The 109,201-nt window shown below is 33.2% G+C and overlaps 5 protein-coding genes across 6 annotated transcripts; 1 reads left to right on the top strand and 4 right to left on the bottom strand.

The window, feature by feature from the left end:
• Positions 1 to 12,689: 12,689 nt before the first annotated feature.
• LOC140060201 (5'-3' exoribonuclease 2-like) lies at positions 12,690 to 64,346 on the bottom strand. Of its 2 annotated transcripts, XM_072106312.1 has the most exons (30): positions 64,206 to 64,346; positions 61,014 to 61,141; positions 60,333 to 60,506; positions 59,688 to 59,889; positions 59,279 to 59,351; positions 58,514 to 58,564; positions 58,075 to 58,092; positions 57,761 to 57,850; positions 57,580 to 57,629; positions 57,145 to 57,216; positions 56,775 to 56,908; positions 55,157 to 55,214; positions 54,773 to 54,830; positions 54,521 to 54,615; positions 54,010 to 54,051; positions 53,351 to 53,431; positions 52,459 to 52,589; positions 51,558 to 51,642; positions 50,551 to 50,712; positions 49,370 to 49,532; positions 48,752 to 48,835; positions 48,308 to 48,411; positions 47,668 to 47,747; positions 46,925 to 46,981; positions 46,476 to 46,544; positions 44,285 to 44,419; positions 43,694 to 43,800; positions 24,676 to 24,868; positions 20,861 to 20,969; positions 12,690 to 14,361 (listed from the first exon to the last, which is right to left on the bottom strand). In XM_072106312.1, exons 1-30 carry the CDS (start codon positions 64,278 to 64,280, stop codon positions 14,290 to 14,292), a joined length of 2,952 nt encoding a protein of 983 aa, XP_071962413.1. In that variant the 5' UTR covers positions 64,281 to 64,346; the 3' UTR covers positions 12,690 to 14,289. The 2 variants fall into 2 exon arrangements, with proteins under 2 accessions (XP_071962413.1, XP_071962414.1); XM_072106313.1 differs by lacking the exon at positions 44,285 to 44,419.
• Positions 64,347 to 64,965: 619 nt separating this feature from the next.
• Positions 64,966 to 69,166, bottom strand: LOC140060564 (uncharacterized). Its single transcript, XM_072106833.1, has 3 exons — positions 69,092 to 69,166; positions 67,822 to 67,955; positions 64,966 to 67,470 (listed from the first exon to the last, which is right to left on the bottom strand). Exons 2-3 carry the CDS (start codon positions 67,907 to 67,909, stop codon positions 66,200 to 66,202), a joined length of 1,359 nt encoding a protein of 452 aa, XP_071962934.1. The 5' UTR covers positions 67,910 to 67,955; positions 69,092 to 69,166; the 3' UTR covers positions 64,966 to 66,199.
• Positions 69,167 to 70,105: 939 nt separating this feature from the next.
• LOC140061355 (echinoderm microtubule-associated protein-like 6) lies at positions 70,106 to 103,220 on the top strand. The gene is made up of 35 exons (XM_072107865.1): positions 70,106 to 70,340; positions 70,967 to 71,126; positions 72,976 to 73,074; positions 73,964 to 74,218; positions 74,691 to 74,826; positions 75,305 to 75,506; positions 75,862 to 75,999; positions 77,166 to 77,422; positions 78,001 to 78,213; positions 78,488 to 78,655; positions 79,084 to 79,303; positions 79,675 to 79,861; positions 80,133 to 80,238; positions 80,445 to 80,639; positions 80,963 to 81,165; positions 81,559 to 81,798; positions 81,914 to 82,115; positions 82,916 to 83,008; positions 83,111 to 83,242; positions 83,586 to 83,851; positions 84,153 to 84,354; positions 89,765 to 89,885; positions 90,163 to 90,256; positions 90,516 to 90,645; positions 91,174 to 91,446; positions 91,763 to 91,983; positions 93,960 to 94,117; positions 95,320 to 95,434; positions 95,765 to 95,953; positions 97,469 to 97,641; positions 99,623 to 99,785; positions 100,287 to 100,390; positions 100,502 to 100,655; positions 101,213 to 101,313; positions 101,579 to 103,220. The coding sequence occupies exons 1-35, from the start codon at positions 70,144 to 70,146 to the stop codon at positions 101,601 to 101,603; spliced, it is 5,892 nt and encodes a 1,963-aa protein (XP_071963966.1). The 5' UTR covers positions 70,106 to 70,143; the 3' UTR covers positions 101,604 to 103,220.
• On the bottom strand, positions 85,149 to 88,772 carry LOC140061354 (zinc finger BED domain-containing protein 6-like). The gene is made up of 2 exons (XM_072107864.1): positions 88,528 to 88,772; positions 85,149 to 87,271 (listed from the first exon to the last, which is right to left on the bottom strand). The coding sequence occupies exons 1-2, from the start codon at positions 88,768 to 88,770 to the stop codon at positions 85,220 to 85,222; spliced, it is 2,295 nt and encodes a 764-aa protein (XP_071963965.1). The 5' UTR covers positions 88,771 to 88,772; the 3' UTR covers positions 85,149 to 85,219.
• Positions 103,221 to 103,798: 578 nt separating the features above from the next.
• LOC140060795 (monocarboxylate transporter 12-B-like) lies at positions 103,799 to 107,587 on the bottom strand. Its single transcript, XM_072107144.1, has 4 exons — positions 107,513 to 107,587; positions 106,597 to 106,733; positions 105,583 to 106,189; positions 103,799 to 104,459 (listed from the first exon to the last, which is right to left on the bottom strand). Exons 1-4 carry the CDS (start codon positions 107,583 to 107,585, stop codon positions 104,329 to 104,331), a joined length of 948 nt encoding a protein of 315 aa, XP_071963245.1. The 5' UTR covers positions 107,586 to 107,587; the 3' UTR covers positions 103,799 to 104,328.
• Positions 107,588 to 109,201: the final 1,614 nt, after the last annotated feature.

Below are 109,201 nucleotides of genomic sequence, written 5' to 3'. Positions count from 1 at the left end.
AGAACGAATGAATGAAGGTAATGGTTTGATCTAAAATTAAGAAGAAGAATACGAAGAATAATATCGAAAAACTACTTTCAAGAAAAAGAGAAATTATGACGTTAGAGCAGAAACACTGTCTTACAATAAAGGGAGAAGAACGGGCAAATAAGGTCAAATGACTTCAACGAATTTTAAAACTAAATTGAACAACAATATTGTATAGACTCGTATTGTCTACGTCACTCTACAAACGAATAATAATAATTTTTTAGGAAAAAGGAAAAACAATCTTATATAAGGAATACGTACTATAATCGGTTGTTTCTTAACACTAAAATCATGGATAAATAAGTAATGTATCCATGTAGTAGACCTACAAGTATCATGGTGACTATTCTTCTACATTGATAGATACATGAAAATGAACAAAATTTTAATAATTTTATCTAAACCGTCTCTGAATAGCCAATGTATACAGTATCGCCTACAGCATACTATAGTTTATTCATGGACCTATAAATTAATATATAGCCAGGTATGTGGATTATTTAAACATTTTGGTAGGCCTAAGTATTGTCGATGAAACTAATTAGATTATTAAATGATCAATTAAATGTTGAATTATCAATAGGTCTTCCGTGTTTTTATTTGGAGTAACCAGTTTCTTATTTTAGTAAAAATTTCACTAAACAAAAACTGTACAAACTACGATTCATTGCACTGGACTTTGACTTCAAAACAAACATCATAGTAAAAGTTTCCAATCTGTACTACGATCCTTGGTTAAGACTTAGATTTATAGTGAAATTGTGTTGTGTATTGACAAATACAGTATGTTCTGTTTATTTAATGTCTAAAAACACACGTTAATTATGGTATAAATTTGTATAAAAGGGTAATTATAACAAAAACAATCACAGTTTTCTAAGCAGCGGCTTTAGACCAATTTAAAGTTTAAAACAGGTTAAAAGTGTACAGTATATAATGCAGTATGCGTAGTGTTTATAGGCCTATACGACAAACTGACTAGTTTTGTTTGTCGGTAAACAATCTGTCTATGCTCTCTATTTAGTCAATATTTGATGGATCATCTGCATACGTTATAGAGCTGAGCCATTAAATAAGCCGCAAAGCTATAGTTAATAACAATACAAACATTAAAACTGTCTATAAAATATTTGATATTTGATGCGTGAATCTAAAGCGTTGACTAATGCGCATCGTATTTTTATTTCCACCCTTTTTTGTGATGCGAAAAGATGCGCAACTAATCACAGCTCAGGAATATTTCGATTCGAGCAAATATCTCGTATGGTGGAAAACTGACTTTCTTTTTCCCCTTAGGTATGGTTCCTACTAAAGACGCAAGGCGAGGACGTAAGCGAAACATCCATCGCGTCTGATTGGTAAAAATATTTTTGCGCTTTCTTCCTTGCGCTGCGTCCTCTGTATACAGTAGTGGGAATCAAGCTTTTGTCTCTAGCCGACGCCTGAATGACCACCATGTACCCGATTCTCAATAATGTACCTCTACATACGACAAATATCGTAGGAATACAACCCCTCAGCATCTCATGTGTATCACATGTGATGTCTGTATCATGTAGGGTTAGGTTAAATCTTATGGTATGCGATACTAGGAGACACATCTGAAACACGTGCGATTCTGTAATACCAAATATTCCTATGATACTGGAGAAATCTGGATACAGCACCGTGAATCTGGTCCACCATCAGGTTAAACTAGCATCAGTGTTATAGGTCTCGACGTATAACATGACTGACATATACGGCACGACGAAAATTGGCTAGCCAGGCGCCTCGAGTATTTGAACATTCAACAGATTGAGTACTATGAGCAACAGTCTATATGGATAGTAGTAGGATGAACAATAATGCTTAACCTTATTTAAACACCTTATCAGTTACCCGGTACTTTAAAATCTCATTTAACCTCAATAATTAGGCCTACTTATTAGGTATAATTACAAATTTTAGACTAAAAACTATTTCTTTCACGTTACACAATCTTAAATAAGCTAGGTATATATTGTTATTAACTTATATAATTATGTAGTATTAATTTAATTAATTTAATTTAACTTATATAATTATGTATTGTGGAAAACTGACTTCTTTCTCTAATTATGCTCTTAGACTGTCAGATGTATAAAGTATTTTATTTTCGCAAGATTTATAGAGGGTGCAAATGAAGGAAATGAAAGGAAAGCAATGAAAATTAGAAATAAGGTAAAAAGACCATAAGGAAGACCAAAAGATAACTGTATTGATATGATGGTTTATTGAGTGTAAACCATTATAACTTTAAATATCTTACGTTTCAAGACAGTTTCGGTTTACACTCAATGAACCATCATATCAATATACTGATAGAAACCAGAAGAAAATGTTTTCACTATCAAAAGATAACTGGATAAACCAAATAAACAAGATTAAGAAGAAAATTTGTAGCCTTTAACACAATAACCAACAATTCTACTCAAAAAAGAAAAAATATGGAAACAAATCGTGGAAAGAGGAAAATAGAAGTATATTCAACCTGTTAGTGGCGGTTTCATCACTGTAAATAAGAAAACTAATTTTTGTAAACTTATTCAAATTAATGTAACAAAATATTATGTATCTTTAGGCTATGTTAGCCTAGGTAATGTGTCCTCAAACACAGAAAGTCTATGTATTTTTTTATTGTACTGTTTTATATTCTTTATAATACGCTGTGTGAATAAATAAACTTATTAATGCAATACTGTACTTTGTTGTTATTGATCTTATGTTTTATTGTACTATATAGATAACTTCCATGATATAAAGAAATTGATAAACATTTATTATAATATATCAGCATCCATTCTGTAAATCAACAAATAACACCGTTTATGATTCCTAATTCCATTATAACTTTATCAGAAAGATTCATATAAAAATCTGTTTAAAACCAAATCTAGTCTATATTTGAATTTTTCTCTTTGCTTAAGTTACGTGATTTCATAAAAACATTTAGGCCTGTAATGCTAGTATTCATTGAAGTTCGATAAATTCATTGTTGATATTTTGATAATAATCGAACGATCACAGGATGCATTACTAGCCTAGTTCTTTATCCATGTTATGTCTAACCAAGACAAACAACGCCTCTATGGGCCGATTCCAGTGAGTCTGCAAACAAAAAGCAAAAGACCAGGCCTAGGTGAACAATGAATAGGGAGTATAACTAACGAAGTTGAACCGCCAATGTGCCCTTCTGAAATGTACACTTACTAGAATGTGACGTAGACATGTTTCCATTTCTTTGGATTTTAATTCATCACTACTGATTTTTACCATCAAGTATGGCAGATGAAGGAGTTTTATTTTGGAATTCGATTTCCGTTGATATTTGTAGCGTTAATTTAAAGAAACTTTTTGTTTCCGATTACATATGATTTAATTGTTGTTGTTCTTTATTAGGCCTACTTTATTTCATACGCATCCAGCAGCGAGTAACTCGACAAAAGGGATGGACAAACTATTTTATGATTTATTGTGCTTGTAAACTAAGTCTCATTTGGAGCTTAGTGACTGGAGTAGAAAAGAGTTGTGAAGATTGAACCTTGGGATTGGAAGGCAAACATGTTGACCACCAAGCTACAGCTCCACTACAATCGAGTACAACTTTTTATCAAATTTAATCTGAATTGTAGGCCTACGTAGCTTGATTTCTTATAATTTAAAGTAATCATTATTGATTATTACACTTTTTTTTTATAAGGGGTTAAACTTGACAATCGTTAATCAATATATATATATTTACAATTAAATTGAAATTTACACACTGAGATTCCAATCTTTGATCAAAGTTACCATCATTAATTTGAGGCATTTTACATTAGTTTTCGTCGATTCATCAGGCTAAATACTCCCTGTGAGACACGGGTCTTGGAGTTGCCGAACACCATGCCATAAGCGGGCCTACATCGCTTTACCGCCACCGTGTACAATAATTATCTGACCACAGGCCTGGAGATACCCTTTCAAAATTGATACTGAATTTTACAGGCTTACCATGTTGGTCAATGTATGTTTACTTTCCAAGATACTATATTGTAGTGTTTATTCGAAATCTATTCCGCATTACACGGGAGTGAGTCTACGAAGAGCACTTGATCTTATGATTTCGTTCGAGTGGTATGTAAACTATTAATACCACCTTGTTGTCAAAATGTACCACCCTTCAATATAGTTAACTACAACTATACAATAATATCAGCAATATCTCTATTAACATTTAATTAATGAATGACAAACAAGATATATATACACTGTATATGATAGGCCTGATATAAAGCAAACTTCGATTCTATATATCGAAATTTATTTGTTTGATTTATTCAATTTCGGCACAACAAAATTACATTACGGAAAAATACAAATGCAATACAATGCAAAGTAAACAGTAAGAAGTGAACTAAATCACTGTATGATATGTATTAAATAATTATATAGGCCGCGCGCGCGTATACAGTACAGACGCGGGCACGGTTATTAATATCCATTGGTTTATTTTCAACTTAAGCAACGAAAGCTTTTTATGGCAGGTTCTTATTATTATAAGTAATTGTATTGTAAATAGGTATAGGCCTAAGTAATGCTTGGTTCCCACTAGAGACGCAACATAAGGACGTAAGCGCAACATTAAGTGATTTAACCAATCACAGACAATAGGTTATTCGAACTGTCTGTTGCCATTGGTCAACTTGCTTGCGTTGGAATTGCGTCTACGTCCTTGCGTTGCGTCTGGGAACCAAGTTTAAATACAGTCAAAATGGAAAGGTGCGGAAATAGCTGTATTTGTTATCGTCCGATAGATAAATTTAATAATCTGTCGAAACTATACCAAAGCTTACAATATATTCTTTTTTTTATAAAAGTAAACCGATAAGTGTTAAAAATACATAAAAGCCCGACGGAAAAGGCGTCATTATGACAATTTATATCAGTACTGTGTTTAGGTAAGATAACGTATACAATACAGGCTAGATCTGATTCAACAAATTGTCGAAACTACTGTCGCCTGTATATCACATATCTTGAGAGTTTCATGTTTGTGATTATATAGACTCGGTGATAAGTTTGAACTGTATTCAATTTAAACAACATTATTATGATCTCGATAGCATTTCGCTTCCCCATTTAGAGGTGATTGATCGTCTCTCGATGTCTGAGGGCGTTTAACAAAACTAGCTGATATTCTTGGTGTTACTTATTAATTGTTTCCTTACAGTGGACACAAATATCTTATGAATTGAGGCTCTTAGATGAATATTTATACCCTGGCGGTTAGAACCCTCCTTTGACGGCCTTATTGAGGGGACACTTCCCCGTAAAACGAACGAGGGGTAGGCCTAATATTTGTTATAACACTACGGCCAACCATTATTCAGAGGCAACACTTAGTTGAGTACCAAAGTTGCAGTGTTTCTAATGTATAAATAATATTTGTGTTTGTTTAGTATTGCGTGTGTTTCTCATATGAACGTAGGTCTATTGCCGCGTATTGGACCACAGTGATACGATCAGATGATAATCTTCCAATATTACGCCTAAATAAATATTTTTCAGTGTGAAACGAGGAATTTCGTTCACACTTGTTGCGTCAAATATTGTTTTATTGATTTATAATTAGATAGTTAGCAAATAGAAACATTAATTGAATTACCACTTGGAAAAAGGGGGGAACTTCCCCAATAAAACACTTTTGTACATTTATCTATACATTTATTAATAAAGGCCTGACTTATTTATTTTCATAATTTTTCTAAACTGATATGGTGCACAAAAAAAATAAAATCTAACCAAAATAAGTGGGCCTAAGTGTATGTCATAATTGTTAATTTGCTGTTTTTCCAATTAGGAAAAATGTAACTATTATTGATAATTAATGATTTTTTATAATAAGATTCTTTTTCTTTTTTCTTTTTCTTTTTCTTTTTTTTTTGTATATAGGCCTATGTATATATTATGTAATCATGGTATTCTGAAATAAAAAGGTGAATGAATAATTTAGGCCTTGAACCTTCGATTTTCGACTTGATTTGCTGGGAAAACAACACCATTTCTTCCTTTAAAAATTCAGAACCAGAGCTACGATGCAAACGACGGTTTTTATTACGGTTTAGGCATAAATATATTATTCAGAGGTGGTAAACAGCGAATTGACCGTATAATTTAAAATACACTTTCCTAACAGTACTAAGTAAGATTTTTAGATTTTAAAATTTTCTGTGTTTTTTTTTAAATATTACATCTGGCCGAATGGCCTCAATGGGCTAGGAGAATGATAATGATAAAATTGTTGTGTTTTAACAACTCAGCTAAAATATTTACTAATTCGACGATCAAAATAAATTAATTATCGAGAAAATTACAAAACTAATTGTCATTGAAATTATCTACGCGAAAAATCGAAATGGCTTAACGAAAAGAACTGTCTTTCTCGACGATATAGTAGTCTTCGTCTGAGAAAATTAAGCCATTACTCAGTTGATTTTGAGCCGTGATTTACTTGCAAGAAAGCGAGTAATTAATTAGTCGATTGTTCAATTTACAACGTAATTGCTCCTATTATGTTCATGTAAGCAACCTATGGCAAATATATATGTTAGCCTCGATCATGTAATAAGGCCTATTCTTGCATATTCTTAGCGTGATTATCACCGCCGTGGTTGCTAATTCTCCCGGAGACTTTATTGCTTGCCGAACGATCGTGTAAATAGCCGCGTGTCTTCACGCTGAGCCTCAGTATTGTGTTTTATCGTTAAATTAGGGGCTAAAACGGTTGAATAAAAGTGGTGAGTCGCGACGATAAAACTAAATAAAGGATTTAATTGGTTTGATTAACTTATTATCTGAGCATACAAATCTCAGGTGTGGTTAACATTGTGAATAATTGACACTGTCGTATTTTGGAGGAAAAAATAATTGAGACATCATTTGTGTTTGATTTTAACATCGATCGTAATTATTGGATTTGGTTAATGGATTCCAGTCGATTTAATTTATTAAACTACTGAAAACAAACTTTATAGATAGGCCTATCAATATAACAAACGAATCTGTACTATAGTATTAGGCCAAATATGAAATGTGTTGTTAATGCGGGCTTACTATTACTGCAGCCATTAACTACCGAATGTTCTTGAAACTCTATAAATGGTTATATTTAACCATCATTCTCATTGTTTTGGTACGTTGGATAAAGTTTCATTGTCCGGGCCCCGAAAAACATTAAAAATAAAGATTTTAAAAAAATACTTTAAATATGTAGTAGTATTAGTTTCAATCAAGTGAATCACTTCCGTACAGAAACATTTTACAAATAATGTTTTCATTTATAACAAAACAAAATAAACAAAATGTATTCCAGTCACATTCGACTATTTTTGCGTTAAATTACAGTGTTTTCGAAAAACAATTTGTTTTTATCCAATTTTTGGTCAAAATGGATAACTTTTATGCGACATAAAAAGTTAACATTTGTTCAGGAGGACAATTCGCCTATATCTTTAATCGGCAATATTCAAGAAAAAATAATCTTAGGCCTATACCAATAAGTGATGATAAGTGATTGCGATGATTCTTTATAACAGAAATCATTTTATAGGCAGGCTATACAATAGAAATAAATGAAACGTTCAAATTTGTTTCATTTAATTATGTTTTGATTGTTTTAATAAATATTTAGGCCTTATTGTTTACTAGTTTTTGTACTTTGATTTTTTTATTGCCTACATTTTATGCCTACATTGATTGTAAATCTCTCTTGTTATCATGTTGTCTTTTTTATAGCAGCTCAATACATTTTTTTGTATATTTTAAGCTTAAATGAATCGTTTTTCATAGAAGCATAATGATGGACTTTTTTTGTACTTTTGTATATCTTACGTTATGATATATTTGTTAATTAGGGCTACATTTTTTCTAAAATATATTTTAAAATAACAATAAGAAAATGTTGAATCTAAAATCGTTCGAAAAAATAATATCTGAAACTGGAAGAAAACTGTTGCGAATGTGTGCGCTAGGCCTATTTAAATTGTATACTATCGAAAAATCTAACAACATTCGGTATTCCAGGACACATTACAAGGACCTTGATATGTGTAGACGACATAAGCCTGCCAAGGAAAAGACGATGAGTATACAACGGTTGACAGACAAGCATTGTGGTTATGACCAAGATACTGGTTTAAGTAGCCTAGTATTTGTACTATTTAAAGTTGATAATAGTAACATATCCGTTATGTCCCTAATCCTAGATTATACCATAAACACCTGGTGAAATTATATTAATTAGTCATTAATTTATTATCATTATTTTTTTTTATAAACTCTTATTTATTCCTATGCGCTATGTTGTTCTTATACGGTATCTAGTTTAGTGACGTTAAACACCCTGCTGTATCGCGTCTGCTCACGGTAACAAGCTCATGTTTAGAACATATACCCCTTAGAATTCCTAACCTAACCCTCTAAATAATCTCTCACTATATTGTACAGTACCCCGCGTGGGATGAAGATTTCTGTCAGCAGACACGATATTGTAGGGTGTTTAACATCGAAAGACTTGATACTGCCCGTGTATCGGTAAACCAATTTTCACTTAATACTATATAAATGATTTACTGGTATGTTGTTTTAGATAATAACAATGCTAGAGATTATATTTGGATTTAGATTTATTTTTTATGTATGTTTTAAATTTACAACACAATTTTGAAAATGTATATAAAAACGTATACTAAAAACGAAAGTTTTTATTTTGTGTATTTTAAATGTGTACCGTCATCGTTAATTAACAACCCCGGGTGGTTTAATATGCCTATACTACCAGCATATGAATACATCTGTCTGTTCATAATTCATTTACTTGTACGATTTATGATTAACACGGCTAACCTATTACACAAATACCTATAGACCAGATCGAGCTCGGCGTATATTAGATCGAGCCCCTTCTTTCAACTCCTAAGCCCAAAGGTATTATACTGCATAGGCCTAAATAGTATAGTAGGCTATAATGTAAAACGAAAGAATGGGAAAATTTACGAAAAAAATCAATATAATATTTGCTGTTAAGTTACGTTCATATTGAGCTAGAATTCGGTCTGGTAGTCGGCGAAGTATTCGTGCCACGTTACGTTTTTTCATTATACGCGGAATGAGGAATTCGTTAATCTGAACGCTTCCTTAAACACTATCGTATTTTTCACGATTTTTGTAACCGTCACTGGACCGGAATCCGTGCTAACGTATGTTTATAATAATGTACTTTTATCCGAATTATCTGAATGAGTGAATGTATCCAGAAACATAATAATAATTAAATTTAAGAGATTATACTAACTTAGTTTGCGTCAACAAAATAAAGGGATGATTTAAAATTGCGAAGCATTGAACAGATCATAGAGATATTACAGACCTATGAACAGAGAAAGGTATAAGGCCACTATTTACATGCATTACTTGAGGACCTAAATCATTAGTCTATACACACTGACAATAATTAAGCTAAACCATTCAATAAAAACATCTAAATAAACTTTTTAGTTTGACAATTCAGTTGTCATCAGAGATAAGAACAAATCGTTTACAAAAATCAATAGAGTTCAGGCCTTGATGAAAACTTCACTGAATGAATGCGAACTCGTTAATGGGTAATGCCTAATTGTTCCTAGGTCCGCATTAAGGACCCTCTTCACAGTCATTCAGGTATTCTTTAAAGTGTGACCTTTCACACCTTCATTAATGTCGACAAGCTAATCATCGGATTTTGTAACGGGCTCATCTTCGCAAAAAAAAAAACAACGCAAAACACCTGATCGATGTAATATAACAGTTCGTTGGCTTTAACTAATTTAAAAAAAGTTTTTGATACCGATTTTGTTTTTTTGGGCGCGATATTCGTTCGGTTGATTAATGCTTTTTGTACATTAGACTACGTATTTTGCCTATGGCATGCAACTAAAACATTAGGTGCTACTAAAGATATCGTAGTTGAGGGAGGGGTTGTCATCAGTACGTTGACATGTTACTGAATTAGATCAAAGCTTTCATTTTAAAAGTTAACTTTCCTCATGCGGAAAGAAATACTGTGTACAATGCAATCAAGACGTCGACGGCGCGCAATATAGTTTAGGGGTTGGAGAGGTAGGGGGCATCGGTTATATTATACTTGCATGTACGATTTTAAGTCTTCATACTATAATATTATTAGATTAATACTTTGTTGTAAAGTACTTTGTTGTACAGTATTTTTATACTCGCCAGGCAAACTGGATACGGTATACTTTGCCTATCGTGCAATCGAGATATTGGGACGTTATATGCGTTTTTTCACCGCTGATAAACGGTAGCATATAATATATAAGTTCAGAAATTAGCATTATGGTTTTAAATAAGACAGTTACTTGCTTATAAGCTTATAAACTGTCAGGAGGCTGATGAATCAATAACACAGGTGTTACCTCATTGTCCGCCGAACAATCGAACAATTTGTATTAGTAGCCACTCAAGATGAATGGTATCTGACGATAATTTAACTAGTTGTCCTGACTATTTCAAGTGTTTCTGGAATACTACAAATAGACTAACTCACTATTGTCATACTCAATCAACCAATGAACCACATGATCGACCGCGGCCGATAATTGCTATTTCTGTCAAAGGTATAACGGTATAAAGTTATTGATAGGCTAATCTAACCCTGTTATTATGTGAAATCGCCGCACAACAACGTAGGCCTACCTCTTGGTATAATCCGTACCATCGAATAAAATATAACCGTAAGCGTAATAAACGCACTGTCACCCATAAATGAAATGAGTAGTAATTGTACTAATAATGTAGGCCAGTAGGTTTGGCCAAAGCATTGTAAAATATTTTCTTTGTAGCAATTTTTTTTAGAGTGACCGTAACTATTTATATACGGGTAGGCCTATAAGTTGTGGAATACATTGAAAACCGAAACAAAGAGTTAATATCTTTATACTTTAGTTAATTTTGTAAATTAATAATTTGAATATTGTAAAGCTTGAATGTGAATGTGAGGATAAAGGCAGTTTTTCGTTAAAATTCAATAAAAAATAATAATCTTGTTCATTAATTATTAAAAAACGAATTTTATTAAATTACGAATAAAACCAGACATATTAAAATTGTTTTCGTCACTTGTGTAGTTCGTTATTGAACATTTCTTTTTTCGTAATGAACGTAAATTAAATTAAAACTATAGGCCTATGTGCTCAGATTTTAATTAATGCATTGTTTATTAATTTAATTTTTATCAAACATTCAAATATGGTTGATTTTATAGGAATTCATGTTTGTGTGTGTGTGTGTGTTATTCATTTTATGTAAGTATTTAGATGTGGAGAGCCTCTCGACGGTTATTTTTATCTATAACTTTTAGGTAATCCGGCCTCATTGATTTACTTTTGTAATGTTTTTTTTTACTTTGTACTGTACTGTATATTGGCGAAATAAATGATATGATAATGATATGAAGTCAAGAACCTTTCGATTTGTTATGATGATAATTTTTTTTGTATTTAGCCTGCTGTATTAGCCTATACATTTTCGTTTTATCCTTCAAGGCAACACGAACAATATAGCGTCCTCTGTAGTTTTTTTATTCATCACTTTTAATACAGGTACTGATGTTAGATTATATATCAACAAGTCTATACATTATGTATCAAAGTCGAAATTATTTTTATTTTTTATGATATTGTTTGACAGAGCATTCCATAAATGCTTTAGTTCAAATGTAAACAATTATACAATTATTGTTTTTTGATATAATTAGAACGTAAACAAAAACACGGATTTAAATAAATGGATGTATTAATAACGGGCTGTTTTGGGGGGATGATGTCGTAGCGTATTCCCACGACAGGGCTTAAGACGAATCGTCATAACCCTATTGTACGACGCTTCCGTTAGCCGATATACATACATGTGTATACACACTAGCCAACAAGGCCGATAGTAGTAATACAGGATCTCGGAATAAACGGATTTAAAAAATAATCTTCGATCATATGGTTGGATTTCGTTCCGTTTATTATTAAGTACTGATGTGTTGGTTACACTTTGATGTACCGATCAAGACACAATGGGGTTAAACCGCAGCTTTCTTACTGTTTTCTCAAATTATATTTAACATATTGTTCAAAGATAATTACAAATGATTAACGATTTAAACTTTCTGTTTTACTCATTTCTTTTAACCGTTGTTGTTATTTTTATCAATGTTTATCAGAGCGTATCAAATCTTAAAGTTTTCTAAATAAAGTATAAATAATAGAGACATGCACTAACGGTACATAATTTCAGAAAACGAAAAAACAAAAAGTAAATTTTGAAATTAAACTAAATCGAAAATTAAAATCATCAGTATTGTAAGCTATTATAAAATGTAGAAAAACTCCAAAAGAAAAATCATTAACAGGCGATAAAACATTTTAAGAAACATCGATAACTTTTTTTTTAATCGGGAAGCGAATTCAATATGTGACGTATTGTCACCATAATAACATAAAGATGAATGAAACCAAATTAAATGGCCATTCTAATAAATTGTTTTTCGACGAGGCAGAAATAAAAAGATGGGATTCAAAAATACAAAAGGAAACACAGACTGATGTAGTTTTTAAGCCGAGAATAAAATTCTTAGGCCTACACGTAAAATTTTATTAGCCACACGCATCATATGAACAGGAATAAACTGGTGACAAGTAATCAATAACAAATAATTAGATCAATTAAAACCGATACACAACTGAAACTAATAATGAATAACAATAATAAAATATCAATAAAGCATTGAATTAAAAAATTAAATACATCATTTAGAAATACTACAGTACTTCTATATGATAATTTATTATTTCTAAAATAAATACCATTATTACATTTTAGGACAATTTAAAAATTGTACCATCATAAAAAAGATTATAGAGTTAGGTAAACCAAGGAGGAATTAGTTATTATAAACCTCAGCTAATTTCTCCATGATAGAGTAACTCCTCAACAGCACTCATATATGACGAGAATATAATGAAATCCCTGGAAGATTACTCGTTACATTATGCCTGTACCCAGTTTTGGGTGATGAGAGGCAATTAGAGATAACATTTCGTGCCTCAGGACAAGTGAAGTGGGCAGTGATGTAGTCGCATACTCGGTACTGTATCTTTAAAACGTGGTTCCCACTAGCGACGTAACTCAACCCAAGACAATGCCCATCCAATGATTGTGTTTTCCCCCTTCTGCAATGTTTGCAGCACTGATCCCACTTTTGATTACGCAATACAGCACTTTGCTTCGATACGTCGCTGCGTTGCGCTGCGTCGATAGTGGGAACCCACAAACAGCCCTGTCCAAGACCTCCACTCAAAAAGTATTAATACACATTCATTTTCGATTCCATTCATTACGTCAATTTCAAAAAAGTGGTAAATATTGTATTACATATACATTATCTTAACATACAATTCTTAAAAAGTGTCTTAAAGTAGATAGAAGTGTTCTGTACAAGTAGAATAGTTAAGTAAAATCATGCAGTAACAAAGAAGAATACAGTATTCTCGACAAGAATACAAATCTTTATCTATTCCAAATGTGCCTAAAAGAAAGAGGCAACTCATTTCTATGCCATAGATAAAAGAATGATGCTTAAAAATAATTTGAAAGGTTAAAATGACTTTTAAGGTTAACAATCTCTGTGTAATTAAGTTGGTGCTCCTTTTAACATCTTTGAACTTATGGACGATAAAGTACAGTACAGTTTTTGTGTGGTAAAAAGTTAAAGCTCTTTAATTTTTCGTGCTACTTTAACTGTACATAAAAAAAAGGCAAATTATGAGATCAGAAAATGATCTGTTCAATTTGAAAGAGTGATGCTTAAAAGTATCTAATTAAATTGGTGCTCCTTTCAACATCATGGGTATATATGTTGTATAACAAAGTTTTTGTGGTAAAAGAATTAAAGCTCTTTCATGCGACTTAAACTAAAGAAAAAGAAAAAAAGGCAAATTAGAAAATTCTCTATGCCAAGTGGAAGAGCTTAGAATTGTATTTAAATTGGTGTTCATTTCCAACATCTTGGACAACATTATATCAATTTCACTTAAATTACAAGATTTACAACAGAAGCACATCTAAAGAACCCAGGTTCCAAATAATTCCACATTCCAAGAAATTCATGTGCTAGGATGATTTGACTTTTAGACACCATACCTTACCAAACTAATTATTATGGTAACGTCTGCCTTGTTGATTTGAAGGTGGCGTTGGGTAGGAATGACTTCGGTTGGCACCCTGATTAGAAAAAGAAAGAGAATAAAATAAAGAAATCCAAATATAATCTTGGACTTAATCGCATATTTACTGCATGCACGAATATTCAAACTTAAGCTCTGTAAAACTTTATGTGATGTGCCCATATATGGACATGATGATGTCATATCACTACTAAATTTGGGCATATCACTACCATATTTAGGCACATCATACCTTTTTTGCCAAACTAATTTGATAGTGTAGACAGAGCTTTAGGAATGGCACTGAGAGTGTTTTCAAGCGGTCTTCCGAAAAAATTTTAACAAACAAAACGACAAGACATTCTCAACCATAATTCCTTTTGGAATCATTTTTATTTCAACACATCTAACAGCAAGTAACTTGGCATAACAGGATGGATAACCAATAAACATAAAACTAAAGAAAGTCTCATTTGAGGCTGAGGTAGTGCAGCAGACTAGCGTCAGTCACAGCTAGTTGAATTCTGCCATTTGGATTTCAAAGTAAGGATGTTAACCACCAAACTACAGCTCCATTCCAATTTTATTACAAAAAGGGAAATCCCATGAATAAGGTGAAAGGTATTTTACATATTTCTTAAATAATCCAATAACAATGCAGTATTTATAATCCTCTAAATGTATAACATTTCTAACAGAAAGGTACTTTGTCAAGTTAAGATTTGAACCCTGGAATGGGTAAGCAAGCATGTTAACCACCGAACTACAGCGCCACTTGTAGTAAAAACAGAGAAGATTTATGCAAATAAAAATACTGTGTTAAAGTTAAGGATTTGAACATAGAACCCTGGAATGGGTAAGCAAGCATGTTAACCACCGAACTACAGCGCCACTTGTAGTAAAACAGAGAAGATTTATGCAAATAAAGATACTGTGTTAAAGTTAAGGATTTGAACATAGAACCTGGAATGGGTAAGCAAGCATGTTAAGCACCGAACTACAGCGCCACTTGTAGTAAAACAGAGAAGATTTATGCAAATAAAGATACTGTGTTAAAGTTAAGGATTTGAACATAGAACCCTGGAATGGGTAAGCAAGCATGTTAAGCACCGAACTACAGCGCCACTTGTAGTAAAACAGATTAGATTTATGCAAATAAAGATACTGTGCTAAAGTTAAGGATTTGAACATAGAACCTGGAATGGGTAAGCAAGCATGTTAAGCACCGAACTACAGCGCCACTTGTAGTAAAACAGAGAAGATTTATGCAAATAAAGATACTGTGTTAAAGTTAAGGATTTGAACATAGAACCTGGAATGGGTAAGCAAGCATGTTAAGCACTGAACTACAGCGCCACTTGTAGTAAAACAGAGAAGATTTATGCAAATAAAGATACCGTGTTAAAGTTAAGGATTTGAACATAGAACCCTGGAATGGGTAAGCAAGCATGTTAACCACTAAACTGCAGTGTCACTTAATAAAAATAGACCTGGGCTTGAGGGTGTCAAAGAAGTAATATGAGCCATGAACATGTAGGCCTAGAAAAAATATGTACTACTAGTAAACAGAGCTGGACAATAGAGAGGGATTACCGGGCAAAGCATTGTCACAAGATCTTTAGGTTAATTGGCTTGATCATTTAACCTATGATGCTCACTGTCCTTCACCTCACGTACGTTGCGTGAGTAGCCTTCATGCAATATTAAATCCACATTAAAAAAAGGACGGATCTATGATCAATGTGCTAAATAGAATTATCACCTTATCTTAAGATGTGGTCTTTAGTAAAGTTATTGTGTTATTTAAGAGGTATTGTCTAATGATTTCCATGAATGTAATGGTTAGACACCTGAGCAAGGATATGGAAGTTTCTACACCTGAGTGTATTCTTGCCATTTGATTGGTTAACTTTATCATGTGTCTTTCAGTATAAAGTAGAACTCCTCCTTCTTCAACAAATTATAATATAATAATATCCTGGATTTACATAGCGCTTAATGTTGTGAAACCTCTAAGCGCGGAACATTATTACCCCATTCATTTTTTTGGATCAAATACGTATGGAAACATACTTCCATAATGCAGCTAGTAATCAGCGCAAGATTGTGTCTTGATCTAACTTGGTTCCAATTCATACACCTGGGTGGGGAGAGGCAAGCGTAAGTAAAGTAACTTGCCTAAGGATACAGGCAATGCGACGAGATTTGGATTCGAACCTCGATCTCACGATCAGTAGTCAAACGTCCAACACACAGCGCCACACGCCCTCACTCTTTATGTGTGTATGAGATAGCTTCTTGTTTTCGGTTTCTGTTTCTTGTTGAATTCTTAAAATAGTTTTTAAGCTCTAAAAGCTAACTAAGCTCTAAAAAAATGAATAAAATAAATTTTGAAATGCCTTTGATTTCCACTACTTTTAAAAAACATAGTTTATTCAATGTATCTGCTCCCACTAGATACTTATTCTCCTTAAGGACCACTCACGTGATCCTTAAGGAGTGTAGAAGGACCACTCACGTGATCCTTAAGGAGTGTAGAAGGACCACTCACGTGATCCTTAAGGAGTGTAGAAGGACCACTCACGTGATCCTTAAGGAGTGTAGAAACAGTACGCGAGAGGTTCCGTTGCACAGAGATCAGAGGTATTTATGCACTTTATAAATCGAGTTGATTAATTTTCTTACATTTAAATTGGGTAAAACATAAAGTGACATACATTTTTCCTAAAATGATGTAATCGTACATGATTTGAGATTAGGGACTGTGAGAATAAAATGGGTGAATGACCAAAACAAAGCAAGTCAGCCCTGATGTATCGCACAACTTGGATTAATAGCCTTTTCTTCGGCTATGTATCTCAAACAAATATACTTTCCATGGCTTAAATTCCTCATTCCTTTGAGTCATACAGTCCGGAGTGGATTAAATAAGGAATCATATCCTATTTTTTCACATAATTTTATCCTGTTATTGAAAACAAGTATATTCCTTCATGAAAACATTTTTTCTTATCTTCGAAAAAAGAGAAAAATTTGGTAACAGTATCTAGAATTATATTTGCTAAAAATGACAAGATTTTGACAACAAATATGGTGTCAATTAAAAAATGAATGACAGGGGCGGAGTTTGGGGAGTAGCAATCTATCAGGTCTCAGTTGTGTGATTGGTGTAAGTACATTTTCCTGGTGCTTCCGGATTCACAGATGTTATGCAACTGCTTCCCAAAGGAAGTACGGAAATGGAATGTTTGAATAGTTGAACAGATGCCGCCGCCAGACAGTCTAGATACCAAACGTACAGTACAGTTACTGCAGTATAAACAGGGTTCTATATTATCAATTGCGATACATTGGCTATGTGCCAGCACACAGAGTGTAATGTTTTGTAATATTTACATGTTTATATTTAATGTTTTTGTATTTTGTTTTGCAAATGGAACTTTCTAAACAAAGTACCTGTATACTGTAGAATGATTTTTGCTTATGAGTTGAATGTGAGAATATTGCATGAGTTAAAAGATTGACTGTTCTATTAAACAAGGCGGAGCAGAGATAAATAAAACGGAATAAGTTTACAAGGAGAAATAAAGAGAAAATTTTCATTAGTTGAAAGATTGACTTTTGATGAAACAGAATTAATATAGACTTTTAACTCATGAAAAAACCATATTCTCCCATGAATAAAAAACATTTATTATTTATTTTAAAACACACCTACAGTAGTAATGTTCAGAAAAAAAACTTGTTTTCAATTAATCAGTGTTGAAGGCTAGACCATGCAATATTGGTGACCTTTTTTAATTAATGTTCTGTTACACAAACTCTTCGCCTTTCATCCAGCTACGTTCAGATGAGTTATTATTTCTTTAAGAACAGTCATTTCACAATTGTGTATAGCCAACCACAATAAACAAACATTCATATAATGATACTGTATCCAAAATAAACTCATAGTCATTAAAATATAATCCATCACGTAACGAGCTTTATTACCAACCATTACGATCGTAATAATAACGTATACAGAATACTATTTGCAGGGTCTATGATTCGATCAATATACCCATGATTTTGCTCCATATTAACGCATTTCCTAATCCTGTGTAAATCAGAGTGATAGGTCAGCTGGGGATGAGTTCCATAGCCAGACAATTGAGAGCCTGGTCAAGTCTCCAGTATTTGACCAGCCACCCAAAGTGTTTGTCTAACCAGGACAGAATTGTTGAATCTATATACATTACTGCTACAATATGTCACAGGAAACCATAGATATTTTTTCAACGAAACACTTGAAAATATTAGGTGATCTTGGTTGGCATGTTTTATTACTTGATAAACAAGACAACACAATCTTGACATTATTTAATTCTTTTTAATCATTAAATGAAAATAGATAGTGAGTCCTACCATACCTGGCTTCTAATACCTGATCTCAGTGCTATATTTCCACATTTCATACATTTTCTCAGTAACATAGAAAATGTTGAAACACTGGTTCTCGTCAGATCACCGAAGTTAAGCAACATTGGGTCCGGTTAGAGCTTGGATGGGAGACCATTAGGCATTTGAAATCAGCACTGCTGACTCTTATGGCAGCCCCTGCATCTAGTATCTGCCTCAGACGTATTGGCTTATGCCTCTCCTCTGGTTAAGGTGGGCACTGGACGAGAGAAGCCCTTGGTCAATATTGGGACCAGTCAGGCTTTAAAACAGTCCTGGCTTTAGTCATCATTCAGAAGTCGGCATTAAATAGAAAATGTTTGGTAATACAGCATCTCATGTGTATCATATATCATGGTCTATGATACTACAGTAGGCGATACATTTGGAACACATGTAATGCTGTATAATCGATTATTCCCATGATACTAAAGAAGTATGCAAAACTGAGAATTGGGTGTTCTTGAAAATGTGGAAGGAAAACTTATCAAACACCTACTGGAATTGTCTTTGGAAAGAGTGTATAGTGGGAATCACAAGTGATTGGCAAAGGGAAACAATCAACTTCTGTCTGGGGTGAGAGGAGGAGGGAAAAAGGAGAGTGGAATCAAGTTGTCTTAAGGTATGGTAATAATCCAAAATTTATGTAAACTAGGAGACGATGTGAAATTTACAAGTACATTTAGACTAAACCCATTCCATTCTATATCTACAAAAAAAAAACTTTTTTTTTCTTTCTTTTACATTGTGTAACTCTGCCAATACTTTATTTTCTAACACATTCTTCACTAGGAGAATCTTGTAAAATGACTTGCCTAAGCAGAGTTTGTTGAAATAAAGACATTATCAAACCTAATAAAGATCCACAACAAAATCAACAGACACTAGGAAAGGGAGTACATTAATTACCTAGAAAGGTTCCACGTAAACTAACTAGATAATTGTTCATATAGTTCTCTAACATTGAAATAAATTGGTAAAGTGGATTTCTCAATTGATTCCAGTCAATTGATCATAATTGGAAGAGTCAATTTGAGGTGATAGAAAATGTCTTCATTGAAACTAGCTTATTATCTTGTAAGTAAACGATTGTCCGCACGAGAGAAAAGAAAATTGGTCAAACGGTTTTTTCTTTGTAGCAATTCAAGGATAAAATAGCCTCTTATAAAACACGCAAACACTTGAGACTTTGTTAGGTTTCTTTACGATTTTCACCAGTTTCAACAATTTCTTTTCATACTGCTTTCAAGTTTCTGTTAATTGGCGTTGTTAAAAAAGCAATGAATGCTGTTGAAGTAGTTCTAATATAGAAAACTAATAGCCTAGCTGAGTGTGAAATAGAATGTAGATTTTAATTTAAGTGAAAGTAACTCTTGCATATTAAATGCATATATATGAGGCTTCTTCAGTATTTTAAGCACCATTATAATTCCAAATACAATAGAATGGTACAGTATAAGGCACATAACTATTGGTAATTGTATACTAATAGTTACTAAACAGAAGCAGTTTTCGAAAGGAGATTTAAATTTAATAAAATAATTTCTAAAAAAAGAACAAAAGCTATATTTTACTAATTATTTTCAAAGCATACATAGAGTGGAATGCCTTGTTGCATTGACTTTATATATTTATATTATTGCCTGTTAATCTGTTTTGTGTTTTGTTTGTTTTGGTGCAATACACTCTTTTTCCCAACCAGTGAAAAACTTTAACTACTGTATTAATAACTCATTTATTGGTTTTTTGTTTTTTCCCTCTGCTTACTTCATTACTAAAAACTATTCCATATTAAATTTGTTTTTACATGTTATGGGCCTTTCTGGTGCACAAGTTTTTTCCCATTACAAAAGAAATTAATATTAAAGTGCAATATTTTAGTTCGAGGAAACAAATGCTCAAGGAGAAAACTCCAGAGTTTACACACACAAAGCATGGTACGTGCCTGGTGATGGCATGTGTAAGTTCCTGAGTTTTGCTAGTCAAAAATGCGAACGGCTATTAGACTCGAACCCATCACCTTAAACTCGTCTTTCAGGAATCCTACTTCTACACCTATATTGAAATTTGAGGACAATTTAGCACAAAGTATTATAAAGTAAATAATCTGCACTTACATATCTGTGTCGATCGTCTCGTTGTTTTCCATGTTGTTGTTGTTGGTGTCGTTGTTGGTTCTGATAATAAGCAGCTTGTTGGCCCTGCATGTTTCTATCCCACCCATGCCTGGAAAAAAAAAACCACAAATATTTACAGTTAATCTGTAATATTGTCAGATCATTTTTATGGTGGAAATCTAGTTCAATTGTGTTTACGAAAATAATAATAAAATAGGCAATGCTCAATCAACAACTCTGAACATAGTAATTAGTCCAATTGTCTTTCTTAGTGAACTTAAATGCAGAAAACAATACAATTTGTAACCTTCAGCTCGGAATTACAATGCTTCTTTAATGTTGTCATTTATTTGTCTTTCATTGCAATAATTAAACTACATTGTTTTGCCTTCCATTGTCTTTTGTTCTGCTTGCTCACTATAAAACATTTTAAAATTATTACATTCCTACATCTAGAACATCTCCAATTACATTACTTACATTATTATTACTTACATTATAATTATTGTATTACATTATTACTAAATTATTACACAATTATATCATTATTTGTAGGCCTATATTACTGTATTACTTAAATAAATTATTTGAATAATATTACACTTTTAGTAATACATAATTATTATCATTACTGTAAACGCAAGAAAGACATCGAACAACTTAAAAAACTAGCCAATGAAAGATCAGAGTGGAAGAAACTGGTAAAAGAGATTTATGGAGCAGCCCAAGCGGAAATGTTGGCAGACTTTTCAGCAAAGAGGCAGAAATCATTATCATCACTGTACTAATATTACTTTATTACATTATTATTACTTTATTATTATAATTACACTACATTATTACAATTATGTTTAATTTATTATATTACTATTAGTACACTATTATATTACTGTAATATTGTATTACTACATTATTATTATTATTACTTTATTATCTTTTATTATAATTATTACATTATTATCAGAAACAACCTCACGATTGGTTCACTAAGGTTCACATTAGTCTGTGGCATGAGCCAGGAATTGAACAAAGGAATCATAAGCTAGCAAGTTACACACCACAATGCCACAACTACAGTAACATAAAGTAAACTCTTTCTTTATATTCAAAAAGACTTTTTTAAATTAAGAAACTTAAAACAAAAATTTAAATCAGAAATTCCTCCAAACTCTTTTTGGTTAAATGTGGTTCCCACTAGCGAGCTGAATGATGTTGAGTGAAAGATAGAATAATCATCACGTGTGACCACATTGCGCTTACGTATTTGTGTTTGCGTATTTTTTACAATGCAGTTTGAAAAGTGTATTGAGACCCATAATTTACCTGGATGGCATAACAATACTATAGTTACTGTATTTTACTACGATAACAACAACATATTAAAGGTATCACATGTTGCCAATTGCGTGTTATTCAATCACAGTCTTTACTAACTAACCAATACATTTCAAACAATAGACTCAATTACCAAACTTTACATTTGTGTTGTCTTTGTGACAAGATGGACCACAAAAATGTCAATCAAAGGGAATCAATGCCCCAATGCTGCCGTAATACAAACATAACACCTGATTTACTTTAATAGTTCACACCTTGTGCTTAGAAGACTATACTGTAGCCTAGAGTGGGAATAATGAAATGATAAGACGAGGAATGTATAGATTAAGAGGAATGCATTGAAGGAAATGAATATAAATCTAATCTGAAAGAAATTCAATGGTATATAGACGGGAATAATGAAGCGACGAGATGAGGAAAGTATCAATTAAGGAAATGTACTAAAAGAATTAAAAATGATTTAAAGCCCCCTTCCCTACGTTTTTTAGATCTAATTTAAGATCACAAACTATATTTAATGTAAAAATAATACTATATGGTCCTATTGCGATAACTTTTTTCGTCTTTAAACGGTTAAAAATGAGAAAAACAAGTCGATTCTAATAACTAACTTTTCGATCGATCGTGAGGCCAAAACAAATGGAAGACTCCTAACTTTTCAGCGAAAATACCGGGTTTTGCCCAATTTGTATCAACGGAGTCTGGCAAAAATAGAAAGACAATTAATGCAGCAACTATACAACGTCAGGCTAGGTATATAGCTAGCGTACGATGTTCGTACGTTACCGATGTTTACCAGCTAGGCCTACAAAACTAAGCCTAGCTAGGCTAGGCCTAAGACCGTCCACGAGAGGTCGATCGCCGCGAGCTACTTAGGTAGTGCATTGTTTCTCACTTTTTATCATAATTTACCATAAAACGTACATTTAAGACAAGGAATGACATGGTTTAATGTTTTTAAAGTGATATATATGTATTATTTTCCAAAAAACGTCCAAAATTGCAGGGAAGGGGTCTTTAAAAGGAAGTCAATGGTATTGTTGGAATCCAGGACAGGAATATTACATACTCATCTTTGGAATAAGTTATCACTTCACATTTTGTAAGAGTGCAGAAAAAGACCTGTCTGCTTTATATTTAATTTTACGTTTTAAATTGTCTAGTTAGATGCTCACATAACCAAGAGAACCTGCGAGCCAGTCTGTGTACCTTAAATTGCTGGTAAATGGCATGCAGTTATGTGGGTTTTTGTTTAGATTTTTTTAGTTATTTTTTAGGTTCAGATTATTTTCTATTGGTTTTGCCGTCGTTCAACTCATTCTGGTGAAGAGTTAAAATCTAGCTATTATTAATTTTAGTATTAAAATTCCAATTGCAAGGGAAATCAATGACAATGTGGTTGATAGCAGGTACCGACTGGTAATGTAGACTCAGTCTATGACGTCTATGCAAGACCTTAGACAGTGAAGGTGAAGATCAGGTCAGGCAGACGTATCCTGGTTAAACAGTATTCTAGGCCAGGTCACAACCATTCCTTGTGGTTGTGGATCTGTTGTTAAGGGATCAAAACGGCCTTCAATGACTTCAATCATTTCCTAGCCAATGTGACAAACGTATACATTTTATCAAGCTCTGTCTTGTAATTAAAGACATTTACCACTAAAAAAATATATATAAAAAAGTAATAACAATTTATAAAGCACTACAGAAGAGGATATTTTATTTAAAGTCCAACTGCTTAATGTTAAAAACAATTTTAAATTAAGGATTGTTCAGAAGAAATATGTAATTAATTGAATGTCATAGGGTTTCAACTGTACGAAAAACAAAGATTTGACAAGACTGTTTTGATTTGTTGATCATATTTAGGATAAAGAGATATTCTCAAAACTAATGGTATAGATACCCTTCACACAGACATAATTTACCAAATCCTAATCATTGTGCAGGGCTTAAAATTCGTACACGTGTACTTAGTTAAAATACGCGAATGAAAACGGCATCTATGTCAAGAAATCTTCATATTTGATTGTGTCTGTCGTCTACTGCAGTTACTGCAGATATTCAAGAACACCATATATCTTTCTATCTACAACAATTTCAGAAATGTTTGCCCAAAATTACTAGGTATAGAAACGTAACTGTAATAAATTAATTACAACTACTCGAGTACATATTGTGGTATAATCTTTAGATGGGGTCTTATACTTAATGGTTTTGAAATAGAAGTGTGAAGTCAAGTACACATCATTTAGGTTCACTTTAAGTAGTTCATTCTAGGTGTTTGATTCAAGTTTGTTTATTTAGTGCCATTTAAACCATGCTGGATTAAGGACCATAGGCTTAAATTTTCACACCTAAATGACCTGAGTAAATTCTCTAGCCTGTCTTTTTAATACTGTTCAAACACGTACAAGCCAGTCTATAGGTAAATATCCCTTTAAGAATGTTTCTGGTAGTAATACTCGGACACTTACCCGCCTTGGTTTGAGCGGTATCCTCCACCCCCTTGACCACCATAACCTCCTCCACCATAGCCTCCACTCCCTTGACCACCATAGCCGCCGCCTCCTCCTCCACCGTTGCCTCCCCTTCGTCCACCATAGCCAGACTGCTCTTGTCTACCATAACCACCACTAGAGCCTTGTCCGCTATTGTATCTGCCACCACCTGAAAAATCATAAGATCAGTTTTCAAACATTAAAGACCCCTTCCCTGCAATTTTGGACGTTTTTTGGAAAATAATACATATATATCACTTTAAAAACATTAAACCATGTCATTCCTTGTCTTAAATGTACGTTTTATGGTAAATTATGATAAAAAGTGAGAAACAATGCACTACCTAAGTAGCTCGCGGCGATCGACCTCTCGTGGACGGTCTTAGGCCTAGCCTAGCTAGGCTTAGTTTTGTAGGCCTAGCTGGTAAACATCGGTAGCGTACGAACATCGTACGCTACCTATATACCTAGCCTGACGTTGTATAGTTGCTGCATTAATTGTCTTTCTATTTTTGCCAGACTCCGTTGATACAAATTGGGGAAAACCCGGTATTTTCGCTGAAAAGTTAGGAGTCTTCCATTTGTTTTGGCCTCACGATCGATCGAAAAGTGGGCGAATTACAGGTGAAAAACAAAAATATCAATCCGCGCGCAATGCATTTTGGGATTTATAGCGGGCCGCTATAATTATTAGAATCGACTTATTTTTCACATTTTTAACCGTTTAAAGACGAAAAAAGTTATCGCAATAGGACCATATAGTATTATTTTTACATTAAATATAGTTTGTGATCTTAAATTAGATCTAAAAAACGTAGGGAATGGGGCTTTAACTTAGGCAATTTTTTTTCGAAACAGGTTCATAAAGATGGTAAAAGTCTGGACTGCATCTGCGTAAATACAGTCATGGAAGAACAGGTCCATGAACTTGATGACAATTTTTAAAATGCTAAATTCCTATTTCTCTTTTTCATATAAATTAAAAAAAGGTTTTTAATTTCAAATTACTGAAATATTTATATTTTAAAAAAAGGTGAAAGCAGTTTTTCTGAAATGTTTTTTTTCTTCTATATTTTATTTTATTTTATTCAATCAAAACCAACAGCGATAAATACCGTCACTAACAGGTTTGAAACATTAAATAATACCAACAGCGATAAATACCGCCACTAACAGGTTTGAAACATTAAATAATACCAACAGCGATAAATACCGCCACATACAGGTTTGAAACATTAAATAATACCAACAGCGATAAATACCGCCACATACAGGTTTGAAACATTAAATAATACCAACAGCGATAAATACCGCCACATACAGGTTTGAAACATTAAATAATACCAACAGCGATAAATACCGCCACATACAGGTTTGAAACATTAAATAATACCAACAGCGATAAATACCGCCACATACAGGTTTGAAACATTAAATAATACCAACAGCGATAAATACCGCCACATACAGGTTTGAAACATTAAATAATACCAACAGCGATAAATACCGCCACATACAGGTTTGAAACATTAAATAATACCAACAGCGATAAATACCGCCACATACAGGTTTGAAACATTAAATAATACCAACAGCGATAAATACCGCCACATACAGGTTTGAAATATTAAATAATACCAACAGCGATAAATACCGCCACATACAGGTTTGAAACATTAAATAATACCAACAGCGATAAACACCGCCATATACAGGTTTGAAACATAAAATAATACAACATCAAAAACGGTAACAATAAAATACAGATAAATATATATATATATAACATAGATCAGCATGCCATAAACAATTTCAATTTAAAATGTATATTAATCAAACAGGTTTCTTGTTGTTATCTTGTTTTGTGGGTGGGGGGGGGGGGGAAATCTTGCACGCGACAAGAGATGTTGTTTCTTCTAATATAAGATACAATAAATTAATAAAAGTCGCACATGGACATATTTTGGGACGAGAATCGGAAAACTATGTACTTGGATCAATACCACCAGGAATAAGACCGTATAAATTGCATTCATAAAATATAATATAATGTATGCATAACATAAAATAACATTAGCATTTCTAAAACGCCTTTCCAAATCATTAGGTAAAAATGTATATTTAATTTACTGTTAGGTATTAAATCTATTCTTTATTGTTGCAAAACATTTCCTTTGATTTGTAACAAGCTGTTGCTTTTGCTATACATACCATACTGTTAATAGTCAAACAACATTGACACAACTGCACTGATTAATTGTTGTAAATAGTGTAAACATGATCAATTAAATTTACATGTAATTTAAATTCAATTCTGGAAAATAAAACCTTTTTTCAGTTTCAATTATTTTGAATTATGTGTTTGAAGAGTTTTCTTATAAATATACAATACTGATGTATCATATAGGTTTTCTTTTGTTTCAAATGTAAAAAACAATTTGTGAAATAGTGAGGTGAATACAAAAAATAATTATTTCAATAATAAAAAGACAAAAATCAAAACCCATTGGCTGGCAGGCAGTCAATTTTGTTCCAGGTTAAATTTTTTCAGTCCAATTTTTGGTCAAAGTGAATAACTATTATATGACATTAACATGAATTTGTTTTTTTCAGGTGGACAATATATCTTTATTGGTTAGTATGACATGGTGTGAATGAAAACTTTCCCAAATTTGTTTTTACTATTAAAAACACACTCCAAATATGGTAAAAGAATTTATGGTGAATCCGACATACAGTATTACTGTAGGCAAGCCCAATGATGTCCAGTTTTGGGAGAGTTGACTATACAATCAAACTATACTCCCCAGTGTAACAGTGCAAGAACAAATTAGATTGAATCAAGCTCAAAAATGTTTTAAAAAGCTTCTAGAATTATATAATTTAAAAACAGATTTTGCTACTGTTGCAGTATACTAAATACTTCCCTGGTCTCTGCAGGCCCAATTAATTGAAATCACTGACAATGATTATAACAGATTTATTGATAACAATACAGAGGCTTGTGGTGCTATACAGAACATTAATAATGCACCTTTCCTAATTCTAATTAAAAAAGTGTATCCTCCCAAATGTTACATGGTATGTATAGACTGTATAGCCCACTTGAAGCAAGCTGGTCAAGCTAGGCAAGCTGGTCTTGCAAATCACACACCTTGAGGTAAACAAATGATTATCCGAAACAAAAAACTGATCAAAATAATTGAGGAATATCTCAAGGTCTCAAATTGCTTTGAATTTTAAATAGGCACACCTTTCGATAAAAATTAAAAATCAAACTCAAGCCATGTTTTCAAACAGCCTTGGTGATGCCATACATTCGGTTGATTTTATATTGTTAACACTCGCAACATGTTGACGCTCGTTGAGAACAATAAAACAGATTGGAAACCTCAAATATAAGAGGAGTTAATGGGACGCACAATTGTACTTTAGTGCGTACAAGTACCGGGAATGACGCATATATAAACGCTACAATCTGCCACAAATTGATTAATAACAAATAAAGTGGAACACAAATGATGGTAATCACTTAAAATATAATACGTATAATTTTAAGATACCTTGTTTGAGCGGATGGTTAAACTATTGAGAGGGGACTTGATCGTCCTTAAGTTTTGTTTATAAACAAAATCAGGTACTACAATATTACTCTTAACACCAATAAACTGGAAAATTAGATCATTACTTTTTCACTTGAAATGTCAAGATTTATATTATGTTTATCTACAAATTAATTCTTTTTTAGGGTCAGTTTCAGTATGGGCTTAACAGTATGATCAAAGTTTCAGAGGGCCTGGGTACAAAATGTGGAAAAAAATTGGAGGGGAGGTTGCAATATACTTTCTTTCTATCTTATATTATCCAGAAATAAGTTATAAACATTGAAACATAATATACCAAGGGAAGAGCTACAATATAGTCATAAATAATCAAGTTCAGCCCCTGAAGAATAAATAGTTAATACATAAATAAATAAGGGCAACATTTATAAACTTAATACTGTACTTTTAAATATATAATTCTCTTTTGAAATTTGGATTTGCCAAAGTATTGTGTCCAAATTTAACCTAAATTAGAAGCAATATTATATTCTGTTACAATACTATAAAATATATTTAGTCTGGTTTAGTTTTATATTATTTTTCTAGTATTTTAAGATTTTTTAAAAGTATTTTGGATATAATAATTTAAATGTTTGTTATTGCATATAATAGTGTATCTAGCCAAATATGTTGTTTTATTTTTGACAGGTTTGTGACATGGAGGTTGTATGTTCAAGTCCCACCGGAGAATTACTTGGTATTCTCAATGTATACAGTAAAATTACCTAGGGGAAAATATCTGTCCAATTAGAAGGATTATGGATAAATATATGTCTAATTAAGAAAACCTCACTTTAAAACAAATAACTATTTAAATTGATTATGTACATACTACTGTATTATAGTGAAATTCCTACGAGCCCATATTATTGTACAGTAATTCAGTAGCACTTCACTTACAGATAAAGTACCTACTACAAAATACCTTAGTACACACTTCAGCTAAACCAATTTAACATGCTCTTGGTCTACCACTAAAGATCCCATATATTGATTATATATTGACTCCATACCCTAATCTACACTAGGCTCCACTTGAACTAGGCACCCCAATGATCAAGACAGCGCCATATTGGCTAACCGATAACTATGGTTCGATCAACATATTCGTCTACAACCGATTGAGATACAGAAGTCGTAACACCACTTAAATTAACCGTGACCTTTCGAGTATGAATTGGAAGATAATGATTGTTACTATCATTAAATATTGATGATCGTAGACACAAGCCTGTCACAGATATTGATTGTCAGTCAGTTATGTAAACACAGTAGTACCTACACATCTGCCTTTCCATTACTCGATACACGTAAAAGTATCATGTCTAGTGACAACAAACAGTCTGCAATATCATGTCTGCTGACAAAAAACAGTCTGTAGTATCGTATAAACTGACGACAAGTACCCAACACCTAAATACCTAGGATTTTTAGTCGCATGGACGCGACTCTATAGTTCACTATGTCGGTCGGTCGGTCTGTCTGTCGGTCACTATGCGTTTTATCGCTTTCTGACCTTATCTTGATATCAGTTTAATCTAGCTAAGTCAATTTTTCACAATATATTCCTTATGGCCAGGAATCGATGTGGTTATGTTTTCACGGTGCGCAATAAAAAATTACGCGGTCTACGCACGATTTAACAAAATCACGTTTGTAATCATATCTTCACAACCATGAATCACAATTAAATAAAATTTGGTACTCATAAATTTCAGGGCATAAATCATCATATGGCAATACAATTACGTGCGTAGCGCATGTAACGCATGCGTACGCGCGCTTAAATTTTCAAAATATATTTTCGATGAAATAAGAGTACGTTTCAGGCAATTTTAAACGTTTACAAAATTGCCACGAGTGCGCAGATTTTTGCGCGCGCACTGCGCGTTAAATGTTGTTGCGCACTCTTTTTGCCCGATTTCTGTTTTCTTGACTTACTTTTCAACTCAAAATTACGTTATACGAGCACGTCAAAAGTCATAGGCTACGCACGTGTAAATTAAAAAAATATAAATGTTTTTAAACATTTCAACATTTTTAAACATGTTCAGTAATTTCGGTCAGTTGGTAGATTGGTCGGTCGGTCGGTAAGCACTAATGAGCACGCAACTGCAGCCATCTATATGGCCTTGTTAATTTACATAGCGCAAATTCCATATGTTCAAATGGCGCTTTTCACATTATTGCCTCTATTATTTTTATCAAACAGGTATGGAAACATACTTCCACAATGTTACAGATAGTAATAAGCGCAGTTGGTACTTTGACTTAACCAGGTACCCATTTATACACCTGGGTGGAGCAAGGAAAACATAAGTATGTGTTTTGCCTAAGGACACAGGCAATGCAATGACTATGCATTGGATCTTGCAACCAGAAGTCCAACATTCAACACTACGCCACACGCTCTCAGTCTATACAGCACTCAACGCTTTTCTGTAAACCAGCTGTTTGAATGACTGGTTACATCCCTTCCCAATTGGTAGAACAGGGTTAGACCCCCTTGATGCTTTTTTATAGCGAGATTAGATGCTACAATTTGGTCTATGGATAGGTCTGTTGCCGTAGCTGCAGACACATATACTCCAGGCTGTTTATTGTCGCTAGACATGATACTGTGTACAAATCAATTGATATTGTAGACTTAGATCCTACAGTACCTTCAAGTACAAATCAAAAACAAAACAATATAAATCTACTTTGAGACTACAATAATATACTATGGGCACAATGCTCAATATCACTCAATACAAATAAAGGTGTTTTTTTTGATAAATAAGATTTTCAACTTTTTAATTATTGTGCTTATCATAAAATAAAAATGTTAAAATATCTCAAATAAAAAAAAAAATTGAATTATCTTTTCTAAAGACTGTTTGGGGCTTTCCCATAGCATTCTATTAAGACACTACTAAAAACAAGTTATAAGTTGGCAATAACACAATATATCATAAAGTTTAAAAATCATAAATAAAAACAATGTAAGTTTACAACTACATAATCCTTCCTTTTTATCCCCTTAAATCAATTTAATCCACAAATTACACGCCATACAATATATCTGATCGCGTATAATCCATTTTAAAACATTGCAATCACCTTCTCTTAACATTCCACACTGCGTTTAATATCTCCAAGACAAGAGACCATGGCCACAGTCAGATGTGATTTATAATTAGCAGTATAGATAGTTTGGGTGAATTCTGTATCCGCAAATTTTGTAGCGCACAATAGTGATTTTCTTTTTATATGGTTTGATGTATGGATGTATTGAATTTTACAAGTTAACTAAAACTTATAGATTTATTTAAAATGCTATAAAATCTCTATCAAAGAAAAGTTTTTCAAACTAAGAAAGAAGTAAAACATGTTCGTTCAACTTATCAATTTAGGCTAGTGTCAGATCTTATAAATGTTTACAAGCTCACAGAAAGGAACAGTGGCTATTGGGTTAGCACAGGCAGATCCTGTGGAAGGGGTATTGCTTGGGGTACATGCTTCACCCTTTTGAAAGATAAAATGAAATTATGAACTTATTTCTTATACCTATGTTGACAGACTACATATTTATATGTTAGCGCTCCTCTGTTTACAAAATCGTGGCTCCGCCCTGTATACAGGTTCACGGTAGAGACAGAAAAGCAGTCTTATCATGATTAGCAGTGCACGCTAACTATCTTAAAAACAATACATCCATTGTTGTTCATATACACGTGCCCTACCCGAGTCAACAGCTTCAATAAAAGCATCATTTTAACATATTGAATTTACGCTATATAAATACATTATTAACAATAAATTAAAAAGTTACACAATATACAAAAATCAGTACAAACGTCATTCAACGGCAAAATTAAGGTCTGCATTTGAATACCTAATATTTGTAGTGACATATTTTCGTGGTTCTATCTGACCATGTCAGCCAGGTTGTCTACCAAATATTACTCCCTATCTCTCCTTTATTTATCCTTTTTCTATATCTTTTACAGACTGTCGAAAAGTTTCCCTCAACTACCTAGCAACGTTTGCGATAACATACTCTAAATTGTGATTTGATATCAGGAGGAATTATTTTGTATACAATGCTGCCAACGCAACTAACCTAATTTAAATATATTCGAATAATGTAATATTTACTAATTTAAGGTTTAATAGTTTTTTTATGTAATGTAAGGGTTAATGATCAACACAAACACCAGAGGGTGACATTTTATGAGATATAGTGCATGCAAATTAAGTTAACTATATTACTAGGACATTTTTGTAAAAATTATAAAATAATTAAATAAATTCTAATTCATATAATACTATGTTTACATAATCTATATTACAGATTCTATATCTTATTATATTTATTCATTATTCCAAAAGCAAATTACTCAAAAAATGACAATGATGTGAGTATCAGTGGTTCAGCTGTTTCTCAATCTTATATAAAATATTAGTAAGTAAAAAACTAAATCACAATCTTAACACTGACAGTGTTATAATTTGGAAGCTTTTTTAAATATCAACAATGAATTTAATAATCTAAGCCTAGCTGAGCTGGTGTAAAAATATTAATATTTTAAATGTCTTTATTCTCTTTAATCCACAAGATTTTAGTTGTTGGATTAATATTCTTCCTTTCAAAATCCTAAGTTCATATTCGTAGTAATCGGGATTAAAAATCATATTTCTTGAAGTTTAATAGTTATTGCTAATCGGTTTACCTTCAAATGTTTTTTTTTTTAAATACAAGGGTGAGGAGGAGAGGCAGTGCTTGCAGATTCAGTTGCCCAAGGTTCAATGGTGTGTCCCGATGGGCAACCTAATAAACCCGTAAAAGAACAAAAATATAACAATGAAACCACCAAGGTGAAGAAATATGGGGAAAAAATGAATGTAAAAGGCAACCATTCTTTTTAGATTTTCCAACCTCTCTGTCAAAACAACCTTTTTCTGGTTAGAGATTGCCTTTAAAAAAAACAGTAGAGGAACAAATAAGTTTTTTTTCTTTTAATTATTACTATTTTTCTATTTTCTAAACTACCTATAAATTCTATTAGTATAAGAATGCAAGTTTGAATCTCAGATCACTCCAATTAGTTTAGTTTTTAAACTCCCTTTCCTATACCATTTATTTTAGTTAAAATATATATAATATAAATTTATGCAAAGTACATTTACAACTATACAACACACACAAAATAAACCCAAAAACTTCAGATTATTTTTGCAACTGGAATTAACTAAAAACAACACTTACTACCTAACAATACTCCAAAGTAGCAGGCAAATAAACTATTTTGAATGGGGATGTTAAGGAAGAATAGAACACCCTATCAAGTGGTAAATTAAAATATTTGGTTAGTATACTGAGAAGGCCACGTATGAGAACCGTGCTTAAATCGACAGAAAGGCAGGACCGGTATCTAGTATATACAAGGCTGTTTTAATCCAAGAGATTCAATTAATAGAATAGTCTGTGACTGACAGGTTAATAGTAAGCTGATTGACAGTATCTATATCAAATGTTTACCTAGGCAATTACAACAATGTAAACAAATATGCTAATTAGTAAAATAATACATTTTATATTCAGGTGATTTATATGATGATATATCTTAGGTGATATTACATGCAAGTTTGCCTATTTGACCACAATTTTGATGATGTTTATTTGCACAATAAAAGTGAAGATAGGAAGTTTTCAAATGACCTAGCAAATAAATGTAAATCATTTGTTCAAGTCGTCATCCTGCTTCGTAAATTCGACAAACTTGTGGAGGGTGGGGAGATAATCTGTCTCTAGCAGTCAAACTGGGCTGAAATGCGTACAGGTGTGGACAACACGACAGGGGCACAGATGGACCGGTACACAGGGGTAACCGCCTACTATTTCGAAACATGCACTGGGTTCTTTACATGAGACAGATACACTGAATTTGGATTGCGGTGCTTCTGCTATAAGCGTTCAACTCGACTCAATAATTTTTTAACAATTTATTTCTAGATTGTCGTTATTTAATTATTAGATCCTTTGAACCTTAATCAATGTTATGTAATATTTGTTATTGGCAAGTTTTCCTTACTGATAAACAACACTGGTAGCCATCAAAGAATGGTGGAATATACAAAACAGTTTTATTATTAACTTTAAATTCATGTAAGCACTAAAAGCCTACCATATACAAGTTTTATATTCTCTTTGTTTTGTTCATTACGACTCCATCTTAACTCGTCAGCTCATAATTGGGAAAATTGGGCGATGGACAATAGAATCAACATGTTAATTTTAAAAACCATTAACGCCACAGCACAAGAAATCATTCTGAAGGTAACTGAAGTAAAAGCAATGGGCACTTGAATTATCCTTGCCAAGCGCTTGTATCATTCTATTCTGTACTCCTAAGTACTAGCTTTCATTTGAAACACTCTTCTACCAAGGGCTCTCTATTCTGCCAGTGTACATATAATGTACTGTATCTTCAAGCTGCCTAGGCCATCTTATCTACGCTCTAAAGGGTTTCAAAGTACCTCTCAGCCAGGGTTTACAAAGAATGACAAGTGGCTAGAAAATCAGGATTAACATTCTATGATGGCCAAACGATGAGTCTCCTATTTAGTAGCATTAATTAATTACATACTTAATTGATCAGGAATATTAAGGGATTTAGACTGTAAAATAAAGGTGTTGATAAGATTAGATTAAAGGTGTTGATAAGATTAGAGAAGACTAAATAGGAAAAAACAAACTTCAATTAAACCTTAAGATAATTAATAAAGTAAAACGAAGTGATTGATAGCTGCCATGTATGTATTGTGATTTTTAAATTTCAGGAATTTCAATTCATATTATCATTTGATCTTGTCATAGATTAAGGTACAATACATTACAATAAAGTCCTTTACTTTAGTACAACCTTTAATATTAACAACAAAATAAACTTTTAGTACGTAAATAGTGTTGAGACCTTTACTTTGAGAATCTTTTATCAATTATCTTGAAAATAAATACATTTTTTTTTAAATAAAAGGTAAAATAGATTTATAGCAAAAATCAGAAAAGGAAAAAACAGTCACAGTATAAAGAATAAATAAACAAGTAAAGCTAACATGTACCTCAAAATAAAGAGATGGCATGACAAATAAATACAAATAAATAAAGAAATTAATTCAATCCTTTTTTATTTCAATTTTCTAAATAAAAATGCGCTGAATACAACTAACCGGCTGTACGACCTAAAATATTGAGCCATTCATCCGAAATACTTGTATTAATCTTTTACCATCCTTACTACGTGTCTTAAGTGTCGTCAACATAATCAGTTACTTAATAAACATTCTTATTCATAATTACTTGCAAAATCTTCCAAATCTGAAAAGAAAATCTTGCAATTTAGTGAGACAAGTATAATCCTAGTTTTGTTTCATGTTTTTGTTCGTAGGCCTGGTTATATTACATTGGTATTTTGAAGTACTTCTGTTCTATGACATATGGTGGGCCTAGCTTTGTATAGTAGTTACACTCACTTGAAACTACATGGGACGGCTAAGGCTGCTCAGTAGACTTTATCTATTTGTGTCTGGCTTACTTGCTCTGCTACAATCTAGTTTTTATAACACACCTAAGAGTATCGTTACCATTTGATTGGTTAATTGCATATCACAGTATAGTTCTATTGCACTTTAAAAGTTCTTTTTAATATTTTGTACCCCACATGGCTCTGACTGGTGTGTGAAAAAAAAACAACCTGTAATAGTCTAATATGACCAGGGCTTAACGATTTCAATATTAAAAAATACATGTTACTAGTTGATATAAGTCTCATCTTTTGGTAGGATTAAATCAATGGCTGTTAAAAAAGTACAAAGGGGAAAATCACATATATTTTAAACAGAACAGCCATTTTGTTTGTTTATGAAAACAAAAACTTTCATGATTGACGGCTGACAACAGTTTACTATCTGTAAGTAATGACATAATTAGGCAAGTTTTGGTAAACAATCTTTCACACCAGATTTGTGTGTGGCTGTAAAATATTAGCATACTGTTCTTGTATGCCTCCTACTTATTGTGAGACAAACAAAGGCAAAGGGGAGGCCAAACATGCTAACAATAGTTTTAAGTGTCCAGTATTTGGACATGGGCTAAGGATGAGGGCATGTCAAATGTAGCTGGACAAAGCAATTCACACCTGTGTATGAACCAGCCTAGCAAAACATGGATGCGTACTCTATGTCACAAATATTTTTTTTTTTTAAATTTTAAATCAACTGACAGAGATGAAAACTTCCACTAAAAAGTTGATAAACATGAAATACACTTCTTTATAACTGAATATTTTTGCACATGACCCTAATTTTTTGTATAATATATTTTTATATTATATTTTTATCATTGTACCGTTGATAGAAATGAATAAATGTTAAATTATCCCGGTTTTGGAAAATGCGTGTTGCAAACGGCAGTCATATTCACCAGGATAGAATTAACACAACTAACATGAAAGTAGATATTGGGTTGTGGAGAGGTTGAGGGTTTGAAAGAGACTAGCCGTGGAATAGTTAAAGTTAAATAGGCATAACTATACATTACATGCTCATCCTCGCTATTTCATTGGTTGATTTCGAATCACATGATGTGCATTATTTCTTCCCATTTCAATGATTAAATGTACTATTAGATGGTAAGAATTTTTGTAACAATTTGTTGTACAATTAATAAACTGCTTATTAATTTTCTTTATATATATATTTTTTAACTTATAAAAAAACCCAATATACATATAGGTAGGTATAGTTTCAAAGAAGGAAGGAAGTTAAACCTAACAATAACTACAAAGTATGGTTTTCTAATAATTCACTGTCATGTAAAATCAATACAAAAACTATGGTCAGTTTTTTATCAAACCACATGCCAATCATTAGACAACTCGTTTCCATGTTTTCCCGTTGTGATTACCGTGAGCTGCCTTTGCTGCGTGTCTTTCACAAAACTTCCCGGTGGAATATCTCCACTAAGTATACATGTGGAATTCTCTGGAATTTAACAGATCCCTATGGTTGACGTGCTTCCCACTGGCTCCCAAGGGAATATATACCATTGTTCCTACGCTGTTTCTATTTTCCAGACAGTGTCTACTGGACTTCTGATGGAAAAATCTAGGTGAAGTAGAATCTAATTATAAAATATCAGTTTAATCAATTTTTGTTAAATATTATACCATATTTAGGTTTTGTACTAATTCACACTTATGGGTACCCTAGTGTCCCATGATTTTGAAAAATTTTGCATTTAATAATTTAATATATAAGCTGGACCTATAAATGAATAGATCCATGATATAAGTACCGTCATGTGTAAAGTCATATTTTAAGGATGCTTTTATCATGGAATTTTATCTTAATTAAGTCTATATTATTTTAAATATAATAAGTAAAATATTTTGTAAACATTTATTATGCTTTGTAATTTTTAAATAAATGTATTTATGTTTATTTATTTTCTACATAATAAAAACATTGCAAACATTTTGTTTTGTTAATTTTTTAAATAAGGGATATTTAGATGCTCCAGAAATGCACAATCATGACATACCTCGAATTAATCTTTAAATACAGTCTGTCTTAAATATTCATAAAAAATGTCTTAGCAAAATTTAAAAACATTCATTTGCCAACAAATCTTATTGCATAAAGCAGGCATAACGGCAAATAATAGCTATTCTATTGGCCGCTCTATTTATGTGTCAGAAACACACTGGCTTACTAAATAATTAAATGGTGGCAGCAAACAGGTTTTTATATGAATTACAAAATCAACTTTGGGCCTACCTACTGTTACTAAATAATACTGTGGTGCATCGCTAACATATTAAAAATAAGCATGTAAATGAAAACTTTATTCAGCATCTTTGCTGCTGTTTTAATATTTTTAATATGGAAAAATACAAATAAATAATATTATATACAGGACACAGAAAGAAACATCAAAAACATTATCAAAATATAGCCAAGGATAACTTATAAAAGTCCTCAACAAACTTTTTTCCAACGGGGTCCGTTGGAAGATTAAAAAGTCAAGAAAGCAAAAATAACAAAGCAAAAAATCTAAATTCAATTTTTTAATTGATTTTTTAAACAAAAAATAGTTTAAGATTCTTTATTATTAATTAATAACTTATTCCATTCTTTGATGGCATTTTAAAAAAAAAGGTTTTGATTCGAGATGACGTCAACTATGACAAAATGATGATGTTGATTGCGAAAGAATGATGATGAAAAATGTACTAGCAATGACGAATCTGAAGTGAATAAAAACACTTAAAAATGTATCAATAAGATTAAATTAAAATAAATGATGTAATTATACATGTCGATGATTCATGGCCTCGATATTGACCACCAAAACACGGCGGTCGTCTGTGGCTAATGATCGGCCGCACGTATTCAACGTCCGTCCGTAACCTATGCACGACATGAAGATTACAAGTTTATTGGCCGAAATAAGAAACTGCGGTTAATAACTAGGTCACAAACAATTCAACGTATCTAACTATTGTTTCCTATTGTCCATCACGATTCACACATCCATAGTTTCTGCTGCTTTTGATCCCTGGGATAAGTTCTGATAAGTCCTAAACAAGGACATCTCCTAGCCTGCTAAACACAACAAAACAAACTGCAAAGAAAATCTGCAACTTTAGAATCAATCCTTCTTTCCTATTGCCAGTCGGTTTTTGTCGGGAACAAGGCAGACGGGTCAAGTTTGTCGTTTGATGGTCACCGACAACGTAATCCGTGATTACAACCCAATAGATCATCTTAATACTGTCATGAATGAAATGTTTTGCAATTGTTAATTTTTTATACTATGATTATAGTAGTTAACAACCTATTACGATCTTGAGGTTATTGACTATTTCTTTTATTATTATGCATACTTGACGAAACCCATCTGTTTCTTACATGTGGTAAATTTCCAACAAAGTTGAAAATTGTCTTATATCAGCCTAAAACAATATATCACCGTCAACTTTCCCAACATTTTTAAGCTTTTTCCTTAATAATAGATAAAGTTTAATATAACTTTAAATGGCATTTCTTATATGACCTGTTTCTATGTAAACTGTAAATTTACACTTAGTTTTTTTAATTAAGATCATTGGTTCTAAAGGAGAATCCCAGAAAAGATTCTCCTTGAGGGGTTGGCTGTAGTGTTACAAAACATACTTCCCTGCATTCGTTCCACAAGATAGTGTTCCAAAGGAGGGGTTCTAGCGTGTTATGTGGATTTTTTAAATAGGCCTTGAAAATATAAATGACGTTGCAACTATACAGACATTTTAAAATACTTAGTTTATTAAAATTATATAGAATAGAAATCATTCTAAATCTGAATTTGAATGTAAAGTGGTTTTAAAGTGTTTTTGAGAGCACGTTCAATTTTTTTTAAATACATTTACATAAAATACAAACACATATATTGAAATATAATACTGTAAAGACGAAAAGAAAACACCGCCCTAAAAATAGTATGTGGTACTTCAAAAGTGTTAAAAATGGCTAAAATTCAATATTCACTTGAAGGCATGATTAGAACTTGTGCGAGTATTGCAATGGCTACGAAAGTGACCGATCCGTTATCAGGCGTTAACATCATTCATCGTCTTGAAAAAATTATTGTTACGATGATGATATTTGAGATCATAAATTGATTGAATATTGAAATCTGAACCGTACACTGCCTCGGGTAGAACTCAGAATAATACCGACTGCTTCGTAGTGAAATAATGAACGTTGTATTCAACCGCTTGACCATTTGATTGCCTAACAGTGAATGGTCAGGACCTCCCTTTAATCGTTCTAGATAATCTTACCAAAAATAAGACCTTGGGGAATGCTGTGAGTGGGTAACAAAGGGTTTACTCAAGAGGGTAATATAAATTGGACAAATAAAATGAGAAGAAAATTGTTTGTATTTGATCGGACATTCCTTCTATGTTGGAATCAATAGGGGAATGGTGAATAAAAAGTTGAATATGATTGTAACTTTCATATGCTGCTAGTACAGTAATTTTCTATTTGTTAATCATTTAATTGCCTATACGTTTTCTAAGTTCATAGAACTCAAAGTGGAAATCAGTTTTTAACTTTTCTTAACATTCCTTATAATATTGAATCTGTCCTTTCTGTACCAATTTTTTTCTATTTTGTATTTCATCCACATACAAAGTTGTTTATCTAAAACCTTACTAAAATATACTTCGCTATTATCTACAAATAAAATACCATATTCTAAAAATGTAGATGTAGAAAAAAGGGTTTTTATCATGAAATTTTGGAAATAAAAATGAGTGGTGAATGACAACAAAAGAATGTTTAAGCTACTTTTTTTGTCTTAAAGAAACAAATGATAATACCACGCTAACATCACTTAGCAAAACCTTGGAGTTTACATGCACCGAGGCGTCAACAGCTGAGTTTTGCTAGATTCAACTGCTTATTTGATTAATTTTTTAATTGAGTGAAGAACTGATGAAAGGAAACACAAACAAAACAAAAAAATATCTAAGATATATATATATATAGACATGATGTTGTCATATCATTATAATATTTTACCCGGTTCTAAGTGACCATCATTTTTTGGAAATAAATGTTTTATGATTGATTTTTATTTGGCCATATACTACCACTTTTTTGATAGTGTAGACAGATGTGGAAATCATTGAAGAAAAGCCTTGCCTTTGATTGTAACTAACAACAAATACAAAATCAACACAATAAGATGCAGAGATGAAATTAAAGTATAACTTTTCTGATCAAGAACAGGATCTAAAATTTAAATCTTTTACTAATCTGTCGCAAAATCAGCATCTTTTATCGCTGAGTAATATCAATACTTATAGCATGAGTCACTCAAGCCGCAATCGCATTAGACTTTTTTATAAAAGACAATCGGCTAGCAAGTTTTACAGCTTGTAACCGCCTGGTAACTTTCTCTGACGGAAAGAATTACCAATCTCCACAGTAAGTTTCACCAACTGATCGGAGTAAAAAACTGTTTTCAAGAGAAGAGAGAAATACATTGGTGACACTAACAATGACAATTATAGTAGTAGGTCATAAATGATATGGAATTGCATGCTACTACTTATGATACATTACTAGATATTGTTACACACATATTTCATTTTTGTAAGCATCATTACAGTTAGCCAATACCAAGAAAATATCGCCAAAAAAAATAGTATTAAACAGAGGGGGCTTTAACATTTTTTATATACAGTAAATAACAATTTATAAAGTCATTCACTTTCTATTATGTTTTATCTATATGTCAATGATAAAATCTCAAATATTTTTGTGCAATAGCATAAAACACAGGTTTGAAATATGTTTCAACAAAAATGCTAAGTTTACGGGTTTGGTGGTAAATTACAAAAGGCTCAAGTGACAAGTGAATGGTGAAAGGCAAGGTGGGAAAAAAGGTTGGCTGAGGGAAAGGGTTGGCTAGGGAAAGGGTTTGCTGGGGGAAAGGGTTGGTTAAGGAAAGGGTTGGTTAAGGAAAGGGTTGGGTGGGAAAAGGGTTGGGTGGGAAAAGGGTTGGGTGGGAAAAGGGTTGGGTGGGAAAAGGGTTGGGTGGGGAAAGGGTTGGGTGGGGAAAGGGTTGGGTGGGGAAAGGGTTGGGTGGGGAAAGGGTTGGGTGGGGAAAGGGTTGGGTGGGGAAAGGGTCGGCTGGGAAAAGGGTCGGCTGGGAAAAGGGTCGGCTGGGAAAAGGGTCGGCTGGGAAAAGGGTCGGCTGGGGAAAGGGTCGCGTGGGGAAAGAGTTGCCTGGGGAAAGGGTTGGGTGGGAAAGGGTTGGGTGGGAAAAGGGTTTGCTGGGGGAAAGGGTTGGTTAAGGAAAGGGTTGGCTGGGGAAAGTGTTGTCTGGAATAATAAGAAAAGGCAAATAGTAAATGAAATGAATAAGTAAGTAAATGAATGAAACAAGATTTATATAAATGTTATTTTTTTGTGTACAGAATTTTTAACAATTTTCCACTTTCTTAAAATGTTTGCGTGTTGAAATTTTCTATTTCAATTTTAGCCTATGCCTAGCTAATTGCTGTATACAATTTTTTGGTATTACGAAGCATGTAAAGCATAGACAGCAGCCTTTTACTTTATTTGACTAAGTCTAAGCAATGTCAAATGAAATATTTTATTATTTTTAGCTTCACAAACCTTCTACTAAACTAACTGTGAAACGAAGCATCATTGTCGATCGTTGCTATAATGACCGAAACGATACGATAAGCATGTGAAATTTGCTTACAGGTTTTTTCCCCTTCAATCAGAATTTTTCGTACGTTGATAATTTTGAGGTAAAGTTCTCAATCGCAAAAAATTAAACCACCACAAAAATAACAGCATACACAGTATATATGACATAGGGATAAAATGTGGAGATCGTACTGAATATTAGGATTATATTAATACACTTCCAGGTCAGATTATGTGGCCTAATTTTTTTTACACGTCATACATACCATTCCATGTAATTTTAGTATATCGTTCAGGAAGAAGGACTTTGATTGACTGATAAGTTCAGGAGTTGGCGAAAAACAATTGGGTTATTTAATTCCCTCTCCCCTGTGACTTAGGAAACATGTCAGGAAACGATTGGATTAGCGCCTCCACCAACTGGCACGCTTTGGCAAAGAAATCCAGATGACCAAGTATCATATTGAGTTTCGTAATTTGTTTTCTTTGATGATTTAAGAAGACTTATTAATTAATTGAGGAATTCCAAGAATATCAGGATTATCTGGTCTTCAAAGGTCAATAATGAGGCTGACCTTTTGCATGCAATAACATGTTATTTATATTTTTTTAATATTTTCATCAAAATGTTAAATCTATAATTAAAACTGCTGATATCAATTAGTCCTTTGCGATTAAAATAAAACGCAAAAGCAAAACAAAAAACAAACATGCACGTGACAAGGGGTGTTGTCCCTATTTCTAGAACTGTACAATACTGGATTAGTATAATAATGAATAACTTCAGGTTATATTTTTATCGAATAACATTATTTCTTCCATCGCACGATTATATAACATTAATTATTTGTTTTATAAATGCACACACTGTTAATTGTGTCAACATAAAACAACATATTCCTAGGCCTGGCTAGTGTAGTTAGATTGAGTTCATTTTGAATGTTATTGTTTATATGCAAAAGCCAAGCAAAAATTGGGACCGCTATTTCACCTCAGAAAATTGCAGTACTCAATTGTATAAGTAGAGAGCACTATAGTTAATTTAATATCCCAATAAGAGCTGTACAGTAGAATATATAAAAATGATACATAAAATTTATTTTCATTAAGCAATATATAATTAGAACACTGACCTTGATTATAATCTCCATAGTTCTGACCTCCTCTGCGTGACCTTTGACCATCAAAACGAGGTCCTGAACCCATCAACGATTTGGGAGGAGGAATAGATGTGTAATGGCTGTAATCATATACAATTATTATAAAACAAGTTATATAAAAAATTCGTTTTAACATTTATATTCAGTAAAATGCATATTTAATATATAACAAAAAGAAATGAAATTGTTCAATTTCAAGAGTACAGCTTTTCCAATAATTACAATTAGCAACGTATTGTTTGCCAAATGAGTTCCTATTCATAATGAAAAGTCTTCATTGAAATTGTAGGCCTACTCAAAAAAGATTTAGAAGAAACCTTGTAACACTGTCATTGAACGTTAAACTATTACTAAACTATTCAAACTATCAAAATCAATAACAAACAAATAACGTATTTATTAGAAAAAACGACCCACTTTGAATAACGCCCCCTCCTCCTAATCGTTTAATCGAATGAATACAGTATTTATAAAAATGTGCAAAAACATGATGAAGTAAAACAATTGTAATAAACAATGATTTAAAATACGTGCAAATTCTTTTACAAAAACGTCTTAACATACTTGACCATCCGGTGCCCAGCACCTCCCAGACTAGCACGTGGAAAGTTGGAGTTAAATCCAATCCTAGGCCTCCACTGCTGGTTGCCACTCTTTAGGCTTTCAAAGTCTTCAGGCTTTAGAACCTTCTCTGGAAGCCTTTAAATATATACTTTTTACTTTCAAATTTATTTACATAATACAAAGAGTACATTATGTGAAAAAGAGCCAAAAAAATAGCTTTCGCTAATCAAGGTATGGCTCCTGTCACAAAAAATAAATTAGTCAAAATGCATAAATTTTGATCTAACAACAATAAGAAAGAAACAACAACTATATAAAAGAAATAAAGTAAACAAGAGCTAACATTATTATTTTCGTAAAAGTAAACATTTAACTTCATTTATGAATTTAAATCTTGAAGAGGTACACTTTATAGATAAGGGTATAGTAAATTATTCCAAAGTTAAGCTCCATTAATAGAAATTATAAATTTGCCAGCATCTGTACGAGCTTTCAGAAAATTATTTTAGCAAAATTCTTTGTATTACTAAGTCTGGTACTAGGATTATGTGTAATTAAATAAAGTATTCCATAGTTTGATGTGGTGTTTTGCCATTAATTTGGTTATGAACAAACTTAACTATACTTAATTCAAACAACTTATAAACGTCTAAAATACAAAAATATATAAAAAAGGTCTTTAAATAATGGAGAAGATGAAGCCATAAAATCAGAGAAAGTTATACATCTTAGACACATTTTTTGGATAAGTTAAATAAGATATATGCGACTTATAAGTACTACCCGAGACTTCTAGACCATAAGTAATATTTGATTGAATAACACATTTTAATGCAGATGGTTGGTAAGCAGTGGTGTAACGGCCAAGAGCGCTCACTGGCTAAAACTAGGGGCCCCAGTGCTTAAGCGGTCCCAGAGCATGAGCAGCCCACTGCATCTAACCAACATTGGAGGTCGCCTGGGGAGTACTAAACCAACAGCCTATGCCTCCTGTGTAATGCCACTATTGGTATGGTTCCGCCAAAATTGACTATTATTTTAACTAATCAGAACATTTTTTGCTGCAGAATTCTTTATCCAAAAACGTTATCTAGAACTATGGCTGTGGTTTGATGGAACCATCTTAACCACTCAGCAATTTTTTTATATATTATCATTTTTACTTAAAAATCTCATTAGACCTTTCTTTAAAATATTTTGACTTTGAATTATTTGAACTTGTGCCAACGTATATAAAGAAAGAGTTGTCTGTATAAAGCATAACAATGGCACAGTAAACCAATAAGACAGGATACTATCTGCCTACAAATCTTCCAAACCTACAAACAGATCCATTCATTGGATAATCTTCAGGCTTTAAAAAGTCTAAACTGTTTTGTAAATGTATGTGTTTATATAATATTAAATACGCAGACATCCCAAGACTCCTAATAATCATGGGAGTTTCCCAATAGTTTAAGCGATTTCTTATCTCTGGCTAATGGTTAAATTTCACCAGATGGATATTTTCCCCCTTTACCACATTAGCATTTGTCACTCTTGGAAAGTGCTTCGCATACCCATTGTTTACTACTGTATATAGATGCTGATGTACAAGACTTTGTTAATAGCACCCTCTATGTTTGAATGTATTTTAGAAAATGATAACACCCTCTATGCTTTGGCTACTTCTTTATAAAGTTTCCTGTTATCTAATGTTGGAACCTCTGGTGTATAATCATAATAATCATAATAAAATAATTATTTATAGTAAAAATGATATAAAATGCTTGATATAGAAACAAATGACCATATTCATAAAAACTGTATTAGTTTTAATAAAAATATTGTTAGCATAAAACTTAGTGGATAGATGATAATTTAAAAATATTTATGATAAACACTAAATATTAATTATAAACAAACAATAACATTGTTAGTTATTTTTGAAAACTTTTAAAAGTATTTAAATAAACACTTTCTATTAAATGATGATGATTCAACTTTTCAACAGTTTTGAAAAGTATAATGTCCACTTAACGATGCAGAATAAATAGCATATTATAATTGTGAGACTAATTTAAACGCTAGCAAATTAAAGAAACCAGTTTTTCTCAAAGTAGACATTACACTTATTTCAACAACAATAGAAAATCAACAAAACAAAACTATAAATGGTTGTGAAAAATAATGAAGAATAAATTAAACTCACTTTGCTCCAGGAAGCATGTTACACTTGAATAGGTAATCCTTCCCATAATCTGGATCATGATACGCACAGCTAAACCCAATTGATATTATTAACAATTACATTTATAGCTCAGTAATGCTAACCTAGGGTCCATGAATATAATACAGAAGAACTGGGAAATAGGGCCACTCTGGTGAAACAATATGGTCAGGTCGCCAGAGTAATTAAAGACAAGGTCTAAAATGGACCAAAGCGCCAGGGTAATCACCTACCCTTTATGAAAGATGCACTGGGTTCTTGTAAGTGTACACAAGTCAGTTGTGTACACTGGACCTTCAGTTTAAAGGTTTTATCCAAGAGAGAAGAAAATCATTTTTAGCCACAAACTTTTGACCAATCAGCATTGAGGATGTGTATGTAAGCCTTGACTACATTGTAAAATGTGTCCAAAAACATAGATTAAAGCCTACCTCATCACATGACAACCCTTAATATCACGTAACATTGGAAGTGGAGATTCCTTAGTACTGAAAAAAAGAAATGTTTTCAATTATCAAACTACATCTATTATTACAATTGATACCATTTGTACTTTTGATAAAGCGTGGTTCCCACTAGAACGTAACGCAAGGACGTAAACGCAATCATGTTAACCAATGACAAGCAAAGTTATAGACAGTTAGCAATCACAAGCGAATAAGCCATTGCTTGTGATTGGTCAATTCACTTGCGTTACGTTACGTCGTGAGTGAGTGGCCGAGCGGTTAAGACAGTGGAACCGTAATCGCGTAGCCATAACATCGGCAGAGGTTCGAGGCTCACTCACTCCATGGTTCTGGTGGTAGAACGAGTCTTCTCGGATAAGGACTATAAACCGTAGGTCCAGTGTACACAACTTGCTCGTGTGCACCTAGTACATCTTTCGAGACGAGTAGGGGGTTACCCCGGTGTATTAGTACATCACAGCCACTGATCACCAACTGGGCCCTCTGGGAGACCAGTCTTTGACTGAAGAGGTATACCCAGTATAAATATATATTTCAATTCAATTCAGTCCTTGCGTTTCGTTGCTAGCTTTATTGCTACATTAAGTATCAAACAGAATTGTAAGTTTTCAAACTATATTTCAACCATGAATTTAACCTATGGAGATCTGGTCAGCTGTTTTCTAAAAATGTTGATATTTATTTATTCCAGTTTCAAATACACTTACCCATCTGTTTTAACCGCAAATCTATCACACCATATTTCCCCTGCCATTCCTTGGCTGAGTTCAGTACTAACAGCAATTTTCTAAGTTTTTTTAAAGGAAAAAAATACAGTAATCAATGCTTGGAAAAAAATAATTATAAACAAATTATTGTAACAGCTTCTTGACATTAAGTTATATATTTTCCTTTTTAGGCAAACAGAAAAGATTGATAACATTAAAAGCCACTGTCTTCCGGTGGCAATCCATTTCAGAGGACCAAAAAAAAACAAAAGGTGAATGTTTGGCAGTGGAGTAATGACGTGATATCTGACAGGATTTGAACCATACCCCTGTGGCTGGTAGCATCCAAACATCCAAGCCACTCATATTTCCTTCCTATCAAAATGTCTTTGTTTTTATTTTCCTACTACAGCCTATTCCATTCAGGAGACAACATTATTAAGAGAAACGAATGAGGGGCAATGTATATTTCATTACTGCTGTACAGCCAACCCCTATGCAGGGGAGATGCCTATTAGGGGAACACTTTATTAGGTCCTAAAGGTGTCCCCTTAATAGGATTTTTACTGTACTTAAGTATGTAGAAATTGTAGTATAATAACAATGCCAGCAAAAGCTAAAGTTAGGCTAGCTAGCTTACATCTTCCAGCGGTTTGTCACCCTCATAGATCCCTTCTATGAATGAATACAATGGGTGATCTTTACCAACGAACAGTCTGTCTGGTCCTAAGCTATTTCTCATCTCTGTAAAGAGAAGATTCAAGATTCAAGAAATTTGTATTGGTCCAATTAATTTTAAATTCATTTTTCTTGGCATAAGTAAGACAATAGAAAAGAAAAAACAATAAAAATAAATAAATAAATGAATTAAAATCAATATAATATTGTCATCAAGGTTACCAGAAACTGAGGAATTTGGTTTAGACCCTCTACGAACCCACGTAAACCAGCAGTGCAGCGCCTACCCTGATTAGCACATTGGAAGTGGATCCCCTACTCTTTTTCAATAGTGTACAAAAGTCTTTAATGTACACCACATATACAAAGGGACCACAGGATTTGAATGAAGTTTGAATTTACTTACTTTCATCTTCTGAAAGATTTGGATAAACCTCTGCTAACGTTTCTAATAATCTGCCTTCATCAACAAATGGTAGAAGAGCAACACCTAAAACAAATGATAAAAAAAAAATTAATATTACAATTATTATATTTCAAGAAAAATCAAGATTGCATACCTCTGCCAAGGGCTCATCTCAAAAATTAAAAATGATTAAGGCCTAAATTTCTATTGCTTAAAATACTGACCTAAAGTGTAATATGTTTAGTGTTATAAAAAGTCAAGTAGTTTTCAATTGGTGACAATTTAAAAGTGACAATTTGGCAATCATCCCTTAGACTAAAGGTGGTCCCGAATTGAGACCTAGACCGCCCCCAAAATGTAATGGAGTAATGTGTAGCTATATACCTTTCAGTGGTTTGAATTTGATAAAGATCCATCTAAAATTAGTAAAATGTTGAAGAAACGGTCCCTAATTGGGATCCTGGTCCAGATTACCCCATGAAAGTCTTCCATGTTGCTATTGTAGGCATCCATTTTATTACATTGGGAAAGTTTGAAACTACATTTACATGTACAACACATTACAAATTTAAATTATGGCTTTAACATTTCCTTTTATGAGTTCAGTATTATACAAACCTTGCCAAGCATATTTCTTTCCATTCAGGTCAATTTTGAAATCATCCGGATAAAAGTCAATGATTGGCGACTCAATACCAGACATCAGCGTCCTCCATGACGATGGAAGGAAGTTACCACTGGCTGCCGGAAATACACTCATTAGCTGTTCCAGAGGGTTGAACTGAAATGATGAGAGAATAGGGATAATAATACCAGTTTAGTTTAAAGAAAAGAAATATTGTTTGATGGCTTAGGATAAAAAAAACAAGATGAGATGGAATGTCATAATAGAAGTGGTTATTAGTGGTTATGAGGTCACAGGTTCAGATAGATAGGATATGAGATGATGATGCTTACAGAATGAAGGAACACAAAAAAGGATGAAATGTCTTGGTCTAGAGGAAACGATAATGGAAGTGGTTATGAGGTCACAGTTTCAGATGGATGGGACATGAGATGATGATGCTTACAGAATGAAAGAAGACAAAGGAAGATGAAATGTCTTGGTCCGTAAGGAAACGATAATAAAAGTTGTTAGGAGGTCACAGCTTCAGATGGATGGGACATGAGATGATAATGCTTACAGAATGAAAGAACACAAAAAAGGATGAAATGTCTTAGTCTAGAGGAAACGATAATAAAAGTGGTTATGAGGTCACAGCTTCAGATGGATGGGACATGAGATGATGATGCTTACAGAATGAAAGAAGACAAAGAAAGATGACATGTCTTGGTCCGAAGGAAACGATAATAAAAGTGGTTAGGAGGTCACAGCTTCAGATGGATGGGACATAACATGATGTACTTACAGAATAAAAGAACACAAAGAAGGATAAAATGTCATAGTCTGGCGGAAATGATATAATGGAAGTGGTTATGAGGTTTCGGCTTGGGATGGATGGCACATGAGATGAGGCTGAATCAGTCAAGATACAGTAAAACCTCCATTCAAGGGACAAAGTGCTCCTTAATAGGGCCATAGTATTAAAACATACAGTAGAAACACTATTTAGAGGACACCTTCAATACATAAGTGTCTCCTTAATAGAAATTTTCCCTGGAGAATCCCAATGAACTCTCTATTGCCATCATATGTTTTCACAGGAAAGTGTCCCCTTAATAGGGGTGTCTAGCATCTAGTTTGGCATTTAGAATTTATAAAAACAGTAAGGAATGGTTCTTTCTTTTAAACTTCTTACCGGCTTTGTTCCTTTGGGAAAATTAGTGCTGACCTTCTTGTCAATGTCAACAAAGTCGGAAGCAAATGGTGCATAGTGGTATGGGAAATACCAATCCCAGGATGGGCATCCTTGGTAGTAGTACTGTAAGACCCAGCAAAGACCAAGCGCATATGCATCACCCTAAAATCAAAGTAAAATTAACAAATTTAGATTATCTACTATCAGAGGCTCATGGAGAAACATAATATCATCCTCAAGCATAACTGGAAATTTAGATTACTCTTTACTGACACACACCTGCAGTGCAGCGCATACCCATATCAGCACACAGGGAGCAATTTTCTACTCTTTTTAGTGTACCAAGTTCTTTAATTATGCATTGTATGTACATGGGGCCAATGACAAGAAGATTGCAATGAGAGTAAAGAATCTTGCCGAAGGATAAAATCAATATGGCACCCTTATGCCTAACACATTGCTAGTCCCATTCCCTTATCATTACACCGTCACTGCTAACTGTGAAGACCACTTAATGTTATAATGAAACAACTGAGCAATTTGATTGAAATATAATCTCTGTTAATATTTCTAAAGCTCTGTCTATACTATCAAATTAGTTTGACAAAACAAGTGTGATGTGCCCAAATATGGTACTGATTAACCTCATCATGTCCAAACATGAAAGTTTGATAGTGTAGACAGAGCTTTAGGGTTAGACTAGATTGCATTGAATTTAATAGATTTTTTAGCTCTGCTAACTGCATACCACACTAGTCACCTATTGTAAACTAACTTGCCAAGCATTTCTTTTTTCGTTTTTATTAATGGTAATGGTATACAAACAAAGCATGTTATAAATTGAATGGGGAGAATAGTTGTAATGTAAGACTGTTCTATTCAACAAGGTGAAGCTGATTTGAAAATACACACTCTAAAGCTACGTTCACACAAAATACACTCAGATTTTCAATAAATATTTGTGTACTATTATATTATCCCTAAATTTATTAAATATAAAAACTTACAACTTTGTTCCTGAAAGCATAATCATCACCTTCAACATCAAACTTTCCCTGGTAGTAACGCTCTCTCCAACCATCTTCCCACAATCTGTGAAATTGAAAAAATGCAAAATTAGTTTAAATTTCTGTGAATGCAGAATAACGTAATTTGTAAAAAGGATTCCCCTATTAAGCTCTGTCTACACTATCAAACCAGTTTGACAAAAAATGTGTGATGTACCCAAATATGGTATTGATATGCTTAAATATGGTAGTGATTTGACATCATTGTGTCCATATATAGGCACATCACATTTTGTTGTCACATAAAGTTTGCTAGTGTAGACAGAGCTTAAATGGAACACCTCCCTGTGAATGCAACTCCTTTTATTTGTTTCTGTGATTTGTACATGCACTTTTTTATATACTGTTTTATGCCTGATCTAAATGTTTTTATATCTTATCTATATATATTATCATGTAATTCAGCCTTTTGCTCCAATTTTGATATAAAATAAAATGAAAGTATCCAGGAGACACCAATATAAAGGGGACACTTTCACAAGAAAAGAATGAAAGAAACATATGTTTTGTATATGTATGTGATTTGTACATGCACTTTTTTATATACTGTTTTATGCCCGATTTAACTGTTTTTATATTTGTAAGTATCATGTAATTCAGCCTTTTGCTGCAATTTTGATATCAAATAAAAGGAAATGAAACTATTCAGAGGACACTCCTATAAAGGGGACACATTTCCAAGACAACAATGAAAAGAAATATATGTTTTAACATAAGGCCAACCTCTATTCAGGGGACAAGCTTACAACAACTATAAAGGGAATACTTTGTTAAAGAAGTTATGTGTTTTTTTAAATGTTGAATAAAGTATATTTAAATTATTAATTTACATGTAACTTACTTAACATCATCATGTTTATCTTGTTCCTCATCTTCCTTCTGCATATCCTCTATTGTTCTTTTCGAACCCCTTCTTGGAGGCTCTGGCTTCTTATCCCCATTCAATTGTGATCTGAGTTGATCTGCAGCATTCTGTAAAACATATGCAATGTTACAAAAGTAGATTCTTGTCGTTTGATTGAATGATTGTGGGTAACATAAGAATGAACGTAAAGTAGCACACTCAATCATGTTTTGTCGTTACGTAAAATCGAATACTGCAATTTTGTTTTGTGTATTAAATTGTTACACAGCGAGTGTGCAACCACATGTTCAAGGTTGTTGTTGACTGATCATGTTCGATCTATAATTGTTCTACTTGGCGTCCAAAATTGGAGCGCTGCCTCTTTGAATGGTTTAGGAATTGGTCCAGACTCTCGTTAAAAGTAGGTGTGTAAAATAATGAACGTAAAATGGTACAAATAATATCATTTGGTGAAAGATGAACATGTGTTAAATATTCATTTGGCTTCATGAATATATAACTTATCCTATTTCACCTCATGAAATTATTTGTTCCATTTCACTCATAAACATTCATTATTTGTATACTGTAAAGTCAACATTTTTTTATGCATACCTTACAGGTTTAAATTTGTCCAAAAATTAACAACTGAGTTAATCACTGGCAAATAACAATAAATAGCTTAGTAACTATTAATTTAGAAATATTATTTTCAGACCCTTATAATGCCATGGGTGAGAAAAGTTTACAATACAATCCCCTAACCCCCTATAGTAGTCATCATTACAGGATAGAAAAGTATATTTGATGAAATATCTTTTATTTATACAAAACATACCAAGTCTAGTCAGACATAGATGCGAGAATACACATTTATAGACATCATTACCTTGTTAGCTTGATTGCGTCCATCTTGTACAGCATTCCTTATGTCTTTTGCAGTGTGGCCACTTTGATCTTCTCCAATAGCCTAAATATAATAAGGGAAACAATGGGTAACATTTGATGGACAAAACTCTGACGGAATGCTTGTGGAATTAGTATATATTATGTTTAATATAAATATTAGTTGTGTTATTCACAGTACAAAGAATTATTCTGAACTGTATAATATTCTACAAAAGTAGTGTGGTTTTTAAATGTAGTTTAAAACGTATAAAAGTATTAATTACTGAACAAACAAATAAATGTCCTAAATGGGGAAAAGTATGGGATTTGGACAAAAGTTGGTTGATAATTTTCAAATGTTAAAACTTTCTCAGTACAATTCTAATCATTTTAATACCCTAAAACCCCATGTAAATGGGTGCGTGTAGTAGGAACAATGTGAACAAACAAATGTACAAATGCTCTCTCATAGAAATCATTGTAATTAAGTCTTTTTTTTCGATTGTTTCCTATCTATATAGGTACAGTAGTTTGACAAACATATTGTAATGTGCCCAAATATGGTAGTGATATGACATCATCGTGTCCATATATGGACACATCACTTTTTTTTTGTCACAAAAAGTTTACTTAGACTTAGATTGAGTAGCTGGTACTTACTTTTGGAGCCAAGAATCCTGATGGCACAAACTGTTGACTTTGCTTTAACAAAAATAACAAAAATGTTTAATATTTTAATTTTCTTGATAAAATAGAAATATTTAGAGTAAAGATGTACTTAGGTCAAAACAGAACTGAAACAACAGTTGAGAGAAAAAATATATGTTGTTACCATTATGGCCAACACATGGGGTCCTAAAAGGTGTCCCCTAAATAGAGGTTTTACTGTAGTTGCACAATAGTTTTCATGTCGGATTTTAAGCAAATGAACAGAACAGATACCGAAAAAATTCAGTACTCATGTCGACATTAAACTGAACCCATACAACGCAACAAGTGGTATAATTGATTGTTTATGTTCAACTGAAAGTAACTCAACTGCACTCATATCGACACATTCTGTTACTTTGAGTGGCAACCAATTCTGGGAGCACTCATGTTGAGCAGTAATGAGACGAATTAGTTCCGTGTTCACCTAACCCTATATTAAACAAATGATTAAAGTACATACCATCTCCCTTCTCTTGCGGTTCTGGTTATTCCTTCGAAATCTGAGATCACTTTCTCGTCTTTTCTTGAAGATTTCATCTTCAGCCTCTCCAAGGTCTAAACGTAATCATTAACAAATATGACTGAACTATTATTGATTTAGAAATATTTATGTGGTTAATAAAAGAATAATAACAACTATCGAAGTCTATTGTTTAAGACTAAGTTACTGAACAAAAAAACATTACTATTTTTTAAAAACTTATAAACTTACCTCGTAATATCATTTGTACACGAGTTAAATTTACAATTCCATTTTCTGTAAGGTAACCCTGGTTTAAATAAAAAATAAACTTAAATAGAATTGTGCCTTTGCAGAACTGGTTAATATTATGTGCTTTATAATTCTAAATTATTATTGTTTTTTAATTATGTCTCTTGGCTTCTTTCTGTTGTAAAAGATATACTGTACATATGTTACATTTCTTGGTATGGTGCATTTATCGAAGTCTCAATTATGAATTTAATATGGTATTTGGCAATAGATTCTGTATAGAGTTTCAGGAAATCCAGACATTTTCAGGTACTTTCAATCAACTTTGTTGTGATTGATATAAAGAAATAGGTAAATTCATATTTTAAAAAATACTGTACTTACATTTGTCTTGTGAACAGCTGTTTTGTACAGTCTAATAAGTCGATCTATAGCCCCTTCCCTATAAAAATGAGGAGAAAAAATAGAAATGTTGTAATTTCACATATAAAACCCTACTAGTCATTAGGGTAAACACAATAGGCCAGGGTAGTATCTGAAGGCTGTGTATTTTCACAGCTCCTAGTAACACTCTGGGGTGTACACAAACTGGAGTGCAAACTAAACACTGATGCTCACACAAAGATGTGTGTAAATGTGTGTAGTGGTACCACTAGCAAATGTTCATATGTCTTCTTATTAATATTAGTAATGGTATTTACGTAAGGGCAAAATTCGGTAAATTGCGCGTTATTTCTAGAATGTTTACTCGATGGTATTTAAAGTTGGTTAGAATCTCGGTACTGATTTTAACCACCTGATTTAACCCTATTTACTAATTAAATTAAGTTAGATAATTAGTTATTGACGATTAAAACGAATTTAGGTTCAACGATTTGCCCCAAAGAGGGGTGTTTTCCGATCGTGGTATACACTGTCTAATGGATGTCCATCTTGAAAAATACCCGCCACAAAAATGCGAGGAGGCTTCGCATTTTCCTATCTCCTCCTAAGATAATTGTTTTTAATAGCTGAAAACCGGTTGAACAGCTAGAGTACAGCATCATAATGTTGAAGACAGGCCGATTTTCTTTAAAAAATACTATTTTGATAGATTTAATATACGATTCTACAAATGTATTGATTTGCGATGAATGGAACATCCCAATCTCTCAGTCTGCCAGAGTTTGGTTTAACACAAGTAGGTAAATTTATGAGCCCTTGGTTTAACACATATGGTAGGTAAATATATGGGCCCTTTGAGAATAAACTTGCAATATTTGACAATACTGTAAATACCTATTAACTATTTTTGGTCCTCATTTGAATCGAACATTTTTTACGGTGAATGTTCGTACTGTTAGATGTAAAAAAAATATATACAAATAAACTTTATTACTGAGATTGTGGTTAGGCTTCACTGTTAGATATATAAACACATTATTATATACAAATAAACTTTATACTGACAGTTCCCTCTCAACGTTTGTATTAATTAATAATTACCAATAATATTAATATAAACTTTAATATTTCAATCGATTATGACAGTGAAAGTTTTAACAAAGTATGAAATCGCAAATGTTTTACTGTATTTAGAGGTATATTATCTATAAAACATGAACAAAATATTTCGTTACTGAGTGGATAAAGAATATATTTAAAAATTGTTCCTCTTTGTACCTATCCGCTTTCCCATCCCTCAAACCTAACGTTACATACAAAACACAAATTGGGTTTCTTTAAATGAGTCCAAATCAAAAAATTTGGACTCATTTTGTTATAAGTTTCTTCTTAGGAAGTAAATTCCCAGGGTGCTAATTTTAGTTACGCTGAATTATTACTGTGTATTCGAGAACCATCTGTGGGCACAACCTAGATGGTACGCGAGCGAAGCGAGCGTACCATCTAGTTTGGTTCAATTACATTATAGTTGAGCAAAACTCTTATCTATAATAGGTCAATGCTAATCTTTTGCTATACAGATTTAGAAATATAACAATTTAAACACATAATAGTTTACCTAATAGACAACGATGGTAGATGTGGTAGAAAGTCATTACCAACAAAGAAACACATAAACACCCAATCATCAATAGCCCTTTCAATGTCAAATGGAAAGGGTAGACCAGTCATCCACAGCTCTTTTTCAAGGTACTACAAAAAAAGACATATAATAATAATATATTCATCTAAACATTCTGGATTCAATTAAAATATAACACCAAACAATGTACTGCCATGTATCTAGGGTCGTGTTTCCGCAGCCAAAAATTAACCGAAAAAAATTAACTGATAATTAACCGATAAACTTCCTGTGGAAATGGGATTTAACCGATTTCACAGCCTAAGGAAGAAAGTTAAAATTAAAATAGTGATATGGTAACACTTACCTCTCTGAGGATATTTAAACGAAGAAAGATAAACTCTGTTTCTTGTCCAATCGGCTTTGAAAGTTCATCATGCTGCCAAAAAAAAATATTATTAACATGCATGTATGCCTGATGTTTTAAATTCTCCCCTCCAACTTAAGACCAATTTTGGGACCAAGATATTACTATTTTTAGTGACTGTTGAATTGGAATCACTTAACCACAGTATCATAAAAACCAAAGCATATTGTATCATTCTACTGAAACATCATGAATTTGTTTATTGAAAGTTTGTTATCCAAAATATACATGCACTCAAACAGGTGATTGATTAATAGATTTTACACTATTCCATAGTAAAATGCAGAGTAATACAAAGTTTCTAAAAAGAATATAACATTAGGTCGTAAGAATAAAAAACTGGAAACAAGTGACAATATAACAATACAATCATACCTCGCCTTCCTTGGTTTTTGGCAGTCCTTCACATTCATCCATTTCATGACCTATTAAGAAATACAATTAAAAAGATAAAAATCATTGAAAATCTAAGCCAATGAGAAAGCTGTCATCTTTGAAAAAAAAGTAATGGTAAAATCAAGGCCCAATTTTTAAAAAAACAAAAATCAATTCTTACCAGTTTGGCCACATATATCACAAGTTCTCGGCTGGTTTGGTTTAAATTCTTCTCTGATGATAGTGAAATTTGGTTCATGTGTTGCTAAACCTGTTGAAATAAAATGTTGATAGTTAATATAATGAATAATCTCATGCAGAAAACCATATAGTAACTAATATAGTAACTTGAAAATATAGGTTAATATTGACAATTTTGTGACATTCCACTGAAAGAATTCAAGTAAGCAAAACTGCACACTGCAAAAATAATATGCTCTTATTTTCTAAAATGTTATATATATATATACACAATATAAATAAATGTATACCTACCAAGCATAATCAAATCAGCTGAAAATAAAATGTTTAAAGATGATTAATTAAAAATCAAATACATGTTTAAATTTGTAGGGAAAAACCCAACATTCTTTGGGTAATTTTGGAATACAATTAGTATTTATTGAGTGTTGAGTGTAGAAAAGATAGTATACCTCAAACCATAGAATACATTTTTTTTCAAATAGAATATGGTATAATGCTATTGGGAAAATAGCTAAGAAATGTTTCCGTCTGGAAAAATTGTCCATGTGGTAAATTGCCCATGTGGTAAATTGCCCATGGGGAAAATTATTCATGTGGTAAATTGTCCATGTGATAAATTGTCCATGTGGAAAATTGTCCATGTGGTAAATTGTCCATGTGGGAAATTGCCTATCCGAGAAAAACAACATTTATTTTAGAAAAATCAACTAGACACTGGTTGCTAACTTACCATCAGCTCCGCATAGACAATGATGAGTGTTGGGGTCATGATCAGGATTGGCTGAAAAGAACATTAAGAGAGCATTAAGGATGCATTATCTCACTCATGTTTGTACATGAATTGAAAACATTTGGAACATATTAATATTTATAATAAAAACAGAATAAAGTAACAATTTTCAACAATGAAATAAAATTACAGAAAAGTAAAATTAACTACTGTACTATTCAATATAAAAGAATTTCAATCATACATGATGTAAATTCCTCATTACGTGGCGAGTGCCGTTTCTCATAAACTTTCCCCAACATTCAGTACTAACAACTTTTGTTTAATTATGAGAGGCGAATTGATATATGTATTTATTCTTGCTTGTTGCACTGGAAAGTAATAGGGATGTCCCTTGAATGAGGGTGTCCCAAAGGAGGGGTTTTACTATATATTAATTGAATGTCTGTATAAAAATATTTTTCATTATATATTTCATTTCTATTTTTGGTGTTACTATGTGCAAGGTAATCTAACAACAGAACGCTGAGCTCGCCTTGCCAAGATAGGAACTCTTAGAAGTCCCTGGCTGGGACAAATACCAATAGTACTGTACTATGTACATATTCTCCGCAGCGCGGTATCTGTTAACCAAACATTTGAGGAAGCCAATTGACCAGTGTCGCAGCCACAAATAAACAAACTGAAGCTCAGCAACCTGTTAGATTGCCTTGCCATTTCACACACTGAAAAAGTATACTATTGAGCACAAATTTATTTACTTACGCCTTTGCTTTCGAATATAGTCCATTATCTTGTGTTCCCCTTCTCCAGGTGCATTAGCATCTGATAAAACAACCTGAAAAAAAGACAAAATACAAATTCAATTCATTTTTGAATTACAGTCAACACTCCTAATATCTCGGACACACCCTTCGAGCTTGAGCTGGCCTAAAAAGTCTGGTTTTCTGAAAAGTCTAATATTCCAAATGTGCTTTTAATGGTAAAAATACTTTGGAACTATAACAATATTTAAAGAAATTTATATTATTTTATTACGTTACTTACATATATCTTTTGTATTTTCATTTCTAAGAAACATTAATAAAAAAACTGCTGTTAGGCAGTGCAATTAAACCTTTTAAAATGGCCATTATGTGCAAACACACATAAACATTGAATTTTATTATTTTACCTTAAGATCCTTCCAGCCAGGGTGGTTATTTAACCTGTCTGTGACATAATATCGAAGGCACTCTGCCAAGTACGCCATAAACTCTGTGCCGGGTGTGATGCAGTTACTATCAAAATGTTCTGTGGCAGCCTTATCTGGAGGTACAGAACCACCTCGTTCTAAAATCTCCTGTTTGATTTTCTTGACACTCTCGCGCTTTTCTCTAATGAAGAAAATAATATTTGATTTAATTTTAAAATATTTAGCAGCAAGTCTTTATGAAATCTTTAGTTTGATTATGAAAATAATGTGAAGGAAATGAAAAGATAAAATATGTTTTTCATTGGTGAGGAGTGAAGAGAGAGATCGCTAAATGTTTAAAAATGTTACAATCATAACATAATTTGGTAACAGTATTTTTGCCACAGTATGGCTTTTTAGTTATTTTATGGTATGGTATAATTTTAGGATAAGTTGACACCTGAAAAATGTTTAGTGTTTATGGTTGATTTCACATGCAATACAAACAGGAACTTACTAATTCAGTCATAGAGGAATTTTATTTTTTCCATGATTTGTTCATTCAATAGTAACATACATCAATCTCACTTGACTATGTTCTGTCACGGATAAAACATTTTAATTTAACGTAACGATATACGGTACCTGCTTTCCTTAGAAGATCTGAACCTACGAGATCTCTGCTGATTCATCTTAGCACGAGGTGCCACTCCATCAATCGCCATGTACAACAGCTTTCTAGGACGGACAATGCTCATGAGGCGATCAATGTATTCAAAGATCAATACCATCATCTCATCTTCATTTTTTGGTGCTGGTCTATAAACAAATGCCAATTAAATAAAGTAAAATCTATTAAAGAGTATAATTAGAATACTAAGGGATACCTTTAGGCCTCTACAAAGTGTCCTCTGAATAGGGGTGCTGCTTTAATGGGGGTTGTGAAAACAATTTTATCAGGTTTCGATTTAGTAATGAGATTTCACAAATTATTACTTTAATTTCGCGAGTCAAGATTTTAAAGCAGCACCCCTATTTGTCTAGGTACTGTCTTGACACACATTATATTTTACTGATTTATAATTTATGAACTAGCTCATTATTAGGGTAAATATATTGCACCTTGTGCAATTCACATGAAAGTGTCCCTTAATAGAGGTTGTCCCTTAATAGAGGTTTCCCCTAAATAGGGATGTCCCAAAAAGGGGTTCCACTAATAATACTGAGCTTCATTTTATCAGGGTTAGGGGTTAGGCGAGTGTGGTACTACTATTTTCGTACTAAAGTATAGCATCATGCAGTGTGCGGTGTAGGATCCATACTCACTTATTCTCTGGATGGCAGCATGGATGGATAATACCATTCATGTCCAAGTACAGATTATCAAACTCAACACTGTTCGGATTTGGTTCTGTTAAATCCACTGGTATTTTCACATCGTTCACTTCTTTTACCTGAAAAAAAACAGGAGGCATACTTTTTACTGTATAAGACAAGATCAATTCATAATTTAGTTTGAGGGTCATACTTCGAGGCATGTCAGAGGGTGTAGCGGGCTAGGTATTGGTGCCAACACAGACGGGTTACGTTCCACGCGATTTTAAACATGCGCTTCTTAAACCTCTCATAAAGAAACGTAACCTAGATCCGGAGACTCTCAAGAACTATAGACCTGTATCTAACCTACCATTCATGTCCAAAATCCTTGAAAAAGTTGTTGACGCAAGCCTAGAAGAACACATTGTAATTAATGGCGTTCATGAGTGCAATCAGTCGGCATACAGGAAATTTCACTCAACGGAGACTGCCCTTCTGAAGGTCCAAAGTGACATTATCACGTCTCTAGACAAGGGTTACGCTTCTGCGCTTATACTACTTGACCTTTCAGCCGCCTTTGATACGATCGACCATCAGACACTACTTCAACGGCTTTATCATCATTTTGGAGTACGTGGAAATGCCCTAGCATGGATTGCATCTTATCTGAAGGATCGTTATCAATCAGTGTTCATTAATAATGCGCGTTCGAATCCACTTCCCCTTAAATATGGAGTACCGCAAGGATCGGTCCTTGGACCGAAGTTTTATTCGATGTACACAAAGCCCATTGGAGACATCGTTCGGCGACATGGACTCGGCTACCAGTTGTATGCGGATGATACGCAAATGTACGTTTCTTTTCGCCCAAAATGACAAGTCAGAAATACAATCTGCTCTAATTTCGATGGAAAAATGTGTTTCAGATGTCAAGGTATGGATGACCCAAAACATACTGAAATTAAATGAAGGAAAAACGGAAGTGATACTCTTTTCGTCACGGTACACTAAGACCAGTATAAATTTGGACGTGAATGTCGGAAACATAGTTCTAAAACCAACGTCGACTGTGAGAGACCTCGGAGTAATATTCGACAAACATCTTACTATGGATTCACATGTACAATCGATCTCGAGGCAGTGTTATATATGCACTTATGTAACATCTCTCATATCCGACGTCATCTAACATATGATGCCACGAAATCATTGATACAGTCGCTGGTGATCTCTCGTATGGACTATTGTAACGCCTTACTTTATGGTCTGCCGACTACAACTATTGATAAATTACAAAAAGTCCAGAATACGGCAGCGCGAATAATTACGAAAACCTGTAAATATGAGCACATTACACCTATTTTAAAGGAGCTCCATTGGCTACCGGTGCAGGCACGCATAAAGTATAAGTTACTTGTACACACCTTCAAGGCATTGCATGATCAGGAGCCGACTTACATCAATGATATGCTGAAGGTTTATCAACCAAATAGGTCATTACGATCACAGGATTCTTTTACTTTATGTGTTCCTAGAGTTAAAACCAAATCGTATGGTGAAAGGTGTTTCATGAAGGCCGCGCCGACTCTATGGAATGCTCTTCCATACCAGCTCCGCAGTGCTTCTTCCTTGAACATTTTTAAGGGGAAACTTAAAACACACTTATTTGTGTCATACTACAACAATGATTGATTTCAATTTGAATATAGTATATTGATGCCTATTTTTGTAATCTTGTATTTTTCTACTGCAATTTGTTTGGTCAATTACTGTGCAATAATATTTTTAATCAATTTAATTAAATTAAATTAAAATTAAAAAAATAAATTAAATAAATAAATGAATAAATAAATTAAATAATAATTAATATGTAAATAAATTGTATTTTTGTAATCGTAGTTTAACACGTTCACTGCCACAACGTATTTATACGTCAAAAATTGCGTGTCGCTACTTGCCAAGACGTAATACTACGTCAAAATCGTAGCACTTTTGTATTGTATGTAGAATCGCTGGCAGTGGTGATTGGAACAGGAATTATCGCATGGCAGTTTATGAATGATGTACGTAAACGATAATCTAAAAATAAATGTCATATGTTTGTTTGTGTTTATTCCCTCATGCATTGAATATGGTTGATACGATGGCGCCCTCACACTCAATATAATCATCTCAAACATGTCATAAATTGCGCTAATAGTAAATAAAAATAATAAAGGATGAAATGATTCAGTGTGGTTTACTGTTTTTATCTCTCGGTGATAGGTTTGACCGATTTTAGCGCGGAAAATCCCCGACGTATATTTACGTTCCTGGCAAAGTCAATAAAATTGTTGGACCATTGCCAGTGACGTATTTATACGTCTCAACGGTTTTTCCCGCCATCGTATTTTGAATGACATCATGATAGTCTGTGACCAGATGTTACACTTTCAAACTGTAATTTAATATGTAAACGGGACTTGGCACTGGGACAGAAATTACGGAAAATGCCTTGGCAGTCAATGTGTTAAGAAATTCCGACCTATTTTGTATATCGTTCATTTTATTTTTCTATTTTATGCGATTTTAATTAATGTACAGTAAGAATATTTATAACTTAGTTTAAGAAATCTTATTTCGAATAATTTGAGGTACTTTTGTAATTATTGCTTATGATGTTTGTCTTTATGATGTGAAGCGCCTTTGAGCATGAGTTTTCATGAAAAGGGCGCTATAGAAATCTGGTAAATAAATAAATAAATAAACAGGATAGAGTGAAGTATTCCGATCCCTGAGGCAGATTGCAAATTTGAACATGACAAATTACTGGTTACAAGGTTAGCTACTGTAGGTAGTACTATAGGCCTACTTTCTTCACTTGACAATATCAGCAGCAGCCAGAAGTTTAATAAATCATAATTTATAAATAAATGTAAATTTCTATATAAAGATTAGGCCTAGGACTAGCCAAATATTTTTAATTTAAATCATTACTGTACATTAATAACAATGTAAAGCTTACGAAACAAAAACATAGAAGCAACCTGATCTTGGTCTGACAGCCTGATAGCCTAGCCTAGGCCTAAGCTAACTTCACGTTACACCATCCACGACAGAAACGCCGCAAAAAAGGCGCATCCTGCAACAAAAAAAGCCGCTCGCGGCTCAGCAGACCGACCTAGCCTACATTTAACTGCTATATTTAATGCCATATCTTACCTTTTCTTCAACACAATGTACAATAATTGACGGGTATTTTTTGCTAAGCCATCTGAAAAAGGCTGGAACTCCCATTACAAGATCTAAGAAGTGCCAATAAAAGAATGTATTTTAACACTCAAATTAACACATGCAGATAAAAAAAAAATCCAAATTGTCTGACCAAAAGGACGCCCTCAAACAGTTCATCGAAATCCCGTCACACGCTGTAAATTGTGTGTGATAGGCCTATATCGCGGCACTTTTTTTTTTTTGCGGTACATTCTTTATATAAATATAAATTAATATTTAATTCATTAATTGATTTAGTATTTCAATAAAACACACATAAACACTACAGAAGCCCGTTGGGCCACAAGTTAATTATATTTTAAGACGTGTTATCTGGCGGTTTGTCTGTTTTGTAGGCCTACTGTAGGCCTATTTGTTTCTACTTTCTTACTTTAGCATCAGGAAAAATAATTTGTATTTCCAAAAGTGACAATAAATTATATCTTTTATCTTGTAATAACAGTATTATTTTTGCCCTTCGTGTTTTATCAAAAACGAGTTCCTACAAAAGAGTTTTACCGAAAGTTTAAACTAAATAAAAACGATTCACATTTTACGCCTACCATTGAATCTTGATAACGACTAAACATCGACGACTCATGCAAAATAAAAAAGCTTGTACTAATTGTTAGTTTTCACATTTTTAATACGGTATATTCACACAAAACTGTAAAAAACAATAGTAAAATTATTGTCGTTGTGACAACATAATAACAGCTATATAATTCACTTACATTCAATATGACTTATTAATAATATGATAATCTTTTAATTACAATTGTTTATGATAATCGATAAATGATTTTATCATTGCAAAATCAGTTTCTTCCTTTGGAATATAATATTTGGAAGACACCCATGTTAAACATTGCATGACAGTAAGGCCATCTACTTAAGCCGATATAAAACAATATTTAAATAGGCCTAGGCCTAGAATGCGGTAACTTAGAAGATATTGCACTTAAATTCAAAAACGTAGTAAACATAGCAACGATAAGAAATTAAAAAGACAGACCAATACCAGATAATTATAAAGTGATTGACTCGATTTCGCGTATGAACTGTTTTACGACATACTGCGCATGATACGCTGATAGTCTGCGCATAGGCTGCTTAACGTACAAACGAAAGCATAGTAGGCTTACACATATACTGAAAACAGTAACACACAAAGACCTATAAATGTATATAAATGTATAAATAAATTTAAAAAAGTTATCAACTACGCTATTAATTAGCTCTAAGAGGAGTGATTAGTTTTACTTTATTATTAAAAAGGTAACAAAACGATGTTTCATTAAGAGATATTAAACTGTACATTTAGTTTAAACAAATCTTTTATTTGATTTAGAATATTCAGTTTCTTGATTCATTGAGCATTAAATAGCTAATGTACAATGTTCCTAATGTCAATTATTATTAGATCCCGTATCATGTCATGTGATATACGGTATACAAAGCGGGCCCTGCAGATATAATTATTGTATTACAAATTAATGTTAATATTAACAGATGCCGTACATCTTTCTGCATAACAGTAATAGTATGCATGTCATATGATATGGTATAGCGGGCCATGCGGATAATTATTATATTACTAATTTGTCCGTGAAAATGTTATATATTTGACTTAAAAACTCGTAGGAACATTCTCCTTGCTTTTCATAATAATATTTTTACTTTCTGTATTTAGATCTGATACCATTATTATACATCCCGACCAGGGAAGAGTGAAATTACTGTAGCTACACAAGCTGTGCAAATGATCGGTCGAAGAATCCATTATACCGTACAAGGCAAGTTAAAAAAGTGATAATTTAATTATTGTTTTTAAGATTTGCTTTAATTTTAATATAAAATATCATATAACTTTTTTATGTTGGTTTTTGCACCACTATTTTCAATTTGTTGTTTCGAAAAGCACAATAAATAAATATACTTTTTCATGTTATTTCTTCAAGAGCTAACTGTGAATACCTTATTGCTTTCCCATAATGCACCGGTGGTTTTAGGTACGGTCCGTTTACACACTTTCTTAACACTATACCACATAGAATGATGATAGCCATTGACGATAAAGTAAAGAAAATTAACATAAATATCACACCAGGTGACAATGCATACATGTCATTGCAGACGGTCATTGTGTTTGACTCAACTGACCACAGTTGGTCAAGATAAAACTCGCCGTTATGCTTGCAAATCAGGACACCGCCATGTGAATACCAAACATTGTCAAACAACCACCGAGAACTGTTTTCCAATACACATGAATTTACTGGCATTCCATACGCAAGAATATTGTTACAAGAGTCAGACAACCACATTTTTTTGGCGGCAATATGAAAGCTCCAAACGCGTGAGAGATGATTCTTACGTCCTAGAATAATAGTTGCATTTTCATATAAATCATCAGAGAAGCTCTGATCTTTTGATTTATTCTGAACTAGAGATATCTCTGAATTATTGTCCAATGTTGTTGAGCATGCGGATTCAATTTGAAAAGAATAAAATTCCCAGCGAGATGTTTCCTTTGAAAACATCTCTGCTTGGACATCTCCTAAAGAAGTAACTGAGGTGGATCCGATGTCAGGAAAGAACCAGACAGAGGAACCAAACACGATGATAGATTTACCATCTCCAGCATCTCTTTTATTAGTAGAGTCATCTGTCTTATTAGCGTCAATAGGAAGACTTTCAGTTAGCCACTGGTTTGTGTCAGACGCAAAGTGAGTCACTTGCTTCTGTTTGATTGTCCCATCCCATGTGTTCTGAGCATACCACAAAGAATCGTTCCAACACCAAGACGTCACAAATGGAGAATTTATCAATTGTATGTGTTCAGTGTTTGTTGACGCCGATGTGATGTCTTTCCACAAACCACTGGTTCTGTCAAAGATCCACAAGTCGTTAAGCGTTGCAAAACGTGATTCGGTACCTCCGTAAAGAACAAGGTGCTTTAAACCACAGCAAAGCCTAGCACTGTGTCTAGGCATTGGCCATTCATCTGATCCTGACCATTTCTGATGCATTCTCCATCCATGTGTATTGGTATCATAACTCCACAACTGGTCTGTGATGTCACTGTGGTGGTTGGCTGTCGAGTACTGTATTCCGCCAAACATCCAGGCAACTCCATCTGCCGAGACGCAGTGACCAGTGCTGGTTAGAAACGGAGGGTTCTCTCCTTCTCTCAATTCTACAATATTCCATTCTGCCAAAAAATGTATATATTATGTTAATATAATAAAATAACACAGTATACGAACCCTTTCTTTAAACATCCCTATTCAGTGACACCACAATGGGACGCTCTTCCATAAATAAACGATGGGGGTGGGGAGGGAGATAATAAAGTTTTAACACCAACCCCTATTCATCGGAGGGTAAACCTCTATAAGAAGAAGAGAAGGCGATACTTTGTACTCCTTTGCGGTCTAACCGTCAACAAGAAACAGCCTGTATTCGTAGTGTTTCTGGTTATACTACTATAATGATTGATTACAATAGAATAATTAAAAATGGATATGCATGGTTAAATTTAATATGATATAGGCTTACTTACCAACAAATATGCATTTTCCATCATCACTAGAGGCTAACTTTACATTCAGTGTCATGAAAACAGTCACATGAAGCGCAAACAAAAGCATCACTGCCGGAGACGTTAGACGTTACGTTGCCTTGACCATTGGATATCTTTATGATTAATGATAAAACAAAAATTGATGGATAATTATTATTTATCACACATTCCCAACGTTAATAAAGTTGCTTGAAACTTAGCACTTACTAAAATGTAAAAAAAAAACATCGTCCGACAGATGATTTGACTATTTTGCTTTAAATTAGATTTTTTTTTCAGGTAAATACTTTTTTTTCGATCCAATATTTTGTCAAAGTGGAACTACTATAACATTTTTTCAGGAGGACAATATTTCTAAATATTTTTCATCTTAATCGTTTCGAATTAAATAATAAAATGTCAGTATATCACCAGGCGGTTTAGAATTCATGTTCTGTTTATATAATAATATTAATATACATTAAGTAGATTAATAATAATGACTAACACTCAATTTCCACTCAAAATGAATGATTGATGTTTTGGTACACAATGCCGCGATGGTTGGGTGAATTCCATGAAACTTTTATAAGGGATTGGTCTTAAGAAGAGAAGAAGACGATACAATTAATCAGAAAATAAGAAACATTGTGACGAAACCCACAACAAGCATAGACATAAGACAAATGCGAAGTGGAGAAAATATATGTCAAAAGATCATCGCTGAAAGGTTAGAATCACAAACATGCAATCGGTCGATCAGATGACTATAGAATTACGTAACAGGAAAAATGTAATGCACATAATCAGTTTAACACTCATAACTTATGAACCTAACCTGTTTAGGCAGCCGTGTATCTTATCAAAATGTTCTTTAATGTAAGCCTTTCTATACCCTAGAATTATATCAGTGACTCAACGTGAGATGAGGCCTAGTTATGATGCTATGATGTCGTCATCAACCTATTCAATCAATAATAAATCCATCATTAGGCCTAAATAATTAATGATATTAACTTAGATATCTAACTTCTTTGTTTATATATAATTTAATAAGTATAGGCTCAAGCATTATATATATTATAATAATATTAAAAGCAAATCATACGAACCATTGGATTCAAAGAAAATACCGTCTTGGTGATCGATACACTCGTCAGTGTAGCAATAGCCACACTATATTCCACGTCACATTCAGTACCGACTTTCTAAAACGTAAAATAAATTCACTAATGTTTAAAAAATATAACTGAATGATGGAAATCCATACCTTTTTTAATATGAAAAAAATCAGAACATTAAATATGAATTTTGACAACCAATACAACACATCGCGATGGATCTATTTGAATTCTGACTCCTCATCCAGTCGTTACGAGGTATATTTGGATAAATTATCATAAATTATATAAAACGATTGCATATAGAGTACGGTAGTACTGTACTTAATATCAGGTTAAAACATGATTGAATGGTGGTACGTGTTGCGTGTCCTTCAACATGACAATACACTGGCTGGTGTATAATTTGTTGTATTTCTAATCAGATAGATTTCATGTTTTTAGTCGCGTGCAAACGCGACTCTACAGCTCACTATGTCAGTCGGTTGGTCGATCGGTTGGTCGGTCGGTCTGTTGGTCGGTCGGTCGGTTGAACACTAACTCAAATTTGAGCACGGGACTGCAGCCATGTTTATGGCCTTGTTTCGTATGAACACAAATATACCGTACAGTTACATAGTGACAGTATTTTCAAAGTTAGCAAATCATCAATAAACAACATAAAGGAACAATAGGACAGGTCAAAATAACCCAATAATCATACTTTAGCAAATTAACACTGCAATAGGCCTACTTAATATGCCATATAGATTAGCAATTAAAATTAAAAGTGGCACACTAGACCTATATGTTTTTTGTTTAATAGGTTATCATGCGGGTTATCATGGGATCTATTCATTCGGCACCATGGTAGCTTATTTTTTATCTGTAAAAACCTAATATTTAAGGCATAAACAATTCTTTGACAATAATAAAATATGGTTGAATATTTTTATTCTGTATGTTGTGTGATATCATGGACAAACGTTTGTCCATGTAAAATATAGAATTCTAAAAAAGAGGCGTATTTTTTTTACGTAGGACCTGGTCAAAAAGGGAAATCCCCATTTACTAAGATAATTGATTGGACGTATAACATATCACGTGATCGGGATTCCTTGGCGCGGGGCTTAGCCGTGTGTAAACAATATCGGTAACCGTGCCAACAAAATAGTATGCTTTATTAAAATCATTGAATTTATGGTTTTAACGACTAAAAGTGATGTCTACGAAGACTGCACCTGGTTCATCACTTCGTCTAGAATGGGTTTATGGTTATCGGGGACACCAATGCCGCAATAACCTGTTTTATACAGCGACCAAAGAAGTCGTGTTTTTTGTAGCCGGTGTAGGAGTTGTATTTAACGTCAAAGACCACAGCCAGCGCTTCTTTCTCGGCCACGATGATGATATTATCTGGTATGAATTAGGTAGCCTAGGCCTAACATGACACTTTATGTTTGTTAATTATTTAGATTGCTTTTCTGTGTTGAAAAAGCTGCAAACTGCATTTATTCACGCAATTCTCAGCGGAATATTCGGGACACACATAGGCCTCTAGGCTAATTAATTCATTAATAATTATTGATTGATAATGATATAATAATGTCAATGATTGTTAATATTCTTAGAATATTGTTATTTAATGTATTGTATTGTACTGAATGAAATATGAACAAAAACTTAGTTACAGGTATAGGCCTAGTTGGGCTTCTGTATTATAGGCCTATGTTTACTAATATTGTACAGTGTAGTAATACAATTGTATAAAATTATACTTCATTTAATTTATTTCATTTTTTTTCAATAAAAGCCATTTAGTGTACATTTTATACCATAATCAGAATTTTTTGCAAGATCACATTTGAATATTGAAATTATATTGTTTTAAAAAATGTATTTAATATTAAAAAAAAAAAATAAATGTTTAATGAATATTTTAATTTATCCAGTTTTCACAATTGTAACAATACCACTGTGTATAATTTAAGAATTTAACTTAAATTGATTAAAAAACTTTGGTAGTTGTTGATTTTGTTTTATAGTTTATCCCTGCATCCTGAGAAAACTATTGTAGCAACAGGTCAAGTCGGGAAGGAGCCATATATATGTATTTGGGATACGTACAACGTGCAGACCGTGTCCATTTTAAAAGATGGTCACACTCACGGCGTCAGCTCCGTTGGATTTAGCAAAGATGGGACAGTAAATATATTACCATATTCTAAAAATTATTAACACTTGTTATTTGTGTATTTCTGCTATTATTGTATGTTTGTGTATGTCCAGTGAGTATGTATGTTTGCAAGATAACATCCACAATTTTCTATTTTAATATTTTAACAATTTTTTCTGCAATTACCCAACATGCAATGTCTATTGATTTTCAGGAAAATTGAGGCATTGCATTTAGAAGGTGGGGGTTAGGAAGCCATACCTAATTTTGTTTCACCACTTCATTTAAAAATGTTTAGGCCGTTGGCCCTCTTATTTCAAAATCTTGCATCAACTGCCTAAAACCTCACATGTTGCATACACATACAATCATTTTTCTGTAAAAAAAAAAAGAATTTTGCAAAATATTTAGGTCTGGACCCATAAACACTTCCTTACAGTACTTAATTTAAAAGATATGATTATTTAATATTACATATTATAAGCCTACTATGATAAAGATAAAAATTAAACATAATAATATCCTAACAATCAGTTAATGCACTTTAAATATTTAAATTGATGTCAAAAACAGGATATTGTGTGATTGATTGGGCAAGCATATTTAATTTAAATACATGCAATTACTAAGAAAAACTGATTGTATTGTTTTAGATTTGGATATGGCTACAGTATACAGTATCATACTGTAAAACAGTATCTCATGCCTTTTACATGCTAGTCTAATAATAATAATAATAATTTAATAATAAATTGTTAATAATTCATTTGGAAGCTACACTTTTGAAACAGTTGCACACTTCTTGAATGAAGAGTGTTCAGTCCATTAAAATAAAAGTACAGTGAAATGTAAAGTGATTTAATGTAAAAATGCCTATTTACATATGTACAAAACATACTGTAAAAGTAACAAAAGTAATACAGGATTTAATAACAAAGAAGCATTCTATTGTTGTTGCCTTGCCTTCTCTTTTTCTATGCCCGTTTTGGTAAAATCGATCAGATACAGCTTCAATATTTTGATATCCCTTACGATTATGCCTTACTGCTCTCTTTTACTTTTGTTTTTACTCCTTTTTGCTCATGCAATACAAAGAACAGATTGTGCTAAATTACAAAAATCCTATTTTTTTCCCCAATAAATTAATTCACGCTCTCTTGCCCACGCTTCCTCGACACATAATTACAAAATAAAAACAACCACGATTAATAAGGTAATATACGTATCTAACACCTCTCATCTGGGCATTAGTTAATTAAGAAATCGCTCTCTCTAGCTTGGCTTCTCGTATATTAATTTACAGTAACTGTTTGCATTCACTGATATGCTAGCAATCAAATTTTTAATCAATCTGATCTTCTGTATTACAATGACATTTGTCAGTATCAGATACAGATTTTCAATTGTAAATTTAATTTTAGCACCAGTGTTCTATTAAGCTAGTTTTTGCCATCTAGATTTACCTGAATAAATTCCTTCAAACTGGTGCCAAAATTGGTATAAACAAACATTTGTCTAGTAGTGCTAGACTTGTTTAGTATTTGTACAGCTGTCTAGCTATTAAAAACATTACACAAAAGAAATCTCAGACTAATGGGCAATGGAATGGAAAAAGTACAATATATTTTTGTATTTAATGTATTTCTGACTGTTTTACCATATTGTTTCATTTAGCTGTTTTTGTATCCAGCCACCCATATCATTGTCATTTTTTCAGTAATTTGTCTTTGGATTTACTGTATGTATTTAGATGTAAATCTTACAGTATATCACACACGATTTGGTACTTTGTCCAGAATTGATTTCCAACAATGAGCACAAACATTTTAATCCCATAAATTTTTTATATTTTGGTTAAAATTATATTTGTCATTTCAGCAACTTGTTTCTGTTGGACTTGATCCAAATAACATCATCAATATTTGGGATTGGAAAAGAGGGAAGATTCTGGCAACTGTTAAAGGCCATACTGACCGAGTAAGTCTCATGAACCAATGATCAGTTAACTGAACCCTAAAAAGAAATTTTATAAAAATACCTGCTTCAACCTCGATAACATGCTGGAGTCGAACCCTATGAATCACACATGTGATTAGTCTCCCTAGTCTCCCTAATGCCTTTGAAGAAATACTAGTGTATTCATGAGGTTGATCTTTAAAAGAAAGTCAATCAGGACCACTTTAGCCATCCCTCCTGTCCCCTTATTACTTATTTATGGTCCCGAAAGTCAATGTCAAAAAGTCTACTAGTACTAGTATACTAGATGCAAGGGCTGATGGAACCCCAGCTCCATATACAATACCCAATATTCCCAGATAGTCTCCCATCCAAGCTCTAACCGGGCCCAACGTTACTTAACTTTTGTGATCTAATGAGAATTAGTGTTGCAACATATCTAGTATGACTATTAGCTAAGCTTAGTTTGCGTATGGATGGAAGACTTAACATCAGTCAGAAGCACACATTTTACTATGTGAGTGAGTGGCCGAGCGGTTAAGACAGTGGAACCGTAATCACGTAGCCATAACATCGGCAGGGGTTCGAGGCTCACTCACTCCATGGTTCTGGTGGTAGAACGAGTCTTCTCGGATAAGGACTATAAACCGTAGGTCCAGGGTACACAACTTGCTCGTGTGCACTTTAAAGAACCTAGTACATCTTTCGAGACGAGTAGGGGGTTACCCCGGTGTATTAGTACATCACAGCCACTAATCACCAACTGGGCCCTCTGGGAGATCAGTCTTTGACTGAAGAGGTCACCCAGTATAAAGATAAAAACAAACAAACAAATCCTCCTAGATCGATGCTTACCAAACCCCACTTATGTTGCATCTCATTTTGTGGACCCACTTGTTGTCTTTTCCAGATATTTGATTGTCAGTTTAATCCATACAAGCCCAATGCTATTGTGAGTTGCGGAGTAAAGCACATCAAATTCTGGACCTTGTTGGGTAACTCGCTCACCTCAAAGAAAGGCATCTTTGGAAAGACTGGTGAACTGCAGTCAATCTTATGCATAGCATTCGGAGAGGGAGATATTACATTTTCTGGTACGATGAGTGGAGATGTTTATGTATGGAGCGGTAATAACCTACAAAGGACGATTCCCGATGCCCATAAGGTGCGTATAATACAGTACCTATACTAGTAAGAAATAAGGTAGAGATTCCCTATGGATGCATATACATAAGCCCTTTTCCAACAGATGTGATAGCAAAATACTGGTAAAGATGCCGGCTTGTATGTACCGGTATATAACATTCAAAGTTCTAAAGTAAACTTTTATTCAATTAATCTGCTTCCATCTTGAAAAATCAATGTTGAAAGCTAGGTGGCAGGCTAAGCCAGTAAAAAAATGCTGAGCGCTTAGATTTTGGTCATTGATTAGAATATATATAGAGATTGATTTGATTTTTGAACTTGTAATAGTTTAACACTGCAACAGCACAAAATTCTCAAAATATTTACAAAAGTATGAGGATGGAAGAAATTGATGCATTGCACGTGACATGAAATCAACCAATCAAATGGCAAGAATTATTAATAATAATGTTATGATCATATGATCTTGTACTCTACATTTTATTTTATAGAGTGCTATATACACAATGCTTGCTAGTGAAGATGGATATTCAACTGGTGGTAGAGATGGTACTGTTCATTTGTGGGACACAGAATTTAAATCCATAACTAAGCTTGACCTTACTACGATGAGTGGCGGCTACAAAGGTATAGAAATAAATATAAATAAAAGCAATATAAATGGTTTAAATGGTTTTAAATTTATATAGCACAAAATACAAATAGTCTCTATTCTAAGTTTAACACAAGTGTGAAAATGAAAATGTTGGTCAAATAGCGGTAAAGGCAAGGCAGTAATGACATGGATGCCATAGCTATACATGCTATGACTGTATATAGCTCCACAGATCTGATGATAAAACATGTCTCCACTGGAGTACCTTGGTGGTTAAGGGGCCCGACTAGAGAGGTCCTGGGTTCAAATCAACAGTTTTTCTCATGACCGTCAAAAAAACAATTTTGCTCCCAAGGACTTTTTTAGTAAAAGAAATATTCTTGACAATTTGCCTAAATATATCAATTTGTTTAATTAATCATCAATACAGGTATATACCGGGCAGTTTAGAATTTCATCTATAAATAAGGTGAAATAAATAAAAACTATATACATTCCTTTCTTTAATAGGCTTGTCGGTGCGTAGTGCACATTGGATTGGAGACCGTGTCTTGGTTGGAACACAAGATGGTGAAGTTCTCGAGATATTTGTGCGTGATCGTGAGAAGCCTCGTATACTAATCCAAGGTCATGCAGAGGGCGAACTTTGGGCCCTTGCTGTTCACCCAAAGAAACCCATCTTTGCAACTGGAAGTGATGATGAAAGTGTTAGGTAAAATATTTTTTTTGGTACTTTATGAAATGTTTAATATTTTATTGTCCATATACTGTAGTACATTACACCATGGCAATCTAAGAACAGGATGCTGAGCTCCAAAGATTAAAGGGACTTCTGTGGCTGCGACACAATCAGTTCCACTCCCCTTAACAGACACTGCATGCTGCGGAGAATATGTACATAGTATACTGCCATTGGTATTTGTCGCAGCCAGACATAAGATCAAAGGACTGTTATGAGGTCCTACCTTGGCAAGGCGAGCTCAGTATCCTGTTGTTATATTGCCTTGATCACACAATACATAATCATTATTAAAATATGCTGTACTTTCTTTACTATCCTGCACTAGAATTTGGAGTGCAAATGATAACACTTTATTGTCACGAACCAGTATGGACCATAAAGTAAGATCTGTGGCATTCAACCATGATGGCTCACATCTTGCTGTTGGAATGTCAAATGGCTCCTTTACAATTCTAAAATCAAGGTATATCATATTTAATTCTTTTTATATAACCATTTCGATTTAAATTTAAAAGCTATGTCAAAACTCTTTTCTGCAGTTATCTGTTTAAATACTTTATTGTCACTCATAATACTGTATAAGCAATGAAAAAAGTTACACTAACAAATATGACAAAAAAGATCAAACTAAATCAGCTTTCGCTACTCAAGTTTTTGTCCTTTTTTTTTACCCCTCATATGATTTTAGTTTGTTTCAGGCATTCAGTCATTGCAATAGTGTGTATTTTAGCCCGAAAAGCTTACTAAATAATTGCATAAACTGGTTACTGCAGTAGAATAATGTTATAATGGTCCCTATGTAGTGATATTAAAGGCCAGGTACGGGCAAAAAATTTCTATTGATCATACATTCCAATAATTATCGCTCTATAGTTTCCCCTATGTTTCATAATTTTTGGGATTTTATTTGTGTTACACGAGCTTGTTAAAAATAAGCACTTTCTTATCAGGAATTGTTCAAATTACACAGTAAAATCTCTATTCTTTTATACACACATTTTGTAAATAGAGAGGCATTTTAAAAAGCTATGAAAAATAAACGGTGTGGTAAAAAAAGTTATCAAATGACTAAATATAGGTAATATAACTTGAATATTACATTTCTGATATTTTTATTCAACTTCAGATTTTTATTTCAATGCTATAGCAAAAATTATCCACCGTATATCCACCACCTTTTTTCACCGTCTAGGGAGTCACCAGACATGTTATATATTACATTAGGTTAACTACCTAACTACTGAAAAAAAGTCTTCCTGGTTTTTATGGAAGAATTTGGCCAAATTTTGTATTTGACCATATTAAGGGAAATTCATGTTTTTTCGTCTTGATTTCTATTACAAATATTTGATTTATGTACAATTAACCAAATATATTTAAAATTCATGCCTGTACCTGAGCTAGCATTATTATTGTTCAAGCATAATCACTTGATTTTGTTATATGTGGTGGTAGAAATTTCTTGTTACCAAAAAGTAATCAATATGGCTTATGACTTCTAGACTGTCCACTAATAATGTAAGTTTAATATATGACTTTGTATGTATGACTTGCCTCACTTTTTTCAGAGTTTGTTTGTACTAACACAGGTAATTAAATACTAATTGAAAATATAATTATCAATTTCAGAGATCTGTCTGAAATTATTCATATCAAAGATCGACAAGAGGTACTGCACGAAATAAAGTACTCACCAGATGGCAACCATCTAGCCGTTGGGTCAAATGACAACTTTGTTGATATCTATGCAGTCACGCAAAAGTACAAAAAGGTTGGTCAGTGCTCCGGAAGCAGTAGTTTTATTACGCATCTTGATTGGTCAAAGGATAGCAAGTATTTACAGACCAACAGCGGTGCAGCTGAACGTTTGTTTTACAGGATGCCAGGTAGTTTTTGTTTATGTTAACACACAGTATGGGTAGCCTAAATTTTAAGTGTAAATATGTATATTGACACAATTTTTCCCCACACCTCTCACTATTAAATGCGGCGCACAAAGAGGTGCATTAAATATGTGAAAATTCAATATGTTACAAATTTGTAAACAAATGCACCATGACCAGCCGTTCTTTTGCTAGAATGGTACACAATTCACAACTAGTTCACCATAAAGTCGATCACAATTTTCGCACAATGTTACGTGGATAGGTTGCCCATGTAGACCACATGATCAAACGTATGTGTCTTGAAGTGTTCATGCAAGACATAAACTATTCATAACATGTGCATGGCAATATGTGCGATTAAATTGCATTGCACATTGGATGTTTCGCACGGAGATCCATAATTCATGTAGGTTCCCTGGCTTCTAAAGCTCTGTCTACACAAACTAGTTTGACAAAAAAAGTGTGATGTGCCCAAATCACATTTTTTTGTCACATAAAGTTTGATAGTGTAGACAGGGCTTAAGATTTTTAAGGCATCAAAACAATTGCCAGCATTACCAAACGTTTTTTTTCTATAGCTGGAAAGCATTTGACAAATAAAGAAGAAATAAACAGTATACACTGGAGCACATTTACTGGTGTTCTAGGGTCAGAGGTCAATGGCATATGGGCTAAGTACACAGATACGAATGACATCAATGCTCTGGATGCAAACTTTGGCAGTGAAGCCTTAGCTACTGGTGATGACTTTGGATTGGTTAAATTATTTCGTTTTCCAACTCTCAAGAAAGGTAAAGTTTTTTCGAACAATGTTCAGAAATATGTATAATGGACCAATGTCTTCACATCCTATCTAAGGATTACTGTATATAAAGTGAGAAAACAGAACTCCAACAAGCCAGCAATCATGCCTTTTTGCCTGGTAATTTGATTCATTTGTCGGGGCAGGGGATGGCTTTATATTTTTTTATTTTGAGGTTGTTACATGGACAAAATTTAGTACTAAATTTATTTAATTTTTAAAATAAAACCTTTTACTCTAATTCCATTGTTTTCATAAAATAGGAGCAAAGTTCCGCAAGTATGTTGGACATTCAGCACACGTAACCAATGTGCGTTTTACCCATGATAAGGCAAGACTTATAAGTACAGGAGGTGGTGATCATTCCATCTTTCAATGGAACTTTTACCCAGAGGGAGTAAGTCCTGAAGATGGGCATGGACATGACACAGGTAGGAGTCGTCTACAGATAATTCAATCGTAAAAATTGAGAATCATATTTTGACCTTTAAGCTATGTGAATTTTCGAACATTGTATTTAAACTTCAGGTCATTGAAAATTATTCATAGGAGAAGCATTAACCAAGGCAATCTAACAACAGGACACTGAGCTCGCCTATCCAAGATAGGAACTTGTAAAAGTCCTTTGACCTTATGTCTGACTGCAACAAATACCAACAAATACTGTACTATGTACATTTTCTCCGTGACGTGCAGTGTCCCTTAAGGGATGTGGAATTGATTGTGTCACAACCACAGACAAACCATTTATGTCCGAAGCTCAGCATTCTGTTGTTAGATTGCCTTGCATTACCTATGTGATAATGAATGCTTCTACATCATCAAGTCAAAACTTTTCTTTTTTGTTGCTTTGAATAAGGTTTCGCTGACTCAAATAGTGAGGATAGCGATTCTGACATGTCAGATGTTGGTGAAATAGATTCTGACATTGAGAAAGAGAAACAAATTGACTACAGACGACCGGTGTACAAAGATGATTTGAAAACTTTAAATCATAAAAATCGGAAGGGGAAAACCAGTAATGGTACCAAGAGAAAGAAAGCTCCCAGTGAAGGCATAAAATTAGAGTTTGTGCACGGGTAAACTTTTTTTTCTGTTTTATGATTGCGGGTGTTGTGTCGACAAAGACGAAACAAGCGTGCTGATGATGATTGTATTGACATTTATGTACAGAGCTATTACATAAACCTCGTTTTTATTAAATCATTTGTATCCAATAGATACATATTTTCAATTTTTTACACATACAATTTTTAAATATATAAAATAGTGTCGCTAAATTACCCCACATTCAACGTATTATACATGGATGCATTGCTCATTTTATTCAGATTCAATCTCTTTAAAATACTTACAGTATCTATTTTTGTAAGCAGCAACTCTCGTTTTAACTTGTCTTTCAAAAGTAAACAAACCACTCTTGTAAATAATGATTTGGTTGTCTCTTTAGATATCGAGGCTATGATTGTCGAAATAACTTATTTTACACGCAAACTGGAGAGGTTGTCTATCATGTTGCTGCTACCGGTATTATATACAATCGTGACACTCACACTCAACGTTTCTATTTAGAACATAACGATGATATCCTATGTCTTGCCATTCATCCACTCAAAGATATCATTGCCACTGGACAGGTACTATTTTCTCTTTTACCTCCCATGTCCCAAGACTACTGTACTTCCCTCAGGATAACTGAGATAATTGTTCTATCTTGTAGTTGTCATAAGAGTGTATTTGGGAAGTTTTCCTAAGACTTACTTGTCTAGGGATATGAAAATAAAATAAAGTCTTGTTATGAGACCTATTTGTAGCTTTTCTCAATACTTATTTATTATATTTATATTAATTTATGTTAGTTCACAAGGTAAACTATAAAATTCCTTAGTTTCCTCTCTAAATTTTTAGGTTGGAAGAGATCCCACAATCCACATATGGGACTGTGAATCACTAAAGACGATGTCAATACTGAAGGGGCAGCATCAAAGAGGAGTCTGTGCTGTGGACTTCTCGGGTGAGTGTAAAGCACACATACCTTTTTTATGGTAGTACTAACGTTAGAAGATGTAATACTACTGCATTTAGAAGAGTAAAATTATTGATATTAATAATCTATGTGTGAGTGAAATTTAGAGGTGTGAGTATGTTAATAAAATGAATAGTGGTTTTGATTGATTTGATTGACGTTTATTTTTAATTTTTGTTTCTTTTTGTTTTTAGGGGATGGGAAAAAACTAGCCAGTGTGGGACTAGATGATAATCACTCAATTGTAGTCTGGGATTGGAAGAAAGGAGAAAAGTTAGCCACAACGAGGGGTCACAAGGACAAGATATTTGTCATTAAGTGGAATCCTTATGTTCATGACAAACTTGTGACAGTTGGCGTGAAACACATTAAATTCTGGAACCAAACTGGTAAGAATTAATTTATTGACAAAAAATCAGGTTTCTGAAGAATCATTGGACTTATGTTACAGTCCATGGTAAACAATTTAAATTACAGTTTAAAAAAGGATCATAAAGGCCATCCAGAACCTATTTTAAAATTTGAGACACCCTACAAACGAGTAAGTAAGTAAACAAAGTGAACCACTGAAAGGAAGCTCATTGGGAATTTATGAATGTATTTTCATTTGGAAGAAGAACATGTTAATTATATATATATATATATTATTTGAATGGCTTACTTACTACAGCAAGTAGGAAACCTCCAATGTTATGCATTGTATTTTATTCAGGCGGTGGCTTTACATCTAAACGTGGAACTTTTGGCAATGTGGGTAAGCTGGACACAATGATGTGTGTAACATACGGTAGGTCACCAGAGATGACTTACTCTGGAGGTGGCAATGGACATATCTACATCTGGCAGGACGTCACTCTTGCACGGACCATCAAAGCCCATGAAGGGCCTTGCTTCGCAGTACATTCCTTGGATAAGGTAAGTCTCCAGACATACTGTACAGTGAACATGACAAATGTCAAGTACCTTGTCAGTCTAAAGTTTATGAAAACACATTAACTATGTTAAGGAGATTTAAAGTTATGATAGGCATGAGTTATGAGAGGTATAGGTTTGAGACCTTTCTGCTCCATATTCCATGTATGCTCAAGCAAGAAACTTCTCATTCTTCGGACCAAATGTAAGGCAATTGGTCCTGTGTACATTCATCATTGCATGTGAAGATTATAAAGAACTTGGCACATTACTCAAAGAGAGTAAGGGATTTTCTCTTCTCAGTATGCTGATTATGGCACTATATTGGGCCTTGGGAAAACATTTTTGTATTGAGAAGAAACAATTTAATCTTTGCCATGTTTCTTATTTTTGCAGGGGTTTGTTGCAGGGGGTAAAGACGGCAATGTAGGTCTCTGGGATGAATCCTTTGAACGTTGCCTCAAGACGTTTTCTATAAAGAAGAACAATTTAGCTCAAGGTTCAAAGGGTACTCTGGTAAAGGACTGTCCAGCTGTCCGGACGGTCATTCTCGGACATGGTCATATTCTTGTAGGGACTAAAAATGGGGAGGTACTTGAGATCGATAAAAGTGGACCAATTACAGTTTTAGTTCAGGTGCGTAAATTCTTCTACAATATATAATTGATAAATCAACATTTTGCATGCATATTTTCACTCACTCAATCACCCACACATTCACATATTTTTCTGGTTTTATCTATGAACGTAGGGTCACATGGAAGGAGAGTTATGGGGCCTAGCATGTCATCAATCAAAGGAAGTATGTGCTACTGTCAGTGATGATAAAACACTACGAATATGGGATCTAGGCCCAGAACACAAACTAATTAACTTTAGAGTTCTCAAGCTAGGAGCTAGATGTGTTGACTTCTCACCTGATGGAAAAGCCATTGCAATTGGTTACAAAGATGGTAAGTATTGAAATTAGCTCATTTTATATGTGCTTACAAAAAGATTATGGTGGGTTAATGCTAGACATTTTCAGTTGGTAGTGAACCAGCCTGTCTACACTCTCAAAACAACATTAGTAGGGTTTCTAAGCACAAAAACCTTTAATTTTATGATAAAAGCATCAGATTTGGCATACATGTTGTATACCTGTTTTTGTTTGATTTTAGTAAATTTGATTTAATTCTATTATGTCTTAAGCTCTGTCTAAAATATCAAATTTTATGTGACAAAATTGATGTGCCCATGTATTGAATTGAATTGAAATATATATTTATACTGGGTAACCTCTTCAGTCAAAGACTGGTCTAACAGAGGGCCCAGTTGGTGATCAGTGGCTGTGATGTACTAATACACCGGGGTAACCCCCTACTCGTCTCGAAAGATGTACTAGGTTCTTTAAAGTGCACACGAGCTAGATGTGTACACTGGACCTACGGTTTATAGTCCTTATCCGAGAAGACTCGTTCTACCACCAGAACCATGGAGTGAGTGAGCGTCGAACCCCTGCCGATATTATGGCTACGTAATTACGGTTCCACTGTCTTAACCGCTCGGCCACTTACTCATGATGATATCGTATCACTACTATATTTGTTCATGTCTCCAATATATTTGGTCATCACACTTAATTTGATAGTGTAGACAGAGCTTATGTTCACACAGATAGTAAATACGTAGGAGTGGCGAAGTTCCATGTACTCTGATATACCACTATAGCTGGGATATTTCAATTGTCACCATATTGTTTCTCATCTTTTAGGAAGCTTCACAGTTGTAAATGCTGATACTTTAGATGACATCGCTGGTTATCATCACAGAAAAGAAGAAATATCTGATATCAAATTTTCCCCAGGTAATATCAAGTAATCAATTTGTTAATTTTTAAGTTATTGATATTTGTTTTTAACAAGAACTATTATATCACCATTTTCTATTATTTCTTCTTTCCATTTAGCTCCAGGAAAATATGTTGCAGTTGCGTCACATGATAATTTTGTGGATATTTACAGCATTATGGGTAATAAGCGTGTTGGTACGTGCAAAGGTGCATCAAGCTACATAACACACATTGATTGGGATAACAATGGTTAGTCAGAAATTTAATTTATTATTTTGTTTGGAATTCATTCTTGGAAAAAAGTTAAACAAGTTCAATGCCCTCATCGAACTATGCATATTGTGGCCTCTAGTACATAATAGAATAAATCAAAAGCTTATTCTGTCGTTGGCCCTCACCCGGACCTTGAAATTTACCAAAACTGTGTTGAAGAATCGGATATACATATCCTATTGTCCCTGAGACATAATAGGTTGTCAAAAATAAAAACTTCTATTAACAGGTGTGCATATGACCAAAATAAACAAACACATGCATGTTATCTATTTAGTCTTTGTGACCTTACATTTCTTATTTTACTCATCATTCACAGGGAAGTTACTGTTGGTAAACTCAGGAGCGAAAGAGCAACTCTTCTTTGAAGCGCCAAGAGGTAAGCGGCAGACATTACGTAATGCTGAAGTCGAAAAACAAGATTGGGTGTCATGGACGTGTGTCTTGGGACATACGTGTGAGGGCATATGGCCAGCTAAATGTGATGTTACTGATGTTAATGCAGCTTGTCTTTCTCATGATAAACGCACACTTGCTACAGCTGATGACTTTGGCTTTGTGAAACTCTTTGAGTGGCCTGCTGTGGTAAGATTTAATTCCTTTTATTCAAGTGATGATGACACTGATAGGGTTAGCTCAACGTAGGGCTGAAATGGACCAGAAAACTGGGGTAACCGCCTAATCTTTCCAAAAGATGCACTGGGTTTTTTTTATTTTAGGTGCGTAAATGTTTCATTCTACCAACAGAACTATGATACCGGAACCGGATATCATGGATGTGGTTTGCCTGTCTTGACTGTGTGTCCCTGTCCTAACCTCTTGACCACTTGATAAATTGCTGGTAATAATTTTACAAACATATTTTACTATTAAATTTAATTTTCAGGGAAAGCTAGCCAAGTTTAAAAAATATACTGGACACAGCGCCCATGTAGCCAATGTTCGATGGTCAGCTGATGACAAAAAACTTGTGTCTGTAGGTGGAGCAGATACAGCTGTTATGGTCTGGTCACACGACGGAGCAGGTCAGAGAGCAAATCCATGTGGAAGTAGTGATGATTCAGACACAGATTCTGAAGAAGAAGGAGGTAAGCTTTTTTTTAAATAATTCTATGCGAGTTCAAACATATAGTTTGAACCATAAAATTCCAAATGATAAAACATAATTAGACAGACCATATTGTAACAACATATTGGGGATGTACAGCAATTTACAGCAATGGCTGTACGGCGAGCGCGTGCGGCGATATCCTTAATCTTGCGATTGTTCTGAAATCATATGTACATTCTTAATACGTTGTAAAAATATGGTCCTCGGTCATCTTGTCCTTTAAGTCAATTGATAAGGTTGATTTTATATGCTAATGAATTGTTTCAGTATATTGTATCCTCTCACAATTGGTGATACTTTGTAAAATTGTGAGGTTGTAAAGGCTGATAAATAATGCATGAAAATAAATAGGCTTTTAAGTATAACAGCTCTACTGTACTGTACAGTAGGGAAAAGCCCTGAGCCCTGTAATCTTACCTAAAACATTTCAAATGGAAGAGTCGAATTAATTTTTAGAACTGTAGGTGTGTTATTAAACAAATAATGAATGTTTGTATTCATGGAATTAAGATAATATATTCATTTGTTAAAAGATAGACTGATCTATACAATTCAACTCCACCTCATCAAATACCTGTAGACCAGTCAATCGATCAACTCATGAAATATTATCTCGATTCTACGCATTAACATTCATAATATTTACTATGAAAACTGAATACAACATTATTATGTATTTTTTAAATAATACCAGTACTTAACAACTTTGCATCAATTTAGTTTTAATACCAATTATTTGTAACATACTGTACTTTATTCAAAATTAAACAGTTTTTTTCAGTAACATTTACAACACATGTTCACAACGGCTGGTTTTTGTTGTTAGTATTTATCTTTAACTTTCAAGAGCTTGAAGCAAATGTTTTCATATTACAATGTAAAAACATCAAGTTTTCAAAGGTTTCATCTGACATTGTCTGGTAGTCTTTTTGTTGCTGGATTTGAGCTGCAGATTCAAACATGACCTCGGCTTCACTTGAGATTGCAGGAATACATAACACATTCTGAGCAATCTTTGCTAATGTTGGATATGTGTCTTTGTTCTGGTTCCAATAGTCCAAGGTACTTGTGTTAAGACTGACATTGCTTGCATTAATGTAGCTCTTTATTTCTTGTGTAAGAGATACAGATGACCCTGATGCCTTATCAGGACCTTCTGTCATGAAATCAAATAGTTTTCTCTTTTTTGATGGAGTTGTTTCAGAGTCAGTTTCTTCTGTCTTAATAGTAACTCCATTTGGGAAGCAAGAGTTAATTTGAGTTCCTTTCTCTTCAAGAAGCTGCATACATTTGATAAGATCATTTTCCTGACACCAGTTACACTTGAAACGAGGATCAAGCACGGCAGCTAGTAAATACGTCTCATTAAACTGATAAGATGCAAACCATGTTATGGTGGATTGATTTAGCTGCTGAACAAGCTTTGAAACATAATTCACTCTTGCTGTTTGTAGAAAATGTTGCAAGCCACGAATACATGGAATCACATAACCTACGGAAGCAGTACTGCTCTTCAGAATGTAGTCTGTAGCATCCTCAAAAGGTTCTAACACTTCTATGAATTCTTGTAAAAGAGCTTGGTCTGCTGCTGTGAGTAACATGTGCTGCAAACCTGCTGATTTGATGTTCTCTGGCAAACTCAACAGCCATTTCAATTTTTTAAGTTGGTGATTCCATTGAACAATATTACTTTTTTCAGTTATTGGTCTGGTTGCTAAAAGTTCTTCAGAAATATCTGATCCTTCAAGAGCATTAAGAATAGAGCATGCTTTTGCTAGAACCACCTTCACTTCTCCAAGGTCTCCCATTCCATCCAAAACACACAATTGTAGTGTTTTGGCAAATGATGGTAACCTTTCAGGAATAACAATAAATTGATCTGGGTTAAAATGATAGATATTATTACTCTCTGTATTACTGTCACCTTCAAAGCAATCAGTGCTTCCCTCAAATCCTGCCAACTCCACCTTCAGAGACTTCATCTCATTGAACGTGCCACCAGTTGTGACATTCTCTATCTTGTCTGTTAAGTTAAAATCATATAATGTTTCTTGGTAAATCTGAAGAATCTCCTCATTTGTGAAGCTAACTTGAGATCGCTTGCATACCAGAAGTGCTGTGTATGCTTTCCATTCGCTTATGAACTGTATTGTCATTCCAACAAATGAGTAATTTCTGTGTGACCACATGTCAAAGGTTATGCAGACTGACAAGATATTGTTTAACTTTTGAATGATATTAGTTTGTATCTCAGCTTGCTTGTTTGGAATATGTTTCGATGCTAGTTCTGATTCAGATGGCAAAGTACAAGAAACATTGATAATCTTAACAAATTCTTTAAAGCTATCTGTCTCTAGAACCCGTAATGGTAAAAGGTTCTCTGCCAACAAGTACACTGCTGCATCTGCTAATGAATTTTTGGGATGTTCTTTACTCTCAGGCATATTGTTAGTCTGTGAAATGCGTGGTTGTCTGGATTCTCCATTAACAGATGATATATGCAGGCTTTGAGTTGTACTTGTACCTGATGTCATTGGGTTGCTCTGGTACATTCTCTGCATGTATGGAGACACATAATTTGAAATATTTGTAGACGGGTTATCAGCAGCTGGCAGTGTGGCAGTGCTTGCCACCTCTGATATCATCACTTGGCGTGAAACATTTGAAATGCTAATTCCATCAGGAGTGACATTGTTGCTAATTCTCATATTAGAAGTATCCATTGCTCTGTAGAATGAATCTTTCTGAGACATCATGCCTGAAGACTTATGTGTTATCATTTGTCTTTCTGATTGAGTGACAGGGGTTCTGAACTTTGGCCTACTGCGGTTGATAGGCTGTAGACTTTTGTTGCATGAAGACAGGTAGGCAGCATACTGATCTGTGTGTCGTCTCTAAAAGAAAAATATGAGAATTTTATTTAATCTTTCAGTAATTTACATAATGAATCAGGATTCAATCAATTTTGATATTGAATGAAATGAAAAATGAAATTAAGTTATGCAGAAATAAAAAATAATTAGTCCACTTAGAGTATATGAACAATAATTTAGTTTACTCCATTCTACTTTTAAAGATACATGATATTATCTCCATGAAAAAAAAGATTAATAAACTTTGAATAGAGTGGTTCATTTTGGAATTTTAACTAAGTTATTCCTGTAGAAAAAATGAGAGAAAAAAATGATTTCCCTAAAAAGACAATATAAATGATTAAATTTAACCAAAAACCCATTGTCTGACAGACAATTGTTTTGATTTAGATTACTGGTTTATTTTTCGATCCAAAGTCAAGTGAGTAACTATTACTGTATGTGACATTAAAATGGCATATTCAAAACAAAATGTTCAGGAGAATATATATTTGTATATCTGTAAACATTTCCTTTTTCTTTTAAATAACCAAACTTATTTTGCATACAGTTGGCCAACAGTAGGCACTAATTATTTTGTGGCTGAACTGAACTGAACTTTTATTGTATCTCTTTTAAATCAGAGGCACAGTCTCAATGAGATGTGCAACAAGTTTACAGTGAAAAATAATACATACACACTTAAATATAAATACAAAACAAGAAATTAGACATAAGAACAAAATTACAAGAAGTCTGATTTATTGAACTGTATCATAGTACAGTAATGCAATTCTTTCACTTATATTACATGTGAACATTTTCTTTTTTTCTCCAAATCACAATAAATTATTTTGTGTTTAATACATTTTCATAGCCACTGATTTATTAGGTATAGCAGTAATTGCAATTTAGTACTTGACATTTAACTTGAGTATTGAGGATTTCCCTTTTTCTAAACCACAAAACTTTTTTCTGTAATATTTATTAAGAAATTATTTTGCATACTGTAGGCAATGATTTATTACATAGGTTTTGACAGTAAACAGACACATTCATTGATTGATAAGTCTCCAGTTTGTTGAATACCACTCCCCCAATCTCCTTAATGGGACAATACTTTATCCATAGACCTATTTGTTACAGCTTTTGTACGCACCATATTCCTGAATAAGTTATTACTCCTTTAAAATCAAGCCTGCATGTCATAAAATACCCATAATCTGAATATACATACTATTTTAGACAATGAATAATAATATTTATAAAACACTAAGTATATTCTAAAAGTTACTTACTTTTAAGTGGGTCAAAAGATTTGATGTTGTCTTGGTAGACGCAGAAATGAACAGCAGACAATGCTTGCACTGGGCTTTAAAATTCCCCATAGAAACTGAGCTACCCTCTGTGCTATAATGCTCAAATATCTTAGCCTTGGTTGGTATAGCTGCATTAGACTCTGATTTTTTACTAACAATATCCATGTTGTTAGGTAATATTCCCATAGAACTCAAAGCCTCCATATTTATGTTGTTAAACATTATCTTCTTGTCTAAGGAGAGGAATAGGGATAATTATTAAACACAAGGGCAGCTACATTGTTGGCTTGTTCCATTATTATCACAGGGATGTAATACAACTTTCACCTATTGTAATTGTTAATTAAAATTGCCTTTAGGACATAATACTTTTAAATTATACACATTTATGTTCATAAAACATTTCTAGGTATAAGCATGATAGTTTGCAATGTTGATTTAGGGCTAAATTTAACATTTTATATTATGTAATTGATAGTAATTGAGAAGAAATTACCTGGAAATGATATTACTCTTAACTCAATTACTGCTTGCAGTGCATCGTGGGATAGTTCAACTACTCAGCATTAATTATATGCATGAGTGAGCATGAACTACAACTGCTTTTCATGATGACAATTACATGTAATGCTGAGTCGTTATAATGAAAATATCCATTTTATTCCCGTAATACTGTGTGGCTGCAGATTTTTTTCAGACATATTAAATGTACTGAACATATATTCATTATTATTACTATAAAACAGATTAAATTATTACTAAATTAATAGCAATTGCTTAATAACTAAAAATGGTATATCATGGGTTTATACAATATAGTATGTATTTTCTATAAGTTGGTACTATAGTACTAGTAGTATTATAAATAGTTTTTATTATATTATTATAAAGAAATTATATTAAATTAAAACTACAAAGAAATTTATACAGTACATACAATACAATTAATACCACCAGTGAGATGAATAATTTATATGTAATTAATTTTTAATAGTCATGTGTTTTGAAAATAATTCTAATAACTAAATATAAGTATTATTATGTAATTTTGTACAAAACTCACTATGTAAATGTTATCTCCCACTACTTTATAAAAGTAGAAGCAGTGTGCAAGAGAGTTATACTTTTGTTTTTGTTTCTTTGATTTTATCAATTTGTATTGTAAGTTTTTACAATTATTATTTTAATAAACCCTATATTTCTGTATTATACTCAGGGTATGATAGTGATGTCCAGCGAGAGAAGGACATGGACTATAGTGCAAAGACGTATAATAATCCTATTAGAGAAACAATTGGTGTTAAGCCCCATTTACAAGAATCCTTAGAGGATGAAAGGTAAGGTTCTTTTTTATTCATAACCTTTGTCATAGTGATTGTGTTGTTTTTGTATTAACAAAATGCCTTATTTCATATTTTTTTATTTTATATCAGGGGGATTACCACCTATCTGATGATAGGACAGTGATTAATTTACTATTGGTAATTCTTGGCCACATTTGCCTAAAGACATAAGACATAACATTTAAAAAAAATTTGAATAAAACTGTAGTTTTACACTGTTTGGAATTTGTGTGATTTTGATTTATTAACAGTTTTTTCATTTCATTGTTAGACCATCTGTAAATCGAGGTTCTTCTAGCCGACCCCCGAAAGTGAAGAAAAATGAAACGGACACTGGCAAGAAAAAACGCCCTTCCAAAGTCAAAGTAATTATTTGGATAAATATTTTATTTTGATACACAAATTATATACATCTTCTACCACTAAATGAATTTTCATTTTACTAGAGATGGAAACCTCCACTAACAGTGGAGAAAACGAAGCAAACATTTAAAAATTAAGCATTTTTTACAATAAAATAAAAACGAATGAACTATCATAAAATATATCAAAGTACAATTGAAGAGCTACTTAACATAAAATAAACATATGGGGAAAAATAAGAAATTGTGTGTTTTTTTTCAGGATTTAACGTTGGAATATATTTATGGTTATCGTGGATTTGACTGTCGCTGTAACCTTCACTACTTAAATGATGGCACAGATATTGTCTACCATGCTGCAGGGGCAGGCATTGTGCAAAATCTTGAAGCCGGTAAAAACATTTATTGTCTGTGTGTGCTTTTATCTTCTAAATGCGCAGTTTAAATACTTTTCTCCTTGGGCTTAGGCACTAGAAGTAGGGAGGCAGGAAGACCAATTGACCACCTACAAAAATTAGGCTTTGACGACCAACAAATTGTCAATATGTTCTTATCACGTTGAAACTCTGATTCTCGTCTTATCACCAGAGTAGGCAGCATTGGGCCTGGTTTGACTTGCATCTGGCAATATCAGTTATAATATGGGGCTAGCGTCCCATCAAGCATTTGATTTGATTGCAGCTCATGCATCAATTATCTGCCTTTGAAGTGTATTGGCTCTCTTGTTAAGGTAGGCACTGAACGAGAGAAGCCCTTGATCAATGGTAGAACCAACCAAGGTGCTTTAAACAGTCTTGGCTTAGTTTCGTGCATCATACAGATGAATGTAAGATTAATTGACATTGTTGTTTGCTACAAATGTTGGCCACAAAAAAATAATAACCAAAAATTAATCTAATTTTTGTTCATTTTAACTATAGGAACACAAAGCTTCTATTTAGAGCATACGGATGATATCATATGTCTCGCTATCAACCAACATCCAAAATGTAAAAACATTGTTGCCACTGGTCAGATTGGCGACACGCCTTCAATCCATATATGGGATGCCATGACAAAGAAGACAATCTCCATCCTTCGTGGATTTCACACGAAAGGTGTCTGCTCGCTGAATTTCAGCGCAACCGGTAAACTACTGTTATCTGTTGGAATTGACGAGGATCATTCAGTAGCAATATGGAGATGGCAAGATGGTAGGTTTTAATGAACAATTGTTAGGTATGGTGATTTAGATTGTTCTTGAGACAGGAGTGGAAGAAAGGGGCCTAGAGCTCTGTCTACACTATCAAACTAGTTTGACAAAAAGTGTGATGTGACCAAAAATGGTAGTAATATGATATCATCATGTCCACATCATATTTTGTTGTCACATAAAGTTTGATAGTGTACAGTAGGCAGAGCTTAACAACAAATACTATCACATGACAGATTACTCAACTTTCAGACTTAGTTATGAACAGGGAATCAGATTTTACTAAGATCATAACACTGAATATTATTACACTGCAGGATCTAAGGTGGCCTGTTCTCCTGGGCATTCTAAGCGGATCTTCCTGGCTGAGTTTCGTCCAGACTCGGACACTCAGTTTGTGAGTGTTGGGGTGAAGCATGTCAAGTTCTGGACACTAGCTGGTGGTCAATTGATCTGTAAACGAGGTCTGATGAATAGTGCTGGGCAGAACACTCAAGGGGTCAAGATGCAGACAATGTTGTCCATTGCATTTGGAGCTGTAAGTTGTATCAAAAGACCTCTTACAGAAATCGAACAATAAACCCGGACAATAACCACCAGGACAATACCCACCCATTATGGACTGTACCATTGTTAAAGTTTAGGGTGTATGACAATGTTAGATGGTTTTTTTTAATCAATCTCTATAATAGAATGAGGTTACATTTGTTTACTTCCAATTTAAATATGAATTGTTTGGAAATTTAATTCAGTAGGGTGTTTTCAGTATAAGGTGAATATCCTTCTTATTTTTTATTAAATTATTATAATATCTATCTTCGTACACAATGACAAAACATAACAATAATAAATGTAATATTTGATAAAGGCAAACAATTATTAAACAATAGTACAAATTTTCAAAAATTGAATTTCCAATTACTCTTTGCATTTATATAATCTTAAATTAAAATGAATAATCACTTATTTAAAAATACATACATTACTGTGATACTTATTAGTCTAATGTACATGGAAATTAAGATTGTTTCATTTCTTCCATCGATTTGGTTTGTCATATATATTAGTGCATGTTCAGGATTTATAATCTTTGTGATACTGTATGTACTTAGCTGTATTGGTAATACTGAATAGTTGATATAAATAAGAAAGATTTTTTACTTATAATACTGCAAACTGGTAGTCACTGCAAGCACTCAACTGAATTAAATTCAGGCGTATATAAATAGGAAGTAGCAAATGTAATCTTTTTGTATTGTACAGAGATTTATAACAAAAACAAACATTGGCATACACCCCCAACTCTGACAATGGTACAGTCGTGGGTCCATAATGGGTGGGTATTGTCCTACAGTATTTTTTTTTATGGTTCACATATCTTGTGAGAGTTTAGTTTTGTATTAGTAATATCCTTGTTATCAACTGTTGTCATCATTGTCAATTTGTATTCAAAATAGTTTTAATGCTAAACTTGCCAGCATAACTAAAAGGTTAAAAACTCTGAAGACTTTTATGTTTGTCTACTAAAAACATTAATAAACAGGATCCCAGCTTCATACTGACCTGTGTTGGGTACCCTACTTCTATTAACTTTTATTGTTATACTGTATGTTGGAGTGAGTGGCGAAGTGGTTAAGACAGTCGAACCATATATCTGCAAGGGTTTGAGGGTCACTCACTTCATGGTTCTGGTGGTAATATTTGAGGACTATAAACTGTAGGGCCAGTATACAAAAAATGCTTGTCTACACTTTAAAGAACCTAGCAATCCTTTGAGACGAGTAGGAAGTTCTAATTCTTACAAAGTCACTGTCACAACCTGGAGAGAGATTGGTTCCACCAAGTGTATTTGCCCAAGAAATTTTACACGACGACGACCACACCCGGTCAAGACTAGTCGTATTAGTAGTATGGTTATAAATGTATTACTATTATTTTCATTATGGCTCATTTACCAGCAAACATAAGCATACAATTCAAAGCTAAATTTTCTCTAAGATGAATTTTTAAAAATTACAATGCAAAAGATAAGATGTTAAGTTTGTTATTAGCACATGTGGTCCTGTCTCATTTTGCACCCTGTTGTTTTGTAGTATGTGTTGTTTTTTATAAACAGAAGGGGACCATAAAGTGAGCTCAGCTGCTCATCTGGCCCTACCATAATATTAAGATATTACTTAGTTATCACTATTCCTTCTATATTATAGTGAAATAATGAATGAACTGTTTTTTATTGTTGTCCACTTTATACCCCTAAGACCAAAAATGGATTACTTGTCTGGGTTTTTTTTATTACATGATTTAAACTACTAAAACATTAAAAAAATGTTATACGTATTTCGAATAGAATAGAATGATTAGACCGCAAAATTAGGTCTAGATGAAGATAACAAGAAAGCAGAAAAGACCTGTTGGAAGACCAAGAATAAAGGGCACAAAATAGTAGATCGCACTGTCTAAAGACGATGAAGCGTGTTATTATGTATAATATTTATAATGTATATTTGTTTGCAGAATGATCAGACATTCACAGGTTCAATGAGTGGTGATATATATGTTTGGAAAGGTAACTTGCTCAACAGAGTGGTTGAGAAGGCCCATCAAGACGCTGTGTTCTGTTTATACACTACACTCAGGGATGGTCTCATTGTATCTGGAGGCAAAGAGAAGTTGTAAGTAATAATAATAATAATTTATTCGGAAAACGCTTTTTGAACAGCGGCACACATAATAATAGTGCATCCTTAAAACAATTAAACATGCAATATAAAAATATATGAGTATAAAAAATAAAGGTAGACTAGATTAAAACAGATAATATTCTGATAAAACGGAAGTTCGATAAAACCAAATTAAAAATAAACTGTAATACTAATACCAATTAAATGCAACCCACATACACAACCTTGGACACTAAATTAGCATATCAATTAGTGTATGAACAAAGGGATATACAGTACTTAGAATCTATGTTAATATATACGCACTCTTGTCTACCAGCAAAAAAAATAAAAATAAGGAACAATAGGAACCCAAATTAGGGACATCAATAAACAGGAAAGCATAGATTAGGTTAATTCAGCTGTAGAGAATTATTCGATGACTGTAAACAGAATTGATAAAAATGCAGTAAGATAACTAAACCAAATTACATACAATATAAAATATAAAAATCATTCAATAATGTTAGACTTGAAACTTTGTCTTAAGGCCCATGCTTTCTTAAGATATGATTTGCAGAATTTATCAAGAATGTCATGGACTTTGTTTACCCTATTAATCGACATTGTTGGAATGAGAACAGAACATCACCACCTAGTATAATAATTAAAATAACCTCTGAATTATTTAACTGGAGTGAATTCCACAAATCTGATAGACCAGAATCATTAAGGTTTTGTTCCAAGCATTCAAATTCTGAAATTCGTACTTCTTGTAGTACTTTACAATTTAACATAAAATGATATAAATCTTCAGGTTCATCCTTACATAACATACAATTACCAGTATTATTCATATCCCATTTACTTAATCTACTTTCAAGTTGAAGAGTGTGTGAGTAAAAATAAGTATACAGTATAGTTGCAAAGTTCTGTATTTTGTAAAACTACTACATTATACTTAGGGAACAACTCAAAAACTAAGCTCAGAAAAGTGTAATCTCCTTTAGAAGGGGATGTGGGCGTTATACCTGATGACCAATGTGTAGTACGTCTGCCTTTCAACATAGTTCTTTTTCTATTTAAATACATTCATGTTGTATATTTGGGCTTTGGCATTCCCATTATTATATAAAGATATATTTTGCATCAATTTATTAATGTTTATTTACGTTTAAAATTAAATTACACGTAATTATTGTGATATCTCATAGGAGTAAAGATGGAGGCTCTGTTAAGATTTGGGACCAGGAGATGAAACGTTGTCGAGCATTCCAGTTGGAAACGGGCAATAAGATCGATGTTGTCAAGTCTGTCTGCCGTACAAAGGTGCGTGTAGAAGTTGTGAATAAACTGTTCAGTAGCTTGTCCAGTTTCGTATAGTAGAACAAGTATTTGAGTCCTTCAGTCTTCTGGTTAGATAGAATTTAACCCTTCACCTTTAACCCCAACAATAAGACTTAATCCTCAAACATTGTTCAGTCGATTGTCTGGAATAGACTGTAAGCTGAAATTATTGATGCACCAAATATTAGGCTCCTTTTCTATTTTAAACATCTATCTAGTTTTTGTTCAATCCCTTCTTTCCTCTCAGTACAAGATCAGTAGGTCTCTTCCCCCTCCTTTATTAATCAATCATAATATTTACCTATTTTAAAGGGCAAGATAGTTGTGGGTACCAAAGAGAGTGAGATTATAGAGATCACAGAGAAGACGACAAATACAAAGAAGCTTCTGCAGGGTCATGGTGAGGGAGAGATGTGGGGGTTGACCTCTCACCCTTCTAAATCCATGTTTGCATCAGCCAGTGACGATAAAACCATTCGAATTTGGGACATTCAAAACAAGGTAAGAAATAAAGTGTAATTGTCTTTTTTCTCAAGGTTTAAATCACCTATTATTTTAAAAATCATTATAATATTTTATTTAGCTAATTGAATATCATTGACTTCTACAATTTATAGGGTAGCAATGCCTTAAACACTACTGTAGTAAGTATAACTGAAATGTTGTAATCTACAGTACAGTGTAGATTTCAAAATTGATATCCAAAAGAGTGGTTGCTAAATTGAATTAGTGTGTTTGTTTAAATTAATGTAGCAATGTTTGATTCATACTTTTCATATTCATTTATATATTCAACTCACCCATTTTACAATAATAATAATATGGCCCCCTGCCTCGTTTTACAATATAAAAAATTACAAATGTTGGACACATAACATTGACCACAGCCATACTACAAAAAAACTACTACAGTACTACAAAAGACAATGTCAACAACAATTTTACCAGTGAGAACAATTTCTAACCCTACAATTAAAGGAATGATTATAAGGCAGTTGTTGGGACACTGGTCACTATTGGAGAAATATTGCCCCTATGGACCGTTTAATGCTTTATAATGCATTTCACGTATAATGCAAACAAACATTCTTTTCTTGTGTTTCGTTATTTAATGCTACCAGCTAATTTTATGTCTAGACTGGATTAAAGGGCTTTTGTGAGATGTTTTGAACTAATTAGCATTGTAACTGAGTTTATATTCTTATAAAGCAGCTACCAGCTATTTGATGTATTAATGTTTGTCTAGTACTAAATTTTAGTTTCATGTGCTCAATGAAATTTATAAATAGCAACTTAATAGGAATTATTAAGCATTATGTATTTTTTACGGTTACAACATAAATGTTTACTACCCAATTGAAGTACTGTACTGAAGAACATGACACGCTTTAAAGTTAAGTCATTGATTGATTGATTAAGTTCCTGGCAGACAAAAGTATGAAGTAAAGTGCCAATTAAGCTTTGTCTACACTATCAAACTAGTTTGACAAAATAAGTATGATGTGCCCAAATATAGTAGTGGAATTCCCAGATATGGTAGTGATATGACATCATCATGTCCATATATGGGCACATCACATTTTTTTTTCACATAAAGTTTAATAGTGTAGACAGAGCTAAAGATCTGTAAGTTGGTCCGCTTTGCCGCACTCCTGGGTTTTTCATGATTTATAATGGACATAATCAGAATTGTTATTGTTAAAAGATTTATTTTATTCTAAGGGCATCACATTATTATCCCGGCCATTTTTTTTATCAAACTTGTATGGAAGCATACTCCCATAATGTTGCCAGGACCCATTTGTACACCTGGGTGGAGAGAGGCAAATGTAAGTAAAGTGTTTGCAATGCAACAAGCATTGGACTCAAACTTCCGATCTCGCAATCAGTAGTCCAATACACGCTCTTTGTCCAACCTGTGTGCAATTCAGCCCAGTTATTACTGTAGGCTATAAGGCATGGGTCATTCCCACACATTTATACTTACCATTACCAATTAATTCATAATAATTACAGAAAATGTCGTACATGGCCAAGCTTGGAGCAGCTGTGCGATCTATTACGTACAGTCCTGATGGAGAGATGATTGCGGTCGGGCTTAAAAATGGAGAATTCATGGTAGTAGTTGCTGCAACGTTAAAAGTCTGGGGGAAGAGGCGGGATAGAAACAAGACAATCACTGATATCAAGTTAGTATTATTGTTGTCATTTAATATGAAGAATGCATGAAAATTCATAATGTTGTTTGTATTGATGTTTTTGACACAATGACCCTAGGGACTTTTAGATTAGAGTGAACATGCACAACGACGTTCACATCCACATAGGTCGTAGTCGGCTGTTACTCGTCGACAGATATATGAACATTTAGATTACCGTATGTGGACATGTTCATTGACGTGCCAGTGAACTTATGATGTAATGACCTTGGGATCATCTGATCTTGGATCATCTGATCTTGGATCATCTGATCTTGGATCATCTGACCTTGTAATCTCTAGTACAGTAGTGTTCTCAAAAATATAAAAGTTCCTACTGCTACCCTTGGGCTTACATTTTAAAGGTTATAGCAAATAGCAGATCCAGGATATTAAAATAGGAGGCCCAGGGCCTACAAATTCTGAAATGGAGTGCTGAACTTATTACCTAATGTCTCATCTTTTGCCCAGTTTAAATATAACTGTTATAGTACTAAATTAGTAGTTTAATTTACGCCGTGGCTAAAGATACGGTACCGTATTCTAACTTCTGTTTACTAAAGGTACGGTAAAATTGCATTACGTCATAACCAGCCAATGGGGTGCTGGGACGTGTGACGTCATCGTATAAGGACTTTGTGGATTTTTTTCATATCGCGAAAACAGTGATCAACCGCATTTTCTTTATGCTTTATTTATCGCTATTATCGCCATCGTGTGTGTGACAAAAACTAAATGTAGTCTACGTCTGTTATTATTGAAAAGCCAAAACATGTTGATTTTAATTCTAGAATACAGAAAACCGTTTCAAAAGAGGCCTAGGCTAGGCCTACTTACTACGCCTACTATAACCTCATTATATGAGTTTGTTTGTGTAGGGAAAGCGATGCCAGGCTGGGGCCAGCTGCATGTGTGCGCTGATTTCTGTGACTCGTTAGCCCTGGGGCTGCTGTCTAAATCATAGTATTTGAGGGCCCCTTTATTGTCCGCATTTGCTTGTTGTTTATGGTCACCATTGTAAACAAAGTTTAATAAAAAATATAGGCCTAAATAGGCCATTTGGAATAAAAATAAAACCCTCATCTGCAGCGCACACACACCCACGCAGCCTGGCGCCGCCGATAGGAATTCTCTACACAAAACAACAGAGACGCGATATGAAAAAAAATCTCAAGTCCTTATACGATGACGTCACACACGTACCAGCACCCCATTGGTTGGTTATGACGTAATGCAATTTTACCGTACCTTTAGTAAACAGAAGTTAAAATACGGTACCGTATCTTTAGCCACGGCGTTTAATTTAATTATTACAGAATGTGTAAACATACAGTAATGTAAACAAAACTGTAATACAAAATACCTATGTTAAGGTATACAATGCTAAAACCTGACAATTCATTGTGGTCTCCAGTCTAACCGAACTAACCACGTTTTTAGCATACTTCAATTATTGGTTCTAAAACTTTCAGCCAATCAGAAGCTTCATTTCAAGAATATATGCGTGACATTCTATAACTATATATTCTCCTCTAACTTACTTACTTAGTCTGGGACATACCCAAACTTATATGACTAGATTCCTCCATAATTTCCTATCTGCCATTGTGACAGACAGTTTCTCTCTCTCAAGAACGTATTCATTTAATTAATGTTTTGGTTTTTAAGATATGCTTCTAATCTAATAATACCAACATTAATTTACAGACTTTTGTTATACTAGTATAATATATATGTATAAATTATGCCAAACACAATGCAAAATATTTATTATTAATAACCATCTCAGATACATACCCTAGTTGTCTCAAATATTCCACAAAACATACATCTGACCACATTACCGAAACCCTGTGGTGTTGTTCCATTCACTAAACCTTATACAGTAGTATGTTTTACAATTGATAGAAACTAACAAATGTTGAAATATTATGTAAAATAAGACCAATTTTGAATCCAACCATATTTGTAGATTCAGTCCAGATGGTAAATACTTAGCAGTTGGCTCGGATGATGGATGTGTGGATTTCTATGATTTAACTCAAGGTCCCAGTCTGAATAGAGTTGGCTTCTGTAAGGGTATACCAAGCTTTGTCTTTCAACTCGATTTTTCAGCTGATGGTAAATTTATTCAGGTAAAGTCTTATTAATATACACTTTCAATGTCATTTTTCTATATTGTTGTGAATCACAAGACGACGGTAATTTGACCAATGCGACACGATTTCGATGTCTGTCTGTGGCATTATTTCCTTTACCTTAAAAATGGTCGCCATGTTGTTATCTATCTGTTATCTCAAATATTATATAACATGAAATCGACATACATCAGAACACAGTACAGTTTGATAAATTTATTATATTATTAATTAAATGAATAATTTTTGTTTTAATGTCTTAAATTGTTTCGAATACGAGAATCGTTTTTGAGTATTGCGTGAGTGAGTAGTGGATGCGACTTTAAACAGGAATATCTACTGTATTTGGCCAATTGCTGCCATGTCCTATGGTAGCTCACTTTTAAAGTTGTGATTATTACTCTCTAGTTATAATATAATAACTCTTTGGCCTTTCCACTTTGTCTTCTTAAATTTTGAACACTCGTTATCTATTTTATCATTAATTATTTGTTACAGGTTGGTACAGGGGCATATAAAAGACTAGTGTATGATGTACCAGGAGGTAAACCAATATTAGAAAGCACAGCCATTGACAAAATCACTTGGCAAACTTGGACTAGGTAAGTAATAAATAAAAATATGGAAAATTATTTTATTTTAATTAACTCTAATTAATGACCCTAATGGTCTCAACTCAAATATAATAACTGTATATGATAATTTTTATTTAGTGTTCTAGGTCAAGAGGTCATTGGAATCTGGCCTCGTAATGCAGAAAAAGCAGATGTCAATTGTGCGGTTGTTTCTGGAAATTCTAATGCAATTGCTACAGGAGACGATTATGGTTTTGTAAAACTGTTTGGTTTCCCATGCTCAGACAAATTTGTAAGCATTGAACTAATAGTTATTGTTCCTCTGCCTAGGAGATTATGTTTTGGCCCTGTATGTTTGTCTGTGGGTTTGTTTGTTTTTGGACAGCCTAGAAGATACTTTTCAATGGAAAATAAATGGTTAACACTTATATTGCTCTCTCTAACAGTTTTTTTAATCAAGATTTTTGTTTTGATGGAAACTGATATGTAATGATGCAACTACAATGTAACCCTCCTTTTCAAGAGATAATATTTTTCATTGAATTCTGAGCCTTAGTCTGTGTTAATAATTATAATTTATCGCTTTTAGAGGTGCTTCCAGAGTAATTTCTAGACAGGGATTTTTTTAATAATTTGATAGTCTGATCTTCCAATCACTCCAATAGTATCAGTGCTGAGAATATGTACATAGCACAGTACTGTTAGTATTTGTCACAGCCAGACATAAGATCAAAGAAATGTTACAAGTTCCTATCTTGGTAAGGCGAGCTCAGTGTCCTGTTGTTAGATTGCCTTGGTCAAAATACCCATAACTTAATTATATCATTATTTATGTATCTGTTTTGTTAGGCACCACATAAGAAGTATGTTGGACATTCAGCTCATGTGACTAATGTAAAATTCACATTTGATGACCGTTACTTGATCACCGCCGGTGGTGATGACTGCAGGTAAGCATGTAACAAACAAAACAAATTAAAAAACCAAGGGATTAGAGGCTTTAAATATACTGAAATAAAATATGACGATCTCTACTACTGGGAAATTGGAGTGTAAATTTCAGACGAGGCGAGTGCTTCCTCTGCCTCATGCGAGCTACGGCCCTGAAAACAATAATAATTCATATAAAGGACCACCATATTATAGCATGTAAAATCGGCTGGCATTGATAACTATATTTTGTAATTTGAAATTAAAGCATTCTTTTCTTTTTAGTTTGTTTTTATGGAAAACTAGTTGAAGTATTTATCAAGATTTTGCAACTAAAATAAAAGGCTGAAGATATATGATGAAAAAAACAGCATGTTAGATGGATAGCATGTTTTGAAAGCTGTCTGGACAAAATCAGTTTTCCTATCATTACTAAAGTAATAATTATTTATAAGAACAAAAAGATGGATACAGTAGAACCTATCCAGGGGACACCCTTATATATTAAAAGGACCACACTTTACTGTGATATTTTGAAATATATGGTTTAACACTATGGCCAACCCATATTCAGGGGACACTCCTATAAGGGAAAATATCTCTTTGATGTGGCTTCTACTGTATACCTCATCAAATAGATGTAACATTTTTTGTATGTGGTTGACATAATATTTATATTAAAATGTATATCTGCATTTTTTTTTTTTAATTAGATTAGATAGAATATTTTTAGATATGAAAAGTTTGTTGAATAATGTAATGTGCTTAATATTTGTAATAATTTAGAAATATGCTCTAAGCAAAAAATTATACCTTGAAAATTGCGGACAAGAATAAGATGTTCATTTCTGATTTTTGTGTCTTAGCACTGGCTTGAATGTGTGCCAAAATGTGCTCTAAGCAATTTAACATTCCAAAATAAATCTTTAAATTCAAACTTCAATTTACAAAAGCAAAAATCGTCAAACATAATTACCATAGATTTATTAAATAATGCATTTGAAAACTTCTATTGAATTAGAAATTACAGTACAGCCATTCCTTTTAGACACCTATTAAGGGGACGCTTAAAATAAATAAGGGCTAATATATGTTTTAATATTACAGCCAACACAAATCAACTCAATTAAGAAGACACTTTATTGGTTCCGTAAGGTGTCCCCTTAATAAAGGTTCTAACCTCATTACCTTGATATATTCTTAAGTCAATATTTATTCAGAAATATAATTTTAAGTATAACAGTTTAATAGTGTTGTGTTTTAACACAGAATAGGTTGATGGTGTTGGTCACGTGGCGTAATGGCTATGAGCGCTCACTGGCTAAACCCAGGGGCCCAGGGCTTATGGAGGCCCTGAGAATTAAAGTATGTCGAAAAAGGGCTATAAACACCTGATGCCTCCAGTGTTGGGGAGCCACTTATCGTTCCTAAACCAGGGGCCTTAGGCCTCTGCGTTACGCCACTGGTGTTGGTTATCCATGATGGATCCAAGACTTTGAAATGCTTATACTAATTGCGGGATCAAGGCCTAACAATGGTAAAATATGAAGTTGTATCTTTTTATATTTTTCTAAAATTTTAGGCACATACAGCACTCAATAACATAGTTTCTCTAAACTTATTAATATTGATTAAAATCAGACATTATTATATTGCCTGATAATATAAATACATTCTATATTGTAATTGTGAATTTATGGCACTGAAGGTGTATACATCAGAACCCCTACTCATAATTTTATTTATTTTTTTGAGAGGCGGCAGCAGAGAATAATGCTACAAAAATTGTGAAAGTATATTATAAATAAATTGATATACAGTAGTTATACAGAATACATGTTGTTTGTAGTCTGCTTTGATTTGATTTTTAGTATATATTTATTGTTGTAATAAAGAACACAGCAGTGTACATTTATAAAATCTGATATCTCTTCTAAGCTTATTCATTTCAATTAGTTATACAATCATCACATAATTTATAGTAGTGTATTTCTTTTTTTTTTTTAACGTCTAAATCTCTGTCTACACAATCATAGTTTTTGTGTCATGTCACATCACTGCCATATTTGGCAATATCACTACCATATTTGATAGTGTAGACAGAGCTTAATATAAGAAAGTGAAAATGTACACAGTAATTATTGTTGTTTAGGAGTATATTGGATTAAATTTATGCTTGGTTTCCACTCAAGGAAGTAAGCGTAACGCATGTTATTTGACCAATCACGAGCGATGGATTATTTGAGCTGCTGCTTTTCATTGGTCAATTCGCTTGAGTTGTTTCTACGTCCTTATGTTGACTCCTATAGTGGGAACCAAACTTTATGAATCAACACCAGCATAGTGGTGCAAATTGCTTTCAGGTGCCACTCTCGAACCCACGACCTATAATCACTAGCTTTAAATTATACAATGACCACTTTTTTGTTTTTTTTTCGTAATATTTATTCAACCAAAAAAAAAACATATTTTATTTAACATACATTTTAACATAATATTTTCCCCTTTTTTTGGTTAGGATCTGGTTAAGAAGTAATAAACTTGTATCAATCAGCCCCTTCATAAAATTCATAGAATTAGTTTATTAAGGAAAAAGGTAAACGCCATATTTAAACTTCAAATATATAAGTATGAAACAAAATATATATATGCAGAGAACATTTATATCTTTACTCATGATAATTTGACAAATAAAAATACTTTATACATTTCTTAAAAATTGTTACGGTTTTACAATACAACCAGTAAGTATATCATCTAAATCATTCCACAGAGTTGGTACTGAGTAGGTTAGGCTTATGCAGTATTTAGATTTGGTTAATCTAAGAAGTGGTACAAGCATCTCACGTGGATTTCTAAAATTATATTTGTTAATGTTAGTAGCTGTACAAAATAATTCAAGAACATAAAAATAGAGATTTGAATGTTATGAATGGATCAGTGATTTTAAGTACATTTGATTTCACTTAAATAATGGTTCAGAATGAAAATCAAGTGGAGCTCTTAAAGTGCATGATAATAAATTAAATAAGATATTATTGTAATAATTTGTAATGTATCCTTCTATGGTAGATAACATTAAGAACTATTCCGAGTCCAATTCCACTAAGCACAAAAAATAATACTTCTGATGCCCAGTAAGAACCAGTTGAATCTCTAAGTAACCCTGAAAAATACAAAAGTTCTTAAACATAATGCCCCGTAAAATAAAATGCTTGTTGATCATTTCAGTTCCATCAAGCCAATATCCACTTTTGTTCATGGCGCTGATGAAAAACCATAAAAGGACCAAACATCCTGTCTTATTTATTGTTATAAACGTTTTAATATGTCATTGGATTTAAAACAAAAAAAATTAGAAAGGTTTTCATTCTAGAAATATAGGATAATCATTTATGTTGTCTTTGATAAAAATAATATTTTTACAATTCAAATCAAGTCATGATAAAAACAATAACATCGTTGTATTGTTACGATATTATAATTATTATTGCTCTTACTAATCATGACGTCATTTGATTGGACGTGTGAAAATATCATTTTCATCAAAGACATCATAAATGATTATTCTATAAAAAGTTTTTATATTTCGTTTGTTTTATGTATAAATAAATATATTTGTTTATTTATCGTCGATCGTTATCGTCCTAGTGTAAATGGGCCTTTATGGTTACATTACTAGAATTTCCCCACGGACACCCATGACGGCGGCAATTTCATGTGAAACCAACCGAGGCGAAATGTACGTATACCGTACGCTATAGCCGGGACTATAGCATAAGAGGAACTTTGTTGAGTCCTAAAAGACAGGTGTCCTAAAAGACAAGTGTCCCCTTACTGTAAGGTGGAACTTCAATAGGGTGAATAATCAATTTTAGGAAGTGTGATTGTAGCTTTTAGCTGACCTAGTATTATGGTCGTAACTGTCGACTCATCTAATCCACTCCCTAAAGCTTTGTCTACACTATCAAACTTTATGTGACAAAACAAGTGTGATGTGCTCAAATATGGTAGTTGTATTTCTAAATATGGTAGTGATATGACATCATCATGTCCATATATGGGTACATCACATTTTTTTGTCAAATAAAGTTTGATAGTGTAGACAAAGCTTTAAACTTAAACTGAAACAGTTGGTTTATCTTGACTTTATTCATCCTGTTTGTCGCCAAATATAGTATACCTACAAACTATACACGATTGTTACTGAGGACAGATTTTATATTGCTACTGTAACAATTTTGCCTGCTGTAATAAATCTCAAAATAAATAAAAACGTTCTTACGTACCTGTTACAGGAATTATTATACATGATCCAAGGCCATAGAAAACATATGTCCATGCATACCCATAGGCAAATTCATCAGCATCAATTTCATATTTCATAAATAATGGTTTTACCGATTCTATCCATCTAGTAAAAAAACTGTACATGAAGATGTACAAAAACACTGACGCCACACTTGTGAATACACAACTGATAAATGTAGAAAAAGTTGCGATAAGAAAACACATTGCCAAGTGGATAAGTAAGTCAGTTGTAAAACACTTGTTGAAAACATAATGAAATGGTCTTCCAAGTAAACTACCAATGCCATAAATAATACCAATTGATTGACTTAAATACAGCGATGCACCACGCTCTTCCAGATCGTCTGTCATGGTTAGGATAATCCCTTCAGACGCAGCTTGCACACATGATACAACCAGCAGAGTTTGGAACATTTTGTTTTTAAACAATGAAAAATGACAAAGTTTGTAAATATTCAAGTTGTTGTCTTTATTCCTATTTGTTTTTTTGGGAGTTCTGAAAACTGAGCCACAAACAAAAATCTGATATGACAGGCCAGCATTAATAAGAAAAGCTGATTTCCATCCGTACAACATAACCACTATCTGTTTAAACAAATCAAAGCAGTTGTTAGCATATTTATATATAACAGATCTCTAGCTTGATTTTTACTATAGACTAACATTATACTTTTATTCCACCTTTCGTCTAAAGATGTATGATGAAATAGGCCTACAAATTAAAGAAGACGATGCCCAACACAAAAAGTAATATAAGAGTTGTAACTTCCGGCAAGAGTAAAAAGAGAAAAGGATAAAGAATCGTTAAGATCCGTCTTGTAGCCCTTGACATATGGCATATAATTAGTACAAATAATAAAAAGATTGTAGATTGACTGAACTATAATTTTAGTATTAATTGAGATCCGGGTCCAGATTGATTCCTAAATCCATCCATCTGTGGTTTAAAATTTAAAAACAAACAAACTTGATCACTGTGACCTTGTGTTTACCTGTGTCACTGGTGTTGAAATGATGGCACCAATACCTCTAATCACCAGCAATACTGATATTACAAATTCAAAATGCTGTTTGAAGTAAACATCTAAGATATAGTAGCTTACACAATTCGCCAAACTTAATCCAATTCCTGAAATTAAATTAGCCAGATGTGGACCCGTCACTTTGGACGATAGTCAATTTTTGTTCTCATGAATTAACATTTATAATTTAACAGCTTCCATAATACGTCACCTTTAAAATCTGAGAGCTATAACAAATTCAAATAATATTCAGTTTATAGGTGAAAACATTTGATCCAAGTTATTCACATTTTTTATGTTTTAATTCCTCAAAATGAAAATATTGGTATACCAGGTTACATTATTATTATTAATGCCTGAGCATTTGGGGAGAAAATCGGGCATGTAAAAGCGAGATGCGCACTTTTTAATGTGTTTCTTTTCAATTCAGGTGGCCATATTAGTTTTGTTTACATGTCTTCATAAAATGAAACATGACGATGATAAATTCAGAAGATAATGGTCTATATATTGCAATATAATTCCTGTCACTTTTAAGGTGATCTTTGTGAGAAGATCGACATTTTTTCAATTATTTAGTATAGAAAAACAATCATTTTATTTATTTATTCGACCAAATAAAAAACAATAATAACAGGTCAGGAAAAACAAAAGCCAACTAGGCCTAGGTCAGTAATAGTTCCTTTTTATATACGTTGAATATTATGCTCTGTCTTCATCAAACTTTATGTGAGAAAAAAATGTGATGTGCCCATATATGGACATCATGATGTCACTACTATGTTTGGGCATATCACTACCATATTTTTGCACATCACACTTTTTTTTTCTCAAACTAGTTTGATAGTGTAGACAGAGCTTTAGAGAAAGAAAATGTTAAACTAACCAATAAGTGTACATGCGATGATTAGTTGGTAGAAACTTGTTGACGTATAAATCAAAAAACTTCCAGACATCATTAACAGACTACTAAAAAAATGTAACTAGTCGACAACTCCATCTTTCCATCAAAATGGCACCCAGCACACCTATAAATGACAAGATTCAAAATTCCGGTAGCAGGACCAAAAAAAGATAGTGTCCAAATATGAAGTGGTTTCTTATTGCTTTATATAAAGTAGGTTATGGTTACCGTAAAGGCCAATTTACACAGTAAGCTGAAAACCACGTAGCTTGTCCCACGTAGATAGCTTGTCCCCACGTAGAATCTGTTAACCTGTTTCAGAAACCACCCGTCCGCTGTGCATTGTGTGTAAATGGTCATAAGGAATAACATAGATTCTATATTCACAAACATTTACTTCCCTCTGCTGTTATCACTGTTATATATAGGCGTAAGTGTCCTAGTTGAATATAAATGTTTAACGATGGTGTTCCATTCACAGAAAACAATGAATAATAATATTAAAACAATGAATAACCTAATGCAAATGTAAATGTCATAATGACACCTATTTGCATGAAAATGCTGTTCAATAAAGCATTTGCTTGATTTAAAGTCTTTGACCTACAACCAGTTTTACCTAATAAGAATTTGAGAGTCCGGATCATAGAAAGAGCAAATCCAACATTAACAGCATAAGCTTCAAAATACTCGGCCATATATGTATAATATATTCCCGGAGACCTGAAAGCCATATCTGTGAATATTATAATTGACCAGCTTGCTAGAGCAACAACATAAGCCCATCCTTTATCTTGTTCAAACGCCATTTTGTGTAAAACCAAGTAAAAGTAAAATGTTTACAAGGTCAGACCATTTAAAAGCCAGCTCAGCCAAACAATAATAATAATGGCAATTCTTCACAATTCCTGAACTGGAAAATCTGTGATTGAATACAATCTGTTTAGGCAGATGCTTTATCCTCAGAAAAAATTTCTCTTGACCACCCTAACAAAAATTACTATAGAATTCTATAAAAACAAATTCTATAGGAAATCTATAGAATTTTCTATAGATATTGAAAAGTTTCATTCACTTTTCTATAGAAACACAACAACTTTCTATAAATAATGAGTAGCCAAACAATGTTTATTTTCTAACTATGGGTTGTTGAGATCTTCAGCTTGAAATAAATACAAGTCCGCTATTAGACCTTCTTTAATGTGACAGCAAATCGTTTGTTAGGCCTAGGCAAATAGAGTACTGTAATAAAATCAAAAGTCAATTTTTCATCTGTTTCAGTGCGTACTGCAATTTATTGAAACATCAATAAAATATTTAGGATAAAAATATAAAAACAAAATTACACATATATACATACACATAAAAATATACTATTATACACTATTAAATGTTGTTTTTGTAGTTGAATAACTAGTAGTTGGTCCGGTGTCATATATATATATATATATATATATATATATATATATATATATATATATATATATATATATATATATATATATATATATATATATAAATATATATATATATATATATATATATATACATGGCTCAGCCTATATATTGTGCCAGTTCTGCGGTACATTTCATTTCGAAACCTGAGCTGCACTGACGAGATCTAATAAGATCGAAACAGTACTGTCTCTGCAGATTGGATATTACGCTACT

The sequence above is a fragment of the Antedon mediterranea genome, chromosome 10 (assembly GCF_964355755.1).
Source record: "Antedon mediterranea chromosome 10, ecAntMedi1.1, whole genome shotgun sequence".
Classification (NCBI taxonomy): Eukaryota; Metazoa; Echinodermata; class Crinoidea; order Comatulida; family Antedonidae; genus Antedon; species Antedon mediterranea.
Note: the sequence above shows the minus strand (reverse complement) of the source record. Positions and strands in the feature narration are given on the sequence as shown.

Bases quoted from the DNA above. Each gene is read 5' to 3' on its own strand.
- LOC140060201 (XM_072106312.1), bottom strand. From the start codon at position 64,280: ATGGGAGTTCCAGCCTTTTTCAGATGGCTTAGCAAAAAATACCCGTCA. The intron at 61,142-64,205 runs GTAAGATATGGC...GTTTTTTTTCAG, and splicing joins TACATTGTGTTGAAGAAAAG to GTAAAAGAAGTGAACGATGT. The intron at 59,890-60,332 runs GTACCGTATATC...TTTCTTCATTAG, and splicing joins AGATCTTCTAAGGAAAGCAG to AGAAAAGCGCGAGAGTGTCA.
- LOC140060564 (XM_072106833.1), bottom strand. From the start codon at position 67,909: ATGCTTTTGTTTGCGCTTCATGTGACTGTTTTCATGACACTGAATGTA. The intron at 67,471-67,821 runs GTAAGTAAGCCT...ATTTTTTGGCAG, and splicing joins TGGAAAATGCATATTTGTTG to AATGGAATATTGTAGAATTG.
- LOC140061355 (XM_072107865.1), top strand. From the start codon at position 70,144: ATGTCTACGAAGACTGCACCTGGTTCATCACTTCGTCTAGAATGGGTT. The intron at 79,862-80,132 runs GTACTATTTTCT...CTAAATTTTTAG, and splicing joins ATATCATTGCCACTGGACAG to GTTGGAAGAGATCCCACAAT. The intron at 83,243-83,585 runs GTTAGTCAGAAA...CATCATTCACAG, and splicing joins CATTGATTGGGATAACAATG to GGAAGTTACTGTTGGTAAAC.
- LOC140061354 (XM_072107864.1), bottom strand. From the start codon at position 88,770: ATGTTTAACAACATAAATATGGAGGCTTTGAGTTCTATGGGAATATTA. The intron at 87,272-88,527 runs GTAAGTAACTTT...TTTTTCTTTTAG, and splicing joins ATCTTTTGACCCACTTAAAA to AGACGACACACAGATCAGTA.
- LOC140060795 (XM_072107144.1), bottom strand. From the start codon at position 107,585: ATGATGTCTGGAAGTTTTTTGATTTATACGTCAACAAGTTTCTACCAA. The intron at 106,190-106,596 runs GTAAACACAAGG...TTGTTTAAACAG, and splicing joins TTTCAACACCAGTGACACAG to ATAGTGGTTATGTTGTACGG. The intron at 104,460-105,582 runs GTACGTAAGAAC...TGTATTTTTCAG, and splicing joins TATAATAATTCCTGTAACAG to GGTTACTTAGAGATTCAACT.